The sequence below is a fragment of the Pipra filicauda genome, unplaced genomic scaffold (assembly GCF_003945595.2).
Source record: "Pipra filicauda isolate LSUMZ 115617 unplaced genomic scaffold, ASM394559v2 scaffold29_size4552773_pilon, whole genome shotgun sequence".
NCBI lineage: Eukaryota > Metazoa > Chordata > Aves > Passeriformes > Pipridae > Pipra > Pipra filicauda.
This window is the reverse complement of record NW_024104420.1, coordinates 1,651,713-1,785,269: the sequence shown is the minus strand read 5'-3', so window position 1 is coordinate 1,785,269 and position 133,557 is coordinate 1,651,713. Positions and strand designations below refer to the sequence as shown.

The following is a 133,557-nucleotide window of genomic DNA, read 5'->3' as shown; positions in this document are numbered from 1 at the left end:
CGTAATTATTTTTGGCTAGAGTACTGCTGCTAAGAACTATTTCAAAGTGGTGTAATGCAGAATGGGCTCATGCCAGCATATGGTTCCTTTGTTTTAGAGAAAATGGTTACTGAAGGTCAGACTAAGAGATCAGAAACCCCTGTAAAAATCAGCCTGATGCAGGAAAAGGACTGGACCAATGTAACCTACTTGTCACATCAGTGTCCTAGCACTGGGGAAGGCAAGTTTAAAGGAAAGCCTTAACCTACTCTGTTCAAAATGCATTGACAGCTATTGAGACAGAAGGACTTTCCAGCCTAGTGGTAAACATAATTATCTTCCCTGACGAAGCAGTGTCAAGCCAAGGGATTTGAGAGCAGATTCATCTCAGTACTTCCTACCATCCTGAGCAGTAGCTCTTCTTTGCTTCAGTGTTCAAACCATGACTACCGTGACCTGAGGGGAGGTATCAGATCAAATCCTCCATATCACCAACTGCTCTGAAGACTTCAATAATGATTAAAAGTACTGCTATCAGCATTCCCTGTCTCAAAAACATACGAACTGCCTGCATGATTTCTTTCCTATATGGGGAGTTTATATGCCTGTGGAAAGAAAGAAACAACAAACAAAAGTCACTAAATGCAGTTGGTCTGAAAAATACATATATTTTTATTTATTTTGTTCATCAGAAGGTAAAAATACCTATTTTTCACAGTCTAATCATTGTTTAAGTGTCATGGTAAGGTGTCACCTTGTTTCTCACATGAATATCCCTACCACTGTTCTTAAGCTTACATAGAGTAACTTCCGCAATCATTGCTTACAGGCCTCTCTAAAATGCCACAATCAATGGAATTTACTTTCATCCATTTTGTGAACAAAGACAAAACCTCATCCTTTTCAAAATTTAGTCACTAGACTCTAGCAAGAGCCTCTGGAGAAGTTCTGTTTCGAAAGAATGTTACAAAAAATGTGAAAGCTTCTACACTGGCATAACATGAGAAGACCCTACAGAAATTGAAATGCCAGACTAGTGAGCTGGAATTTGCCTGCGTTGCTAACTGGGAAGGGAGAAGAGGAAGAACAGCACACATTCCTACTCCAGAAGGAAAAACCTGGTTGTGACTCAGACAGGGGAGAATTTTTTCCAAGAACAGTTCATCCTAGTGAAACTAAGACACTCAGGTCATGTTGCCAAGGTCATTGACATTTTTGTTTATCTGATCCTTAAAGGGAAATTACCAAGTTAAAAGTAGTGGGCTATATCCTCAGTAAGACAAACTGCTGCAACTCCACTGGAGGCAGTTAATGGCACTACAGCTTTCATAGCAGCTTCTTAAGAGTTTCTTTCCCATGTTATTTCATTTCTATATTACATCCAGTTTTCATAATCTTTTCACAGTGGATTTCTGACTTTTCACAGTCTGTCTTTCCTATATGTAATCCTATAGCTGCATGGTTACAAATAGAATAATGGAATGTATACAAGAAAACTTGCTTGAAGTCAAAAACAATGTAATGAACATGTTGTATTAATATCTAAAGCAACATTGGACCAAAACTTCCTGCCACTTGCTATCTCCTACCTCCTTCATTCTCAATCAGCTCTTGTTAGATGTCTACCCTTTTCCTCCTTTCATGTACTCTCTGAGATAAAGCAGCTCTCTTAAGCCATTAAACATCGCATTTAATAAATGTTAAGCAGATGACTTCCATATAGAATAAGTTGTACAAAAACCTCCTAATAGAATAAGCTGCACAAACTCCATCTTCATTGCTTTCACAGAGACTCCTTGCTGGAGGCAAGAATTTGAAAATAACTTCTCACTCTAGATAGTGTCATTTTTGTTATCTCAATGTGTTGAGTTCCCTGCGTAGTTTAAAAATTGAGGGATTTAACTCTAGCACAGTATCAGTGTTGAGCTCTTCTTATTTGCCTTCTGAGTGGACAAGCACTCCTTGCTGGCCGGTAAGGGAAGTAAGAGTCTCAGATCCACTGGGTGTGAAGTCAACCAAATGCCAGCATTTCATTCTCCCTATTGCTTCAGCATTTTGCAGGCCTATAGTGAACCAAAGGCCAGATTCAACAGTCCTAGGTTCAAAAGTTATTTGACTTTTCAATAAAAGCAGTGATCCTCACACACTCTAATAGCTGGGGTTTTAACAACTCTGTCTGATGAGAATTCTCCAGTCATACCTTTTGTCCCTGATCACACACCTGAACCGTGAACTTGGCAGGACAAGTTTTGTCTCTCCTATGATCAGAGTAACTTTGATGCATCAGAGGTCCTCTGGAAGTTTCATCTTCCCAAGCATCATGGGGTAACCTGGCATATACAGTGTCACTATGGAGAGTTTTATGTACAAACATACTCTATGTTATAAACAGATCAAAAGACTGATTATTCTCAGTATCTTTGACTCATTTATCCAACACAGCGCAGCATGATAGTTCCTGGCAATACTCCTCAAGGAAAACTTTTGTGTAGGTTATGTCTGTATCTTCTCATCAAGAATAGAGTCCAGATTTCCTCAACCACATAAAGCCAGTCAGTCAGAAGCCACTGCCATTTTATGTCTGACCTCAGTATTGCTTAATAAAACATTTTTTCTGTTTTGGAAAACTTGTCTATTCAAAGTACAAGCAGAGACCCTAGTAACATCTTCAAGCAGTCTCACTGCGAAAAGAGTACTCAAGAAAAAAGTATACTGAAGGTTTAATAACAAATATATTTAGAAAACTAATATCATATGGGAAACCACATATTTCAACATGTTGTTCTGTACAAGTTTTTTTGTTGCAGAACAATTACTAAATCAAAGTGTTGATTGTTAAGAGAGAGACTTCTTTTATGACTAAACATTCTCCTTATATAAAATTACACATAAGATCTACACAAAAAATACTAACTTCATCAGACAGCTTTGTCTACAAACAAGGCTCTGCATATCTCTAAAAAATCCAATAAATTCTTGTCTGAATTTATTAAAAGGCCATGTCCATTAAACAGTCAGTTTTTGTTGTTCCCCTGAGAGACTGCTTGCGGCAAATTTTACTGTATTTCCTTCCCTCCTGGTATTGACTTATAATAAAAGAAAAACATTTTTTCCCTGTTTAATGCATTTTCCAAAATTACATCAGTGCCCATCCACTTCAAACAATTTTTAACAAAGGCCTTGTCCAGCTGGGTAAACAAAAAGATTTTACATATATTTCATTGTGCATTTTTTACTTTTTTATTGTAAAATATTAAAGCAACACTTCTTGCCACTTACTCAGATGAATAATATTTTGCATATTTAAACTGAGCTGTAGGTGCTTTTACTGTCACAAGAATAGCTAAGAAAAACATTCTGGTGTAATGAGCTTGCAGCCTCACATGAAAATAGGGCATTAGTACGCAGTAGGGATATCTCTGAACCAATAAATACGGCTGAAAAAAAAAAAAGATAAACTGCTCATGCTGATACACCTGTCATAAAGATGAGCAGCATAAGATATCTTAGCTTGTTTTCTTTTTCAGCAGATTAAACACAGATCGTTACAAAAGTGGATGAACAGATTTCCTGAGTGCACAACTATTCCCAAAAAAGTAGCAACACAGGCAGCGTACCCAGTGCCCCCTAAGATAAAACTGTTTTCATCTCCAGCTGTTGAGGGCACGCACTTGGAATATGCTTAGAATGAAGCTTTAAGCATAAACTTTTGTGTTTTGGTTTTTTAATTAAAAACATTAAATTCAAGGAAACAAACCCAGCATGAGCCATTCTTCTTTCTTTGGTGCTTTAAGCAGATTCTGTTTAAAGTTGCATTGGATTCCATTTGACGTTAAGGAAAGGAAACCCTGTTCCTGAGGACAAGCTGAGTGGCAGGGTGGGCAAAGGAAGAGTGCCCCTGTTTATGGATTGGTTTCAGCAGCTCAGGTTCCTCTTCTTTTTTTTTCTTAAGGACATAAAGACAGTGAAAAAGAAGTTGACAATACAGAGGAGAGACCATATTTGACTTGTTATATAGCCCTGAAATAGTCTTCAAAACAAATCCAGCTTTCACTCACATTGTCATGATCTCAGTGGAGTCAAATTTTCTTGCAATGTGCTGCTATTGACTAGAAAAAATTTAAAAGAAAGGCACTTCTTCCTCCACTGAATTTTAAACACACGGATGAGTGCTCATTGCTGCCAGAGTTATCCTGGCTGTGGTGTCTCACCACAAAAAGTCCACTGCGTCCAAAGTCTTTGAAAGTTTCAATGTAAATCAGTAATTACTTGTAATATGAGATACCAATCAAGCTTGCATGTTTCTTTATGTCAAGGTTTCATCTTTTCCCAGTGGCGTGTATTTTAGACAATCAGAGAAACTGGTGACTGTGCAGCTAATTCACAAGTACGTGGCAGAGGAATTCTGGATCTTGCTTCAGGGTGGTCTTCCTGCATAATCTTTACAGTCAAGGGTCATTCCTTGTCTAATGACAACTGAGACCTTTGCGTGCCACATAACACGTTGTGATGGGCTAGCCCTGGCTAATAGCTGAACTTCCCTCCAGCAGCTCCACTATCCCTCTCCATCAGGACTGGGAGAGAAAGGAGGTAAGGAGGTTGAGAAAGTTCATGGGTTGAGATAAAGACAGGGAAATTGCTTACCAGTTGCTATCATGGGCAAAATATACTTTGGGAAAATAAATTTATTTTATTACCATTTAAAATAGATTCAGATGGTGAGAAACAAAGACAATCAGTGAAACCATCTGTCCACCCTCCTTTCCCAGGCCCACATTGACTCCTTCATTCCTGACTCCTCTATCCCACCCTGAGTAGCACAGAGGGGCTGCAGTCAGTACAGAGCAGTTGTCCATCTTCTGCTCCTTCCTCCTCACACTGTTCCCATGCTCTAGCATGGGTCCTTTTCAGGAGCTCCAGTTCTTCAGGATAAACACATGCCGGAATGGGTTTTCTGTGGTCTTCAGGGAATTTCTGTTCTGACATGGAGCACCTCCTTCTCATTCTCTGACCTTGGTGTTTCCCTGTGCTGCTTCTCACTCTTTTTTTTCTCTCCTTCTCTTTTTATAGCATTTTCTACCCTTTCTTAACTATGCGTTCCCAGACACAAAAACAGCATGGCTGAATGGCTCAGCCATGTCCTATGGTGGGCCCATTGGAGCTGTCTTAAATGGCTGTGGCTGGCATGGGGCAGCCTCTGATTTTTTTTTTTTTTTTTTTTTTTTTTTTTTTTGCAGAGATTACTCCCTTGCACAAATCTTGCCATGGACACAGTTCAAATAGAGAACATCATATTTCCTAACTGTACAAAGAGGTTCCTGTGATAATGTCTGCTTTGCCGTATTACTGTGTGCTGTGACATTATGTAATGCAAAAGTGACAAAAATTTGTGATTGGAATGTGGTATGAAACTTAAAGTTTACTAGTGTTGAAGATTTGTAAATATACTCTTCATGACCTTTTTTTCTAGCAAATTTCTTTTCTCTGTATCCTTCTCTCACCTTCCAGAAAACTTTAGATTGAACTAGGTGTGAAGTAAACAGAAAAGAAATGTAAATAAAGGAAAACAAATACTGTATCTACAGCAATTTAATAATCTAAACAAAGACAGGAACAAGATACGCACGGATGTGCCTCTGTATGTGGGCTTGTGCGTAAGAAGAGAGAGAAAGATGAAGGGGAACTTGGGGACTTACACACTCCGGGCATTATGAGGCAATTCAAACAGCTGCAGATGCAGTTATTTATGGCAAAAGAAAATATATGCATTGGTGCAGACTGAACTAGGCTCGAACAGTGTTCACCTGCCTGTAACTTAGCCAGTAAATCTGAACCATAAAAGATCCCTCCATTCTTCAGCTGGAGTGCCAAATCTGTGGGGAATGTAGAGTTAAGATAAAAACGATTAATGGAGTAGTACCTGATTTCAGGCATGGAGGGTGATTTGTGGTGTCAGATCCTGGCTGAAAAAAGCAGTCTGTTGAGGACAGTGGTGGCTAAAGCACATTGGATCCAATCTGCTACAACACATGATAGAAAAATCAGCATCTGTTTAATATTACACCTATAACAAATATTTTAAAGAAAGGAATTCTGAAGGCAACTACAGAAAATGCAGACTACAAAATAAATTCTTAACTCTTATGACCAATAATCATTCCTGTATCAGCCCCTTAATACTAAATGGCCTGAGCTTTACACAAATTATGAGCAGTAAAATGTAGTGTATCACATGGGCAAGGAAACAGAAAAATCTATTTGGAAAATTCTGAAAGTGAAAAGTCACATATGCAATGCAAACACATTTTGGCTGCACTGGATCCTGAAGTATGATGAAGTAAACAAGGAAATGCTTTCAAATTTAATTGCCTTTTTGAAGTACATTAATGTTTTCAGAAGAAAAGGTTTTCGGTCCTCATATATTTGATTCTAGGAGACATTTATTTTTCCTAGTCTCCTTTCTTTTTGCCTTTTCAGATCCTTAATATTTCTCAAAACAGAAGCAGAGTACAAGATACTTACAGGAGGAAATGAGCAAAAGATATTTTTGAAAGAGGAAAAGGGAATATGTTTAGCCGATATATTTGAAAGGGTTGCTGTCCTAAAGAAACTTGTCTGACAGTTTCCTACTGACTTGTGATTTGTACTGGGTCATTCAACGTATATATGAAATAAAACCTCTCCTGTTTTTAGTACTTATTGGCACACAAAGAGAGATGCAGTAGATTAAGTACAAAGTATTTTAATTCAGTTTACAGAGTGTCTGCAGGTCAGGACAGGGGCAAATTGACTAAGCATGGAGAGGATTCCACTATGAATTCTTCTGGAGTAGTTATATGGACAGTTATATGACTGTCAACCTGTTAAATTTCATATCAGTAGAGTTGCTATTTGTCTGTTTTTCCAGAATGTTTACAATCAAAATAATTTCTTTATTAAAATACAGTGATGATTCCTTACATCAGAAATTTTTTGTGCCTTCAATTTATTGAAACCATAACAGAAATACTTTCTAAATACATAGAAATAATTAAATTACTAAGTAGTAGTTTTACTTAGCAGCTGAATTACTGGCTATTGCATAGAATGATCATAGAAGGTTGGAAGGGGACATCAAGGATCATCTAGCCCAAATCTGTTCAGCCAAATCTCAAAAGTCTCCAGTACTGGGGAATCCACCACTTTCCTGGGGAGATGAATCCAATAGCTGATTGTTCTCATTGTGAAAATTTTTCCTCTAGTGTCTGAATGGAATCTCCCTGTGGAGTAACTTGTTCCCATTACCCAATATCTTTTCCATGTGATTCCTTTTAAAAAGGGAGTCTCTACTTTCTTTGTAGCCATCCTTTAAATACTGAAGCATGGTTATTAGGTCTCCCCAAAGCCTTTTCCCAACTGGCAGGCTTCCTGGTTCTTTGTATCACTTCACTGGACCCTCTCTAGCCTGCCCACATCTTTTTTTGTATAGCGGGGACGAAAATTGAATACAGTATTCCAGGTGTAGCCTGACAACTGCTGAGTGAGATAAGGACTTCTCTATCTCTGCCTGTGATATTCTTGTTGATGCAGCTCAGCATTCTGTTGGCTTTCTCTGCCACAGCAGGACAATTCACTCAGATTGAGCTTGTTGTTCACTAGGATCTCCAAGTCCCAGCCAGGTAAATCCCAGCCCATGCTGCACTCATGGATTATGCTTTCCTAGGTGCAAGACCTTACACTTGTCTCTGTTGAACTTCACAAGATTCTTGTTAGCCTACTAATCTAGCCTCTACATTTCTTCTGGAGAACTATGTGCAGTTTTGGGCACCACAATATAAACTAACTTGGCATATTATTTAATTCTATGGCTCCTGAGGGGTGGCTCTCTCTTCCACAGTATCCACACGCCCACCCAGTTTGAAATCATCAGCAAACATTACCAGGGTACACTTGATCCCATTTTCCAGATGACTTACAAAACTATGAAACAGCATTGGACCCAATATCAATCCCTGTGAGACCTCACTTGTGACAGGCTGACATTTTAAAAGGAGCTATTTGCCACCACCCTCTCAGTGCGACTGGGCAGCCAGTTACCCACCCACTGCATGGACCACTTGTCTAGGGCCATAACATATCAGTTATCCTCTAGGAGGAGGCTGTGGGAAACTGTACAATTTATTCACTTGTCTTAGACATAAAATGACACCTACTCTGACAAACACTGAGCGCTTAGTTTTTTTCTAGTTTTCCAGTCTCTATACCTGTTTATCCCTTATGCAAGAAAAGAAGCGAAACTTAGCCACAGATACATAGCATCACGTCCTGTCCTAAAATGAGGTGAAAGCATGGCAGCTATACTAGTACAAGACTATGTGCTCCAGCATTTCTTGCTTCATATTGCTTGTTGAGAATTCTCCAATCTTGTCCTTGTAGATTTAGCTACTCATCCTTGTAGATCTAGCTGAAACAGATGAGTTTTGCTTCACAAATAATAACTTCACTTTGACTATAAACTGCAATAATATTTGGGAGTAATGTTCTTTTCCTTTTAAATTGGGCAGTCAACTAAAGTAGCTAGTGCTTTAGTTCCTGTTTTGGAAGTAGTTCATATTGACTGAAAGCCTGAAATGGCAGGGCCACCAGCTGTGGCACTCTCCATTGTCAAATTGTGGGAATGGAATTGTCAGCACGGTAGTACAAAACAATGGAATAATCATGTCCTGTTAGCTGGGATAAAGTGAGTTTCATAGAATGGCTTAACAGAGATGCACACTTGGAGTGAGTAGCCAGGGAAAAAAGAACTGATGGGAAAAATAAAATATTCAATACCTTATACTCCAAAAAAGATAAAGAGTTCAGAGCAAATTTCTATTTTGGACAACTACAACTGAGCCAGGAGCACAGAATTATCTTGATGAGAAATCACAGACCATCAGATTGCTAGCAGCCCTCAGAAAATCTAAGTACCATTTACAGGTATAATAAAGCTTTATATAGAGTTGTGTCTGGTTTAGACTATATAAAAATTCTTTAATTTAGACTGAGGACGTTTCAGGACGTAATTGTTGGACAATTAAAACCACTATTCTGTTAATTTATTAATTTGAATTTATTTCTATAGGTGAAGATTAAGTGAATTATAAATACTACCAGCATATCAGCCTTGCAAAATTCTGTTTGTTTGCTTATACATGATAGATATATTATTTTGACAAGGAAGTAAGTTATAAATAGTTTTTGCATCAGTCAGTATGACGCAACTATAAAGGGAAATCTGTATGGGTATAGTTGTTACTGATTCATATTATCACTTGGCTTTTATGCCAAGGCCAACATCCTATCTTTCTTGAACAGTTCTAGACATATAATGGCTGCAAGTTATTTAAACCCTAATTCTCCCCTTGTCTCATGTAACATGCTGTACCTCGAACAACACAGTACTTCCTACCTTTGTGCTGGACAACCGGGTTAGACTCAAAAGAAGGCTGTCACCTACTAAGTTATCACCGTATAGTGCAGTATTTTACAGCAGTGTACTTTCATAGAGTTGGAGAGAGTTGACCAGAGCCTATCTTCTTCTGGACTACATTTAAGACACTGCTTCTCACCTATTCTCTTGTATTGTTTTAGCCAATCTCCAACTCTCTGTTTAAAATTACTTTATATTTATGGTTTCTTACACAGATTTAAAATATTTTTTAAAAGAAAAATATTTGCTCCTCTTCAGTCTCTAGTGGGTTTTCTGATTTCAGTTAGATTCACATCACTAAGAAATGAACCCAGAGTACAAAATTCCATCAAAAATACAATGTTTTAAAAGTTTATAAAAAATCTCTGCCTGAATATTAATTTGGTACTACTATTTGAAAAATCAGATTAGTTAATCTTACACAGACACGTGGCCCTCAAGCTAGGAGGAGAGTAGCAAAAATCAGTCCTGAGAGACAAAGGAATCCAGGAAGGTTTGATGTGCTTTAAAAAGGAATTGTTAAATATTCAGGAACAGGCAGTCCCCATGTGTAGAAAGACACCAGGGAAAAAGACCAGCCTGGTTAAACTTAGGCTGGAACTTAGATGAAAAAGGAGAATGTATTACCTTTGGAAGGAGGGTTAGGTGGCTTGGGAGGACTATAAAGATGTCTCGAGGTTATATAGGGAACAGATTAGAAAGGTCAAAGGCCAACTAGAACTTGATTTGGTAGCTACGGCTAAATAAAACAAAAAAAGCTTCTTTAAATACATTGTCAGCAAAAGGAGGGTCAAGGAAAGTTTCCTCATTTGTTGAATGCAGAGGGCAGTGTAATGACGGGATGAGGAAAAAGCAGAGGCACTCAATGCCTACTTTGCCTTGGTCTCTAATATCAAGACCAGTTATCTTCATAACACCCAGCTCACACAGTTGGAAAGTGGTGATGGCGAGATGAACGAAGCCCCCACAGTCCAGGAGGAGATGGTTAGTGATCTGCTATGCCAGTTAGACATGTGCAAGTCTATGGGCCCTGGTGGGATCCACCCCAGAGTAATGAGAGGACTAGCAAAAGAACTTGCCAAACCACTCTCAGTCATCTACCAGTAGTTGTGGTTTACTGGAGAAGTTCCAGATGACTTGAAATTAGCAAATGTAAAACCTACTTACAAGAAGGGTTAGAAGGATGATCCGAGGAGCTACAGGCCTGTCTGCCTGACCTCAGTTCTGGGCAAGGTTATGGAAGAGATCATCCTGAGTGCCATTACATGGTACATGCAGGACAACCAGGAGATCAAGCCCAGCCAACACAGATTTACGAAAGGAAGGTCCTGCTTGACTAACATGATCTTCTTCTTCTATGATGAAGTGACATGCTTAGTAGATGAGGGAAAAGTTGTGGATATAGTCTTATCTAGACCTCAGTAAAGCATTTGACACCGTCTCCCACAGCACCCTAGAAAAACTGGCTGCTCATGGCTTGGATGGGTGGACTCTTTGATGGGTAAAAAATTGACTGAGTGACTGGGCCCAGAGAGTTGTGGAGAATGGAGCTAAATCCAGTTGGTGGCCGGTCACTAGCAGCTTTCCCCAGGGCTCAGTTTTGGGGATGGTCCTGCTTAGCATCTTTATTGATGATCTGGATGTGGGGATTGAGTGCCCCCTCAGTAAATTTGCAGATGACACTAATTGGGTGGGAGTGTTGATCTGCTTGAGGGCAGGAAGGTTCTACAGAGAGAACCGGATCAATGGGCTAAGCACAACTGCATGAGGTTCAAGGAGGTGAAGTGCTGGGTCCTGCACTTGGGTCGCAGCAACCCCATGCAGCACTACAGGCTTGGGGAGGAGCGGCTTGAGAGCTGCTCATCAGAAAGGACCTTGGGGGTGCTGGTTGACAGCCAGCTGGATATGAGTCAGCAGTGTGCCCAGGTGGCCAAGAAGGCCATTGGCCTCCTGGCCTGTATCAAGAGTAGTGTAGCCAGCAGGACCAGGGCAGTGATCCTCCACCCTGTACTCGGCACTGGTGAGGCCACACCTGAAGTTTGCATTCAGTTCTGGCCCCTCACTTTAGAAAGAACATTGAGGAGCTGGAGTGTGTCCAGCAAAGGACAACAAGGCTCATGAGAGGTGTAGAAAACTTGTCTTGTGAGGAACAGCTGAGAGAGTTGGATTTGTTTAGCCTGGAGAAGAGGAGGCTCAGGGAGGACCTCAGCGCTCTCTACTAGAACCTGAAAGGAGGTTGTGGTGAGGTGGGGGCCGGTGTCTTCTACTGTGCCTGCAGTGAGAGGACTAAGGGAAATGGCCCTAAGCTGAGACAGAGGAGATTCAGGTCAGATATTAGAAAAATTTTTGTGCTGCTAGAGTGGTCAGGCTTTGGAATAGGTTGCTGAGGGAGGTGGTGGAGTCACCATCCTTGGAGGTGTTTAAGAGGTGTCTGGATCTGGTGCTGGGTGATGTGGTTTAGTGTTTCAGGGGTTACAGTGGCAGTGCTGGGTTGATGGTTGGACTTGATGATCTTAAAGTACTCTTTCAACCTTGATAATTCTCTGTGTCTATGATTCTATGAAATGGCTACCTTATCAAAGAGTAAATAGGCTGATGGTGATGATAAAAGCCAATTTAGATTATAAACTTTATACACAGTAAAAAACAATGTGGGAAATAGATGTGAAACCACACAAAATTTTTTGTTGATGAATTTGAGTTGGTTTCACCAGGGAACATTATTTTTTTAATAGAAATTAAATCTATATACTGAGTCTAAGTAGAAAATCTATTGTACAAACGCGAAGATTTACTAAAGGAATTACAAAGTGATGCTTACCTTTCTAGCAGTTTTCATGCATTATTTCCCCTTAAAAGCCCTGAAGTTTTTCATGGATTTGCTGTTCTGAATTGTGTAGATACATAATGAATAATCTACATGTATTCACTGCTGGAATATCCCTTTATTTTCCATTTATACTACAAGACTATCTTACCTGGAACTCCAAGACACTGATGTGCCTTAGATATCCACACCCTCTATCTGACACATAAGGTAAGCTCTTTCATACTCTGATTATGGATATACCTAGAACAACATAGCATATGATGCCTTGTGGCTAGTATGCTAATAGTCACTGTATATCCGCAGCTGTAGGACAGCCAGAAGTTCTAACTCTTTTTAGTGTTACCAGGTTATAAAAAGCCAGATTCCAGCATGTGGACATTTTCACTGAAATCTACCAGAATGTCTGTTAAATCTGGCAGGCAGATTATTTTGGGAGCACTATGAAGTTATTTAGACAAATTCTTTAGTCTAAACAGTCAGTTTAAGTCTCATCCCAGAAGACTTCTCTTACTCCTGGGAGGTCTTGGAACTACCAACATTCCTCCTGGACAGTTTGGGATCTGAATGGAATTATCTTCAAATGGAAATTAATAAATAACATAGCTAAAGGAAAAGTGAAGTTTCAAGAATGTCCCAATATTCTGGCTTTCATGACAACACTGCATCCACATGTTTGTGAAAGTCTATGAATTTGTGAAATCCAAAACTTTGCCATAATTGTAGATCTTCATGCAAGTTTTCTAACAGAGCAAGTAACTGGGGATTTGGTAAATTAAAAATGTTGATTTTGCATTATAAAACACAGGGCCTCGTGATTCAAAGGAGGAAAATCTGGGATTATTTAGTACTGTGCCTCAGTTTCACCCCCAAGCTTGCTGCTGATGTGACCCTTATGAAGATGCCCTTGCAAGACACTTGGCTTGTTTGCTGTCTCTCACAGTTCCGTGGCTGGGAGAGTCTTTGCCCAGGTATGGGTCTTCAAAGTCTCTTTTACTACTCCAGCGTTTTCATTTCACAGAAACAGCAGACAGCAAGTCAGAGAATAACTTTCTAAATGAAATGTAGTGATCGTGTTTACATTTAATACATGCATACATAAATGCAAAACACACAAAATAAATATATGTAAAAATAAAATATCCACATAATAATCTGTTTACAGTGCAGGTGAAAATGAACTCCTGACACATGCACAGGATATACATACCAGTAACACACTTCCATTTATATGGCAGTCCAAGATGATTTCCTTCAAATTTATAAACATGGGAACTCAGATCCCAGCTCCAACATAAGACTGTAGATGTGAAGTCAGATTCAGTGCTACTTCTCTTTCTAATGTCTTTTCCAAATTATGCCATCAAAGTTGCACTTAAAATTTCTCATTCTTCTGAACAATAAATGGAGGCTTAAGGGTTCCTAATTCAAACGCCTTTACCATGTGTGCCATTGCTATAATTTATGCTCCCCTGCCAGTGCCCAGCACAGGATGACTAGGGGGGCATATAGCAGCAGACTGTGTCTGGGGTGATCCACCTTGGGAACACACTCCTAACCAGGAGAAGTCAGCAGACTGCAGTCCTCCTGAACACAGCTGCTTTTAGATGACTGGGTTTAACAGATACATATGTATTCTATCTTCCATTAGCTTCTCACTTTGGTTCACAACTCCAGCCCCAGAAGGTGAAGGCTGGTGAAAAAAACCTAACAAACCAAACCATTTTAGTGTAAGCTTGGGAATGGTCATATTTTTGAGTACTAAAAAAAATTCTCCCTATTTCCCTTCCCTGCACCAGTCGCGACTTTTAACCTCTATTGTTCCTTTGCTTACATCAGTTTTCTCCTTTATGAAATAAAAGGTCCTTCCTATTCTAAGGAACAACCTCATCAAATTAGAAAGTAGAAATCTTAATACTAAAAAAATTATCTACTGTAAGGGTTCTGAAACACTTAAACAGGTCCAGAAAGCATGAGGGATCTTCATCCCTGGAGGCACTTGGAATCCATCTGGGCATTGACCTGAGCAAATTGCTGAAACTGGGCCTCGTGTTTCATGAAAAAACATGCACTTCTGCACTCTGAAATATCCCTACCAGTAAAGATCTATTATCTCACAACAGCTTCCTGTCATTATTTCAGTTGGGATGTTACCAAAAGCATTAAAAATAAATAAATAAATAAATAAATAAATAAATAATGAAGCATTGCCTGCATGGCCCAAGGCAGTGACGCAGACAGGTACCACAGCAGCACAAGGAGCAAACATCTCACCAAGTCTGACATGCCTCTCAGACTGGTACCACTACACTGATGAGAGGGGTCTCATCACTGAGACTGAAACTACTGAAAAACCATGTTCACAAAGGATTGGACTGGGCAAGGCAAAAATTCTGTTCAAAGAATGCATAATGTTCTCAGGAGGCTCATTTTGGATATATGAAACCTGAAAAATTACCAGATGAAACCAGGAGAGGGCAATGAGAACACAGAATACTGTTGATAGCTAGAAAGGCCCGCATTATTGAATGATATGCCCTTTTCTTCTTTTTAATCAAGGGCTAAATATTTATTTGCACCATCATTGGCTCTGAAGAAGCTGCAGTTTTGAGGTTAAATATTACCGCATTGCACACAATAGATGCAAGGGTCTCACAAAACAAAACAAAGGTTTCCACATCAGTCTTGCTAAAATAAAAATCAGTTCACAATTGCTGCTGAGAATTTCCTCTTGGGCTAAATGGAAGAATGTGTTTAACTGGAGAGGTTCCCAGAATTAATGCCACAGAAATTTGCATTAAAAACAAACAAACAAACAAAAAAACAACAAACCAACAATCAGCATTTTGAAGTGAAAAATCCATTGCAAAGGTCTGTTCTAAGAAATTGCTTTCACAACAGTCTTCGCATGAATGCACTCTGAACTGCTTCTTTCTCAACACATATTCTTTTTAAGAAGCCTGTTTAGTTCATTTTAGTCTCTTTCAGAATGTTTAACTTTTGGTGAACTCTGAAAAATCTATGTGTTCATTAACAAAAGGAGGACAGTGTTTGTTTGGTTTCCCCAGAAAGAATGCTTGCTGCTCTATGTGTTGCATAGAGCATAGTCCACTGCAGACATAAACAACAATAAATTGTCCTACTGGATTGAGGCATATAATTTTCTCAGTTTTCTTTAACAGAAAACTTCCTTTAAGAAGACAGGGTAAATTTTAACTTCAAAGATGCTGTAAAAAAAAAAAGTTGCTTCAGCTGAAACAAAAATAACCTTCTCCAAAAGTGAATGAATAAGTTACACCATTATTCTCAGGTATAAACAAGTGCAGGGGTTTATACTGGTGGTTTTTTATAGCTGAAGTGGAAACATGTTCCATCAAAAAAAATATTTCAGAAGCTTAAGTCCTGATTTTTTATTTTTTAACCTTAGTAATTTAGGTGGCATGTGTTGGATTCTGTTTTTGTCCTAAAGGTATTGGTTTAATATTTTATAACATAATATTTAAAGTCCTGAGGAATTTAGAATACTTTCAGTATCCACGGGAGCAAACAAACACATATTGCCTGCATACCTAATAGTCTAGTGGTTTACTGCAGTGAAAAACTATCCACCATATTTTATGGTTTAACATCAGTGCTTAGGATTTTATATGTTCAAATGAGTTGAGTTTGTGTTTCTCACACTTAACATACACAGTTTGTTCACTGCTTGTAACATACTTAGAACATAATGCATTGTAAGTATCTGTACAGTTTATAAAAACATGATTTCATGTGATACGAATAATAACATGACCATTTTTTGTCATAGAACATTACTGAATTAAATCTTATATTCTTAAACAGAACAAACTTTATTGTTTATGAGATCATTAGTTTTACAATTGAGGTGCTGCCACAGCAAGCAAAATTAAAATGAAGGCAAATTTGTCTCAATAGTGTAAGAGATGCTCTCTAGATGCAGTGTAGCCAATGATTCAAAAGAACAGGAAGGAATGTGCCAGTAATCTCTTTTTATTTGCAGGCGTCTTGGAAGAAGTACTTTTCAGTAAGGATTTCATCACATGGAGCATGGAGGTGCATAGGACTCAGTGGGACTGCACAGGTGAGGCATGACTGACTGGGTCACACTACTGCAGTGAAAATCTGTCCATTTTTCTGGCCTCTACTTGCTATCTTTTGACTGCAAAGAAAGGAATCTGGTCAGTTTCTACAGGTATGGTATATAGTTTACCTGACATGTTTTAACCCTGAGCAAGAGCTGCAAATCATGATGAGTACTTGGAGTTCTGTGGTCCCCTGGTACCAGGCTATTTTTGAGAAGTCCCTCCACCCAGTATGCCTTTTAACTACAACGTGCATCTTCAATGTAATTTTGTAAACTCCAGCTATGATTGTGTGTTCTGAATAAAAATTCTGAGTGGTGAAGGAATTTGAATTTTTTCAGGCGATGTAGTACTCATTCTGATTCCAGTCTTCAGAAAGCAAAAACCATTTAACAAAAAAGAAGACTTAGCAATTTCTCTTAATTAATATGTTTGATAACTCCATGAGAAAAAGATACCAGACTGTCTTCAGATGCTTGGACACAAAAACTTCCCAAAATGCTTGTTGGGGGGGGAGTGGGTTTATTCCCCCCCCAGCTGACACTCCCTAGTGGTTTTCTAGTCCAGAAGCACTCCATCATTTGGCAGCAGGAATGCAAAGTTAGATAAATACATTTTCAGCTCACCAGAGGCTGCATCCTAAATTGTTGCTTTACAGCAGCATACCCCTTTCTCACAGTTGGAAAACCAGGGAAGGACAGTTGCTCCAAAGGCCAGATAATGGTAGGGTTCATTTCAAAAGGTGTTTCAAAGCTGTTGCAGCTCTTCAGGACATTCCTGACACTCTCTCATAAAGCAAGTAGCCAGAAGGAAAAAGTGAGGGACTGTATAAAGATGAGTGAGCAAGAACAGTGAACAAAACTTTGCTTTATTTTACTTAATTCTGCCGTCAACACTTTTCATGCTTAAAACTTTTTCATTCATGCTTATGTTAGTAGGTCTTTTCTTACTACAGATGTTGTCCTGAATGACAACTTTAGTCGAGGTGTTCCATTCAAACTATAAACAAGGCACAGTTTTGTTTTGTTTTGTAGGGAAGGAAAAAACTATTGCATCAGCTGACTTTGGGTTGTGGTGTGCTCTCTATCATTTGACCTCTTTAATCCAAGACTGTCTTTCTAAAAAAAGATATCTTAGCTCAGAAACTAATTATGACCTATATGCAGAAATTACTGGGTGAAATTCCATTGCCTCTGTTATGCAGAAGATCAGACTGTACAGGTCCTTCCTGGCTTTAAAATTTTGAAAATGCAAATTCTTACACATGTAATCGTACTTACAGATTTCCTCAAAGGTTTCTATAAAAGAATATTTCATTTTCTTTCTGTCACCAACTGCTCACCAACACTTCAACAGAGATGACGTGCTCTTCCTGAGGAGAGATTTCTATAATCTCAAAAGCAAGTGCTTTTGAGTCTTCCATGACATAATGCAAATCAAAGTTCCTACTTGCTGTTTTTCAGTCTTTGGCAAATACTAACCTGTAAGGATAGTGCAGTAATGATGGAAAGGAAAGTACTAGTTTGAGAAATACAGTACCTCTTTCTTCTTAGCTCAGGACTTTTAGATTTTGCTCTGGTTCTACTTCCTATCATATTCAAACTTAAACATTAATTAAACAAAGTTTTACAACAGGAGAGTTTTGCTGGTAACCATTATAATTTTAATGCAAAGTGAAATCCAAAGCCAGACTTACAACAAATAGTTTTGGACACCACAGTATAAAAAAAGACATTAAGCTATTAAAGAGTTACCAAAGGAGGGCCAAAAAAGATGGTGAGGAGTCTGGAGAGAAAGCCATATGAGGAGTGGCTGAGGTCATTTGGTTTGTTTAGCCTGGAGAAGAGGAGGCTGAGAGGAGACCTCATTGTGATCCTCAGCATCCTTGCAAGGGGAAGCAGAGGGGCAGGTACTGACCTCTTCACTCTTGTGGCTGGTGATAGGACTCAAGGAAATGGCATGAAACTGAACCAGAGCACGTTTTGTTTGGATATCAGGAAAAGTTCTCCCAGAGGGTGGTTGGGCACTGAAACAGGCTCCCGAGGGAAGTGATCACAGCACCAAGCCTGACAGAGTTCAAGAAGCATTTGACAATGTTCTCAGCCACATGGTGTTGTTCTTGGGGTGGTCCTGTGCAGGACCAGGAGTTGGACTTGATGGTTCTGATCAGTCCCTTCCAACTCAGCATATTCTATGATTTTATGAATTAAATGTGGAAAATACAGTATCTAGAGGAATTTTCATTCTTTAAAAAGTACATGACAGGATACATACAAACATGTTAAATGCTCTACTTTCAGCTCCATAGTCTCACTCTGGTGTAACTCAATTAATTTCCAAGGGAGTTGTTCATTATAACTCAGTATTATCTACAAAACTTTTATCCACAAAATACTGTATTTCTTGCATGAGTGTGTGGGAAACATTTGCTTCTGGAACCAGACATTTAATAATCTTCATTCTCCTCAAGCAGCATTTTTGCTTCTTAAACTCACCGATGTTTAATCATGTTCTGTCTTCCTATGGAGTCTCTTCCACTGTTATGATTCCCAGAGAAGCCCTATAGGAGTTTCTATAGTCTCTACTCTTCATTCCCCAAGAGGTACATGACAGTGAGTAAAACCATGCCACCAAGTGAAGAATTTCTTACTCCTTATTGATTTCTCATGACTCTGGAAAAACTGTTTCTGGCTTCCCCTAAAAAGCTTGACTTCAGTGGAGCAGGTACAGAAACCCTCCACTTGAAAAAGCAGAAAATTTAGGAGCAGGCACAACTCCCTACAGCCCTTTCAAATTGTTGTGTTAGAAAGTGTGGTCTGCCATACTATGAGTGAGAAGACTCCATTCTGCAGAATAGCTGCCCCTGTGATGGAGGTGACCAGAAGTGTAAAATCTCCTGAAGCTTAGGACTGTATGTATATTTTTAATGATGGTCTGTGTAAATCCAAGAATTTGATTTTGTTCGACCAATTCAGGGAAATGGCACTTGTACCTAGATACAATGTTATATAGATAGATACATACATAAAGTTTTGTTAAACAAGAACAACTACAGGAAGAAATTACCATGGTGAAACCACACCAAAATAAAACTACTTGGGCTTAACTGTAGATTTGTTGAGGAAGATAAGTATATGGCTTAATTGTTCCTGTTTTCCCCCATCTCATGTTCTCACATGATGATCCCAATGTGAGCACACAGATAACTCATACCAACCCAGCCACTCTGTGAAACCACAGCTTTTCCCTGTCGCTTTCAATGCTACAGAGAATTCAATATTGCACCAGAGTCAAGAGTGTCATCTGTCCACTCCCTCAGCCCATTGTTCTTTTGTAGGCCGTACTAGCAGCATCAGCCCATTGCCTCACCTCATGCTATCACAACACCCAGACATATGTCACAGGAACACAACACAAGTCAGCTGGAGGGATGGAGAAGGGGCTTCACTTTCTCAGTTAAATGCAGCATCCACCTCTGTCACTACAGTATACAATGTATGTATACATTTTTGAATCATGTATACATTTTTGAATCATGTACCTATTTTCATGGAAGTCTCTGTTTGACTGACATGACACTGAATGTTGGGATAATTTTGAATGCTTTGAAATGGCACACATGTAGTGCAGTTTAAACCAATTACTGTGTTAGGTTTCAACTCAGATAGAATAAATCCAGTGAAATCAACCTGGCATACCATGACAGGTTCCAAGCTTGCCCTCAAAGAACGGTCTTCATTTAGTAGCTGCTTGAGTCTGTTGACTGTGAGGGAAAAATAGCATTTAATGTTAACTTTTATTTCAGCTCATTAAAGCCAAACAAGCACTTCCTAAGCATACACTCTTTTTCTACTCCTGGTCGGTAAAGCAAATATTACAGTCATTGCCCTGATATACCTTAAACATATTTTTATAAACATTCCTTTCAATCTAACTGCATGACCTAATGTTTTACTTCAAATAATTTCCCCAGTCACAGAGAATATCTAAAGCGAAGTCTGACAATCACCTGTGGATGTAGATTAGGAATGTATTTCAAAAAGGATCTACTAAAAAGCAGAACAGTAAAAGAGTTCATAATACTGGTATGTAAGACAAAATATTATGATGAAATCTAGACCAAAGGGAAAACCACCATGGGTGTTTTATTTGAGTCAGAATTGCTGAGTGTCAGCTCTGTTCAATAATATACACAGCTGCATGAGGGTTTTCACATGTTCTAAATGTTGCATCTGTTCAATGTAGCATTCTATATTCAGTGCTGCTCTTCATATTGCAGCAGTGGCCAAAAGTAATAGTCAGACTCAGTGCCCTACTGTGAGCATCACTAAGTCTGCACATAGGAAGCCACAGTCCCTGCCCTGGAGAACTTACAATCTGGTTTGAGAAAGGACAAAACAATTGGAAAAAAAAAAAAAAACAAGACAGCAGTGAGGAGGAAAGATAACAGAACCAAAATCCTGTACTGAGATAGGATGAGAATCTGACCAACAAACAACTTCCCAATAGGTTTAGTGTACTCTTCATCTTATAAAGAAGGTAAATAAATAAAGTCGGTTCTTCCCAAGACTCACTCAATTAGGCACTGCTATTTTCAATCTTCCTAAAATAGTTAAATTCATTATGCCTAGAGAAATAAATGCTCAGAAGCCAAGAAAGGTTCACCAGTCCAGACCATCAGTTTAGGCAAACTGACATACCTCTCTGTAAGCTGATTTGTTTCAGGACTGGAAAGATGTCTTTTTCATAGAATCATAGAATGGTTTTGTTTAGAAGGGACCTTCAAAGATCATCTTGTTCCATCTTCTCTGACATGGACAGGAATATCTTTCACTAGACCAGGTTGCTCCAAGCCCTAACCAACCTGGCCTTGAATTCTTCCAGTGATGTGGCATCCACTGTTTCTCTGGGCAACCTGTTTCAGTGTCTCACCACCAGCATTGTAAAAAATGTCTTCCTTTTATCTAACCTAAATCTACCTGCTTTCAGTTTAAACCTGTTGCTCCTTGTCCTGTCACTACCGACCTCAGTAATCTTGCTTTTTTATAAGCCACATCTCTATACTAAAAGGCTACTATATATGGTCTCCCCAGGCTGAACAACCCTAACTCTCTTAGCCTGTCTTCATAAGCAAGGTGATTCAGTCCTCTGGTCATTTTTGTGGCCCTCCTCTGGACCTGCTCCAAAAGGTCCACGTCTTTCTCATGCTGAGGACCCCAGAGCTGGACAGAGTACTCCAGGTGGTGTCTCACAAGAACACAGTAGAGGAGCAGAATTGTCCAGGATGCAGCTGGTTGTCTGGGCTGCAAGTGCATGTTCAGCAAAGAAACTGTCACTCACCTTGGTGTCACACCAGAAAACTTTCTAAGAGTGCATTCATCCTACTGTCTGTGTCATTAATAAAGATATTAAGCAGTACAGGTCAGAATAGGGACCCTTGAGGGACACCCCTTGTTACTGATCATGATTTGGACACTGAGCTGTTGATGGCAACTCTTTGGATTTCACCCTTGGTGAAGCCATGTTGGCTGTTTCTAATTACCACCCTGTCATCCATATGCCCTGACATATCTTCCAGAAGGATGCATCAGATATGTTTATGTAATCCACACAGAAAACCTTTTGCAGAATTTACATACAAAACTTTCCAAACATAACTGTCTGATAAGCAAAATAAAACCAGTATGTGTTAATGATATCAAATATTTCCTTGCTAATAGCAAGCTAAGAATGAAGACTTGGTTGCAAATGCGAGGGTATTTATTTTAGAAACATCCTCCCCCCTTATTAGGCATTTATGTTTGGACATCAGATACAGCAAAGCACTGCTGTAGATATCTCTGAGGGATAGATGCCTTAACTATTCTGTTCTTCTATGTGACCTCGACTAATATAACTCACAAGTCTGAACCTGCCTCTCTTATCAGAAGACCTTTGTCAGGTTTCTGTGTCCTGCTAGAAGTAGATCTCACTGTGGAGAAGTTGGACAATCCAACTGTTTCTATTCTTCCCTCGTTCATTTTTGAATACAAATGACAAACTCTATTTCCAATGTGCTTAATACTCCCCTCTAAAACATTCTCTCTAATGCAAAGATGCAAAGAGGTTATTTGTTGTTTACTGCGTATATATTTTTCAGTGAAAACAAAGTAGTAGATAATTAAAATCCTAGACATAGGGATAGAAGAATTCTTCTGCCAGTTCTTTATTACCTTCATCGGTGTCCCACTTTTTATGTAATTCACATTTGCATTATGAAGGCAATATTGACTGCTATTTTAATTAAGCCTTTGAATGCACCTTATCTGTATAACACCAAATTCTTTTCTAATGTAAATTATGAAAATTCACCTTGGGTTTTGAAAGAGGAGGTCTTCTCTGGTATTTTTCCATCAGATATTGAAGTTCCACAAAGAAAATTACCTGCCTCTGTGACAGCCATTCAAATTCAGGGATGGTTATTAAGACAAAGATGCTATACACTAGATGAAAAAGAACTATCAGATCAAGGTATATAGGACAGTTAGGAATTATATCTACTTGTAAAATAGTCAACCTAGATATGATGACCAAGACATAATGAATCTAGAACTCCCTTATGCTATTTTAGGAAAGAAAGCTTTAAAGACATCACTGCCACACTAGCTATTTTTTATGAGATGCATAGTAAAATCGCTCCAAAATTTCTGCTGACATGTTCAACTCTTACATTACGTTTGACAGTGTTCCCCTTTGTGAATGATTTACAGGGACTTCTCCCCTGCCAAAGACAGAAGGCAAATGACAGATTTTTGAAAGCTATTCATTCCTCTCCCATTATACATAATGTCCACAATCTCAAAACAGCCTGATGAATGTCTCAATTCAAAACTAACTGTTCTCTCAAGTCTTTCTTAGCTTAGACTTACTAGTTGTGTTTTTTTGCTTTTGTGCAAAATATGCAGAAGGAAAGACTAATTTTGGAGTGCTGCCACAGCAAAGACATGCCTGTGTATAGAAATGTCCAGCCAGGTTTTTTTGAGTTTTTCATGATAATGTCTCCTCAGTATTCAAAATCTTCAATAAAATTAGGTAGCTGTGTCTGAGACGGTGGGCAGTTCTTTAGCGTGTGCTCTGCTTGTAATGACAATTCAGGACTGAACTTCTCTAAGCAATAAGGTACTGTTTACACATGTATTGTACTAATCTAATTTGAATTTTATTAACCTTGCTAAATGAAATTAACTAGTCCCTATCATAGGTATCAATGCACAGATAATGGGCTTTTTACTTCGAGTGTCTTGGATTTCTATTCCTTTGTACATGTCATCCGACAACTTTCTGAAATCAAAACAAACATACCGGCTTATATTGCTGATACTAAGCTTTGCACACACAAAGACAATAATTAGGGAAGATTTCATTACAGATGTTGACATGTAAGAAAAGAATTAACTTTGACAGAGTTTCAAATCTGACTGAAATTGCAATAGCTGCATATTTACCTATTTATATCACATTTTGAGAAATCTCACTTTTAGAGAAATCTTGGAAGACAAACAGAAACAAAGAGAAAAGTTAGAAAAAATATTAAGAGATGAAACACACTATAAATTCAAGAAATTAGAGGTTTTTTGTTTAATTTTCACTACGCTGTTTTAAAGTCTAGGTTCAAGAAAGAAACTATGCCACTGCATCCCGTGAAGCCACTCATATTCAGATTTAACAACATGTCAATACTCAAGGTTTAAAAAATATTGCTATTAAAACCTTATTGCAAATCCACGATTTGACAAAAAGTCCGTTGACATCAGAAGGCTTTGTCTTCAGCTCTCACACAAGAAAACAGCAACAGCTGTCTCAGGTCCTGTAAATGCTTTTCTTCACAATGCTGTCAGATCCTGAAGAGATAGACAAGCGTGGTTAATTTACTTCATTTGGTATAGGTATGTGAAATTCAGCAGTCCTAAACGTGATGTATAAGACAAAGCAACCACAAACTACTACTGTCATGCACATAGATAAACCCAAAATATTAGATAGGGGACAAGTGGCCACTAATTTTGAATCAACATTACCTGCTAATAAAATTCTAATAATCTTCTTTTTTTCAACAAATTGACAAGTACTTTGAATCAACAAAAATCTATTTGTTCCTTTATAAATTCAGATCAGAAAACAAAACGTCTGAAAGTTTCCTTTTGCTTTGGTAGTGGGAAGTTGCCTGATTAGAGACTTCAAAATCAGACATGCACAGGATAACTAAATTTAACTAGAAAATTAACTTTTGTAAAAATAAATTCTTACAGCCTGCTTCAAAGACTACTGATGTCAGAAAAAGTCTACAACTCTTGTCTCTAATTAAGTTGGTTTGTTAAAAAAAAAAATCTCATTACAGACCTGAATAGGAAAATACTCAGAGTTCTTAGTTTCTAGTGAAGTTTACATCCTGTAAAGAATACTTTTACATCTTAATTCCAACTATTAAGGAGAATTCATTATAATTAGGATCCTTTTAATCCAATGCACTGACAAGTGAGTTTCTAAATAAAAATACCTGAACCTTATGTAAAATATGCTTCAGAAAAATCCAGTGTTCTGATTGCAACAAAATTACATATTTTTCAATGTTTGAATGCAAAAAATGACAAGCTATAAAATCTGTTTTAAGTAAGATCTACAGAACAAGATAAATTTTAATAATCTAGTTGCAACTCAGTGTTTATGTGAACAGAAGAATCAGAGTGAGTACTTTGTCTACTCAAGCATAAATCAGATGAGTATACTGAATTTTTCTCAGACACAAAAAGCTGAAACCAACCCCTACTTTTTGAGATTTTTCTAATAGTCACTCCTCAATAACCAACCCTTCAATCCCAAATGAATAACGACCAGCTTATAAATATACTTAACACATATTAAGTTTGTTTAGCTTCCTCTTAGGATTTTAGAAAATTATTTATATTTCTTGTTTTACATATGTGACTCTAGCTACCAATTTACGACTAAACAAGAACACAAATTAGCCATCTCACAACAACAGAATTGATATTACTTTAAAAATAATATTAAAAGTAACAAATAATGTGATTCATGTAAACTGTCATTTAAAACTATTTCACTTTTTCTACACTAAATACAAATTACCTCCTTATCTCAGGTTTTGAGACATTACTGCAATTACTTACTGATATCTGCTTCAATTAGTGTAATTTTTTAGTGAAGGAAATTTTACTTCTCAGCTGATACAGACTGTATTTATTTCTGCAGGTGGCAGAAATCAAAATCCCTAGTGAAACAAATACCCAGGCATACCAGTCATTCCAGTCAAAAAAGAAAGGGTTGGGCAAATGCTTCAGTAACCAAGTTAACTATGATCCAGTATCAGAACTGGGCTTTACAAAGAAGCTGTACTGACCTTGTGAGAAAGTTTAATATCAGAGTGCTTGACAGTTTCTAGGGCATTTTTAAAGCAATCACAGTACTTGACTTGCTTACAAGACTTTTTAAAGTATTGCAGAAATGTTCGCCTCCACACCTCAGGTCACAGAGTTGGACTTTTTGATGGTCTAGACAGACTCGTGATGTAAAAACTTGGTATAAATGGGCAACCTGTGAGGAAAGGACAGTAGTTAAATGGACATAGGCACCTAATGCTAAGTAAAGGATTTGACTCTCTAGGAGTGCTGATGGTGGTCTGCAAGCATTATGAAAAATAAATTAATTAACAAATAAAACTGGTACTATGGAAAAAATGACAAACAACATGAATGACTGACAGGTGGGCAAGAATACTAGTCTCAAATATGCTTTCTCCAGTTTCATGAAAAATAGTAACTTAATCAGGCAGGAAAAAAAAAATGGCTAGGATCCCACTGTGTGGAAACATTGTCTAATATCACACATTGGGCAACAACCTGCTATTTGTAACACTAGTAAGATTTAGAGGAAGATTAGAAAGACAGAAACCTCATTCCTTCAGTGTTGCATTTTCCCTAACTTCAACCTTTCCATTTTACTCAGTCTTAGTCACTGATTGTTCCAGGCAAACCCTTAAATGGAGAATAATATTTTCAAAGCCACAATGAGAAAGATCAGAGGGGATGAGAAGCATGCAAATATGATGAGTAAGAGAGCCCAAACCCAGTCACCTCTGTAGAAGGCTGCCCAACCCTAACTAGCTCCAAACTGGACCATCATGCACAATCTACTTGTGGAAAGACACCAGTTATTGTTCCAGTTGGGGGCCCGGTCCAGCAGATGTTCCCTACCAGCCTGGTGCTGGTTAGCAATGATAACAAGCACCCACTTTGCTATTGGATGGATTCTCAAGTAAGAAGACTTTGATGTCTTTGATGCGTACCTCCCTGTGTTCCTCAGAATTCTCCAGATCGAGAATTTTTTCAGTTAACTGCTGATTTCCCAGTGATTTTAATCCTCCTGGTTGTTTGGGTGACTGCAGGGAAATGAAGTCCACAGGGCTGAACACTTATCTCCTAAGGTGGAGACCAGAGCAAGCAAGCTTGGTCCGCTGAGCAGCTGGTGCCAGGCACTGGCCACTGCTAATAGCCCACCTGTTTGCGGGAAGAACTTTGACACTCAGGGTGGCATCACTGATTTCAGGGTGGTAAAAGTGCTTTAAAGACAAGAGCTAACACTAATAATTCAACAGCAGTGTAAATCAGCATTCACAGTCCATCACAGCCACAATGTAGGATTGCATTTTGCTGGTTTTCAATTATTAAATGTGAACCATTTAAAGTAATATGCAATTAAAATAAACTACAATACAACAAATGACAGGAGAACAACAAAATGTAGTGGCAGATATCCACCTGGCCAATAACAGATAGTTTATTAACCTGATCTGGGGAGGCCGGCAGTTGGAAGGTGCCTTGAATCTACCTGAGTAGGGTAAAAACCTCCAACCTCGGGCTGATCATCTCTGACAGGAATCACTTAAGAAATATCCTCACCACCACACTTCTGGTGAAGGAGAACTTTTGTGTATTTTTCTCAGTTCCTGTGTAAGGATTCATAAGCAAACAGCCCTTGGAAAAATACAACCAAAAGGAGTTTTGGCGGAAATCCATGGACCTTAATTCTTTTGCCTTGGTGGGTGATTGGACTTATCAAAACATAGCCTTGATGAACTCTTGTAAAAGCAGGAAGGGAGGGAGAGGCTTTCAGGCCACAGTCTGCTCTTCTTCCCCAGCACGATTTTGGGGAGACACTGCCCGAACTCGGTTTATTTGTTCTGGTGACGGGGCTAAGCCTCTCCCATGTGAAATTTCACTTTTCAATGAAAACTTACTCCGGGAGGAGCATCGCCAGTATATTTCTCGTGTGACTCATACGCACAAAATCCAAAAGTCAATAGTCAAGAGTTTATTTGATGGAGGTTTTCTTCTAATTAAGAGGTCATTAAGGGGATCCGACCGTTACTCAGCGCTGAGACGAAGGTCCCCAGCAGCTGCTCCAGCCCGGGAGATGTGCCGGCCAGCACATTTTCCAGAAACATGTTTCCTCTCTCGCCAGCGGCCCCTTCCCCCTCCCCGTCACCCCGTTTTTAGTCTCTCCAGCGCTGATGAGCTAATAGCATTTTTCCTTTGCATACTTTGGCGCTGCCCCACGGCATACTCTGGCAGCCTACGTGTGTCTGAGCGCGCCCGCCCGCCGCAGGCTCGGCTCGGCACGGCTCGGCGCGGCTCGGGGCGCGGGGGGAGACAGGCAGGGAGGGAGGGGGGAGGTAGGCAAGGAGGGGGGGAGGCAGGCAGGGAGGGAGGATGGGGAGCCCCCGCCGACGCGCCGGCCCGAGCCGCCCCGTTCCCCCCGGGCCGCCCCCGCACGGGGCAGGCGGGCGGGGGGCGGCCGTGGGGGGAACTGTCAGGGCCGCACGTTTCCAGCCGCATTACGTGAACAAATGGCGGGGGCGCAGCCAGCCCAGCCAGCGGGGCTTGTGTAACTTTGCGAGCGTGCCAGCAAGTTTAAAGTCCCTGGTCTCTCCTCCTCCTCCTCCTCCTCCTCCTTCCCTCGCTCCAGACACCAGCGCGGGCCGAAGGACGATGAGAGGCTGATTGTTTGCTCCGGCTCCCCTTCGCATCCCCTCGCCTATAAATACTGGGGAGAAGAAAAGCTGCTCCCGCCGCCTCCCCCGGGCCGCGTTTCCTTTCCGACGGCCCGACCTGCCCGATGGCACCGCCCGGGTGCCGCAGCGCCTGAGACCCCGCTACCCGCCTGACCCTTCCAAAGGTGCAGCCCGCACTCCCCGTCCTCCCGCACCACCCCGCCCCATCTCCAGCAGGAAAGGAGCCCCTCTCTCTCCGCTCGGCCCCCTCTCCCCCGGTTTCTCCCGTATCTCTCTTCCCGCCGGCTCCTAGGAAAGAGGAGAAGATGCGATTCGCGCCGCCGGGGCTCCGGCTCGCCCAGCTCCTCGCGTGCATCTACTGGAGCTGCCTGTGGCCTGCCGGCTGCCAGCAGCAGCAGCCGCTGCGCCGGGATCCCCCGCCGCCCCCCGCCGGCTGGAGGCAGCGGATCCAGTGGGAGAACAACGGGCAGGTGTACAGCCTGCTCAGCCTGGGCTCCCAGTACCAGCCCCCGCGGCGCAGGCAGGCGGCGGAGGCGGCGGGCAGCCCCATCCTGCTGCTGCGGAACAACGGGACGGTGCTGCCCCGCAGAGCCGCCACCCGCGCCGCCGCCGCGCAGCCACAGCCCCCGCCCGCCGCCGGCACCCGGGGCGGCTCCGGTGCTCGGCACTGGTTCCAGGCCGGCTACCAGCCTTCCTCCGGAGGCCGCGCCGCCGCCGGGCAGCGGAGCCAAGCGCTCGCCACCCCCGCGGCCAGGAGCGCCTCCTCGGGGGCGCCGCGACCCAGCGCCCCCGCCAGCCCCGCCGGCGGCACCGGCACCGACGGCAACGGGAGCAGCACCAGGGCCGGCGGGCTGCCGCCCCTCGGCAGCTTCAGGCCCGGGCGGGAAGATGTCATGGTAGGAGACGACCCCTACAACCCCTACAAGTACACAGACGATAACCCCTACTACAACTATTACGACACCTACGAGAGGCCCCGCCAGGGCAGCAGGTACAGACCCGGCTACGGCACTGGCTACTTCCAGTACGGTAAGAGCCCTCCTTCCCGCCCGTCCCGACCCGTCCCTCTCGGCCCCGCCGCGCCGCCCCGCTCGCTCCCGCGCACGCCGGTCCCGGCGGGATGCGCTGCGGGGGTCGCCGGCGCTGCCAGCCCTTCTGTTGGGGCAAAACCCGACCAGACAGGCGATCGCCCGGCTCCCGGCCCGCGGGAATCCCGGCGGAAAGCCCGGCGGGAATCCCAGCGGCCCGCGGTCCCCGCGGCTGGAAGAGCGGGGAGCTGCGGAGGGCACGTCCATTAGCCCACCGCGGGATTCTGGGCGTCGTGTTTGCGATGTGATCTTTGGGAAAAGCCGAAGAGCCTGAGCAAAGGGGAGGAGAGCGAGGTTAACGGAGGGCAGGGGTCCGTAACAAAACGACGGCTCCTAACGATTGGGATGGTAGCCAAATATCTGCAAACGTGTCCTGGGTTGATCTTGCTGTTATGTGGTTGGTTTGATGAACTGCAGGTCTCCCTGACTTAGTCCCGGATCCCTATTACATCCAGGCGTCCACATATGTCCAGAGAATGTCCATGTATAACTTGAGATGTGCTGCCGAGGAGAACTGCTTGGCAAGGTAGGCATCACCTCAGGCTTTTGCCCATCCACTGTGAGTTCTTGTGTTCCTGTGTCCACTGTGGAGTACCTGTGAACACGGTGAAGAGTGAAGAAGAGTGAGGTTGGAGGCCCAGGGAAACACAACCCAGTTTGAAACCTTCTTCCAAGCTTGTGGCAGATGGTGGGGTATACACATCAGAAAGCAATATTGCCATACTAGAGAGACAAGCTACGGATCTTTTGAAAAACCTACACATTCTGAAAAGTTACATTACACATTTCTATTGTCGGGCTCATTTGAACATATCTGAATTTTGTGAAATGGAGGCATCCAAAAAACCTATTTGAACCTGGTGGTTTTCATCTCCCTTTTCTAATCCCATAAGATCATATGCAACTCCACTAAAAAAAGACGAAACAAAAACCTATTCTTAACCAGCACAAGTTACTATTAAAATTATAACAAGCTAATTGTTTCTGGGCCTATGCCTTGTAATGTCTCTTAAAACTAAAATCTCCCTGAAAAGTGTTTCAAAGTCTCTTAAGGGGTTGAAATAACAGCTTTGCTATGAAGTTTGGTCTTGTCCAGTTGGCAGAGAGGGATTTTTCCTGTTTTGTTTGGAAAGAAATCAACATAGCTGTTTTTAACCATTTTAACTTGTTTGATACCTTATCATTTAAAACAGATTTATGTATTTACCAGCATCATTAATTGATATCAGACTTTTTCCAGGGTCGTGCTCTTTGTTCACTTGCTGGAAAAAGAAAACATGACATAGGAAGCAGTATTTTTCTGCTAGATTCTCAGTGAATACTAATTGAAATGTTCTTGCTAGCTATCAGTTGACTAAAATATTCCAGTATTTAAAAGATAATAGCTATGTGAAAGAGGATAATATAGCCTGTTCATATATATATGTATTTTTTACAACAGAATCAAACAATTGTTGTGTGATCTTACATACACAGGGAGTTATTTTTGTTAACAGCAAGTTTTGGTACCAGAGTAATTTTACAGTTTAGCAGTGATCTGCTTTATAGATGAACTCAGTCAGTGGTCAAACTTCCATTTAGAATATTGGAAGTAGATTTGAATCTTACTCAGGTCTTGGTCTGACACCAGGCATTTCCACACCATATGGAATTCCTGTGAACCTCCAATGCATGAAGTTTAAGGGGGCTGAAAAGACCTCTGCTGTCAGTTACTTCTGAGACAATAGAAAGTGTTTTTTTAAAGTGTTTCTTGCATATACTTACACATTTTCCTTTTTTTCCATTATTGCAGTTCAGCTTATCGAGCAGATGTCAGAGACTATGACAATCGGGTGCTCCTGAGATTCCCCCAAAGAGTGAAAAATCAAGGCACATCAGATTTTCTGCCCAGCAGACCCCGTTATTCATGGGAGTGGCATAGCTGTCACCAGTGAGTAAACTGCTCAGTATGAAATCTATGTTTTTCACTAACAAATTGTCACTTACAAGGTGACATTTTCTAAAACTGCAGTGAAGCAGAGAAAAGCCATGAGGAAACTTTAGCCTCTTACTGTCTGACACATTTTATGTAGCGGTAATTACTCTTTCTATAGGCACATGAAACCAAAAGGGATATGAAGCTTATGTAAGAAACTTGTACAAAGTCTAAATTATTTATAAATACAAGTCTCAAGCCAGTTTTGATGTAGATTATAGTCCAGTTACATTTAAGTGTAACCAGTTAATAAAAATCCCAATCATGTTAAAATAAATGGAAACCCTAAAATGTACATCTACTAGCATGGTGCCTATGATATAGCATTGTAAACAGTGACCCATACCTCTTGACCTGAATTTCATGAGTTAGTTCTTGACAAGGAATGCTCTGATAAATATGGAATTGAAAAGCTACTGAATTGATTGATCCTGTCATCAATAATATCCTTATCAGATAATGATACTTTGACACAGCAGCAAAGCTCTAGAAATAGCATAATTGTTGAAAACACGGAAAGGCAAATGAAGTAGGACATTTTCAACATTTTGGGAGCAAGCAACACAGCAAACCTGTATCTTTTCAGAAAACTCACATTCAGCAGTTTTCAGGTTTGTTCTGTTTTTTGCTGTTTCACAGCAGAACTCCAACAATTTGCTTTCACATTTCAGTGGCCCTCAGTCAATATAACACATTCATAACAGCGGTGAAAACAAAATCTGCATAAAGAAGTGGGCTTCTGTGTACTGGCAATGCAGATTTCATTCCATGTCAACTCTTTTTGCAGTCTGTACTTAATGTCATCTCTATTGCAATACTAGAAGTACTTAGAATAGTTACTTCCACCTTATTTAAAATACAACTCTGCTGCTACAGGTACATAAATGATAACTTAATATCATTCTTTTAAAAAAATGGTATGCAATGTGGGCTTGATCTGAAGGCCTCTGAGCCTTCAGAGGCTTTAAGCACTGAATGAAAAATCAGTATCATTAGAACAAGTTCTTTCAAAAAAAGACTAGTATTATTAGTTTATAAAACTTGTAAAGATAAAAAAGCTAAAAATAAATCAAATCATAAAACAAAGCCTCCACAAATGCTTTAGTTAACCCCCATTCCTGAAAAAAAATCAATCACTAATAACAAAAATACCCCAACTCTAGTGCTTAAAAAGCTCATAAACAGATGAAATGGAGAGAGCAATTGAAATCTTCCATTTGTAAAAGAGCAATTTCTTACTCTGCCACAACAGCCTAGCTATTGCTGTCCAGATGTAAAGTGTCTCTGATGTTGATTCAGTTCTTGGACAGAACATACATTGCCACAAAAAAATGCATCTCTCGTGATCATTTCCATAACAGTGAAACAAGCTCATTTGGAAACGAACTACAACTGCCAACTAGTTTGGCTAGCCATCAGACTTCAGTGTTAGTCATCATCATCTGTGGACTGGTTTTAGTGTTCTTAATGCACATGCTTGTGAGACTCGTGTGCTGTTTTGTTTCACCAATACATTTGAATTCTGTTTAATTAGATTTTTTTCATATACCTCTTGAGCTGAAGGCATTCGTAAGTAACAGCAGCCAAAGATACAGTGAAGGTAGATAAGACAAGTGTAGTTTAGAAAAAGTGTAATTACAAAAATAATAGGTGTTGAACTCTACAGTAAGAGCCTGAACTCACTTTGTGTGAGAGCAAAAAAAAAATGCATCACTTTGCCCAGATTAAAAGCATACACACTTTTGCAATAGAGATGACATTAAGTACAGCTGCAAAAAGAGTTGACATGGAATGAAATCTGCATTGCCAGTACACAGAAGCCCACTTCTTTATGCAGATTTTGCTTTCACTACTGTTATGAATGTGTTATATTGACTGAGGGCCACTGAAATGTGAAAGCAAATTGTTGGGGTTTTGCTAGCAAGTAGCAAACTTCCCTGGAATTTACAGTATGTAAGGTAAGCATTCCTAGTGAAATTCTGGCTAAAGGCAGTTATAAGATGTACAATTCAAATATGAACTACTTAATACTTGCTACTATTATTGGAAAAGAGCTGAAACAGGAAATTTTGGAAAAACAGTGCTGGAATCTTTCCTATAACAAATTAAAATCTATTATTTATTTACAGAAGATGGCATGTAGTAATTGAAAATCAGAGTAATAAAAATAATTGAGTAGCCAGTAATAGAAAAGTATAATAATGCACAGATTTTGTTTAACAAATAAAATTTGGCCACATTTAATGGGAGGTAGATCAAATAGGAATATGTTAAAATGTTATTTATATGATCTGATCCTTCTCTAATAGTGTATCTATGGTTTAACAGACATTATCACAGCATGGATGAATTCAGCCACTATGACTTGTTGGATGCGAGCTCACACAGGAAGGTTGCTGAAGGACACAAAGCAAGTTTCTGTCTTGAAGATACCTCCTGTGATTATGGATATTATAGGCGGTATGCATGTACAGCACATACACAGGTAAGAGCTGGTTTGGAGACAAGTTTTTTTCCTCCTCTAGTCTACATTTGGGTAACTTTTCTGCTTATCATCTGACTCCCTGAATTAACTGATGACCTAACTAACTTCTGAAATTCCTCTGTCAGAGGCCAGGATACCATCTTGGAGACATAATTTACCCAGGTGCTGCTAAGTGGGTTCCTCAGTAAAATGCACTGACACTCATTAGCTTAGCACCACTGCTAAATGAATTCTATTAAGACACACCACAAGTTGTCATGGCTATAAGTCCAGTCAAGTGAGCTAAAGGGAACTCAAGACAGCCAGTAAAGAAGACGCTCCAATGTTCATCCCCCCGTAACTGCTCAGTTATATCCTTGGCTGGTCCCAGAGTTCAGCACTAGTATTTTCACCCTTTCAGAGTCTGAAGCTGTAAGGTTCTGAATTCCATTAATACCTATTGCTACTGGCTGGCAGTCTGACGCAGAAATCTTACAGCATTATTTTATGCCTGTATTTAAGGCATAAAAGATATAAAGAGAATGGCAGCCATTTGAACATTATGATGGGTCATGTACAAATGTAAAGCCAGGTGCTAGGGCTTATTAAAGGAACAGATGAAAAATGGAATCAAACATTAAGATAAAAAAATCCTTGAAAGACTCCTACCTTGAATATTGCATCACCATCTCTCAAAACTGCTGCAGAAAAGCTTAAAAAATCCGAACTAGCCAACCCCAGAAGAACAAGGATGATCAGCAACGTAGTATGGCTAAGAGACTTCATTGACTTTTTTTTCCATTTGGAAAACCAAGTAAGAACGAAACTTGAGTGGTCTTGGATTGAAAGAGGAAGTTGTTGATATTTATTCTTTCTTACAATACAAGAATTTAAGACCTGCTAGACAACAGCTTTAAAACAGAAAGTAGTGCTCTTTTGACACATGAATGAAGTATTAAATGCCTTGCCTTAGGATGTTGCAGAGATCAAAAATATTTACATGTGTTCAAGAAAAATTCAGACAAAATAATGGTCACTATTAAACACAAAATAAATCTGATGGTACTCCATGTCTTAAATACAGTTAAATGCCTGGTGGAAGGAATTTGCCTGACATTACACATCCCATTTCTTAGGTTCTTTTGTCCTCAAGCATCTGCTGCTGACCATTGTCAGAGACATGACACTGAGCTTGATGGATCTGTAGTTTAACTCAGCGTGGCCATACTTACACGTACATCTGTATCCCTTATTCTGCAGCTTTTAATCTAGGAGGTAGTTATTTTATCACAGAGAAATAACAGGTATGCTTCACTGGCTGACGTGTCCACATTCGAATTTTAACTATAATGAATGATGTGCAATACATAAAGGCTTTGAAGAGGTTTTATAAATATCTTTTCTCCTTCGTAGACTATGACATCTAACTAAGCAACATACATATTTTACAGCTGGAGTATTTGTGTCACTAGAATCGTGGCTGTGTCAGCGTTTCCACTGGAAGCCCATGTTTCAGGGGTTTGTAATTGGACTGTAAAACTTTCCTCCAGCCTCAGACTTGGCACATACATGCTGGGTCAAGAGGGAATTCCTACAGGACTTGGGTTTTCTGCACTTTGTGTGTTGCCAGAACAGATTAGCTTTGCCTAGAGCAATCTGTGTTGGACACAGTTAGAGACACCAGATTTGAACCACTGATACATTCATAGTTAGGGATTCTTACTGATGTTCCCAACAACAAAGAATTTTTCAGAAAAGATTCATCTGGAAGAAAGGCTACATTTTCAGTTCCCTCAGATTCTTGTGCCACTGTGTGCCTGAAGAGACACCATTTCCATGCAAAACTCAATGTGAAAATAGCTCTTGAGCCTACTGTTCAAAGTTAGCACTTTGGCAGAATACACCCATAGCAAGAAGTTGCATCATTCCTAAGGGCAGAGAGAGGTTCCAGCATGGTGATAGGGTTTGTATTCAAGGACTCCAGAAGCAATTTACTTGAGATTTACAGATACTTATCTTATGTAAAGAACAGGAAATAATAACAGCACCAGTCTTTACATAAAAGGAGTACTGTAGCAAGTGATAATAAAATACAGATATCTCACAGATGAACAAATTATTCAAAATATTATAGATGTTTCCTCTTCTGTAATAAAGTAATAAAGTGCAGTCTATCAAAATGGTATGTTTGACTTACGTATTCGACTTTAGATATACAAATAAAATGTCAAGAAAAAATAAGACTAATTTTCTGAGTTAATTTTCTTAGTGAAGTGTGATGGTTAAGTGAACTTCAGTCTGAGTGTCCCTAATGTCTAGAATGTTACTGTTCCTAATGACTAATTTTTTTTTTACATCCACCTTAACTTCATTTTTAAGGGTCTGAGCCCTGGCTGTTATGACACTTACAATGCTGACATAGATTGCCAGTGGATTGATATTACAGATGTAAAACCTGGAAATTACATTCTGAAGGTAAGTGTATTGGGAGTGGTGAAGTATGTTTTGGGGTTTTTTTGTTGTTGTTTGCTTTTTAAAGAAGCAAATCATAAGCATACATCCTTTTGAATGTATGTGAGCAGCTGAAACCTGGAAACAGATAAACACTATGCTTTCTCCCCTTAAGGTGAGTGTAAACCCTAGCTATTTGGTGCCTGAATCCGATTACTCCAACAATATAGTGCGCTGTGATATACGCTATACAGGCCACCATGCATATGCCTCTGGCTGCACAATTTCACCGTAAGTACTTTCCTTTGTTTTCTGTCGCTCTCTTAGATTCATGGTAGTGAAGTTGACAAAAAGATTTATAAAGCTTAGAGATTTACTTTATCTTGAAGAAAATAACTTCCACTATTAGTTCTACTGATAGCAATTTCTTCAGTATTTTGTTTCTGGGGTTTCAGGAATTTAAAAGTTTGTGGGAATTTTGCTCTTGCACTTGTGCCATCAGAATACATAGCACTTTCAAAATTGCTGTTACTGTCTGGGCTGCTAGATAACTACCTCTGGCCCACACCTTCTTTGTATTTGCACTAGAACCTTTCTGTGATCATTCATTTATGCCGCCCACACAGAACTGTTCAGCAGTTACAAAGCTGTTAAAACGTTCTGTAAAATCCCACACATGTATGTTACTGCGCTGCTGCTGCTTACACAGCAGCCATCCTCCCTGAAACAGTTCTTTCACACACACTCCATCTACAGTTTAGTTCTTCAGAAGTTTAAACAAGGTCAAATGTACATCTCTTTAAAAATCTTTTCTCCAAAAAAGAAAATTAATTTAATAAATTACCTCATGGTAGATCTACTGTACCTTAATATCTGTCAAATACACACACACACAAAGCAGTCTTCTGCAACATAGAGGTAAGCAGTTCTCAGGATAATATATTAGTTGCTCATCCAAAATATTAATCAAGTGACTTCATTTTGATTGCATAAGGAGTATTAGCATTTTATAGAGGTTTATATGAAATAAATTCCAGAGAAGTAAATGAAAAGTAAAATAGATGACCAGTGTAGTCTTACATAACAGCATCAGTGAAACAAATACACTGAATTAATGTGACTAGCTTAATTAGCTTGTAAAATATTCATTCCTTACTTTGCATTAGGAAATCAGTAGTCAAATGAGGCTAAAGGGAGGAATGTTTTTTCATGCCAGTGTGGAGATTTGTATTTGTAATCACATTTTGATCATACTCATGACAAGTAAAATGGCTTCAGCAAAGTCCTCTGTTCTTGCTGTGTATTGGTCAGACTTCACGAAAAGGAGGAAAAAAGAATAGGTGTTCTGCAGGTTGTGAGAGATTATTTTTGGTGGACCTAAGGCAGGAGCTTTTCAAGCATTTCTGTGTAACAGGACTGATTTCTCCTTCTTGGACTACCGCATGTGCTCGCATTCATGTGGAAGGGAAACTTATGCTTCATACTTTTAACTTCTAGTCTCCCCATCTTACCTCTGAAAATGTTATGGAGTACAGAGAGTAAAAGAATTATTAAGGTTGGAAAAGACTTTTAAGATCATCAAGTCCAACCATCAATCTATGACCACCATGTTCACTATTAAACCATGTCCTCAAGTGCCATATTCACGTTTTTTTGAACACTTTAAGTGATGATGACTACACTACTTCCCTGAGCAGTCTGTTCCAATGTTTTGCAACACTTTATGTGAAATATTTTTTCCTAATATCTAATCTAAACCGCTCCTGATGCAAGTTGAGGCCATTTCTTCTTGTCCTGTGACTTGTTACCTGAGAGAAGAGAGCGACCCCCACCTCCCTATAGCCTCTTTTCAGATAGTTGTAGAGAGCAATAAGGTCTCCCCTGAGGGTCCTTTTCTCCAGGATAAACCACCCTCTCTCTCTCTCTCTCTCTCTTTCTCTCTGTATATATATATATAATGTATATATATTCGTGCAGGGTGAGGAAACAAAATTTCTCTTACTGTTCGCTGACTTGTGCCTTCGAGCTGATAAATGTGTACTTAGCAGATATTCTTTTTGTACCTGCTTGGTCACCTCCACAAAATTATTTCTTTTCTTTTGACAGATACTGAGAAAGGTACAAGAAAATGGATGAGATGGTGCCAAATGTTTTGAACTGAAGTATCATTATATAAACTTCAATAGGATGCGAACACTATAGAAACAAAACTACAGAACATACATACATACATACATACACTCACACACCTTATGTGATTTCGAAGCACTCCAGCAGCTTCTCAACCAAAACTTTACTGGAGTTTAAGAATTTAAATTGGCATTACTTGTATTACTATCGAAATGTGTGGAACTGGTGATTAATGCACAGATATTTTACATTTTGAAAACCTAACTCATTCATAAAAACCTGACTATGTCTTAGCTCCTTGAAATTTGGAGTTTAGATGATAATAGGCTTCATTGGTAATATAACTGGTGAATGAGTTGAACATATTTTAAAAGGTAGAAAAAAAGTATGCAATATGAATCAAATAAAATGCAAGAGAAAGTACTAATGTCAGCTATCTCAGAAAATACCATAATGAAAAACAGCTTAAGAGTAATGATACAGTACCATTAAAAGTACTTGCTAGAACACATTGATATGAATGAGAGAAGTATGTTCAGTTTTCAAGGAATATTAACGTATAGCAGAGAAATACATATATATCATATATATCAGTTATACCCCTGCAAGAAAAGTTACGTTTACATTTTTAATACATTAGAAGTTTTTCCATTTTCTTAAGTGAAGAACAGATGGGGTTTTGAAATACACCTTTCCTCTGTGAAAATTAATTAAAAAACTTACCCACCTTTCTATATTCAAGAGATTTTTCAAGGTGGGGCTTTTAAAAGACTTCCGCAAAATTAATGCGGATAAAAATAACAGCTGTCCAGAAATGGGTTCTTGGAGATGAAGAAGAGCCCCTGATGTGGTCATCTGTGAAAAAAATTCAACTTGCACAGATTAACCATCAAAATAATACTGGCAATTAACTCAGGTGGCACCACAAAGAGAAGTAGGTCAGAATCTTAATGAAGTACTTTTAGTGTGAAAAAGCCTACTACCTGCTTCCCCCTTAAGTACTGTAGTTGACTTTAAAAATGTGTATCTCAGTATTCAAAATAACAAAGTTGAAAATATACTATATAGAGAGGGAGAACAAAAGTCAGTGTAATAACTTCCTACTTTAGGCTATTCAGGAACCAAATACAACATTGTTAAGGGGAAAAACTTCAAGCTCAAATTAATGTTTTTTTTGAACTGCTTAACTGGTGCTGGGTACACTACTCCTCCTCCTCCCATCCCAAAATTATTTTGCTTTTGCAGTGCACCCTGCTGTAAGCTACAGTAGCTGTGATTTTTGTTTTAAACTGTGAAATGACATATCACAAGGGGATCTGGTGTTTTTTTCAGAAGATTTCTGATCATGTAAAATAAGGATCTACCTTTGAAACAATGGAACCTAGAAATATTGATTGGCATTGGTTAAATGTGATCAGTTCAAAACACCTAATAAAACATGGAAAGCTCAATATATTAAAAAAAATTGAAAAACAGCTGTGCTATTGAAAATAGTTAAAAATTTAAAAATCTGAGGAGTATGGAGTATTTTTTGTTATCACTACATTATCACTGAGAATATTTCAGGCAGTATTTGGAAATATTTTATGCATTGGAACCCTACAGATTTAATTTGGATGCTTGATGAATTGCCATAATATCCTTTAAGGATCAGCTGTTCTTTAGTACATATATTTATTTCCTGATTATAAAGTATTTCCATCTTAATCATAACTCGGTTACAAATTTGCACAACTAGAACTTAAAAAGGACCTAAGAACCAGCAACCTGGTGATTACTACCCACCAGTGGGAGAGGGTGTAGAATGAATACCATTTATACCTGCAGGTCCCTTTTTGTTTGGTGCGAGATCCATTTTGTCAATCAGTAACCAGTATGGGCAATGAACAGAAGCAAAATTCAGACTCGATTTATTAGAAAGCCATTTGTTACATATGTCTGCAAAAATGAGGGCATGTTCAAAGTTTAGGCTTCTGAAATCTCAGCCCAAAGAGCTTTTAAGTTTAAGAGGTGTTGAGGGATGCAAGCGCATTCATCTTTCTATAGACTTAGGTCAAAACTGGGGTGAAAGTCCTGAGAGGAGCTTGGGCAATGGACACAAAAGCTAGTGAATGGAAGCCAGGCTGTGGGCATGAGCTGCTTCCTGGCAAGAGGTTGTGTGCTTGTACCTCATTGTGCCTGATGCTGAATGTGGGATATGAGAACACTAACAGGGAACAGAGCAGCCGCAGAAAGCGAGGTTATCCCCTGGCTCATGAGGCAGGAACCTGCTTACATGTCTGTACCCAAACTACTTGCAGAACTCCACTGAAGTCAGCAAGCAGCCAGAAGGCCTTGAGCATCTGTGTAGGTGGAGTAAGTGGAAATGGCCTGGTTCAGAAAGGTGTTGAACGCTGTAACTTTGAATCTTGGGGATATTGTAGCTACAAAAATGTAGCTTTTTTTTCCGTAGCAAAATATTGTATTTGTTTTTAAATGTGTGTTAAGCAACATTACATTGATGTACAATAGCACAAAAACTGCCTAAGATAACATGAACAGTCTATTTAGAAAAACAGGGGATTTTAGGATTAAAAAAAAAAAAAGGAATGTGACTTTAACCCTGTCTATGGTAAATCACAATGCAGTAGAAGAGTTTATTATATAGCATGTACAGAAGTAGTTCTAAATAGGGGAGCGCCAACCAGTATTTTCAGTATCTTGGCTCTGCAGATTTGACCCAGACACCTTAACTTACTTTTTTCATACTGGAAAATAATTATGGGATTATGTGCATTTTTGTTGAAAAAAAGTCTATAAAACTGTTTTGATAAAAGCTTTTATTTTTACAGCAAATTATATTTGGATTCCATTTCACAAGACATTGGGTTGATTCCCATCATCTTTGAAAGGCATCTTGCCATTGGTAGGAGAAAAATCAGATTTAGATTTTGAGAGATTTCTAGTATAAATTTGCTGTCTTGCAGTCTCAAATTTCTTCTGAAAAGTCAGATTGTAAAAATGTATGTGAACCAATTACCTCCCACATTTCAAATCTTAACATAAAAATTACATATAAGGAATATGTTGTATGTCAGGTTCATTACAGGAGGGGTTTGTTATATATTTTTTTTTTTAATCCTGAAACACATTTGATATTTGCATATTTCTAGACAAAAGTGTAACAAAAATGACAGATTGGTCACCAATGGAACCAACATATTGTGTAGATTATGTTTTTGTGTTACTAAAGTCTACTCATTTTCTCTCTGCTCCAGAGTTTACTGTGCAGTGTTGAATGAGTGCAAACACCAAATGTACCTTCTTATAGTCATTCATGTATTGTTTGCAGTGTGCTCATTCAAAACCAGTGGGGTGAGTTTCATAAATGAGACATTGAAAAGTGGTTTATCCTGTGTCTCACACTTATGCCGACAAGGCATTTTCATTTTCTCCAAATCCTAAAAGGTGCTGAAAGATTTTAACTTGAATTAAAACCAAAGAGTATGTTATTGGGAGGTTTTTATTATGCAACTAATGCTACAGATACAGTGAAATGCCACTTGTTTTTGCAACTTTTTAGAAGGTTTTTTGTTATTTCCTTCACCTTTCTTCCAAGAGTCTTAATTTCAGTAACTTTGCATCTTTACCTGAAGAGCTCTAATTTATAATATTCAGGCACTAGCTTTGTATTCTTCATTGCACTTTCATATTCTTGTGTTACATGCCTGTATTATGGTTGCAAGTTTATGTGAAAATGACTTGAATAAAATGTTTCAAGCGTTCTACTTGTCAAAGTATTATACTTACTGTATAGGCCAGATCCATCTCTCTATGAGATTTAAGGTTGTTATATCTATAGGAAAACGAGAAAGATTTTGTCGTGCTGACATGGTCTCAGAAAAAAAGTCACAAGTTAGAAACAAGAAAGAAAAATTACTCCTCACACTACACAAAGGATTAACATGTGAAGGCTAAACAGGACAAGGCATTTGGTTCATCTGGATACAGGATTTCCTTACCATATTGTCTGTCTCTGTAAAAGCAGGAACTCAGAAATCACTTTCAGCATTTCTGCTCCAAAAATGATACTTTCATGGGAAGAACATTTGAACAGTACATGGTAGAAAGTCTGTGTACTTTAGAAAATTGACTAACGCATTAAATATGCAATTACCCAAAAAATATTTTATCCTGTTATTTACATTCTCTGACTACAGACTGATGTCCTGCTGCCTCTTTACTCTGTATGCTAAACTGATGAAATGGTCCGAGTTGTGAAGCAACTCTTGTCCCTTCACTGAGGGACTAATACAGAAAAGCATGGTTAAAAACTTTGGAGTGTTGCTCTAGTAAGAGGTTGTTAAACACTTAAATATCAACTAATGGCACTCTTGGTTTCGAGTAAATGGAGACAATACCAATGTAATATCTTTTAAGATTCATAAAATAAATGTAGAAATATTTCAGATATGAACCACTTTGAGTAATGTTTCTATAATTTATTTAAAAAAATTGTTCCTATTCTACTACTTATTAGAACTGAGAGCTTCAAATTGAGAATTTCTTCAAGTACTATTCCTAGAACATAGAATTTGGTGTGGATCAAAATCTGTGCAAATACAAAAATGCAGTAAAAATGCATACAATAATTGCAGAAAGTATATTCAAATCTGTTGAAAATAAAGCATGTCCTAGTTCCAAAATATCTTCTACGGACTATTCTACTATCTCATTTTCACATTAGATCACCTGTCTAGTATCACAAAACGATCTATCACCAGTACACATTTACAAAGCAGCTCAACACATTTGGTGAAGAAAGTATTGCTGTAACTGAATTTTCATTCAAGCCCTCTTTCTCCTGATCTAATCATTCCATAAAAACTGATGTAAGAAATATTTATGCCTCTTCAGAAGCCTTCAAGCTGCTGCTATCAACAGTACACCTTTTTTTTTTTTAAAAACCACCAAATTTAAACTAGCAATGACCATCTTAAAAGACATCGAAAAATAAGAGATTGTTTTGCTGGTAATTCTGAAGTGAAAAATTGTGCACCTGAAGCAGCCTAGTAGTATCCAACAGAAGGTACCTGGTTGAAGACATTTCTTTTGTGGTATGGTACTGAACTGGAAAGTATGGTTCAACATTTTTAAATCTAATCATCACAGAATGAAAAAACTTTCCACATCTCTATAAAAATAAATTGGTAGTACTTTGTGAGAAGTATCTGTCTAAACAGTACTACAGATAAACGAGTTATGTTAAAGTCACGTATATACTCAACATGTTACGTTGTTACAATGAACATAATGTTGATAAACTTTATCAACAACCTCCAGGCAAGTTCATTGGGTTTATCAGTTCACAAATAAATTGCCCAGTTACATAGAAAAAATATTATCAAGTCTCCACCATCACTACTCCTTTGTACAGTGTATTAAGGCTGTGATCCAGGTGAGTCACTAAGTATCAACTAAAAGTAGTAGTAACCCATTAAAATATGAAGCAATGCCAGTAACCTAAACTCTCTTCTCTCATTCACGTTTAGTGTATGTTATCTTTTTCCTTTTCTTTAAAATAAGAGCTCAGAAGTGTTTCTGAAGACAAAAAAAAGAGATGTTTTGATAAGTCAGGCTTCCTTCAGGAAGAATTCTGTGGCCATGAATTACAGCTGTAATAATGCAGTAAGAAACTTGCTCAAGTGCCAAGACAAACTAATGCTCCTAGATCTCTAAGCACATGCAAAAAAGCATTTTAGAACATAAGCTTCTTAGCGTCTTGGACTTTTTCCAAACTGCAATCATTAACTTTTTGATCTTTAATGTGAATAACTCTTAAAATAGGGTCCATTTGCTAAAAGAAAGGTAAGCTGCCCATGAAAAATTGTGTTATAGCTGAAAACATCTACCAAAAGTAATTTTCCTCGCCTTTGACTGGAACCAGAGAAGTCTATGGTATTCAGTTAGAATTTATTTACTTATTTTATTTAAAGCATTAAGGGTTAACATCTGCATCTGGAAATCTCGAAGTCTGTATATAACAGGTAAATGCATGGCTTTTTCTATGAAATACAATCCTTCACTATAAAACCACAGTACACATGTTTCTGTGTTTTATTTTGATGCTTCTGGCCTTAAATATTGTTGCACATGGTATAGTGAGAATAACAGCAACAAAACCCACTGGAAAATGGAAGTTTTTTTGAATTTCGCATTCCTCTGAGAGGCAATGCCATTCAAGAAAGATAGTATCACATACACTGACATTTGCTCAAGATCCAGAAAAGAAAGCCTAACTAAGTGGGGCAAAACATGCCTAGATACTCATAGAAAAATGGACGAACTGGGATGTTTAGTCTTCAAGAACACAGGATGGGAGAATGGGTCTGTTTTTATACGAACCTATCTGAGACTAGATCATGGTCAGCATTTTATCCTTCTACCTGCATTTAGCAAAATAAACAACTCTAGATAAGTCAAACTATAATTCCATTTCTAAAATAATTCCATTCCTCCTTGTAGCCTATTTATTCCATTCTTCCTTGTAGCCTGTTTTATACTTGGAAATCTGGGCTCATTGTCTGGATGTTATTGCCTATCTACATATTTGGAGACCAGAGAATACCATTGTGATATTTGCTGGGACTCCAGGGAAAAAAATCCCGGAAAGCCCATTAAGACATAAAGCCTGCAGGAGAAGGAGACAGAGGTGGCCATACCAGTAACAGAGTAACATAACATTAAAAAAACTGAAGTTGTTCCTGTCATGTGACTCTAATGCCATCACAAGTGGTATTACATCATCACTCTGAGGTATTAAAGAATGACTACATGTTTTAGAATGTTTCCAGTACCTGCCCTATGGTCAGGAATAGATGTGGTAGGAAGAGACTTCTAAACATAATTTAGTTCAAACCCGCTGACCAAGCACCCACCTTGAAACGGCTACCCAGGAATAACTCAGTCAAATTCTGAATGTCTCCAAGGATAGGGACTCCACAATCTTTCTGGGCATCTCTGTACTGGGGAGCCCAGAACTAGATCCAAGACTTCAGAAGCGGCCTGATCTGTACAGGGTAAGAATCACATCTCTCATACTGCTGGCTATGCTCTTTCTAATGCAGACCAGGAGGCTGTTGGGCTTCTTTGACAAGACATAGAAAAATATTGTTTGTCGTAAGACTGTAATACGTAGGAAGGCCTTCAACACTTTAAGGGATTACATATTCTACAAGTTTGCATAGATTTAAGAGCAGAAAATCTGCAGAAAGGAAATCCATAGGGGATTATTAAAGGCAATAATCTACAGTATCTCAAAATGTCCTGGAGCTGGAAAACTAGAAGCTTGAAGATATCGATGTTGCGTGATGTATGACTGTGTGCTCCCTCTATCCTATGCTTAAAACATCCCTTTTTGACTGCTTTTCAATATACTAGGCAGATGGTCCTTTGGTCTGATGCAGGACTTTCCTTAGGCATGTAGTGGATTTACCCTGGCCAGATGCCAGGTACCCACTAAAGCCACTCTCTCACTCTCCCTCTGCAACTGGACAGAGGACAGAAAAAAAAACCAGCTAAGGCTTCATGAGTTGAGATAACAGCTGGGAGAGGTCAGATACTGATCACCTTCACAGGCAAAAGAGACTCAAAGTGGGGATAGTACTTAAATTTATTACTAACAGGATAAGAGCCAAAGAGTGAGGAAAAAAACAGTCTTAAAAAACACCTTCCCCCACCCCTCCTTCCTTCCGTGTTCTCCCTCCTCCCCCCCAGCTGCACAGGAGGACGGGGAATGGGGGTTATGGTCAGTTGTTTCTGCTGCTGCTCAGGGAGAGGAGTCCTTCCCTTGCTCCTGTGGGGTCCCTCCCATGGGAGACAATCCTTGATGGACCTCTCTGGCGTGACTCCATCTGTCGGGCAGCAGCTCTTCCCAAACTGCTGTCCCGTGGGTCACTCCTCCATGGGGTGCAGTCCTTCATGAATGAGCTGACCTGATGTGGGTCCCCCACAGGGGTCACAAGTCCTACCTGGGAAAAACCTGCTCCAGCGTGGGCTTCCCTCTCCACAGGCTGCAGGTCTCCGGCAGGACCCTGCTCCATCCTGGGCCTCCCACGGGGTCACAGCCTCCTTCATGCATCCACCTGCTCCACCATGGGCTCCTCCATGGGCTGCAGGGGCACAGCTGCTCCACCATGGTCTGCACCAGGGGCTGCAGGGCCTCAGCTCCGGCACCTGGAGCACCTCCTGCCCCTCCTTCTGCACTGACCTTGGTGCCTACTTTGTTGTTCCCATGTTCTCACTCTCCTCTTCCCCGGCTGGAATTATTTCTGTGCAACAACCTTCAGTTCTTAAATGTGTTATCACAGAGGTGTTACTGTTACTCCTAATTGGCTCGGCCTTGGCCAGTGGTAGGAAGTCCATCCTGGAGCCGGCTGGCATTGGCTCCATGGGACAGGGGAAGCTTCTGACAGCTTCTAACAGAAGCCATCCTGTTAGCCCCTCCCGCTACCAAAACCCAGCCACAGAAACTCACTATAAGGCATTACAAAATGCTGTATGAATAGTACAGTGTATTATCTTACATCCACTAGAGTCATTTACCAAGTTTCTGAATTAACTTGATTATGTAAGATAACTATAATTAAATAAACACTGCTAAAAATTAATTACAAGTTCAGAACTCATTTCAATTAAGTAGTATGAAAAGCACTTGAAGAAAAATTCAATGAACCTTTTATGTCACAGCCCAATCAAATGAACTCTCAATGTCAGACAGGCACTTAAAAGTCAAATGTTTCTTAATGTACAAAGACCCTTTAATATTTCATATTCTTTCACAAAGTACAAGCTGCACATGATAAAGGACCCAGCTGTAACTACCAGAACAAAGTATTAAAGACACTCTTTTGGTTCTTCAAATTGGCAGTATAATTAGAGGACAGAGATCACAGTTTAAAAGGACAATATTTAATTGCTCTCCAGAAATTTTCATATCATGCTTACAGGTGATCAGCTTTTCCAGCTACTTGATACATTCATGAATTTTTGAGGTCTGTTCAAGTTCAAGAATCTCTTACTTTTCCTCAGCTGAGATTTATTTGACAATCCAAATCCACATATAAAATACATTTTTACATTAGAAAAAAAAAGCTCCAAAGAACCTGTACTATTCCTATAGGGCAAAAATGATGTTCCTAAAAAACATTAATTTGTTAGAGTGTATTTCATAAATGGGGGGACTATGCAATGGAACTTATGAACCAACACCACATGGCCATTACATTAATCCACAGACAGCACACAGAATAAATGAAGCAATCTTGATTATTCTAAGATGGTAAGATATAGCAGTTGCAGTTTTATAGGCTGCAAAGGATATGGACAGTAAAACAAAAATGTTCAAACAGCAGTTGCAAAAATCTTTTTTTTTTTTTTAAAACCTGAATTTACATATAATCTAGTCATCAAATTTAATCTTTTTTCCCTGGAATGCTGTAATTTGAGACACTTGCTCTTTGCGTCTCCTGCTTGCTTCCCATGAAGGATGAAGAGGCTGCTCCAAACATGCTTTCTTATTGTCACATTTAATACCTGAAGCTTTTGCAAATGGTTGTTTCTTCAGCTGTGGTTCACTTTTAAGAAAACCTGTGCAAGTACAAAACGAAGCATTAACTACATCATGAATTTTCATAAATAGATGCAAACTACTCTGGGATTGCAGATATTTTCAAAAATTTAATAATAACCCATGGGGAACACAGTCATCTGAATATTCACAGCAAGATTTCCTCATCTTGCAGCCCAGTAAATTGCCATTCAGTGGACTGAAGATAGTTAGATTTATTATTACAGACCACACTCAAAATTTGTGTAGACAAATATTCAGCACAGTCTAAATTTTTTTCTTCACAATAAACCAATGAGATATTACACAATATAACTCAATATGACTGAAATTATATCCTTGATCAAATGAATTCCAAAATGGTATCATATAGTACAAATGGAATAAAATACTGCATTTTCAGGAGCTACTGGAGGAATTACTTAAGACACAAGGTACTAGGTACATATCAAAATCTGTACCTTTACCTGCGCACAAGTAAAACTAACTGCTTGACAGATGGAAAAGCCCTTTCCTCTGTAAACCGTACGTTAAGTATTTCTAATACTAAAAAAATAGAAAAGAGCAGATAATATCCATGATTAAAATGAAAGCTCAACAATTTGACCATTTTAACAACAAATGTTAATATATGTTCCACAAATTTGAAAAGAAAAAAAGTACAGCTTATCATAACTGCAGAGGCAACAAAATCTCAAGATGATTTTACTCTTGTAATTTTACCAGGTTAAGTAATACATACCTGTTCTTCCATTTTTGAGTGGCTGGTCTTTAGGATTTCTAAAAATAAAAAGAGAATTTAGGATTTTTCAAGAAATTTGTAAGATTATAAAAACCTGTGAATAAAGAATCATTACCACCAAAACACCCATGCAATAACTTTTCGAGCTTATCGTGCGAGCCCCTTAAATGCTGTTTCACCTTTGTTAATAAAGAATTAGAAATAGAAGTATTCAGAAGTGACTGAATTTGGATGCGGGTCTAGTTAGGAATCCTATGTATACATCAGTGCTAATGTTAATCTGAAAAATACTTAATGTCGAGAAAGTGCAAGAAGACTGACAGGTAGTTTCTGTGAACATGTTCTAAGCTTTATAGAACTCAAATTCTCTTTGTTTGGTAAGGACTACTGAAAATCACAACAATTTCCATTACTGAGAAGGAGGGAAGGAATGCAGAACATAACATGGGGAAAAGGTTTACCTTTTTCTGGTTTGAGATTTCTGATTAGAGGTCGACAAGGAACTGCAGAACACTGATTCTAGCCTGACTGCTTTTGCAGGTGGCTTTCTTTCTTCCATGATCAAATCTTGTGCTGTCCCAGGAACTGTGCTCTTTTCTTTCTTCACTACATTTTTCTGAAGTCTATCTTTATCTTTTGTTGAAGAAGGATTAGTTACTGCTGCTGTTTTTTTCTTTCTTTTTACTTTGCCAATGAAGAAATCATCATTGCTGTCACTGTCAGAATCTGATGACTCGTTATAAAACCTTTCTTCAGTACTATCATCGAAGTATTCCTTTTCACTAGGATGCTCCTGCTCACTATCACCAATTTTCTCTATTATTGCATTTAATTTGTTGATACTCGTATTTTCTTTCCTTTTTTGATAGCTACGGTTTTTTTCTGTTTTGTTCTCAGTGACTATTTGCATTTCTACTGCCTGAAATGAAGATTCTTCTGGAGCATATGCTCTCTCCATTTCCAAAGTTTTCTGCTCAGATGCACTCTCACAAAGTTCTTCAGCCACACTGTCAGTCTCTATTTTCGTACTCAGTTTTGTCTTGTGTCCACATCCTTGCTGTTTTTGAGCTAGTTTAGGAGCTTGGTCATCCAAGTTGCTATTGAAATGTTGTGCTGCTTTAGGCTGTTCTTCTGACTTAGCCTTTTTCAAAGGAGTGGCTTTGTCTGGGTTCTTTCTTGCATCCTTAAAAGCTTTTACAGCAGCTGTGCAAGGGGCAGAGGAAATATTTTGTTGCAGCTACATGTCAATTTATATAAGTTATTTTTATATAATAAAACACTTTTGCAAGTTAAATATGTTGTTTTGAGTAAGCATATTTTGAATGTCCTTATCAATCATTTACTGAACACATGGGGCAAGACCATAGAGTACAGTATCAACAAAAGCGAGAAAAAGAAATTATTATCAATGAAATACAATATGAAACTTGGGTTTAACTGTGAACTTTAAGCAAATAATCTGCAGCTGATAATCATGTTCACTTAGGGCATTACTTCGAGTGTAAAACTGCAAACTAATAATAAATTGCACATATATAATTAAATGAGTATTCGATATACTCTGTTATTAATCAAGTAACTTTGTGACATTATTACTAGGACTTGACTCTTTTTAGCATCAGTTTCAGGTAGAAAATTTCAGTTTCAAGAGAACAAGAGAGAACCTAAAAAACCAGGAAAGACACCCTAAAGATTCTGGGGACAGTTTTCGAGGAAGATTTAGAAAGTAATTTGTAAAACCTTTTAGTTGCCTTTAGAAACCCAGCTGTAATGATCCTTTTACATTCCCATTTAATTAAAAAATATTCCATTACATTCATTTGATTTTTAGAGTTCCCATTATAAACCCTGTTCGTTCAACACCCTATTTGTTCTTAAATGTCATATTGCATACAGTCACATATGAGACCACTTCAACCAACGTAAATGGTTACAAGTTTGTGGCACTTGGTTCACTGCAGCTAGTTAGGGTAACTACAGAAGCTTTTAGGGGTTTTTTTTGTTCGTGCCAGAAATATACAGGAACAAAGTACCACGCCAGTAAGCTACTGAAGTAATAAACAAGTTAAAATATTTCATACCTTTAAGTTCAACAAATCTGGGCTTTAAGGTTGGATGTGTTGCAAGTCGTGCCATCGCTCGCTCAGTTGCAGTACAATTTGGCTATACAAGAAAAATTCAGGGCACGAAGTCAATAGAATGGTGATTACTTCCAGGAGTCTGTGTCAGTTATGCTACAATGCATATTAATGTGATTCTGCACCATGAACTGAACAAGAGGAAAGCTTATGATACTGCAATAATTTTATTTTGCTGTATTATCATCATTCTAAATGCAGAAAACTCTGACTGTCTAACCATGATAGAAACATAACAGACATGTAGATCATATGATATTTCTCTGGCACTGAATAGGGATAACATGATTTATCTTTTAAAGCATACCAGACACATCTTTTAGTGCTAGCACACTGATTTTACATTTACTATTTCTTACACATGAAAAGCAAATTCATGAACCTACTGAATAAAAGACATCATATTGGTAGAAGGCATCTGCTTGAAGAAATACAGCAGATTGCAAGAAGTGCAGTATGGATGTCATAAAATTTGGCAAAATGACATAGCAGGAAGGAATATGCATTAAATGTGGCTGAGATGCAAGGTCTAACTTGACCATAAAGACTAATAACCTTGAATTTGATGCAGTAGAATACCGGAACTCTGCCAATTGATTCAAAGAAGAAATCTGATCTTGCTTTAATTTTAAGGAAAAAAAAGGGAAGAGAAGGAATTCTTTCCTTTCTGACTTTCCCTTTTATATCTTGGAAATAATGTATGACACTTTGTAAAAGCTCCCATTTTCAGGTTCTTGTCTTCTTGTTAGCACTCTCCTTGAAGAACAAAATGAGGGATACCTAAGACTTCAAAAGGCAGCTTTGTCTTCTAGGTTTTTGTTTGTTTGTGGGAGTTTTTTGTTTGTTTGATTTTAATGGAGGAAAATGAGGTGTGATACATTTGTAAACCACAAATTTAGCAGGAAGATTCCTTAAAGCCTGCTTTGGGAGAGAGTAGATGAGACAGAATTTTTTCCCTTCCTCCTAGTGGCTCTGTAATGGATACATGTTTAAATTGTTGCTATCTGTGATTTGAGCTATATGCTACAGGAAGTATCACAGCAGAAGCCACCTGAATCAACAGATGATAATACTTGTAAAGAACCGGGCAAGTGCCCTGTGACCCAACCTGTACTGATTTTGGTGCCCATCAACTCAAGAAAATCTTTGGCCTCTCCTGTCCTCAGCAACCACCGCAACAGATGGAGCCCAAGCCACAGGTGTGTAACTGGTAGAGAATAAGGGATGGAGGTACTGGCTCTGCCCTAGGATGGAGTTAACGTTCTCCATAGCAGGCAAGATGGTGCTGTGCTTTGGATCTCTGACTAAAACATCTTAGTGTTGGTAACACACCAATATTTTAGTCATTGATGAGCAGTGCTTGCACTGTATCAAGGCCTTCTCTGTTTCTCGCTCTGCCCTCCCAACAGGCAGGCGGGGAGTGGACAAGAGGTTGGAAAGGAAACACATCTGGTACAGCTGATCCACAAGGACCAAAAGGACATTCCATTCCATATCAAGTTGTGCTTAGCAATAAAAGCTCGAGGTAAGGAAAAGGAATGGGGGAATGTGTGCGGTTATGGCATTTGTCTTCCCAAGCAACCTCTTAGCGGAATGAAGCCCTGCTGTCTGGGTTGTGACTAAACATTTGCCTGTTGAAGGGAAATAGCAAATAAAATCCTTATTCTCTTTTGCTTGCACATACAGCTTTGATTCACTTATTGAACTGTCTTTATCTCAAGATAGAGTTTTTCTCACTTTTTCTCACTGGATGCTATCCCCATCTTGCAGGGGAGGTGAGCGAGCAGTTGCTGGGTGCTTAGCTGCTGGCTGGGGTCAAATCACCACAACACAAACCCTACCTAATACATCAGCAATGCACATTAAACATAGATGACTGAATTCACATAAGAGTGCTCAGTGGCAAATGTTACTTGTTTGTGTGTACCTGCTCTTCCAACAGAATCATGTGACTCAAGAGTATAAACAATTATATATTCATTGCATAAGGATAGATGGACGCTTCCCACCAACTACTAGAGCAGAAGAGTCAGTTTCAGTGCTTTGGTCTGAAGGAAACAGAGCGCAAGAAGGCACTACAACTACAGCAGAGTCAGTACTTCTAAATGCAGAAATATTTAATTGGTTTGCAAAATGTAAATCTTATTCCTCAACCAATGCAAAGCAAATCCCATTTTGTATTTCTTTTGCCATAGTTTTATACAAAATATACTTTAGGCACATCAGAGCATATTTCATGTTTGAAGTGCAGAGCATCTGGGAATTCTAGCACTTTCCTTTTCCCTCAAGTCTCAGTTACTACAACATTAGTTCTCTAGGCCAAGAAAAAACTGGAAAAATCTTTTCTCTGAACACTGCCTATAGAACTATGAACATAGGTCAGAGCAGACAGGACAAAAGATGGGTCCATTTCCAAGGGCCACAGACTGGCTTACTTTCAGGCTAGCCTAGGTCTGAGAACTTGAAATCTGAATTCTAATCCCCATGTGACAATGCTGCATGCTGACACCAGATTCTTGGGACAGAGAGCTCACATTTCTGAAGATCATATGCTATTTTCTTTGGAGATTTTTCTATAGCTGGAAAATCTATTTCTGAACTTAATTAATACACTTTTTCCCTCAGCTACTTCCTGTGGGTTTTGAAAGAATATACCATGAAGTTCAGAAAGCAGCAGCAGCTTCTGTGCAACATCTGGTGTCCTTTAATTCAAATATTTATAGAAAGGGTTTAAGCATGTACAGGCCAATCCATATGGAATAACCACATTTTTTCCTTATAGCAAAATACTTCACAAACACAATTCACACTGATAGACAGTAGCTAACAAACAATATGGCATTCACATTCTTTAAGATTTCCCATTTTTCTGTGTAGTTTGTTTTGGGTTTTTTTGGTATAGGCAATGTTCGATTTATTTTTCCTCAAGTATTTTCCAATATATAAAACCTTATAGAAACATAGAGAATAGAGAAAATAAAACTTAAAAGAAAAATGTCAACTGTCTTTACAAGCAAGAATACCCTCTCCCCACTTCTGCTGTCCCCTTTATGTTTAATTAGATACTAGAATTGTACACTTTTATTCTGACATATTCCTGCTACTTCTTGTACTATGTTGCACTACTTATTTTTTTATGCAAGAATGTGCTAGTACTTTCTATATGAACACTCTCCCTCCTTCAGTGCAACTGAGGTGCTGCAAAGTGAACAAAGAAATGGAGCAGTACATAGTCACACTTCTCGGTGAGAAGTTGTAAGTTACTGTGATGGTTTTGGCTGGGGTAGAGTTAATTCTCTTCACAGTGGGCTGTATGGGGCTGTGTTTTGGATTTATGCTGAACACAGGGTTGACAGTATGGAGGTATTTTTGTCATTGCTAAAGGCCTTTTGTGCTTTTCCTATTGCCACGCTGGCGAGGAAACTGGGGCTGCATGGGAGGTTGACAGGAGAGACAGCTGGGACAGGTGACCCAAATTGACCAAAGGGATATTCCAGGCCATATGTCATCATGCTCAGTGTATAAATCTGTGGGAAGAAGGGCAGATGTTTAGAGTGATGATGTTTGTCTTCCCAAGTAACTGTTACATGTGATGGGGCCCTGCCCTCCTGGAGAGGCAGAACACCTGCCTGCCTATGGGAAGCAGTGCATTAATTCCTTGTTTTGCTTTACTTGTGTGCACAGCTTTTGCTTTCCCTATTAAACTTTGTCTCAACCCATGAGTATTATGGCTTTTAGCCTTCCAATTCTCTTCCCAAGTATCCTGCTGGTGGGGGAGTGAACGAGCGGCTGCCTGGGGCTTGGCTCTGGCTGGGGTGAAACCACCACAGTTAAATACAAAACCACCTGAAAGTCAGTCTCCTCAATCTTTTTATCTTGGCAAGTATTTCCATATATAATATTGAAACTGTCTATCATCACTGACGTCATGCATGCCCCATATAAGGGAGACAAACTTCGCACCAAGTGGCAATGACTGGGAATAGAATGGACATTACAAGCTTGCTAAGATAAAAGCAGACTCACAACAGCAAGTTTTGAGATGTGATGGAACAGGGGTCAGAAGCATGGAATGGCTCCAAAAGCTGGCACTACAGGGTAAAAAAAAAAAACAACCCAACAGTATAATGTAAACATCAGGCATAAGCTGTGTGAACAGAACCTGCTTCATACAATGCAGGTAATAGCGAGAATGAGAAACTGAGCGTCTCACAGTCTCGGAGCAGATGGGACTACAGAAGCTGAAAGGCATGCCTTGATAGTACACCTGAAACAGCAGAGCTTCAGGATGAATTAAAGGGCAGAAACCTGTGATTAACTTGGGAGCATAAAATGGAGACTTCTGACTATCGCTTCATTCTGATTAATCTTCCCATTTCAAGACTAATTTTGTTTGTACCCTCTCTGCTGTAGTTATAATTGATAATGAGAAAGAAAGAGCTCATACTTTTAATTTTTCATCTGCATTTTGTGCAAAAGGGAATTGCCTTGTGACAGGCCTCATCAGAAACAAAACTGCTACTAGAAGAGTGTACTACTAAAAAGACGACTACTAGAATTTCAGCTGGGTGACAGTGCTGCCAAACTGATAAAGTTTAGCGGTGCTGCATCTCTCATTTCAGATCATCTGTTATTTAAAATAATGACACTCAAATGGAGACAGAAACCCCACTAACAAGTATGCAGTACACGGTAAAAACCATGACACAAAAAGCAATCTTGAAGTATGTCATACTAGCTTCTAAACTATCTAGAAGTACACTTTAATGTCAAATGTTAACAACCTGATTTTAAGCAAAAAATGGCAGAGACAATGCTAACCAGAGTAAGCATAAAAAAAGAAAGACCTCATTCTGGGCCAAACCACGATGTCATTGCAATAGCCTTCGTAGCAACTTAGGAGAAGAGCTCTCTACTGAAAAAAACCCCAAAACACCAAAACCCCAAATAACTACAAAACCTGTTAATCCACATGTTCTTTGCAGAGCTCTAAGTAATTACAGCTGTCCTTCATAACAGCAGATGTGATTAATGTGAAGTCACAGAGCGGCTGGAGATGCCAAATCAAGGCTGCCACCCAAGTCCATACTATGTCCTTGTACTACTTTGGAATAAGATGCTTGAGAGAAGTTACTTTCTGACTGTGAAATGCAGCTAGTTCTCCCTCTTTTTTTATGTCTGTAAGAAATACAGTATGTGATCTGTGACCATCAAACATGGTGAAGATTTTGGTATGAGAGGCAACTGGTTAATAGTATCATTCATGACAGCATTGCTCTCTCAGCTCCTGACAACAAGAGGTTGTTTATTGACTGTGTCACAGCTTAATAACTGGATGACAAGTCAACTAAGGGATGTAGAAAACAGGTTACATGTGGCAAGTGGTTATAAGAGTGGTTCTCCCAAATACAGAAGTAACAGGAAGCAATCCCATTATAATCAAAGAACAGAAATGCCAGCATTAAATACTTTAGACTCTGGAAATGGATAGCCAAAACCTGTCAGATCTATAATAATCTATTACTTCATTTTCACTCAAGCTATACCAGTGTTGCATGTAACATCAAAATGATGGTACAGGTGTTATGAAGTAGCAGTTCCACCAGCTTAAATAATAAGACAGGTGAGAAGTTCTTACAGAAATCAGTTCTGTATGGATCTCAGGAAATCACCCAAGCTCCAGCAGAATTTTTTTTAATTGGATGATAAATGATTTTTAAAACAGGTTGATGAAAAATTTTGAATTGAAGCTAAAATACATGTCTTAACAGATCTAAAACCTTTGCAAAAACTCGTCATGAAAATATCTTGTGGTAGAACAAGAGAAGAAAAACTGAACAATTTCCTACAAAACATCAAGATATACAAGTAAACTTGTTTATTATTGTTTTCAATGCTTGCCACAGTTCATATGAATTTACATGTTTTTCTGTTATCGTGGTAATTCAACCATGAAAATATTTGGATATTTACTTTATTTATCTTGCAAGTTGTGGTGGGTTGACCTTGGCTGGATGCCAGGTGCCCAGTGAAGCTGCTTTATCACTCCCCTCCTCAGCAGAACAAGGGAGAGAAAATACAACAGAAGGTTCATGGGTCGAGATAAGGACAGGGAGAGACCATTCAGCAATTAATGTGACAGGCAAACAGATCTGACTTGGGGAAAAATTAATTAAATTTATTGCCAATCAAATTAGATCAGGGTAATGAGAACTAAAAACAAAATCTTAAACCACCTTCCCTCCACCCCTCCCTTCTTCCCAGGTTCAACTTCACTCCCAGTGTTTTCTTCCCTCCACCCCAAGGGTACAGTAGAACAGAAAATAGGGGCTGTAGTCAACTCATCACATGTTGTCTTTGTCATTCCTTCCTCCTCAGGAGGAGGACTCCTCACACTCTTCCCCGGCTCCATTGTGGGGTCCCTCCCATGTGAGACAGTCCTCCATGAACTTCTCCAACATGACTCCTTTTCACAGGCTGCAGTTCATCATGAACTGCTCCCATGTGAGTCCCTTGTGGGGTCACAAGTCCTGTCAACAAACCTGCTCCCCCATGGGCTCCTCTTTCCATGGGGTCACAGGTCCTGCCAGAAGCCTGCTCCAGCACAGGCTTCTCATGGATCACAGACTCTTTTGGGCACATCCACCTGCTCTGGCATAGGTCCTCCATGGGCCGCAGGTGGATCTCTGTTCCACCATGGACCTCCATGGGCTGCAGGGGCACAGCTGCCTCACCATGGTCTTCATCACAGGCTGCAGGGGAATCTCTGTTGCAGTGCCTGGAGCATTTTCCCTTCTACTTCACTGATTTTGCTGTCTGTAGGGCTGTTTCTCCTACACATGCTCACTCCTCTCTTCTCTGGTTGCAATTGTTCCTGTGCATTGCCCCCCATTCCTTCTTAACGATGTTATCCCAGAGATCCTGCCACCATTGCTAGTAGGCTCAGCCTTGGCCAGTGGTGAGTCTGTCTTGGAGCTAGCTGGCTCTGGCTTCACAGGGGAAGCTTCCAGCAGCTTCTCACAGAAGTCACACCTGTAGCCAACCCCACTACCAAACCCTTGTCAGGCAAACCCAACACACAAACGTTATGAAGAACATTATGAAGCTGAAGACTCGTGGCAACATGGGGTATCCTGGGCAATCTTGTTGCTCATCTGTAAAGCTGCACACAAGAGAAGGCAGAAGTCTGGAAAATCTAGCTGACCTTGTGCTACCGGCAGTAACATTGACTCAACTCATCACTGCCTTCCACAGACTCTTGGATCAAGAATCAGGGAGGAGCATGAGATTCTTCTAAATACTATGAAGGTACTTACACTGCCCTAATTTCATTTGAATGTCTGGACCACAGCTATTCTTTTCCCCATAAATTTGTTCACTTAAATTCACATTCAGTTCCACGTTAAATGTGGTTTGTCTTTTATCAAAAAGAAGTATGATGTATAAACATTGCTCCTCTTTTAAAATAAAAGTTTCAAAATAGGTTACAAATTCAAACAAAAATGGATTTCTTGCTATTCTTTGCTGCATACATGATAAAAACACCTACTATCCAAGCATTTGAAAAAGTTTAAAGGCCCTTTCAAAAGCCTAGAGCTTTGTAAGTGCTAGATGACAATATTTAACTGGAGTATAAAAGGGTCTACAATAGAGTTTCTTTAGATTAATCTGTCACAACTAATTAAGCCAATCATACAAGTGTGAGGTAAATGCTTATTTTTCACATTAGGAAATGGTCAAATAAAAAATGGAGTGTTTCATCAAACTTCCAGAGTGATCTACAGCAGAGATTGGCATAAACCCCAGACCTGCCTGAGTAGAAATTATGTACTTAATCTTCTACAATTCTTTCTTTCTTCTCTTTATGCAAAAAATAATTCCCATGATTGTTTCAATAAAGAAAAGTCAGAGCAAAAAATTCCTGAATGAAGTAGGCATGGATCCTTAATTATTTCCTCATGGAGAACAGGGTGAACTCTAGGTGTAAGCAGAAACAGCAAGATTGTGGGAAAACTCAAATGCTGCTTCTCCATCTTTTCCAAGGCTATAGTACTCTCAGTTTGGCATCCAACAAGGAACAAAAAAAACTTCTTAAGGTTATGAAAGAAGACATAAAGTGAGCACTGTGATAACTCCTCCCCCAGTTATGGTGGTCTAATTCATTGTGACTGTATCACTATAAAATATATGCGTCTCACCAAACTGAGTAAAAAATTTTGGGACACAGCACAGTAAAACAGATGCCACTAGAAAAACACCCAAACTCCACAAAAGAAAACCAAGTAAATATCCCAACCCAAATAAGGCAAGAAACTAAACTGCATAGCAAAATACAATGAACTAGAAATCTGGAAACAAAATATGTACTTCAGGGGGAACAGAATCAAAGCACATCTCAGGTAACAGACAGTAGCTGTGAACAATATAGAGAAAAAATTCTTTGCCACAAAATTCACATAGTCTTAAGAGAAGATAATGAAGTTTGGAGGAAATGTCATACATAAATTAGTTTGACATCCACAAGATATCAGATCTGAAATCAGAACTGACCTTTACAGAAAAGTGAAATCAACAGATCATTTGTCTGTAACTGGTCATCTAGAATGAGGATCTGAAAACTGAAAATAGGCAATTGTTCATTAATGCCAAATAGAGAATTAAGCTGGTTAATATCAGAATGAAATTTGAAAGATAACTTTTGGGAAAAAAAAATTAAAAACTGATTATTTATACTTATTTGTTATAGAAAGGAGAGCAGAAACACAAGGGAGACCAACAACATCCAGCCAGTGCTGTAAACAGAGCAGTAAACAGAATTCTCTGACTTCACTGCAACCTGAATGCACCTGAGCTCCCAAGGTTCAGCTGTGAACCCTGGGCATGTCCAAAGATTGAGTGAAAGCACATGGTAGCACCGAATTGGTGTGACAGAGGGATGAGCTCTGTGTTATTAAAACTATTAATGGACCAAAAGTTCACAGTATTCTGTTCTGGATGAACCAAAGAAGTTTCGGAATTGAGATACTGCTCTCCTTATGATGTAAATCTGCTGACAAAACTCTGGACCGAACTATCAGGGATGTAGTCTTGATACAGCCTTACAATATTTCACTATAAAACAGATGCTCAAACCTCAAGTCACCACTTGTCAGATGAAGCCCGACACAGTACCATATGTATAAGCACATACAAAATTAAGTTTACAGCAGAGACATTCAACGTAGTTGAGATCTTCAAATTTAAACAATCTCCAATTTAATCAGGTATATTTCAGATAATTTACAATGCAAAGGAAAAAGGTTACCCTTGCCAACAAACCCCATCTTGCTCAGACCTCCACATTTACAAGCATTACCACCAGGGAACATATCTATATATAAAGTACTGTCAGGTCAATGTTTTCAGATAAAACTCTTGGGAGAGACATATTTCTGCTCAGAGCACTGCTGATGGAAATAAATATGAGAGCCAGGGATTTGGAGGCACAGATGACTTAAAGACTTCATGAACACTGCACGCACTAACGAGGGGTAGGCCATGTTATCATATGCTACTCAAAACAAGACAGCATTTCTTGGCATACCACACTGCAATTTATGTGCATAATTGAAAACAGATTTGGTTTTTTTTAAATATATATGTTTTTCAGACTTTTTCTGAAAAAGACAATGGAAATACAAATTCAGTTCACTAAAAAACTATTAAAACATCTGAGATAGACACACCAGTTCTTTGGCACCAAAACGTAGCTTTTCCATCATTAAGTCTATTGACAATGCATTTGAAACCTGCTCTAATGATAAACACATGTCCGATATATATGTAAGCCCTGATATTGCTTGAGCCTATCAGCAGACAATGGATGTAAATTAAATGGCAATCCTGGATGTTCAGATTTTATAGCAGTTATTTCACTATATGGCACACCGAATCTTTATGCTTAGACGCTCCTGGGCAGTTTCTAGGCCATTACATTATTATTACTTAACTCTGGCATCCAGAGTTTTCCTAATGTGAAATGACCACAAAATCATTCCAATCAATTTGGCAATTACTCATATTCCAAACCCAAGAAAAAACTAGACCATCATCTTTTAAATGTAATGCCTATAATTACTTCCACTAAGTGACTGTTTACCTCCCATTTTCTCTTACCTACCAATATTACCATAGAGGGGCAAAGTCCTGTAACCTTATGCTCTCATTTTACCAAGCTCTAACTTTTTAATATTGATGGTCTTAGCAGCTACATTCATTGACATCCCAATAGACGAGATTTTTAAGAACAGAATTCCAGTAATTCAAGAACATCAAATTTTTCTCCTTCTAAAGTTAAATTTTTAAAAGTTCAAGCACTAGTAACTTTTCATTTAGTTTTCCACTGTTAACAAACCGATGGGCTTCATATTGAGTTGAAAGAGGCCTCCTCATTCCTTAACTTCCTTTTTTTTAAAAATTTTTTTAACTATTGATTTCTTAATTCTGAGTTGCAGCACTTTAAAAACTGATCTGCATAGAAAAGAGGGGAAGAAATCAGAATGATATTGCACTTTATTTCTATATGATACACAATGAAAAACTGATAGAGTTTCATTTATAAAAATAAAAGGAGCAAAAGACAATAGCAGCTGTTTTTAATTTTTAGAAACATCAGGAATGTCAGATTTACTTTTTTTCTGATTTTGCAATGCAATTCTGAGCCACATCACAAAGCAAATATACAGAAAGAGCCTTTCCTTTAGTAATGTATGAGTAAGTGTCAGTCTTTAACATAAGTAATTACAATTGCTTATATAACATTAAAGACATCTTAACGTTTTAAGTTCTCTAAGCAACCAAAATAATGTTTCAACTCATGTAAATTCTGCCTTATGTTCTCTCTCCTTGTGCTTAATTTCTAGATACAAGTGCATTCACTTAGCACACTATCATAGAGTGCCAACTGTACGGTGCTTCTCAAAACAAGATCAAGAGGTAATAAAATATGGCCGTTCTTCCCTCAAGGGTACACTGATCTTTGTTTCTTACCTGAACACACACAAAAAAGCCCTGCTGGAAGTTAATGCTAAAACAGCTTCACGAACCTTAGTCAAAATTGTTCCATGAGTACCAATACTTACAGGATTTACAGATAGATCACAGAATCACAGAATATGCTGTGTTGAAAGAGACCCGCAAAGATCATCCTGTCTAACCCTTAGCTCTGCACAGGACACCATGTGCCTGACAGTATCATCCAAACACTTCTTGAACTCTTGTCAGGCTTGGTGCTGTGATCAATTCCCTGGGGAGCCTGTTCAAATGCCCAACCACCCTTTTTGAGAAAACATTTTGCTTTCTTGTTTGGTTGCACATATCCTTCTCCCTGTCCCTTTATGTGGATCAACTTTACAAACTGATTACTTTCCCGGTGGATACATAAAGGATGTAATTCAAACATTCTGTCTTAAGTAGCCATATGAATTAAGGGTAATTGAAAACTTTCACTATTATTATCTGTCCTAAATTTGTAGCTTCTCTAATCTCATTTAACATTTTCTGTTCACCAGCATCATTCTGACTGGAGGCTGTAGGACATGTAAGTACCAAACTTTTATGTCAGTTGGAAATTCCAATCAAAATGCTTCTTAGGGATTTTCTTTTCCATTAATATGACTGAGCTGTTAAGATTTAAAATACAGTGCTTCACAGAACAGCACTACTCTCATGCATGTACCTCATATCCCATTATTCCTGTAAAGATGGTAAATTTCATTAATTATCTTGAAGACCTGGTGGAAGGAGAATATCTATTTTACATGTGATGATATTATATGTTAAATATTCTAGTTTCCCTCCACTATTTTTTTTGGTGCAAGGATTAGTATGGAAGCATTCATAATATACACCCTTTCCCTGTAGCTTAGTATTGGAGGTGTCAATCAACTAGCACTGTAGGCAGTCTGATTTACCTTCATTATTTATCGGATCAAGCTGTTCCATTCTTGGCCTTTCCCTGTATATCATGTCATTGTGAATATGAGGTTTCTCCAAGCATATCACCTTCCCCGTGCTTTAAAATATTCCTTTATGCCCTTTAAAGTTTTCAGTGCAATTTTGATTATGCTGCTGGTCATCCTTCCTGTCCAGCTTTCTCTGGCCCTACAGGTACTCCAAATACCTAAACGTTTCATTTTGATAACATACTCTCACCCATGCACTGGGATTCTGCCTCTTAGGCCTTGTATGCAAGCCTGAACAATATTTTGGAGAAGAAGATGGTGGACGTCAGTAACTTGGCCTTCCTGAATTTAAAAAAAAACCAAAGTTGCCAAACCAACCACCACGAGAATCTTGCCATGCCACATTTTTTGTCCTGCATTTTTTTCAAGGAAAGCACAGAAACAAGACTACTTCTAATATTTTCCTCCATTGTTCCAATGACAGCTCATATCCAGAAAGATATTTATACGCATCACTCAAATACTCATTTAAAATAAAAATGAAAGTTGTGAGTTGCTTGTCTTTCATGAGTCCCGTGATATAAATCTTTTGGGGACCAAGTAGTACAGCCATGTGCATGTGCAGCACTATGCATCACATCATCACTACCACAGGCATATCCAACCTCAAAAGCACTGTTCTTCCCACCCACCTTTTCATCCATTTCTAGTCTCTCAAGCATGTTTATTGTATTTGAATTACCTAGATGATCAAAGACAAATATTACTCACAAAAATTTGAATCAAATTCCTCTGAGGTTTACTGACAATAATATGCCTGCCCACATTCTGGTCTGACACACCAAGTAAGCGAAATGAGCACATTCAAATCAAAGGCAATCATATCACTTTTGAGTTTGAGCCTGGTCTAGGGACGGGACTGTACTTTAATAAACTTGAACGGTCTGTTCATCTAGGCAACAAAATTAAGAAATACAGCTTCACGGGAATGCAAATGAATGGTAGAAAGATTCTTGGACTAGCACTTTAATTTGAAAGGAGACAGGCCTTTTGTATCAAAGATAAACAATACCTCTGTGGAAAACTGCCAAAGTTACTAGCAGTTTATTTCAACACTGAACTTAAAAAATATTCTTTCCAGAATGAACAAAATCAAAGCTGTAGTTAAAATGAGATTGCTGCAATTTCCACTCTGCTACTGGAGATGATGCTAACTTTGGTCTAGTTTACCTCCTTGCTCTCAAACAGTGGTACTACAGCGGCATGTGTGTGGTAGCCTAGTTTGAATGCAAAGGGGCTAATGGAGAAGTGATCTACAAATTGTTCCAGAGACAGTAAGGGGAAGAGTGCGGTGGGGGAAGGAATGGCTGTCCACAGGTGGGAGTGTGACAGACAGAACCTAATATACAGGATATGTACTTTTTCACTGGAAGCCTGGGGATGGATTGATACTGGCTGGGCTGGCAGACAGATGGACAGTCAGGAAGAGAAGTAGGTGGAAGAAGACTAGAGAAAGATTTGTCAAAAATTGACACTTTTATACTAACATAAAACTTCATTTGCAACCATAGCAATGGACTCTAGGCTCTAAAATACAGACTAGTATACACAAAAGCCATGCTAAACAGCTTGCAGTTCAGGTGATCAAATTTGTAAGATGAGGAACCTTCAGGAAAAGAAAACAACAAACAATCAGTCCCACAGAGAAAGTATTTACGCCTCAATGTGATATTCATCAATGAATGTAAAATTCTTCACTTCATCAGTAATCTAAGGAAGACCACAAACATTCTTGTTTAACATTAACATCTGGTGTTTGACATGGAAAATTCTCAGAAAACAGTGGCTTCATACATTCAGTGTAACTGAATTCAAACAGAGTCAAAATACTCAGGACAAAAAGAATTTAACTCTGCAGTACTGATTCCCAGCATCAAGCCAATTATTTTAGTCTGTGATGCCAGAAATTTTACTATTAAATCAATGCATCACATTTCCAATAAATATTAACATGTTGACAGATACAACTACTACAGAGAGAAAAGCATATCTGGCATCTGATATGCAAATGAATATCTGCTGTTCCATATTGAAGTAAGAAGGGAAGATAACACTATAACATGTAGGAAAATAAACTGAATATAATTATTTTACTATTCTCAGCATAAACACATTGTTGGAGAACGGAAACATACGTGTACCTATAAGGCAACCCATTCCTTCTGGAGCAAAAGGAAGTAAGATAACAATGTTTCCAATAATTAATACTTACAAAGAAGGGGGAGAGGAGTGAGATGGAGACTGTCAACCATGTCCAGACAGGCAATCACTAAGCTATTAAATCATCAGTGTAACAACAGAATTTAGATAAAAAGGAGAATGAAGTTTTTCATGGGTTCCTCAAAAACACCAGCCATTTGCCACCATATAGCCAGAACTGAACCACAAAACTGCAAGTATTAATGATAAGCATATTATACCAAGCTTATGGACTATCACATCATGATTCAGTAGTTTTCTCCCTATGGTTTATGGACTGCAAACAAAATATTTCCATAAGCAATGTTAAAAATCCATGTACATAAAATTGTCTCCTATTACACGCAGTAAGAACAGAAACAGAAGTTTTATATCAATAATAACATCTATCCTAATCAGTATGTTGTGTAGTGGAGGGCTGGGGAGAGGAGAAGGGGAGCGGACTGTGAAGAAATCCCCCAAACCTCAAACAAGAGACAGCAACTATTTTGTGCCTGATCCAAAGCCTCTGAAGCTAACAGCAAGTCTTCAATTAAAATACAAAAGACTTTTTTTAGGGGCCCTTTTTATGATTTAGTGCATTTCCTCAGATTAAATCTACAGTGAATACAGAGGGGTTATTTTAGATATTTTCCACCAGGGTATACACTTTTAAAATAAATTAAGGCAAAGATCACAAGTGTACAGTTAGGATTTTCAGTTAAAATAGAAACATTTATATTTTTATATAGAAAATACAAATATGACTGTTCCTCTATGGATGCAGATGTGTTTAATCAAAAATTCTACTTGATTCCAAAAATACATCTATTTCTGCCACACAGTTCAAGAGTACTAGCAGTATCAAGTTTAAAATTTCCTTAATAAATAAATGTATTCATTAGAACAATGTCTTGTAATCAAAGATTATCATCTAGTGAGATGTTTTGGGAAACCTGATGCTCCAATTATTTACTTACTCACTGTCAATTAATGCCTCAAAGCTAGCAGCCTTTCATAAATTGCCTTTCACAAACTGTTGGTGTGAAAAATGTTTTCAATATAAATCTACAAAGAAGAACAAAAACCAAAGCAAGCACTGTGAGTACTCCACTCTTGTTCTTTTTTTGGTTGGTCATGAGAGAGGGGTTGTGGATTGATATACTAATCTCAGGCCATCATTTGCATGGTTTAAAAATTATATGAATCTGAGAAATGCTATTTTGATAATGTGACTGAAAGACTCCTTTGAAAGAAATGAAATTAATACATAATCAGCCTGTAAAGTTCATCCTTCTTCTTCCTGTCTGTCCTGAACAGAAGCACATTTCTGCCTCTTTCTCACACCCTTTTTCCCAAGGATGTCCTTAGTCCTGCACCAGAGATCCAGTGACTTCAAAAAGTTTGGGAGATGAAACAGGGTCTTTTCATATGTGAATCAGTAAAAATCTAATCTGATAAATCATCAAAAACCTTTTCTTATTACTCTTAGTAATTTAATTGGTTCCCCAATCCCAAGTTCACTTAAGCCATACAGGTAAAGATATTAAATCACTCATCCATGAAAAAATCCCCAGAACTTTTAACTGCAACATATCAGTCTTTGGGCATCTATTAAAAATATCTGGACCTGAAGCCCACGGCATTAATGTACACCCTCCAAAATCATGTTAAGTCTAGCTGTCCTCATCAAGCAGCTTATATTTTTAATGATCAAAATCATACTGTACACATGGTTGCTGTGCATGAGCTGCCTGAGATCCTGTTTCTAAAGTCTTCGAATTCCTTTTAAATTCCAAACAAGACAATGCTGGTTCCTGAACATGAAGCAATCCCAAATAAGCTTGCCAGACCTTATATTAGCAAGAGAGAAAAAAAGAAAAAAAAAAAAAAGAAAGAAAAAAAAAAGGGCTTCTAAGAGCTAGTGATGACTTACATTTCTGGTCTAAAAAAAATTTCACAACACACTTAGAAACTGTAGCAAGCTTTTCAGTAATCTTGAGACTCAGAGGGATGTGGCATTGCATGGCCCCAACAAACTTTTGCTGTGCAGAGTTCTCTTTGCAGAAAAGCATCTGCATGATTCAAACACAGCAGGATTTGAGCAACGGATGAAAATACAAGACTTAGTAGGAAAACGTGGTGTTCTTTTCAAGGATCACAGATCAGAAATCAGTGTAAAAAAAAAGCAAAACTACGCTACTAAGGTTATATGAAGATTGAATCTGGAAGCAAAAAACAGAGGTGGCATTTATCATATGTGAATATTTGTTGGTATTTCTGCAAGTCAGAAGCATGTGCTCAATTCAGTCTTTGATAACATTAATATACACTGGTACTTTAGTCTTCACTCATAGAAAACCACAATAGTTCATTTCAATTTCAAGCCTCCCCTTGCCAAAATCTTAAAGTCACTCAATTTTGAAGCACATGGACTTTTAGGAAAAATAAGAAGTATTTTGACTTAAAGCAAGATGACACTCCATACTGCTGCTTGTACTAGAGAGTTCCATTATGCTGGAGCAGAATTCTGTTATTCTCAGTGTTTAAAAGACTGGGATTTTTTTTTCATGTGCTTTACACCAAAAAGTTACTGGAAGAAAAGCTAAATGAGATGCTAAAAATAAGTTAGTCAATATCTGTTATTGCTAGTGCCAAGGTAAGAAAACTGTCTCCGGTTATCATGAAGGTGTTCCCTTTTCTGGAGAAACAGCATACATTATACACATAATTTTCTAATACTGGAAAAACATTAATAAATATTAATCTATTTATCCTGCCTATCTTAACATATCTAAATTACCTTAAATCTATGTTAGCAACAAGTTGAAGATAACAGTTAAGACCTTTGTCAGTTCCCAATTCAGTTTTCTGCTTGTAATGAATACCATTTCTAGGACTGGCTTCCAATTTATAACTTCAGTGTGCTGGAGCACAAAATGCCATCACAGCTGCAAATATGAGGTTAAAAAAAAAACAGACAAAAGCTCTACCACATATTTTTCTAATTTTACTTAGGTCTGGCAAATAAGGTTGCAGACAATGCACAGCTATGCACAGAAAGCGAATAAAGACTTAGTGAGAACCTAGAAAATACAGGTTCCATTTCAACAGTTGGAAATAGCACCAGCAGTATAAACAACAGTCAAAGTTGCATGATAAGATTTATTACAATTTTTAAAATAGAATTTTTCACCTGTTGATAACAATGGTGCTAGCTGCAGCAATATTAAAATGGATTAATGTGCTGGTTTAAAGGTAAACCAGCAGTGGAAAATGAACTCAACCCAAAAGAGAGATTATAAGTCAGAATAACAATTTAATAAACTAATACAATAAGTACGATTATACAGACAAACAATTGGTTTTAACCCACAAAACCCAAATGTATAACCCAGCACCCTGGAGCATGAACAGAGTGGTGTTCTTTGGGCCCCCTTGAGTCCAAAGTAATGGGAGAGGAGGAAAACCTGTTGGTGAGAGTGCTGGTGCAATCTGGTCAAAAGTGGCGATTGCAGTCCAGTTGAGAGCAGTGATCTGCAGTCTTCCTCTGGATCCCAGGAGTGGTTAAAAAGGTCCCAAGATTCCAAGATTATATATCCTCCAGTTCAGGCAGGAATGCTCAGTACCTCCCTCAGGGCAGGGGGTTCCTTAATGGGTGTGAGGACAAGAGCAACTCCTACCTCGCAGGCCTCTTAGCACCTAGTTTATAGCCTGGGGAGTCAGGCTCTATGTGCAGATGGTGTAGATGGTCTATTGATAACAGTTTCTGGGAAATGGCATGGAAGGCTATAGAATACACAGTTTTGCGTTATACCCATCCAGTGATGAACTGGTCCCAGTTGTTCTAACTAGGACAGTTAAAAATATTCCAGCAGAGGTGCACAAAAAACTGTTCACCTGCTGCTTCTTGTCTTACAGCAATGTGGTAAACCCTGTAATGCTTTTATAAGTTTGGAAAGGCAGAAGTCCGGTGTCTTGCCAACTCACTCTGCAACTATTATAAATCCGATCTGCTTATTAGCAACCATGAGTATAGCCATATTGACAGATAAATCACAAGAGCTCACAGTAAACTGCCACTTGCTAAACACTTAGCACAATTTTATTGTACTTGACTGAAATCTATGCAAACTTTTTTAAAATAGAAAAGTATGCTTATCTTATTCTGAAAAATATTGGGGAAACACAGTAATGGAACATAAAATCTCAGTGGGCAGAAGGAATTAAACAAATATCTTGACTACATGACCACTATGCAAAACTAATATTCAGCATTCCACAGTGAATTAAAAACAGATTGCATTTTGTCAATGAAAACAAACCTATTTTGACAATGAAAACAGCCACGGGATATTTTCCTTCAAATATTTTGAAATTCGAGTTAATGAAAAGGTAAACAGTGTGGTCTGCATTTCCTGAGACTACAGAATATTGCTAGGGATAGAAAATAATTTTTTTTTTGTTGTTCATTTAATAGCTAAATGTGGGAAAATAAGAGATAAAATACTGGAAAATTAACCTTTGTTAAAGCACAAAAGGGATGCTTTCTTTAGCTGGGGATATTCTATGGCCAATCAACAGCAACCAATAAAGTCACGATGGCACAACTGTCACTTGTCAACAGTACTGTACTAATTAATTGTACATATTCTTCTACTGCAGTGAGGTTAAAAAGTCTCTATGGGTTTAAAAATGCATCAGCATCAATCCATAAATTTGATTTGAAACATAAGTTCTATCCACTACAAAGTGTGACATTAACAGACTTTCACACCCCTGAAAAACAGGACCACCCCTGAAAAATAGGACCAGCAGCAGAAAATAACAGAAACAACAGATCGAATCCCCAAAACAATTCCATGAGGTTATCTGTATTATACATTTTCAAGAATTAAAGCAAAATTAAAGCCTATTTTAAGTAAACATAGAAAGTACACTATCAGTCATGACCATGAATATATAAAAAATAACAGGACAAAATAAAAAAAGTAAGTTTAATTATATTCCCTCAGCGTTCTTGACAATAAAATTGTCCTCTTAGAAAATACAATTCCAACTGTAAACCTATAAACTCCTTTAAAACAATAGCATCAGTTATTTCATTTTGGGGCTCTTACAGTATATGAAACCAGCATAAGGCTTATGCATTTGAAAAAAGGTCACTGTTTGAATTTAGCATCTCTCTTTGAGAACAAAATCCCTCTCCATGCCCTCACTCATCCAGAATCTTCACTTCTGCATCATTTCTAACATTACGGTAACCCGTTTCTGACTAGCTCACCTTCAGACTGGAAAATCTTGGTCAAAAAAATTTAGAAGAAGAATGCAGCTTTTTAGCTCCATGCCAGTATAGCTGTGACCTTTTCCTTACTCTATTCTATCATTAAGAGAAGGAAAAGCAGTAAGATGCTTCTACCCAAACACTGCGCCAGAAACACCAAATTCCTGTGATGTTTTCCTATTAACTTGATTTTGCTGACATGAAACATTGAAAATCCTTCTGCACACTATGCAGATAACTGAACTACATCACACATGACTATAATACACAATAGCATAGTTATATTACAAACTAATGGTGCCATTATATGAGTAAATGACCCAATTCTACACTAAAATTTAGCCTTTGGACTATAAGCATTTCAGATTTCAGACTCCCTCAGTGGACCACCCACAGGAGTTGAGGATAATGTGAAAGAAAATACACAACTTCATGTTCTGAGATTTTTAAATTCAGAATTGCTTCCTGGCATCACTTCTGCAACACATGCCTTGAAATGGTACTGCTCTCAACATCAGCTGCTTATTTCAACAAAGCTCTTCCCACTTTCTCTGACAGAAATCACTACTCAGACAGTTAATATTTAATAATGTACCATCAGTGGGCTTCAAGAGAAATGTTACACTGAAACTAATAAGCCACAGGGGTGTTAAAATTCCATCTTTATTTCAAGCTAATGTTTGTCATGTTTTGTTCACATGTAGAAACTTTTCCCTGCATTTAACAGTATTGAGAGCTTTTTTCCAGCTGTTGTTGAGAGCTTAGATTATTTACACTAACTGAACCATGTATATGTACTATACAAATTAAACAAATCTCTTTGTAAACACTAAGAAATCACTACCATGCTTCCTGGTATTCTGTTCCAATTACTAGGGATTAGCCCACCAGGCTAGATGACAAGTCACTTGCACAGATATGCAATTTTTTGTAGGTATGTCCTAGTGGATAAACTTTCTTAGAAAAGAAAGATCTACAAGGAAGATGCAATACAACATTCAGAATACACCGTGCAAAATGCATGTACTTGCAATCACATATGCATCTTTTCCTAAGGAGTGCTTTCGCACTCACAGAAGCAAGGGAAAGAAAACAAAAACCAGCAAGACTTACCTTTCTGCAGACACTTTCAAAATTAACTTCAGTCCTAAGAGCAAGTCGGGTAACTTCATCTGGCTTTATTTCCTGTAGATGAAAGATACATTTATTCTTCATATGATCAGACTTTAGGAAGCCTTTCTAAGGTTCATCTTCCTCAGGAACATTCTAAACATGGCACCTCCCTGAACTCCTAAAGAAAGAAAACCAGTTTGTTATATGAAGATTTTTTTGGTGTGTATGTAAACACTACATTTACTTACTTTTCCAAAACACTACATTATACCTAATTATAACTACATTATACCTAATCTGACTGTATCTACTGCTGCAGAAGGCAAGAGATACTTTTCAACAGCAAAGTATGCAGAAGGGTGGTTTTATTTACAGAAGTATATCAATTGCCCATATTGATGAGATACAAATGAACTTTGGAAGGCTTTAAATACCCCACTTATCTTAGACTCTGAAATTATATCAGAACTTTTCAACATATGTGAATATATAAGTTTAAGACAATGAAATTGAAATAGAGAAGAAAAAAATATATCTCTTTTCTAAAGAGACTGACTACACATGCACTTTGCATTCCTGGACTCAAGCATTTCCATTGGCAGCCAAAATAGAAGAATGAAATTCCTGGACAAGTGGATTCTGTTAAAAGCTGAATATTTTATGAAACATGCCCCCATGACAGATTTCTCGCTGTTTTAAGACACATATTTTATATATGTTGTACTACAAAACGACCTATTAACCTTATTAGTTGAATTATCTGAATATTGTTTTTTTTCCACCTAGGGCACTGGGACAAAAAATCATGTTACATACCAGTTGTTTCTCAGATGGCCATTTTAAAAGCAGTTTAACTACTGTTATGCAGAACCAAATAACTTCCACACATTCACAATACTGGAAAACTGAAAATTCCATACAGAGAAATTTAGTTATTCTGATAGCTTTCATATTCAACAACTATATTTGTTACTTTCTCTTTTTCCCTAGTTAACCACCTGTAAAACCTATTCCAACACCTTCATTTTACATTGTGCTCCACTGTTAAGTTCCATATTTTACCCTTTTTTTTTTGTCCTAAATCTGGAGCAGTCTGCACACTTCCTTAGATGCAATTTCACAAAAAACTAAGTAGCTTACCTTCTTATACAAGGTCATACCTTGCATCTCAAAGCTTTCTATACAGAAGGTACCTTACAGAGAGTTGTACATTATCGAGATCTTTAAGGTGTTGCATGAATTTCATATGTTTTAAAACTATAAGCAAGTATCTTAAGTATATTAAGCAATGGGGAAAAAAGTAACAGAACTATATTATAATAACAACAACAAAAAGAAGTATCTTTTTGTGAATGTCAGAAGAGCTTCCTGACAATGAGGTCTAGAAGTCTGCAAAATCATCTCCCAAGGGTACTACTGGAAGCCCAAACACTTAGAGGACAGAATCCACATTGAAAAAACACCAGTGGATGTAGGAAACAATCTCCTACTGGCAGATGAACATTTGGATGATCTAATGGAGATGAAAAAGACCTATGATTCAATTTTCCAAGGCTTTTCAAAGTGTTTCACAGATGGTGAAAGTAGGACATGCTGGTTACGTGACACGCTTACTGTCACATAGTTGGTTGTGGGTTACAAATGAAGCTCTGGAACGCAATACTACTCATTAAATCAAGCTGTTGCTTTATTAAAAAGAAGGTCATTCATCCCAAACAAAACTGCCTATTTCCTGTCTCTTTAGGATTTAAATGAAGCAACCTGTTTCAGAGGGGAAGCAGGTGAACTTCAGGAGTCCTTACGTGAGAATGTCGAAGGTTTTAATTTTTATATGACAATATTGCAGAATTCCCGAAACACTGCAGAATCATGAATAATAACGGAGAACGAATTACACTTTGGAATGTGAAGTCATGAATGCCTTCCTGAAATGCCTAGGATACAGAATGAGGCCAAGAACCTCCTTTTAAGGCTTAAATCCCTGAATTTAAAAATCATCTCCTTCACTTGTCTTAGACTTAAGGCAAACCAAGCATTTTTGAATTACATATCCTTCAGCAGCACCCTGCTTTTGTAAAAGCAGCCATGTGAGTCAAATTATTATAATTAGTAGACCTTTATTCTGTGTCTATTAATGGCCAGCAGCAGACAAAAAAAAACAGGAAAGGGATATAAATATCTTTTCCTCATCACAGTTTTCTCAACTTTGAGAAGCACATAGCTCAAGAACTCATGACTCAAAACCTTTGTACTGAGTATGTATAATGAAATCCTCTTTCACCAGTTATGTTAAGGGATGTTATAAGTGGTTGCCACTTCCTGTATCTCTGAGACCAGTCCAGGGATTCCTCCTGCCCTGCTGCTGCAGCCCAGCCCGCTGCATCTGGAGATCTGGAGGTGTCTGTCCCAGGTCAATACATGTAGCACTTGCTTTCTTGTCGACAATTTCAACCAGTAGTGAAGTTCAGCTATGCTGCACGAAGGACTCTCAGGACTCACACGAACTTAAGTACAGCCAGCCAAGACCTCTTCCTCCTTTTTGCCTGATCAGGACTGAAACTCACTATTGACCGTACGCTGCTCCCCAGCCCTTCAAAATGCACAAGCACATGGGCATTCTTGGATCCCTCAGTATCTGCACAGTATATCCTTCTGTCCAACCAAAACCCCTCTGCCTGGGTCCAGAGCTCTTTCCATCCATCCAGAACTCTTGTATCCATCTCATGGGCCTCCTACTCGCTGTCTGGCAGCAAGTCACTAACAGGCAGATGCAGGCACTCAAACTCATCTCACAGGCAAGCCCACGCTCACAGGTTCCTCCCAAACAAACACGAGGCCCTCTACCCACTTGATACCTCTTTCAGACCATAGAATCATAGAAACATGGAATGATTTGGGCTGGAAAGGACCTTAAGGATCATATATTTCCAACCTCACCATCGGGGCAGGGACACCTTCCACTAGACTGGGTTGCTCAAAGCCCCATCTAATCTGGCACTGAACACTTTCAGGGATGGGGCATCTACAGCTTTGCAGGGCAACCTGTTCCAGTGCCACACCACCCTCACCATAAGGAATTTCTTTCTAATATATCCAATCCTAACCTACTCTCAGTTGAAAGCTATTACTCCTTGTCCTATCAGTACATACCTTTGCAAGAAGTCCCTTCCCACTCACTGCTAAGGTGAGTGGGAAACCAGCTTGAGGTTTGCTAGCGCATTACACATGCCAAAGAGGCACACATGCGAGGTCAAAGCACATGAACATAAGACACTCTGCCTGCCCCTGTCAGCAGCAGGCACCAGGCACACAGTCTGTGACCTGCATCCCAGTCCAGATGTTGTGCCAAGAGCCTAACTTGCATCACTCACTCCAGTCTCACCCATAGCTGCACCTAGGACACACAGTGTCCCTATCCTCGCAGTTGGTGCAAGTGCTGTTCCTGCCCCTGTGGCTGGAGCTAAGACTCTCACCCACTGCTGCTGCTGCTGACACCACAGGCTTGTCCCTACACCCCAGCCTGACTCCTGTTGCTGGACCCATACCCCCTTCCACCAGTCCTCCCAGTAGCTGCCACCTCTTCTTACAGTACTCACATAAAGGGGACAAAGAAATGAGATTACACATTACATTAAAATGACAGACTGTGGTGATCAGTCACAGTGCTTGGTCATGCAAGTCTATGACTAGCACTGGTTGGGACTAGCCCCTTCTGATACTTACTCCCACTTATGCTCCCTAAGCATTGCTTAGTAAGTTCAGTACAGTCCACAGGTCCTCCTATACTCACAATCCTCATGTTCGTATTGTTCTCCCTTCTTATCACTTACAAAGTCCAAGCTGGCCTTCCCCAAAGCGGTATCAATAGTTTATTAATGACCCATTACTTAGTGATTGGAGACCATTTCTTTGTCCCTGCCTCTGTTTATCCCTTGACCACCAGCCTGCTGCTCTCCATGTTTTTGTTCATCCCTTCTCCCTTCGCTTTCTATCTCCTTAGCACTGAGAAGGTCCACTACTGGAGGCTCATAACGGAAAACACTCACTGCCTTCCATACACACTTTACAGATTACAGCTGTTTTCTGAGATCATGTTATTGCTTGGTGTCATAACCTCCTGTGCCAGTAGGTTTCCAAGACTGATGAGGTGTTATGTTCCAAGTGAACAAGGAATACAAAAGAGGGAACAAGATAAGTATGCTATTTTATGAAGCATCCGATCCACAATAATTCCAGATTAGGGAAACACAGACAAACCCCCACTATGGACACACTCTTTCTCCTTGAAAATAATCTCTGACAAATGTTTTAAACAACCTCCAAATATTAAAAAAACCAAAAACAACCCAAAGCCTTAAAAGCAAGATGTTGACCTACTGACTGCCTGTTGAAAGACGATAAAAAACTGTCAGAATCAACAGATCCTTCTCCCCTGCAGGCTGACCACATTTTCTCTTCTGGGAGAGACAATTACAAGAGAGACAATTACAAGAGGTAATACACTGCCAGCACTAATGGCATCAGTGCTACCACTGGCAAATGCTGACATGCTGATGGATAACAGGTAGTAAGCAACAACGCAAGAGATTGTTTTCTTTTACTAACAGACTGAACCCCTATCTCAACTTCCATCACAAAACCCTTTAAGAGACAGGGACATGAGTGAGGGAAGACTCTCTGCAGGCTGACATACATGACACAAAGCACAGTGATGTAGCTCTCTGTCCCAGTGCCTGAGCTGAGCCAAAAGCAGCCACAGTAGTAACCAAGACGAGACTAGAAGGAGGTGGCAAAAGTGACAGAGCTGCAGCAGCAGGACCAGCCTGACTCAATTTTTTCAACAGTTTTCACAATGTGGGGACTGAGGCTCCTCCAGGTGCTCACTCTAGCAGGCACTGGAGGGACGTCAGGAGAACTGACCCATCAGCCAGCCTGTTGGATCCCATCAGGGCTGCAGGCAGATGACCAGGTCTTACCCTGGGATTAAGCTTAACAAACAGGATGTGCAAAACTACTGGTCATAAGAAAACTGCTGGTTGCAACAGATAATGGAAGAAGCTGAAGAGTGGATGGATTTTACTGATCATCAGGGGAGAGTTAACGTGAGAAACAGATGAACTTTGAGGAAAGGTGGTGTACAGGGCAGATTTCAGGGGTGGGATATCTTGCAAGGTACCAAGGTAACCGTAGTGGTACTAGCACAGGGAGCCAATATTGCCTACAAAGTCACACTGAAACACCAGATTTGTGTAAAAAGTAACAATGGGTGGACAAAGACTGGCCTGCGTTGAGAAAATGAGTGCTGGGGCACAGGAAGGGGCAGCTGCAGGGCAGCCATTCTGCTCTGAACTGAACAACCAGAGGAGCAAGCTCGCCCAAGAACTCACAGGAACTTAGAACTGCAAAGTTTAGACTTTTTTTTAAAAAATAAACCATAACTCTATCTTACACAGAAAGACAAGACTATATTGAAGAGAAGTATGTCAAGCATAAATGGCATATGAAAATACGATTTCATGCTTAAATTGATTGTGGTAGCTTCGGACAATACTTTAACCAAATGATACTGAGGAAGATAAACGTTCTAACTAAAAAAGCATGGAAATGCAATTTATTGAATAGCCTTTGGAAAACAGCAAGGACAAAAACCCCACTGTCAGATGAGGCTTCAACACATCTCAGAAATGCAAGATTTTTCACATAAAATGTATTCCCAGCTATGCTGTCTCAAGCAGTTTTAGATGACTCAGAAAAAAACCAGTCTGCCAGTAGCAGTCTGTGGGAGCAATTTAGGAGCCCTCACACTATTAAAAACTACACGGTTTCAATTTTGTTTTGACTAGTATTTTTCTTTTACCTCTACATGCAATTTAATAATTTTCCTCATTATTTTTTTACCTTTTCTTAGCTGTACAAGATTTAAGCCTTCCCTTATGAAATGATGATTTTTATGCTAAAACAGAGAAATTTCTACAAAAAATAACTAATAGAATTAGGGTATAGATACAGAACACCCTTACCAAAAGTCAAATATTTCAACAGGTGAAATCTCAACTGTAGTTTGTTACCCATTACTACACTTTCAACTTTTTAAACATTAACCTCATTTTTACCCTTAAACGTGTTTGAGACTACTTTCTCACAAGGTTTCTTGTGTTTTTCAACAGCATTCAGTCTTATTTTTTTGCTTTCTGTCATTTTTCTAGGTCCCTTGGTGAGGAGAAAGGCATAGGAGAAAAAAAACAAACTTCATTTCAGAACAGGTTTTTAGCTTCTTTTTTTCAACAATTTAATCCCTGCATGGTTTCCTGTCATCATTACCAGTTTCTTCCCATAAGTCTGTAAAAGTTCAGCATTTTAGTCATTCAGAACAAAAGCAGTCTTAGACTCAAGAGTAAATACCACCATTGTAAAGTACACAAAAATAGTTCATTTACAACATAGCGAAATAAATCAGCCAGGGTTCACCTGAAAGCTTATACGCTTTCCAAAAAGAAACTAAATCAATTATAAGAGTAGAAATTTGTTTCAGTTATGGAGGTCTGTTTTCAGGAAATGCAGTACTCTTAATTGATTATATCAAACTGATTGTAAAGAAAAAGTGCAATTTTTTCCCCTGAGTTTACAAACCCAAATCTTTGTCAGTAACTGTGACCTAAATATATACACAAGAGTTTCTACAGATATAAGTCACACTAGTGGACCACCATATCAAAGTAAATAGCATTCTGCTATATAAAAAAGTAAAATAAATACACCCCAAGACATATCTCACCAAGCTCCAATTTCAGCAGATGTGAGAACAAGATGAATAGCAATGCCATGAGGAGAATCTGGATAAAATTAATAAATAAACAGAATAAAAGTACAGAAAATTTAAACTGATAAGTAAAATCTGACATTGTCAAGTGTGGCTTAAGCTTATTAGCAAGTTTATTAAAAAGATCGCTGTTACACTGCCATATCTGCTTTATTACAAAATCACTATGTAGTTTTACCAACAGACAAAACTAAGCACTTTCAAGTAGCTGGTTGCCTTCCTGCTTCTCAAGCCCCCTTTTGAGTAATTGAATGTCTTGAACCTTATCTACCACAGAGTAAAAATTTGAAGGTACATGAGCTCTGCAAGTATTTTCTGCATTTGCTCTCATTTTTTAACTATGACTTTAAAAATAGGAATAAAATGAGAGGCAGTATCTGTCTTGGTAATATCACACAGAAGAGGAGAAGTCTCATTCTAGACAAAGAGCCTGCAGTCTTCCTTACTCCTGGAAATTTCATCTTTCATTTGGCTCTAGTTTTTTCCTCAGTGGAATCCAGGCAATCCAGGTCACTCTCATCTTTATCCATCACCTTTAAATTACATAAAAGCCTTCCAGAGAGGTCTACTGATTTGTCTCAATTCCTCTAACTGTAACCTGATGATAAGTAAACTCAGAACACTGCACTTGCTACTCATTTGTGACTGCACCTTCTGCAGTAACACGTTTAACACCTGAAGACTCAGACTTTTGTTTTAATGATTTCCTGCTTTGTTGACTGTGACAAATAATCTCTCAAAATAATTTATCTCCTCTGGCTGAATGACAACATGAGAACACCCAAAGGATGCAATTGCACCATTTATTTCACTTGGTGCTAAGAAATAGATTGGATAATCTTCAAGATGTTTCATTCATTGCATTTCAGCAATTCCAAAACCACCCACCACTGCCTCCTGTTGCAGCAGACACATCTGTGGATGTGAAAGCATTACACCACATTTACCAAGAGTTCCAGGTTACTGCTGAGGAAGACTGAGGTTTTCAACCCACAGGTGAGAATCCAGCGAGCGCCGGTAACAATCTTGTCAGAGGTAGATTGATTTGATAGGAAATCCAGGATAGTGCTGTTGAGGTCAACCCTGTCATAGGTCTGAACTTGACTGATGACCAGAAAATTATGAAAGTATAGAAGAGTGCCAAGCCACTTGTTCTGAATATTATTGCCCTTCATGAATCAAGTAAGTATCTGGATATCTCCATGCTAAAAACTTTCCTCTTTTTTTTATTTTATTTTATTTTAACAGTCATTTGGAAAAAACCCGCACCCACCCATGCTGGATTCATCAGCTCACTTGCTGGCTTATGCAGCTGAAATAGGGATTTATTCTTGGAGTTCTTGGGTGAATCACACTTGGGGCTCAGGGCAGAGGATGGGCTGAGAAACTTCAGCACCTCTCAGTTTCCACAATCTACTCATACCACAAAGAGAAGGGCCTTGCTTTGCCTAGTAAGCTACACCCAGTTCATGCTGGATTTAAATAAAATGTAATTAAACATTGTTTTTAGTACTCGAAAAAGACACAGAAGCATGTTCAAAATCCTTAGGCAAAGAAATAAAAGACAAGATATGCATAATCTACACGAACGTTAAAAAATTCTCTGCCTCACTCAGGTTGATTTGCCATTTTTCCTGGCAAGACAACACTTACGATTTTCAATGTTTGTGCATATTTATGCCAGAGTCTACACCTTTCAGATAGAAAATAGGAATTAGTCTATTTTTGGGAGCTATTGTAATGGTTTCTTTGGTGATTCACTGGCATAAATTCTTGCTTTTAAAATTACAGATAGACACAAAATCTGTGTGGTGCTAACATGCAAATCTTTTTAGAAAACACACTACTCTACTGGGTGGTAAAAGAGAGCATGAAAGACAGTAACTAACCACTGTAGGGTGAATGTGTGTAGGAAGATGGGATTTCAATTCCTTTTTATCTCATATAATGTAATATTCTGAGAAAGTAAAGACTGTGTGTTGAGATGTAGAGTGCACACAAAATTAATATAAACAAATCAGCATATTATTAATGTATTCTTTACTCTCAGAAAATTACATGTCACATTACAATGGAGGCAGGAATGTCTTTCCAACTAGCAATGCTTTACATGTTGTGGGAACTTCTCAGTATTGAACTGTTTCCATTTTATTAGTCTTAGAAATATTTATTAATATTTTTTGAATACATACTGTTTCAGAACTTTGCACATATTCAGGAACATCTTCTTTTAATAAATGATTTCAAGAAGTTAAATCTTTACTAAGCTTACACTCAATGTACCAAGTCTGATAAAAGTTCAAAGACATGCGGATGTACAGATTTAGCTTTCCACAGCAGTCAAGTTTTACTGCAAATACCTGTGTCATAAAGGACAGACAACTACAGGAAAGCAACACCACAACAAAAAAAAAGATTCCGTGGGCTATTTTTTTTTCCTCCGTCAGCCTATCCAACAAAGTTTTTCCCTGGATGACTTGATTCTGCACCATCACATACTGAAACCAGAGGTTTTATCCAGTAGAAATGAAGACATTATCTCTCTAATTGAAGACAAGTTAAGTGAATTATAATTTAAGTACATTCCCCTGTATCATTAGGGTTTAAGGTTATTATGATGTTCTACAGTAATTATAGTATTTTTTTAAATATAGGACCTCTCTCTTAAAAAAAAAAAATCTTCCTTGAAATCATTCATTTTCAATGTTGTTGGATTAATAGCAACCTGGTCAGGAACACTACAAAACAGATAAAGAAAAAATGGTAAAATTTAATTCTTATTTTAAAATAACCAAAGGCATCACCAGAGGAAATTACCAGAATAGAACTTCCCAAAAAAATCAAAAGCTTGAGAACCATCTTGCTTTAGACGAAACATAGGGCGTTTGATTTTGATGGGAATTAACTATTACTAACCTGTTAAAAAAGAAAAAAAAAAGAACACTCCAAAACTACAGTTAATCATTGGGAATGCAAGAATGTACTTCAAGTGGAACTTGTCTCGCAATTGTTCTTTCTGTAAACTACACTGGTGTCAGGTTTTTGCTGGCATCAATTTTAAACATTACTAAATGTCTACAGTATTGCTGTCTCAGTTTAGATCCAAGTGAAATTCTATGTCAACCTGTGACTTTTCATCTAGTAAGTTTCACACTACAAAATTTAATCATTTTCTGGTTTTATTGTTCTCTGGAAAATTAAAGTTATTAAAATACTCGTGTAGCAAAACTACACAATATTTCTATAAATATAGTTTTGTCCAAATGGGTACCTTCTTCTAGATACCCTCATTCTGCTATGCTGCATAACCTCTTTTAAAAGCAGAGCAGGCAGCTGAGGGAAAGCCTATTTATTCATGCTTTAAAACCAAACAAAATGAACAAAAACAACTCCCTAAAAGAAGACTTAACATGGCTAGTTGCTTAAGCTGTTGTAAAATACCCAACTTTATTTGGCAAGTATAGGCTGCTCTTTGCTGCCACGTTTATAAACTAATTTAATATTTCAAGAGGTATGCAAGTCAAATGCCAGCAATTACATCAGTCTACTGAGATGAACACTGTGAACTTGGCATTTTATTTAGTCAATTAGATTAAATGAATTGTTTCATTTTGGAGGTTCACATCTGATTCAGTAGTCACATTCAGGGAGCAAACAGTCACTGTTTTCAGCACATTATACAAAAACAGCAAGTCTGCAATCTTGTGACGATTTCAGAAGTAAAAGGTATTATGAAAGTTAACTACAACTACAAGTATATAAAAGAAAAGTTACAAAAAAGGAAAAAACTAAGCTTAAAGTACAGCAAGCATGATGATGCCACAACAGTTATTATTTAAATATTCTTTTTTCTTCAAACATCTTTTAGTTCTGAATGTCAATGTTCACTTGGACTGTAATGCAATCTGTAAATGCACTCTGTACTGACAATTTGTTCCACAATGCTTTTCTAATATTAAAATAACAACCACATGCAATTTTAGGGTTAATATATTTCCAAGCAGCCCTATGTTGGCTAGAACTGCCTTCGGTTTTGAATTACTATCCCTGGTATTCACCACGGCCGCCAACCCTGCTGCTGGGTCTGCCAGATGATCCGCTTTTGTGAAAACTACGGGAAAGCAGCGGCACCTGCCAGGAGAGGGCGCGAGGCATGCCTGGCACAAGGCACTGCTGTCTCCTGTCCTCTCCTCTCCCCCCCGGCCGGAGCATCAGCCAGCTACCAAGGCAGCCAGGGAAGGGACGTGCTGTATTCTCACAACATTCTCAAAGAACAAGATGGTGGCTGACAAATGGGTGCAACCCACCTAATAATCCCCACCCGCTAGATTCTGGATTGAAATAGATGAGGAAACAGAAATGAAGACAGAACCTGGAGAAAGAAATGCAGGGTGAGGTGGAAGAGCATGAATTTACAGATCCATATACACAACCCCTTTGTCTGCTTCCAGAAGGTATAAATGAAAGAGTTCAAAGATTAGACACAAGGCAGAAAGAAAGAACTTCCTATTTCCATTCCTTTTCCCAGTATGCACTATCTCCAGGAAAACTACTCCTTCTCCAGACTAGAGATCATGAAACTTCAGCAAGACAAACCTGTCACCTGATTTGCCCAAGGTGAAGGATAAAGGTGGAAAGAAGAGATCTGTTAACAAAATGTGAAACAAAGAATTTTGCTTTTAGTATCTCCAGATTTTCAAACTGGCTGTTAAAAGCTCCTGAACAAAATACTGGTATGCAAACTGCAAAAGAATTATCCATGACAAATACACAAACTGTGCAAAACTCCAGCATCAGTAGTTCACCTTGTATCCTAGGGAATCGTATTCCAATTTTGTTACACCTTCTATGCCATATTTGACCATCCTTGACACTTTTCTTCACAGTTTTACTAGGTTTTGACCGTTTTTTACATACACAAAGATGATTTATGCAGTATACGGTAAAATGATTGATTTTAACAGGAACAGACTGTCTTCTGTCTGAAGACAAGAGCAATATAGCCTTTTCACAGATTTTTATGGTAACTCCTATATCCACTTCCTAGTACCTATTGGTAAGTCAATTTTGATCCAGTGAAAATGAACTACTGTAAATCTAATTCTTACCTTAACCTTACTACCACCACCAAAATATTATTTCACATTTATTGCCATTGAATTTCTTTAGTCATCTCATTGCCCAGTTAGTCAGTTTTGTAATATTATTCTGTAGTGTTTTCGTGTTAGTATCTTCAATATTCTGAAATTTTGGAATCACCAAGCTCTGTCATTCATTCTCTTTTTCTGAATCATTTCCAGCACTGATCTACACAAAACTCCACTGTTAGCTTTCCAACACTACAAAAGCCAAGCATCTATTCCTCTCTTCACTTATTATGTTTAATTCTATGACTAAGAGAAGAAAACTTATATTCATGAACAGCTTTTAAAAAAGAAAAACCAAAACAAAACCACAAAAAACCACTAGAGGCTTTGGTGAAAGCTGGACAATTGCTTTTTTTTTTAAATTTAAAACAATATACAGACTCAATCAGCAACATCCACTGGGTATTTAATCCTTCAAAGAACTCCCACTGACTTGCAAGGCATGACTTTCATCTACTAAAGGTACAATTATTCTGCCTTATCCTATTCATCCACGTATTCACTAAACTCATATTTAATAAAAGTGCCAATGAGTCTATCCAGCACTCAAGTCATGTTTACATTACTACTACATTCCCAGAACAGACTTTATATTTTATTTAAGCAGGAGGCAGCCATGGGGCAAATAAGATTCTACACACAAAAGCATCAATTGGAATAAGGAGTCATAGCATCCGCAGTCACAGTTCTGAATTAATTAGTTTCCAAGTGACTATAAAGATACTTACAGTAGGTCTCCGATTTCTTCCCCCCCTCCCACAACCCCTTCAATTAGAAGAAATAAAACCTTTACCACAATATTAAAGATGAGTTTCTTTTAAATCTGTGAAGAACGAAAGATCTAATTTCTGTGGGAATTTTCTTCAGGAGAAAGAAGATAAAAAAGGACAGTTGATTAAGGATATTGAGACAGTCTAACATTGATCCACCATACAAAGTGTTTACTATTTACTGGAGATATTCTTCATAACTTCTCCAGAATAAATTAAATACAAAGACCAGCTGTCATACAGCAAGAAATTAATTAGAATTGCTTCAGAGATCTCACAAGGATCATCTTATCTGGCAACTACTATTACACCTCAGCATGGGATGGTCAAAATATAAAGGAAAGGCATGTAGTACTAACAGAAACATTCTGTTTCAGGTTCTCATGAATTACACAGAAGGTTAAGAAAAAGGTCCAAGCTGATGCAGTAAAGTGAAATACATGTTGTTATGATGAAAGATGTCAACATAAAAACCCCTCTATTTTTAATACACATAAATATTTTCAAAATGAGTGCCAAAACATGATCACACTTCTGTCATTTGAAGGAATAATAATAAGCATTTTGGTTTGCTGTCACTGTTCCATTTTCACATACATTAAGGCATATGGATTGCATGTTTTTTTTTTACTACAGTAAAGGTGCCTCTTTATTAAAATAAACAACAAAAATACTTAAGCAGAATTCAGAAAGGAGATGAAGTTTCATCTGCAAGGCATATTTCTTTAAAAAGTGAAAATATCTTATTCTGCATCCTTACCAAAAAAAAATAAGATAGTAAAATTCTTACGCAAGACTTGATAGGAAAAAGCTTCATCTGCAAACCATACTTTTAAGATAGTTGACAACATGTACTTAGAATCTACTTTAATACTTTCCTTAAGTTGTCTCAGATCCAACAAAAAGCTGCCTTTGTGACCTGTTTCCACTTTGTAACTAGGAATCTAGCACAAAAGAAAATACATGATAACTGCTTCTATTTAAGCATCTTGTCAACAACAAAGTCTTCCAAAATGAAGCTGATATTTTTACCGATTTTTATATTTAAGAAGCACAGTCCTTTTTTCTTTTTTTTTAATGCAATCCAGGGCAGTATTTTGGTGTAAAAAAATTAAAAATAATTCTGTTACCATAATGAAATAAAACAGTAGGAATGGCTGTCAGGTTATTTTCTCATTCCAAATGAAAATTGTACAATACAAGATCCCATCCTTATTTTTCTTTCAGTTTTTCTTACAATTTTAAGTACTTTTATGCTCACTACTTAGGAAAAAATGTTTCATATTCTACAGCTTTCTTATGCTGGGATTGTTAAGATTGCTCACTTAAGATATTTTGACTCTGCCAGAGAAGCAACCAGGAGATTGACTTGGAAAAACAGTTAAGTATGGAGTTTCTCATTTTAGCATAAATATGAATGTAAGCAATGTATCAGTGAAAAGAACATGAAATTCTATGAAGATTAAGAATAGAACTCAGCCAGTGACCGAGTATACCAACCTGCCTTCTCACTATTTTAAGAATCATGCCAGAGAAAGGTGATAGGTAGGAATATTCAAGTAAAGCAGGTATACCGAAAAGACATTTATGTAGTTTCCTCATGAGCCAATTCTTCACCACTTTCACTAATCAATAAAGAAAGCATTAAATATCTCACCCTTTTCCAATCTTCACACTGAGCTGTGGACTCTTACTTTCCTTTAGCTTGACTTCTGTTCCCAGTATACCTAGAGAGTCCATTCCTGCAGAGCTTCACATTCCTCACTAGTTGAAAATCTGAGTTTTGTATTTTTTAACTCTGTCTGCATTCAGGTAGTGTCCCTACATTCCTCTCAGGCTGTCTGTTCTTGTTTCCACCTTTTGTGGACTTCCTTTTCATGTCTGGGCTCAGGAACACACTGTTTACCATGCCATCTTCTTCTGCATTACGTCAAGTGGTCTTTACGTTGTGTTTCCTGAGCTTTCTACGTCAGCCCTGACATAATCTGAGACAGCTGCTAAATGAATATTCAGACTTAGTTTAACAAAAATAATCCTCCTTGCTAGGGCATACATTACCTAGAGAGCCACATAGTGCCACTGGCAAAGTATGCTTGTGCTATTGACAGCACAAGCAGTAAATCTTAGTATTACCTAACAGCACCTGACTTCTTGCACTTGTACACCCGAGCAATGTACCACCCAAAAGCCCCCAGTTTCCTGCAACATTGCAGAGAAATGCATCACGCATGGATAAAAAGTCAGACACTTGCCAAAGCAAGGATCTGAACTGCTCCATTGAAGGAGGGCGGAATGACTTTGAGCTCTACCTCTTCTTCCTCCCCTGAAACAGGTCTGTCAGTGGCATCTGGCCCACCCCACTGCGAAAGCTGGACCACCCCTGCCTCCATCTTTTCATTGAGAAGCATCAAGGACTGTTCCTAAGCTCATTACACTAAAGTTTAAGAGCTTTCTATTACTCTTTCAAAAATCATTAGAGGTTAAAGATTCTATAAGATCAAGATGACAGTCTGCTATCTATTATGAAAGAAAACATGCAAGACTTGTTGGAAACACATGCTAGCAGAAAGAAAAAGCAAAACTACAAAAAAGTGTATTAGTCCTCACTCTTATTTAAGACAATTTTACAGCCAGATGTTAGCTGAAACCCAGGCTACAGAAGATGAAAGCATTAACCAAAAAAGAAAACACTACCAGTAGAAGAAAATTATGCTTTTCAAAAAAGTCTGGAATTTCAGGATACAAAAATTCCATGAAAAAAGACTACTCTAAAAGAAAGACCTATCAAATTCCTTAAGGTGACGTACTGTAAAAATGATCAGTAACCCAGTCCTGAGTAAAAGGCCCTTCTCACCCTTATCACTATTCTTTTCATGAAATTGGATGACTGCTGTCCCAAGGCCAAAGACCGTGAAAACATCCTTCAGACTGAAGCTCTACCTTTATAAAACAATTTGGCTTCCAAAACATTAATAATGGAGTTCACACTCAACTATACTTCTGTTTATACCTTGCTAAAATATAAAGTTGAGAGAAAATAACTTAAAGCATTATTTTTTCCCGTATCTCATACTAAACTCATTATTCTGTGATAAATATTGTGCCTTAAGTGTATCAAAAAAACTGCATTGTATTAACTTATCTGTTCCTGCAGTGACAATCTTCAGGAGAGAGAACGTATCTTTCCAAGACATTTAACAATGGTTGCAAACAACTGCTGCTCATTCCTGAAAACTGGAAGATATTTTTTCCTGCAAGCAAATTGCCTTTTGTCTATATTTCCTTAATGGGCATCCTCCAAATACAATATTGCTATAGCAACACCTGCCATAGTGCCAAGGTTTCATTGTAAGATAAAGGCAAAAACTACTCCTAATTACATTATAAAGCAATGATAAAGTTATATTAAGACCTACTTTCGGATTAAAAAATACAAACAATTCAAGACAAGCTACATATTGCTAAGAAATCATTACACAATCCACTATTTTTGTGTAAAGAAGCTTTCAAAAATATAATAGCTTCCTAAATATGGTAAGAAGTACTCTGCCATGGATAATTAACCCATTTTGACTAGCCAGACAAACAAGTAAAGAAATTCCTGTAAGTATAGACAATTTCACATTTCAAAAAAGCAGTATCGTAGTAGAACTAGAAAGGATCATACTGTTCTTTTTTCCCATCTTTCATGAATTGTTAAATGAATATTTTATACGGTTTTGGCAAAATGAAAGCCAAACTCAAAAAACAGTGTATTATTCCAATAGCTTTGAGAACTCCTGCAAACAATTAACCCAGTTCCTCCATCCACGTAGCTGGAATTTTTAACTGCTCTCATTTCTCACAATGTTTACTTCTGATTGTTGTGCTTGAGACATTTTTAATTGTATTTGCCAATTAAGTTATTTTTATTATCCAGTTCTAACAATGAAAATATAAAGAATAAAAAATTTAATGTCATTCTAACAATAATACAACAATATATACTATTTGTAAATTCAAATAACAAAAATTTTCTTACTACAGTTTTCAGTATATGCAGAACTGCGCATGTGTGACTGCGTATAGCATATTAAAAAAAAAGTAAATACAGAAGAGTATTTAATCTAAAAAGGAAGCATCTAATACTGTCCCACTCCCAGGAAACAGTGTATTTACAGTGAAATTATGTAAGCACTGCCTGTTTAGAATCTACTTGAGGACAGAAAAAAGCATCCCCAAGAGCTAGTGATATGACAAGAGTTATCAAACAGCAAGCATTTTGTCTTTCCTATTATATCAGACTGTAGTTGCTAAAGATCCAGAGCAGAAAGAGAACTTAAGATCTTGTAAATGAAAGTTCATGTTTCTGTCTCATTCAGGACAGTAGCTCTCTCATATGCCCTGCTAAGCTGCAGGCAGCCTCTAAGCACTGTGCCATCAGGCAACTCATTTTTTCAGTTTTGATCTTCTTTTTGCTATAGCCAGTATGAAAGATAACAGCTGTTCACAAAATGGCAGCAGTCATACTGAAACACTCTGTTAACCAAGAAACAGATTCCCCACGTAAATGAACCAGTACAAAAAGTTTGTGGATTTACAGGCAGCTGAATGTAGAAACGTAATTCTTAAGAAAGCAAAGAATTCTCCCTGATTAGGATTTCAGCCCATTAGATTTTTTTTCCTGAGTAAAAGAAACTTAAGCCGTTGCATTAAGAACTTCAACAAAACGGACAACAGTCAAGGCCCCAGAATTTCAGTCTTTCTTCCCTAAGCTCAAAACAAATTCCCTGTAAAATGGAATCCTCCTCTCATGCCTTCTGAGGTCATCAGAATACATAAAGACCTTCACAAAGATTTTTTTGATGCCAACAGTCCCAAGAGGACTTTTTTTTTCCTAGTTATGTGATAATGGGAAGGGAGATCTGGGTCTGTTCTTGGCTGATGGGAGAAAAATACATGTTTAGAAGTAGGTGCCTTTTGCAATTGAGAAAAATTCAGAAAAAAACCTGTGCTATTTTCCTTTTTTTTCAAATATGCCTTTTCTTCAACCTACAGCAAGCCTTTATGCCTCCAACCAATAAAGAATTTCCAGAAGTTGTAAGGAACCATTTCAATAAATGTTTTATCCTGAAAATACACATGCTGTCAGACTCTGGGGTAATATCCACTTTCTGGCTTCAAACCACTTTGGCTGGCGTAGATATTTTGTTGGTTTTTTGTCTTTTCAACCGAACTGCTTTTTGCAGTTTGCAGCTCCTCAAGACTAATCATTCAGTATGAGAGAAGACAGATATTTTTTCTTACATAGAACATGTGAGGAGAAGTTCATGGACTTCTTGGCGTAACATGGAAAATGAACAATTGCTATATCCTGCACACAGACAGACCATCAGTTTTTAAAGGATTTGAATCTCCTCTGACGTGTTTGAGATCCACACAGTGAAAGTGCTAGAAAAGAGTAGGCTTGTATTATCCAGACTAAGTTGCAACTTCATCGACCATTTACCGTTTCTATTCTGTCCATTCTTTCCTAAAAATTCTAAAATACCTATTTGGGTTAAGCAAAGAGCTTTTTATGAACCTTTTGATCAATAACTTAGGTCAAGAGGCTGCTGGGAGTGAGGTTACACCAATATAAAATTTTCCCTGATCTCAAATAACGCTACTGGTTTGTTTGAAAGCTGTCTTTTTACTTTTCCATGCTGAATGAGCAATATTTCTATGCCAACACTAAAAGGCTCTCTTAGTCTAGAAATCAACAGTGGTGAAAAAATATGTAAACAACTTGTGCCTTTTAGGTTGTGATTCATAAGAAAGAAGAATTTTTCTTCCATCTAAGAAACAAATATACTGTAGAGCTAGTACGTGTCAATTTGTTCACGTTTAAAAAACTCCAAGTAACCCACCCTTTTTGCTATATTATTAATATAATGGTGCATCGTTATTAGTATTAAAGACAGCATGCAGAACTTATAAGTTCACATAATCAAGTGCCCTCTCTGCTCAAAAAGTGGGAGAGTTTTCACTCCTTCTCAGCTGCTTACTTCGAAGACTCCTCCTTTTCTATAAACTATTTCAAAGCAGATTTGCCTTCAGCTCTCCAGATTACAAATCTATTCTCCCTTAAAAACCACTCTTAAAGTTACCACTTAAAAGTCCTGCATTAACCACGCCAACTGAAGAAACAGCATGAATGTACTTGGCCAATACATTCTTGAGTGTAGGTAGGCTTAAAGTTCTCTGCATGAGCCAATCCTGGAAGGAAAAGCACAATAAAGGACAAAACAAAGACTCTTGGTAATGTGTGCAGAACGAATCTTGCAGTGAAACCCTCTCAAGAGCACTCACAGAAGCCCCATAAAACATGGGCTCATGAAATCAGTGCTGCAGCACACCTGATTGCTTGATAAATTCTCTTAGAAATCGAGACACATAAATTTGCCATTAAAAAAAAAAAAGACAAGAGAGAAAGGAGCAAACATAAGGCCAAGTTTAAGGCTGATGGCAAGTCAGCAAAGCCGGATGCCTCAATATTACTGCCATCATACCTGAGCAGTGATTTACCCTTTAATATAGTGCTGCCCATTTTCCCCCATACTAGTTTGTGAGGAATCTTATTTTGGAAGTACTATGTTAAAAATCCATGATTCCATCTAATGAATCTGGCACAAAGCACATCTAAATTGGTCAATGAAGCCTCTCCAGTTACCTTTTTTGGAAGACTAAGATCTGTGCAAGGATGAGGAAAGAAAAGAAGAGACAAACCCCCAAAAAATATCCAAAAAAGCACACAATGATAAGTGTTATTTAATCACTACAGTTGTCAAGGAAACAATCAAACCAGCCATATTGTCTGAAAAAAACAGTCTTAAAACTAGCCTGTGCACAACTCCTGTGTTCCAGTCTTATGGCTGGAATCATACCTCCTCTTTCAGCACACAGTTTGGTGTACTATCAGTTGAAATTGAGAGACCAGTACAAACCATTACAAAGTTATAAAATTGCTGAAGCATTTTCTGATATGTCATACCATAACAGATACAAAAACTGTATCAATTGACACGAAGGCTGAAAATAAAAAAAGGTCTGACTCAAGCATCACCAGTCTCTTGCAGCTAAAATTTCAAACTACTACAGAACTTTGACACTGAAAGTAAAATAAAAGTAGCATTATACTTAGAGCTAGGAGAACAGACAATGAGGGTACTGTACTGTCAGACACACAAAATGCCTCCCATACTCCCCAGCAGCACAAGAACTTTAATTTCTGTCATTCAACGGTTGCAGTAAAAAACTTCAAGCACCACAGATCAGTAAATAAATTCATGTTTAGCCTGGAAAGTTTAAGACTCAAACTGTCACTTTGATAGATGCAAGTATTCATAATTTTCTAGTTGTGTGACAGTAATGTCCAAGCTGACTCCAGAAATACTTTCGGTTTCATTAATGCAGTTGAAGAAAACAGATAAGGCTTTTAGTTACTAGAATTATTGCCTCTAATATTGAAATATCTAAACATGGCATTACCTTCATTGCATGGATCTCTTCTATTAATCTGTCAACTCTTTTTTGGTTCTTTAATTTCAAGTCTTCTGAGCCCCTGCAAATGAAGACTGTCTTTATTAAGAAAATCTGGGCTTTGTTCACTTTAATTCCCTATGGGCTAATATGAAGTAGCAAATTAAAAAATTACAAGACAGAGCATAAACACATTCCCTTGTTGTCAAATGAACATTTTAGCAGAGAGCTGAACATAACCTAATGCTTTTGCTGTTCTGAACAGAGAAGAAAATACTGAGGATTTACCAGAACAATATGAAAGACAAATGTTACTGTATTAGAAATGGTAAACCACAATTCATATCAACAATAGGAGACACCAATATCTCAAATATATATATATACACTTTATATTTATTACATATTAATACATATATACATTTTAGGATCTGTAATATTCAAATATAAAAGTTCGTTGGGCTTGTTTCTTATTCTGCATAACTTGTTGAAACTGTGAGAAGAGTATGCCCAATTTACACTTTGAACACAGTAACAGACATATCTCATACTACCTCAAATAAGACACATTGTAAACTATTTGGGGCCAGTAGTCTTTAAAAACAATCTAAAAAACATTGTTTAACTGTTTATGTAAGTATTAATTAATACTATTAAAAATCAAGTATGAGCCGTGTATCTACGCCAACGGAAAATGTTTTTGCTACAGAACCTTGAAGACAACTGCAGTGAGAAAGCATTGCACAATCTGAGTTCAACAGCAGAATAAATCAAAAGATCAGGTCTGACACTTTTAAAAGTGCTGTAAAAGGTTCTGTAAGTGATTCAGATTAGCTTCCAATGCACTAAATCCTGTTAATAAACTCCTCCCAATTCTTCTATACGAAACTGCCTTTAGTTAGTATTTCTAGGCTATCTAAAATGATGTAAAGGTAAGTCAAACACAATCTATATATTTTAATACCTAAACTTTTAAGTGTAGTACATTTTTCTTCCACTTCTCCATTTTTGGGAAAACAATTAAGACACTGCCTGATTTACAAACACCGATTCACAAGAACGCTGTATTTAAAACTGACTTTTTCAACTTTAATTTCCCGATGTGTCTGGTTAGTCTGCGAATAGTCAGGACTCTGGCCTTCTTCACATCTTTTCTCATCTTCACAACCTGTCAGAAATATGGAAGACATTATGAAGTTTGTTTTCCTTGATTAATTACCATATACAATACATTCATTATATTAACTTAAATTTTAGAAATTAGTTCAACAAAATGAAGTACTTTTGAAAATAAAGTGCATTCCCTCACTAACCAAATCCCAGTTCAAATGAATGCAGATTTCACTTAAAATCGAACTGCTTCCATAAACATCTGAGGAAGAACAACCAACAGTCTAAAAATGTGTCTGAGGTCTAAACAGAAGACAAGACATTCCTAACTAGCCATACTTTAATATTATTCTTAGAGCTAGACTCAGCTAGAGATTTGAAAAGACTCACCTTTTGCCTTCACTTTGCTTATTTTTGTCCTGGTGAAAGAGCACTAGTACTTTTCCATTGGTACATAATATGTAAAGGCATTTTCATTATGAAACATATTGAAATATTAAAGGAAAAACTCTCAAAGTAAATATTATTGGTACAGAACAGAATTTGAGATATGAAATTCTTTTTCTACATTCAAATTCATTTTTGCTGAAAATGAAAATCCAAGTGATTTCCAACTCACTACAGTCTATCTCAACTTGCCATCCTACCCATCACTCTGTTCCCAAAATGTATTTTCAAGTTCTAAAGAAAACTTGACCATGGTATTTTGGTTTAACTTCTTGCCCCAATAATAAAGAAACAGAATTCTAATTAGTATTAGACAGATAAGATAAAGAAATCTTTGGAATCTTTTGCAATTAACTTCCATCATGGGAAACCTTAAGCCCAGGTGTCTTGTCCATGATGAATGTTTTGGAGATATAGGGAGTCAATAATGACTTTCTTTTTAATAACTAAATCTTCTCCCTTATTTATTCATATATATTTTACTACATCTACTAAGATTTTGTATTTAACAGTTAAACTTAGAAAACATGAAATATTAAAACAAACTAAGAAAAAAAAAAATCAGTCTTCCTGACAAAAGTCAAATTTATCTTAAATTTATCCAGTGGGCTAAGTTTCAAAATTAAGTTGGCAACTCTTTCTCAAGGAAGTTCTTTACATCAGATTTCTACTTTATCTTCTAATTTCTCAGGGATAACATCAAAACAACAAATTGATGGTGACTGCACCATCAAGTCAGTTCCACCAGGAATATTAGTACTACACACCTACATCAAACTTGAGCAAAAAAAAGAAAAGATAAATCTTCAAAGCTCACAGAGTAGTATTTCACACCTGTCATGGGAAGCCTGGCTAGTATATACACCCTGTGCAGAGACCATACAGATGAGATTATATAACTTACTAAAAAAAAAAAAAGGTAAACGTATTTTGCCCACCTGATTATGTTTGTAGCTCAGGTAACTGACATAAGCAAGTTTTTAAGCCCTCAGCTGTACTCAGGAGTGGCTTGACTGAAGGTTGAATCAGTCAGAGCAAAACAATTCCTGGTGAGGGGCTTATGCTGATTGGCAGCCTCACCTCTGCCAGGAAAGGGAAGAAACGTGGAGCTGAAAAGCATGGAAGGCAAACCGGGAGGGGAATCATAGGGAGAGCAGCGTTACTGTCACTTGCACCAAGAGAATTGTAAAGGTGAAGGTTTTTGGGACAAGAACAACTGACCTAAAATTGGTCTCGTGTTCCAAAATTGTTACAGCTGAGGTCAGTACTTACCTTAGTCACACTAATGAAAATAACTGTGCACACAGGCCTACTTACAAAAGCATTTCTACTTCAGTTAACAGCAGAAACCATATGCCAGAAAGAACCCTGTGCCAAGTCACTGCAGCACTGCTCAAGTCTTAACGTGCTAAGGAACAAATCCTACCATTTGCCATCTAGGCATGCAGACATTTCTTTCTGTAAGATTGAAATTACCCCAGTTCCCTATGTTACATCTTCTTCTAAATGGAAGAAAGAAAATAATGCATCTTCTGGTTGAATACTTCTTTGATAGTACATACATTCAACAAGTTTGGAACTTCAGATGCAAATTGTGTATGCCTTCTTCGAAAGCGTGGGGAGGTTGGGTTTGGTTATTTTATTACCATTAAAAACATCCACAAGCTACAAATATATTTGAATTTAAATAACTCATACCTTCCATATTAGTTACTGTGTATACAAACATGAAGTATATTTAACTTTCTCTCAAAAATATTTTGTCATGTATTTTTTTTTAGAAATATTAATACAGACACAGCATGTTTCCAGGGCCTGCAAGAGCCAAACTCCAGCCTTCCCTGCTGCCAGCCAATGAAGGCTGTATAGACATGACAGCAGGAATGAGGGAAGGTATTCGCTCCTTGGCAGACTAGGCATATCAATTTATGTAATCCCAGTCACTTCTTTCACACGGGACAGTATGCATCAACTGTGTTCTTGGAAGTACTTATAAAGTTCTCAAGAAAGCAGTCAGCCCTTTGGGAAAGAAATCAAAAAAGTTTAGCTTCAGATTTGCAGTGTGCCTGGAACAATGGGGCTCAGACCACCAGGGTGGCTCCTAGTCTCTGTGTTACAAAGTGAGAGAGGCAACTTGGTCTTGAGTGAAAAAAAAAAACAACAACAAAACCTACACAACCCCCCACCAAGTACAGTCATGATTTTTGAAAAATAATAACAAATATTTATTCATAATAAGGTGCACATTACTGAGGGGGATTATAACAGGAACCACTGATTTCAGCACAACCTACATTCAAGTAATACTCGGCACATGGCTACTCCTGGAAACATCTGGCAATAAAATCAGCCCTGATCTGAATGGATGGGTACAAATGACATGGTACAAAGGAACAAGAAGGTACATATCAAACCAAGGGGGTGACTTCTAGCAAACAATCCATATAACAAGTGTGTGTTTAAAGGCATCACGAGAACTGTACTTAACCCAGAATTTACAGCTGAGAAATGAAAAAAACTAATAGCTTCAGCCACTTTGCCTTCCTATTCCAGGTTAACCCTGAAGGGTTAATAAGTGTTCCCAGGGATTTGAAGTCTTGTGTGGTAGTCTAATCAGGCCTTCTGAATCCTCAGCATGTTCAAGCCCTTCTCATGCCCAAGCAGAGGGAATAATGGCTAGGCTTCGGGAATGAAGATTTGGGAACAGAGAGAGAAACTGACACAGGATTACTTAATTGTACCTTTGATCTCTAAGTTTCCTTCTAGGTTTTTCTGTTTGTTTTGTTTTGTGGTTGGGTTTCTTTTTTTCCCCCAGGAAAATACTTCAGTTTGAACACTGGTATTTCACTCATAGTTACAAATTAATTTCAACTAATAAAAGTCTTGGAAGGGTTGAATCAGTGCCTGAATCAGTATTAGACTGTCTGGAAAGGGCTTCTGACATCACAGACATTATCCCTTTTAAACTGATGGGACATGATTATTGAACATAAAAGACAAGACACGTGTAATAGAACACAAAGTTATTTTAAGAGCCTCCCACATAATTTAGCTGTTCCAACAAAACTTGTATCAAAATCTTCAAGTTTCTTTAAGAGAAACCTAAGGCATTTTTTGATAAAACAACACCAAAAAATCTGGGTTTGGTTCTGAAACCCTAAAGCACTACAGAATGGTCCTCATATTAGGAGGACCAAGGAATGTGGACAAAACGACAGTGCAGGTGCAAGATCACATTCAAATTCACATGACTAGTCAAAGGTATTTGCCTTCACATTTTTTAAACAACAGCAGCAAAGTTCTCAAAGGAACATTACATTAGAATAAAATGTTATACTTGGCCACTTCTGAAACTTGTTTTGAGGTCTGTACAGGCAACATGCCTCCAAACTAACCTAGTGTTCAGCCAGTCAGAAAAAAATAAAGTGTGACTAAAGATTTGTAGATGTATCAAGAAAGGTACGTGACTACTCTGAACTACAGTATCAACTGTACTTGACAAAAAAAAAAAGACCAATACCATTCTTTAAAAAAAATCTGATGGATTAAGAGAAGCACTAACATGTTTCTGCCTATGATTCATTTGAGTATATTCGTTTCAAAAAGCACTGAAATACTAGAGCAACTGTGAAGGAAAAGTGGATTTTCATGTTACCATATATAAAAACTAATACTGTACATGAAAATACCTGAAGGACTCAGAATGTCTTAAATACTTCTTAACTCAAAGTTACTAGAAGTTAACTTAGGCAGTCAGCCTCAGCTATCCAAAATGCATGAAAGCCAATAAACTGATGGACATGTCTTTTTCCTCTAAGCAGCCTGAAGCACATACAACTGTTCTTCTTGGGCTTCAGCCCACGAGGTACTGAATATTTTGGTCGTGACCCAATAATGCACTTAAATTATTAAATCCTTAAACAACCAGCACTAGACAGACCAGAATTTCTTCATCTACTTCTGCTTTAAGCCAGTACACAGTCTAGTCCTAGTTCTAGTACAAGCAACCAGAAAAGACAAATCATTTTGTTCTCCTCAAGTAAATACACTGCATCTAACCTCACCTAAAAAAACGAATTGTGAGAGTTTATAACATTGTGAAATATCCATAATGTTGTACAAACATACATCCAGAGGTCAAACAGAGGCCTCCAGACTTTCCCCCAGCATGGTAAAGTCTCTCCTATATGAAGATTGTCTTCAAGGCCCAGACACAATTGCAAAAATATTTCATTTACAATTTGAAGATATCATTTCTAAAGCAATGTTCTGTAATTTTACACAGACATATCCAAATCTACTTTGCAATATGGGGTCTCTTATGTCTTTTCTATCACTTGATGCCTGGAAAAAAAAGAGGGTAGTTCTGAGCTTGCTTTTCCACTTCAGTTTCTTCCTGAGCTCTCCAAGCTAACAGGACTTAACTGTCATAAGCGTCACACCTGAGAGTGGGATAAAAAGGAGACAACATCATGAACCTACCCTGTAAATTCTGTCTCAAGAAAGGGTCTATTTTAAATATAGCTGATCATAATGCTATTGACAAATTACCATATACCCGCACAAACTGGGTCTAGTGAATGAACAATAGGAAAAAAATGAAAGTGTAGGTACAAGATATACCTCAGTCCTCGTGGATTCCCTTCCGGCCAAGAACACCCTTGCAGGTTGAAATGACAGCCTCATACTATTAAGATCAAAATTACTCAAAGCAAAAGGAAAAAATATTTGTATTTGCCCAAAAGTATATAATAGTTTTTTGATTTTACTGCAATAAGAGATTTACTTTTTAACTCCCTCAAGTTTAAGCAATGCTGCTAAAGTAGAAAGGGAAAGTCATTAAAAACACACTAAAATCAGTTGTGTTTTGTACAATGGCTTTTTAAAAAAACTTCGCAAATTGCTTAAATTATACATCAACAAATGTCAAAGCAAGAAATCCAGCTTAAAAAAAACAAACCCAACAAAAAGAAAGTGAAATGTATTTAAGTTGAGTATTCAAGCTCTCTTCAATACAAGAAAAACATTGAACTAAGTAATGTTTGAGTTCTCACTGATCTTCTCTCCTTTCCTCGTTTTAGGGCACATCAAAAGCATTGGTTTCATTTTATAGTTTATTGGCAGTCTTCTAACCAAGAAATTACCATGGCAACAGAGTATTCTCAATGTTAATTTTTGGTGCTATTTGGCAACAGCGAGTTTTAAAATTCAAAACACCTGCAGCTGGATCACATATTAGCCAGAACTAACAATAGTACATAATCTTTTGAGTGAATAATCTAAGTGAAAAAATGTTTCTGGAACTTCATTACAAATATTTCTCTCTATTATCTGGAATGTCAGCTTGAAAGATCTAATGATTTTTAGATTCTTAGGAAAAGTTAGCAATTGCCAAGTTTCCTTTTTTCTTTTTTTTTACAAAAAGAACCCCTATATTATGGTATATATTTTACATATGTGAAAAGATGTGGAAATGGGCAATTATAGACTTATAGTTTCATATATTTGCATTATAAAAACACATATGAGTAGGATGATAAAGGTAACAAGAACAACATAACACACCTGTGTGGAGTATCAGGGTCCAGTTCTGGGACAGTTTTATACAAATATATACCACAAAAAAGAATGTATAAGCAAAACAAACAAAGTGAATTTTCAGCCAGATCAGTTTCCTGAACTGTTTTCCCTTATGGTCACAGGAATATTAGCTAGTTCCAGGGCAAAACAGCAAAACAAGAATGTACAGGAGGAGATAGAGATGGACTACAATAAACTAGAGTACAATAAATAAGCTATCCCTTTATTTGATATACAGATCAAATGCCAGATAGCGCTAAGGAACATAGTTTTTCAGTTAGTTTGTGCCATATCAATGTGGTGTTAATCTTGCTTTTGCCATCTTCACCTATATGCAGCAAACAGGTGTGAATCAAGTGGATACAATTATACCCCCATACATCTAACAAAATGCACAGTTCATGAAACTTGAGGAAAATTCTTCTGGATTAAACTATTGCACCCTGCTGCCCAAAGCAGGCAGAAGTGCCACCACTAGCTGGAGGTATCCATAAAGCCAGAAGCTTCTCAGGCCTCTGGACACTCACCCTGTCAAATTCCCAAAGTGGGTTGCTGAAGATGAATGGAAAAAAGCCCACTGCCCACTTGGGCATATTGCCACTTTCCTCACAGGAAGAGTACCACACATACTCCTCGTGAGTTACTGTCAAACCCTTCCTCCACAGTGTGCCCATGCTGCTTTCTTTGTACTTTCTCAACTGAACCACTGAAATATGAATTTCTTTATTCAATACAGCACTGTATTTCCTCCTGCATGGAGAACAGTTGCCATTTCTAGTATAATTTCTCCAAGTGGAAACCACAGTGAGTACTCAAACTGCTAGAAAAGATCATTTTCATCTCAAGGTTTTACAAAGCAATTCCAAATATCTAAGATAGTTGGGAGGAAGTAAGGCCAGCCTAGAATTACTTGCTCATTGCCAAAGACCAAAATTTAATGGATTTACTGCTTCAAAATCAGTGTCTCACTGCATGGAGTCAGACTCTATGTAGTAGTTCAGAAAGCACTCGAGTCCAAACCAGAATCATGAGCTGGCTAGACACATTTCTAAACCCTACATCAACAGCAGTAGCTGTAAACATCCAGATAAGAAAAACTGTGATACACTAGCCTAAAGATGTGATATTACATATTACATTTCATATCTAACCACATGGAAATAAAAATTATACAAGTCTTCCAAAACACAGGACTACCTGAAGGTGATTTCTAACTCTATTTAATTGATCAGCTGGATTAATCAGCTAGAGTTTGAAAGTTCCTAGGCTAGCACTCTGCTAAAAATATTTCCATGGAATGTTGTAGGGGGATGTGATCAAGGCAGTCAGTACACCAAAGCTCAAATCAATCCTATGTCTAGGATTTCTTAATTAGACCAGAGCTCCAGCTAGAAGCTACATGTGAATTTCATGCCTCCTTAAGCTTTGACTTTACAAGAAGACAGTAACAGTAGTGACAAGAATTATTAGGATGAACACACAAATATAAATAACGTGAGTGCTGAGGGCTTCTCCCCCTCTTCAAATGATGAATGTTTTAAAACCAGCTGGAAAGGAGCACTGCTCCCAAGGCAACATTATGAACCTCTACGTTACTTGCATAATCTAAAGCATAACACCATACCTTGCCTATTCTGACTCACCACCAACCTTACATTAATTATATGGGTCCCAAACATGATCCAAACCTGCAGAGTTGAACTGTCATCATGAAAATTGTCACACAACTGAGTAAGACACCTTTTCCATAACAAATACAGAAATGCAACCATTGTGTTTCCAGTATTAATTTGGAGGTATGGTTGGTGGTGTGATTGCTTTGGCTTGGGATTGTTATTTTTTCTCTTTTTTTTCCCCTCCTTTAAGATGCACTGTCATGTTGCTACTTCATCTTCTTCCACTTCAAGTAAAATAAGCACCTTTCTGTAAAACTTCATGGTTGTCAAAAAAAGACAGTCAAAGAAGTTCACAAACTTATACCTCTATTCTAAGGATATTTAAAAAATATAACATGACTCAGGTTAATGTGTAGGTTTTAAAGATTAACCTCCTTTTATCTAAAAATGGCTTGAGTAACACTGCTGAGCACTTGCCAACTTTTCACTTTCTACAATTCACAAACTGCAGTATTAGGGTAACCACTGGCAGGCAGCTAGAGCTCTCTCTTCTGACCATTTGGTACTAGATCACCAAATGTTTTAAATGCAAGTTAAATTCAATTCGTCTGTCAAGGCCCCGAAGCATAAAGGGATGGGTTTCTCTGACAGAACTAAGAGATATTACCAGACCTGCTGTTACCAGCAATTAAGTATAAATTCCTTTGCAACGAAATGTAAAACTAAAGCATTTCACTAGATATCATTCCATCTTGCATGAAAAGTAGTAGCAGAGTTGACAGCTCAGCTGACAGGACAAACCAGTGCATCAGATCATTTTCCCCTCATTCTACCTTGGTGTGACTACCTCAGACGTAGGTACCAGTCACTTGAGTAAGTGCACAGCAGAAATATTTACAAGAGAGGAATGGTATGAGTGCATAAACTTTGGCAAACCGTGAACACAGCACTCTTTCCCTTATATTCTTCTCTACCTTCTCTCATTTACATTTCCTTTTACATAGCACTTAACTGTTGAATATTTACAGAATCACAAAACTGTTTGGTTGGACTCAGCGTTTTGCATGGACCCCATGCAATGAGCAGGACATCTGCAACTACAACAGGTTCCTCAGAGCACATCCAATCTGGCTTTGAATACTTCCAGGGATGGGGCATCTATCACCGCTCTGGGCAACTTGTTCAAATGTTTCAACACTCTCATCGTAAAAAAACTTCTTCCTAACATGTAGTCTTAATCAAACCTGTTCTAGTTTACAACCATTACCCCTTGTCCTATTGCAACAAGCCCTATTAAAAGATCTGTCCCTATCTTTCTTATAAGCCCCCTCTGAAGTACTGAAAGGCTGCAATAGTCTCCCTGAAGTCTTCTCTTCTCCAGGCTCAAGAGCTAAAACTCTCAGTTTTTTTCTCATAGGAGAGATGTTCCATCCCTCTGATCATTTTAGTGGCGTTTCTCTGGACCCACTTCAACAGGTCCACGTCTTTCCTGTACTGAGGACTCCAGAGCTGGATGCAGTGCTCCAGGGTGGGGCCTTACCAAAGCAGAGTAGAGGGGCAGAATCCTCTCCCTTGCTCGGTTGGCCACACTGCTTTGGATGCAGCCCAGGATATGACCAGTTTTCTGGGCTGCAAATGCACACTGTTGACTCATGTTCAACTTTTCATGACCAGCACCCACAAGACCTTCTCCATAGGGCTGTTCTCAATTCCTTCATCCCCCAGCCTGTATTGATATTGGGCTGCCTCAGCTCAGGTGTAGGATCTTGCACTTGGCCTTGTAATGCCTCATGAGTTTTAAAATAACAAGCTAGTAGATTGCACTTGATTAAGTGTGCATTTCAAGGGTCCTACTATCATTTGTCTAGCCACCCAGTTGTTCTTTGCATGCTACAGTTCACTTTCAAGAAACTACATGACTTGGGCATTCATGGATCATCCATCCCTCAACAACAGGCCTCCAATGTTCCATGGCCAAACAGCATGTCAACAGTCACACTGTCTGACTCAGATTAGCATGCACCTTTGCTCTGTCATTAAGTAAAACATTGAGATTCATTTCTGAACCACAACACAGCTGCTCAGCTTCCGCTGTAAGATGATCACTCTGCTTGTATGAGGGTACTAACTGAAGGTGGGATGCAAATGGGAAAACAGGGACAGCAGCAGCTGCACGTCAATTAGCCCAACAAGAATATATGTTGCCCCCTCTTTTTGCACTGGTAGAACTGATCTCATACCATTTACGCATTCATTTGTTCTGGCAGTGCTTTGGACAAAACTCATTGACATGATCTGTACCCAGAAAGGTGACGCAGCTTATGATGGACGTAATAAGTAAGCTGACAATCAGCACCTGAGCTAACTCAAAGCTTAAGATGGAAATTCTGAAGACTGCCAGCCAAGCTGATTCTTCTATGTATAATTTTGCTTTTCAATAGTTTATTTAGGACATCCTGAGGTGCAGGCTGATGGAGGACCTCTGTCTTCTTTAAGCTGACCTCCAGACCAAAGAGCTCAGCAGCATCTGCAAAGCAGGATGTTAAACGCTGCAGAGCTGCTTCTGTGTGGGCAACAAGGGCGGCGTCATCAGCATAAAGCAGCTCCCGGACAAGATGGTTTAAGGTCTTAGTGTGGGCCTTCAGTCGCCTTAGATTGAATAGACTTCCATCAGTACGGTATCGAATGTAGATACCGTCCTGGTCATCGAGGTCTGCTGTGGCCCTTTGGAGCATCATGCTAAAGAAGACGGTGAATAGGGTAGGAGCGAGAACGCAGCCTTGTTTCACACCATTCTTAATTAAAAAGGGCTCAGAAAGTGCGTTGCCATATCTGACTTGGCCATGCTGATCCTCATGGAGTGAGATAATCATTTTGAGGAATTTAGGGGGACAACCTAAACGTTCCAAAATCTGCCACAGACCTTTTCTGCTCACAGTGTCAAAAGCCTTGGTGAGGTCGACAAAGGTTATATAGAGACCTTTGTTCTGTTCCCTACACTTCTCTTGCAGTTGTCTGAGGACAAATACCATGTCTGTGGTGCTCCTGTTGGCTCTGAAACCACACTGACTTTCAGGAAGGATACCTTCTGCTATAGTGGGTATTAGTCCCATCATCCCCACATCACCATTGGTCAATCAGAGCTCAAATCAGTCCAACAGTTTAATTACCTCGGTAGCCTCATCTCCTCAGATGGTAAGATTGACGGAGAGATAGACAACAGATTAGCAAAGGCATATAGTGCTTTTGGAAAACTCCATAAAAGAGTATGGCGTAATAAACACTTGAAGAAAAGCACCAAGATCAGTGTTTACAAAGCCATAGTGTTGTCTACTCTCTTATATGGATCTGAATCATGGGTCATCTACCGCCACCACCTGCGTCTCTTAGAACGCTTCCATCAATGCTGCCTCCGTACAATTCTAAACATCCACTGGTCAGACTATGTGACCAATACATCTGTTCTAGAGCAAGCAGCTATCACAAGTATAGAGGCCATGCTGATGAGAACACAGCTGCGTTGGGCAGGTCATGTCTCCAGGATGAAGGACCACCGCCTCCCTAAGATCTTGCTTTACGGTGAACTTACCACTGGCTGCCGCATGAGAGGAGCCCCGAAGAAAAGGTACAAGGACTCCCTGAAACAACATCTCAACCTTGGCCATATTGATCACCATAACTGGTCTACTCTGGCATCAAATCGGGAGGCCTGGAGACACACCATCTATAACGCAGCTGTCTCCTTTGAGAACACACGCAGGATCACCCTCGAGGAAAAAAGGCAACGCAGAAAGAACCGTGTATTGCAGAATACACCATCTAAGGAGTCTTTCTGCTGTGCCTTTTGCAATCGGATTTGTCTGTCACGTATTGGCCTCATAAGCCACCAGCGTGCCTGCAGCAAATGTGGATAGAGCCTTCCCAAATCTTCGTTCGCGAAGCCTAGCCATGAAAAAAAAGTTTATTTAGACTTTAAATTCTTTATTATCACATAAATTTGTATAACTACTTTTACGTAATGCTGGTGTTATGATAAATTACATGCAAAAAAAAAATTAAGGAAACCATATCCTATCCTACATTTAAAACATATTGTGTCCATGTCAACTTACAAGTCTCTCTTTCTTCACTTTTTTTCCAAAATTTAGATTTTAAAAATTTCTTAGTTGCTCAGTATTTCCAATTTAGTTTAATTAATGATCTTTTTCTATTGCTAATGATCTTTTTCTTTCTATTGGTCTCCTAAGCCACCATAACTTCAAGAATTAAGTGCCAGTATGCTACAACTTTTCCCAGGTATTCTGAAAGAGCGGAATGTTAAAACTGTCTATTCCGAAATTACATTTATTAGCCTGATTTCTGAGGAAATCAGGTTTGTCAGTATGTTGTTTGTCAGCATCCTTCTCCAGTAACTTTTGGGCTTATTAAACAGTAACCAAGGTTGACAAAACAGCATAGGCCAGAGCTCCTACACATTTTGTGAAGACTAGTAGCCAAGTAGAAGATAAGAACTAAAATTAGCATGCCTAGCATGGAAGAAATACACAAGCAGAATTCAAATCTTTTCCATTTTGGCTGCCAAATAGTACGTGCATACTCATTTGCCAGCACGTCTGGCCCCAAACCAGCCACAGAACACCAGTCACATCTCCTGATCGTCCAAACAGGTGGGAAACAGGCCATAAATACAGCTACAGAGAGCGCTCAAAGTGAGTAACCCCAAGCATAATACTCTCAAAAACTGCAGAGACAGAGGAATAACTCAGGCTACCCGTATGAAGTTTTAAGGAATATTGGCCTCAAAGTTGTAACATGCCAGGCATCATTGGTTCTCAGCTTACACACACAACACATTTTATTCTTACCACATTCTTTGGACTGATGTTTTTAATCTGGTGATTGAAACTTCCAGGGAAATTAGAACCCTGACAACTTGCTGAATGGAATAGAAGAAGGAAAAGTTCTGTGCAAGATACTTCATGTAAAAAAGATACTTCTGTAGTAACTTCGATTACTCTCAGCCTACACTAGTCTCAAACACCAAGAGGCCAGGGAAAGAATGGGAAGCCTGTGCAATGTTATAGCAGCACAGTATTTGCCAAATATGTAGTTAGACTAATCCACTTCAAAATTTATATTTTAATGTCACTATATAGTAGTAATTATGCAAGCATAGAAGAATCATTAAGGAAAAATGGTTTTAAGTTCATCAAACAAATAAAACAAATCAGCTTTAGCTGAGGACTGATCAAGTTGGAGAAATACCTACTATATAATTTCTCCATTTCCCTATAAATCTGAAGAATAAAAAAAAATAAATATCTCAGTTTTTAGATTGACCATAAATATACGTATAGCCTGCATTGTGAAAACTGAAATTAAAAGTTACTGATCTTACTATAAGAACAATAAACTTTTTTTTTTTAATTTAAACTATTTTTCTTCAAACTCCTCCTCTGTAAAGTTTATTCCTCTCCATACAATTAAGGAGAGGCATAAGTACTGGAAAACCAAAAGGCTAGAAGGTTCTTTAGGTATGTGAAAACTCCCATCAAAAAAGGTGATCAACTACCAACAAAATTAACAGCTATCAACTCCTGCCGCCAAAGTGAAACTCAGTTTCGCTTCTGAGCAAACCAGGACTCAAGTCTTGCAACAGTTACAGCTAATTTTCATCATATAAGTAACTATCACCAGTACTGATACCTTTTGGAGGGATAAGCAGGTCTGTACTACACTCTCCTCACAACCTGAAGAAATTTCTGTCATGCAAATATATTTTAAACTGAGGATAAAATTTTCTCCTGTCTCTAATCTGTAACTCCCAAGAGAGTCTGCTTTCTTGTCAGATGTTCAGATATGACACTTATAAAGTTTAGAAAGAAAAAAATCATCTATATAAATAGTATTGCAATATCATAACAAAAAAATTCACACAGTAAGTAAGTAGAGACGTATGGCATGGAATAACAGAGAACAATAAGGAAAGCAAGGAATGATGTTTAGTCTAATAAAATTATCAAATAAAAGTTAATGAGTGACATTCTAGGAGGTGGAAAAAAATCATATTTTTCCCATGTCTGTTAAAAAGAACAGAAAAGATATATTTGCAGTTTTAGATGTTCAAAGTATTTGGTATCTTTGGATATCTTCTTAAAAAAAGATCTGTCTTCTCCTTATGGAAAAAAAAAGCTAACAAAAGCAAAATATTTCAGACTTTGTTTACCAATGGACTATTAAGTCTAGCTTTTCATATGTCTTATGGTGCCCCTAGCACAAGGACACTTGGCATGCATATAAAATGGAAGTATCACAACACATTCAATGAGTGCAACCCCTATTCAGACCTAGAGTACTCCACTGACTAGTAAAAGCCATGGCCTCAGGAACCACACTGTGATAAAAACTGATATAGGGGAAATCCAAATTTGCATCACAGATTTTTCTGACTTACACAAGATGAACATTCAGCCTGTGTCAAAGGCTACTAAAATCACCAGAATGTGAACTACTGTTGGCTTCAAACATGTTCCAATACTATTGGCCTGACAGACTCTGAAACACTATGCTACTTCTCACATGAAAACTGCTCTTCCATTAAGTTGATTTCCACTATAATGTCTCTATGACTTAAATTTTTTTGTAGGAACTTTTTTTCAGTTAGCAGTTACAGATTATGCAAATAAATAAATATTAAAGAGTGGTACTACCATGTAAGTTATTTTTCAGTCTTTTTGGAAGGACAGGAAAAATTTTTGCTAGCGGGAATGAAGAATTATCTCGCTGCACCAGTTAGTGCTCCTTATTCCCTCAGAACAGTTTAAAAAGACTAATTTCATGATGAGAATTTTTCATAAACACAAACACATGGGGAAGTTAGTGTTTAAAAGAAATAAAATCTAATCATCTGTATTCTTCCTGGAATTTTCTTCATGACGTAAAATAGAAGCTGAGGAGAAGGACAAGTATGAAAAGTAGATGGAATAAAGAGCTTAAAATATCACTGCCAGATGTCTGACATACACTATTCACTTAAAAACTGTACCTTCAAACAATTAGTTCTCCATCAGTTGCCAAGACATCAGATCTACATGAGATCTACAACTATCCCAGTATTAGTTATTAACAACTCAGAGCAATGCTCAAAGGTTCCTGCAAAATCTTCTTTGTTGGGACAGAACAAGTGCTCCCACATTACCCATCTGCCCAATGGTATGTTCATTCTCCAGCCATTTAAAATTTCTCCTCCACACCAAGTGCTCGTACTGCTGGAGAATTCCCTTCTTCTTCAATCTCTAGCTTCTTCTTACGAAACATAGGTTTCCCCCTTTCCCCTGCTTATGAGCTCTCCTCATTCCTCATCCTATTTTCATCTTGTTCACCCACCTCTCATTTTGACTGTTGGAATATTTAAAGAATTACCAGCTATCTCTCTATTCCCATCCTTCCTTCATTATTCCTCAACTGCTTCATGAGCAAGTAATCACCTTAACTGCCCTTTTGCTTTTCACTGTCTGGAATTCATATCTTAACATGCATATAAGTTATGCTCTCCTGAGCTACTAATTTTCTTTGCTGCATTTCTCCAGAGATATTTGCCTCTGGATGAAATCCCCTATTCATTCCTTTGAAGTAGCTGCTATTCAAAACAGTCCTTACCAGCCTCTCATGCAACCAGTCTCTACTCACTCGTCTCTTCCTATATTAGCATACCTGTACATGACCTTATATTTTTTTCTAATCTGCTCTCAAAAAGCAGCAAAGAGGGTTCACAGAATCATTTATGTTGAAAAACACCCTTTAGATCATAAAGTCTAACTATAATCCAAATACTGCCAAGCCAATCACTAAACCATGTCCCTAAAGTGCCAGATCTACACGTTTTAAATACCTCCAGGGATGATGACTCAACCACTTCCCTGGGCAGCCTGTTACAGTGCATTTCAACCCATTAGGTGAAAAAATTTTCCCTAATATCCAATCTAAACTGCCCCTGACACAACTTGATGACATTTCCTCTTGTGTAGTTACATGGCAAAAGGATCAATACCCACCTCACCACAACCTCCTTTCAGGTGGTTGCAGAGAGTGATAAAGTCTCCCCTTAGACACACTTCATTCGGTATTAAATATCATATGAATAAACAGTTATCATTGTGACCCACCTTCGCAATGGAAATAATGTAATGGTAATTTTTTTTAGTATAAGAATTTAAAATTCCTTTCCCTTATATGATTTAAAGGACAATTTAAAAAGTCACCAAATCTAGTAGCTGGTCACTTTTTCTTTAATTGCTCTCTGCTACTGACCTTCACAGCATAAGACAAACTGAAAAAAAGTTTATCCTTGCCATACCAAAAGGCAGTTTGCAATGAATTCACAACTTATTTATTCTCCTTCTAGGAACATCCCCTCCTCCAGGCCCCCAAATTCTATTACAAAAACATCTATCACTACCCCTTCCCTTCTACACCCATTTCAGCCTTGCTTCCTTCTTCATTTGGCAGCAAGCTCCAGACCCAGCAATGTAAAGGTTGCAGAAAGACGTCTGCAATGACAGCACTAAGCAATTACGCACATTTTCTGTAACTGAATCTTTTTTTAAATTGTATTTTACTCATGCATATATAGCCATAAATTACATCTGATTAAAAAAACTACAGTGTACTGCAAGTGTCTCACAGTTCCTTTAAAATAAAAGTTACAAAGTTTCCCATGACCATTTGCATGTTTTTTTCATTATAGTACACTACCACACCAAGGAACCACAGATGTTTTGTTTTATGAGAGCATCTTACTAGCCTACGTGGCCTACCACACACACTTTATATAAACCACTTAAGCTAAGAAAAAGTGTTCATTACTGTCCTGAAGTACAGTAGTTTGATAACGGTTGTATACAATGCTGCCAGAAGCAAAAAACTGCCTAGTTTGCCAAGCTTAATTGCTTCAGTAATCTGCTGAAACAAAATCTATGCGAATAGCAGATCAGAATTTGCTGCTAATATTAGTAAAACTGATGATGTGGCAACTCTAGAAACTTTAGAAACAGCTGTTGGAAGAGTTCCTAGGGAAAAAAAAAAACCACAATTCCTCCGAATTCTATCTCGCAGAGTATAAGTTTGGAAATTTCATAAGCTTTCAAAAGACCTTTTCCTTAGGACATTTACATGGTCTGTAAAAGAATGTCAGTAATTTAACACTTGAACTGTTTTAAGCAGAAATCAAGCCAAGTGTAGCACAACTTTCTTCTTCAAGAAACTGTTGTGCCTAGAATTATTTATTAGTAACACAACTAATGCAAGAATTTTTACATGCATTTCCATAGAGCTAAAGTGACTGCTGCCAAGTATTCCAGAGTTTAAAGAGAAAGCCATGTTTGCTTTCCAACTTTGCACAATTTGTAATTTACAGAAAAAAAGTAGTGATTTGCCAGTATACTAAGAAATTAACTGATGGAAAAGATTAGATATTCAGTTTTGAATTGTGTAGAAACTTATCCTTTCTCAGTTCTCATAACTTGTTTATAGGCCTTTTGGAGACTTTAGACCGACTTTAGTGATATTTAAGAGACAGTATGACCAGTTTCAAGGAAGTATTTAAAACCACATGCAAGCCAGGGATACACAGATCTTGGCAGTGCCAGTATTCAGCCACAGCTTAAACTTTGACCACAGAGCATCCTAGACACCTGTACTTTTTCAAAAGTACCTAGCCACTTCACATTAAGAATAATTTTGATCTCAGAAGAACCTAAAGCTGACTCAAGTTGTGCAAGAGTCTCTGATACAGCTTAAGCTTAAGCTATACTGGTAGATAGCTCAGAACAGTACAAGAACTGTCTAGATGTTGGGGCACTTAACAGAACTGAAAAACCTAATACTACAGACTCAGTTCAGCATGAGGGAGTCTAGAACAAATACTTCTACTTCAAGGAAGTGGCCTGGCCAGCATACTGGATAGTATGGATAGCTGGATCAAACAAGGTCCATAAACCACAGAAAAAACAGCAAAAGGTAACTCTGCAGTAGACTAGCAAGAATTTCATTAGGAGTAAACGGTCCTGAGTTTCAGTTTTTCCTTTCAGGGAGCTCATGTATTTTATGCTAATTGTTGGATAAGCAGCTCTTGGAGCATTTTCCCTACAGAAATGCTCCCACTGGTGAAATACATGGATCAGGCTCCCTTCACCCCATAAAATCTCCCTTTTTGCCAGACAGTAGCCCAGCAATAGTATTTGTTAGTATTTGTGATTAGTGCACTCTGCTGGTCATTGAGATCACAGGATTCAACTCATCTTAGACTGAGGGAACCTATACATCAGCTTTGTCATCTACTGGAAAGCTTTACGACTAAGCCATTAAACTAAAAATTCTGCATTTTCCCCATCAGACAGAGGCATGCCTTAAAAGACAGCATGATATTTTAAATTATGAGCAGTAAAACATCACACAACTCAGTCCAATACCAGATAACTGGTCAGATGCCTCATCTCAAGCCTCCCTTCCCCTTTAGGCAGCTATAAAGTCATCAGACACGAATATTAAAATGCCCTAAAGGAACTCCTAGATAACCACATAGTCCAGGGGATAGCACACAAAACAGATCTTCAGTGAGATGCCTGAATCACTGCACCGGGCTGGCTGCGCAGTATTTTAGACAGCTTTAAACACCGTAACACCTATAGCACTCTGTCAGTAATTTTTTTGAAAGCTTCAATTTAGGACTCTTTTTTATCAGTGGTAAAGAAGGTCTAGGAAAGCGCTTTAAAATATCACAGCATACCTTAGATAACACTAGCCATTCAGGTCTAAAACACTAAGAGACTGAATGCTTACGTCAACAGCTCACTGTGGTGGGACAGTCCATCTCCACCCCTCCCATTTATCTTTGGTCCCACATTCCTGAAGCTCTCACTCCCTATAAAACCCTGCTACCTTAAATGTAGCAGAAGACTACCCTAGCAAAAAATTTATTATGCTTACAGAAGAGGGAGGCAATGGGATGGAAGGGAATGGCTGGAATGGGTGAAGAGCAAGGAGAGTGAAAATCCCTAGATTCAGAAACAGTGAGTCCAAGTGCCTGTGAAACCACATTTGGAAAATCACACTCCTTCCAGGGCATGTCATATCTGTCTGAACAGCAAAGCAGTTCTTCAAAAAAAGCTTTGTATGAGAGGCACTTCAATTTTAAAAACTGTCCCAGTTTCTACAGTATATTCCATTCAGACCAAATTTTTTGTAATGATATAGAGAAAATCTGGTTACCAAAAATTATTTACTTTTAAAAGCATGTACTTGACCTTTCCACAATTTACAAAGGAAGGCATGTATAAATGCAATTTCAGTAACTTTTTTCTGTTTGTCATCTTAGCTGTGTCTGACCACCTAAGGACAAATGACACCTACCAATGCTACACCAAGCCAACACAGCCTTTATATAAGCATCTCCAAATATATGTTTACCTCTGGTTGCACTGTGACAAAAGATTCAAGAGTTATAGATATAATTTTGTATAATTACTGAATTACAGGTATAACTCAAACTGCAGTTTCAGACTTCCAGAGACTCTACCTCAGTCCTTCTTCCTGAGTTATTTCCCATGGCTTTTTGTCTATCTTTTTCATTATCAGCAACACTACCCACCTGCGCTTTTGCCACGCACTAGCAAAATTCTTAAGTTAGAGGTCCAGACTGCTTTCTAAAGATGTCATTCATCCAAACTACAGTCCAGATAATTCAAGAGGTGAGGATGTCAGTCCTAAATCCAAAAGAGCAAAAGAGCTGAGCGTTGCCATGTTGAGCGTCACAGCACAAAATGCTGGAACTCATGGAATGGAAATGCTGGAACTACTGAAAGAATTCACCACCTTCAGCATCATTGCTAAGCTCCCTACATAATAATTTTAATTCTGCACTTTGTTTAGCAGACGAAAATACAGGAAAAAAAGAACACTTCTATCATGGATGACAAGCATTATGCAGATATCAGCTTTTATTATGTAATCCCCCCAGCTTTGTAAATACAGCTCAACCTTTTCTAAGTCAGTATTCTAATTCTGTAACATTTTATAGAGAAAAATTATTTTGTCTATATGCAATTAATTATTACATACAACTTACCAAAGTTTCCATATCCAAACAAGTTTGGCAAATTTGATTCACATCCCGCAGGCAGAAACAACTCTCAACTTTAACAACTTGCTTTACATAATATGATGCCTTACTAATATTCATCTTTAGTCATCACAGCATTCATGTACATACACATTAAAACACTAACTTTTAAAACAATTTATACAGACATCATTTGCATTAGCTTCATGAATTTTCTGCACCGTACCACCCTGAGGTAGCTGTAAGCAGAATGGAATTCTGAAAAAAAAGAAAAAGGAGTAGAAAGAGGGTGGGCAGAAAGATATTTACATTTGTTGCAATAATACAATATCGGTAGCAGATTATGACTGTAAAAACAGAACAACATTATTTAAGAAGCACAGTTCTGAAAAAAAAAAGCCAAAACAAAAAAAAAAAGAAAAAAAACACAAATCTGGGTTAGCTCCAATTCTAAAGCTTGTTTTACGCCATTCTATATTGCTGATCAACAAGGATAATTCTTCACATTAAACATGACCTATCTCCCTTTAAACCTGCCCTCATCCATGGCAGTTGATGATTATGTGCTGCCATCTAGCAAATGTTTCCAGAAAAGTTTACCTTTGGAAGCTATTCTGTGGCAAAATACCTGAAAATTCTTAGAAAGCTTTTTAAAATAGGGAACATATTTGAGACAGCAACAGGTTTTTAAAAAGATTCCTTCAGCCTGCATGCTTATAAAAGTAAGCACAACAGGACAATACAATTAAGCTTAATACAGACAAACCCTGTAAAAGCAAGATCATATGTAGTGGATATATAATGGCAAAACTGAAATTTTCATTCTACAACTTACGCTTTCCTTTGTATAAAAGAAAGCGATGAGTAGAAAATGGTAAGAAATACTGCATTTTCCTCTTTCTCAAAAACCCTAGTCTTCACTGTTTCACTTTGTTCTACCTTTCTGTAGCTTTTATTTCCTTCCCACCCTCCCTCCCTGCCACCCAACTCTTCCCTGGGCACAGAAATCAAAATGCAATGACCCCATATAGTAATAAGATGCTTGAATTAAAAAAACAATTGTGTTTCTTAACCCTTTTCAATCTTAATTTTTCAGTCAGGCAGGCACACTGAAACTGTAGCACATTATTTACCAGCAGCTAGATGATGTCTTCCTAAAATTACTGGATCTTGCTAACCACAGGTTCTGCCAAGACCTTGCTTTTTTCTGTTATTACCTCTATATAAATTCAAATAGTGATAAAGGAAAAGAACATGTTAACATGAAAATAGTGTGACTTTCTGAAGCTTTTACACTGCTATAAACAACTTTACACGAAAAGAGAGAGTAATGGACTATCTAAACTAATTATGCTGTGAATAACTCAAAAATTAGGACTGATTTGTTTTTATTTTCCGTCTTATTTCACCTCACCACAACAATTGCGATTTCCTCTTATTTTCACCCTGGATCCTTAACGCTGTACAGTCACCTCAAATCTCTCATTCATACAGTCACCTACACAGTGCAACATTTTCATTCTTCGTTCCTTATTACATCAGAACAGCTGACAGCATACTGCTTTATGGAGGTAGTATTCTCTAAGCAAATTATAATTAAAAAACCCAAAACGAAGTGACTTTTGAGGTCTCTACTCCCTTCCAATTTCTCTGAAATTAGCCAATGAGTTCAAAAACTCTCAGAAAGGAAACAGACATCACAGTCCTTTATTTGTCTTATCTCCTTGGAGGATTTTCATAATAACAATAATAATAATAATAATAATAATATCCAACTTTCAAGTTTCTTTGGTGATTAGAAGCTAAATCACCACCCAATTAAATTTCCTTTAATTTCAAAGCACATATACACTTTATTTCATTACAATATTTGAACCAAAGGCTTAATTTTTACACTGTACTAACAAAACATTCCATTAAGAGTGTGATGGTTTTTTTCCTGTTTTCACAGCTGTACTAAAACAACACCTGCCATTAAATTACACTGAACTGTACTGTAGTAGGTAGGTATTTCCATTCAGAGATAAGCTAAACAAGCCTATCTTATCTGTACAAAGCAGATGCTGCACATCTTTTACCTATAACAATATAGTTTATAGGAATGAAAACAAAAATGTTTTTGGACACTGGTAACTTTGTTTTGTTAGTTAGTAGTATCAAACATAAAACAGAAAGTAACTAAAATAAAAGTCAATTAACATTAATATAAGTGCCAGTGTACGTCAAAGAGAACCACTGCTCTTAGACTATTTGCTCTTCCTGTAAACAAAATACGAACTGGTACAGAAAATGTTGAAACCTCTCATCCAAGAATTTCTTAAGACTCCACCATTTTGCAGGACATGGTAGTTTATTAATTAACTGCAGAAATCTTTCTTTGCCAGAATTAAAACCTGAAATACATAAGTATAATACAGCAGAATTTCACAGAACGGCTTGGGTTGGGAAATGGGCAGGGATGCCTTCCTCTAGACCAGGTTGCTCAAAGCCCCGTCCAACCTCTACATGCCTTTCTAATATGTCTCTCTCCAGCTTTCTTTTAGGCTTGCCTTAGACACTAAAGTCCTGTAAATCCAGCTAGGACAAGCAAGTTTATCAGCTCCATAAGGGTCACAAATTGTCTCTGCAACAACTATCATCATGTCTATTGGATATGGCCTAATGGGGAAAGAAATTAGTATGATCCCCAGCATTGGCTGACTGAAAAAGCCAGAGGTGCACAGAATAGAGCACCTGTAATTACAGTACATCTTTCTCTCAGCAAATTGGAAGAATACACAAGAAAAGTTTATTTAATTGATTGCACTTTCAAAAATCACTCTTTTATACATGGTCAAATCCCCCCATTTCATCTTTATTAGAGGAATATATATGGTTTTTACTAGTAAAATGCATTCTTGCAAGGGCATCCCTGTAACAAATACACAGAGGGTATTTGTTACAAAAGTAGCAAATACCCAGGTATTAGTAAATAAGGTATTTATTTTATTTATTTCACATCTTATGACTAACAACTGCAGTAATTAACACAGCTCTGACACTTACGAAAGGGCATCGGCATAGAAATGGAAAACACTTTTCAATCTGTTCACGCTAGGTCTCCATCCTACTATAAGCCAGCCTTACCTTCTGTCCCTCTTGAAAAGACGGCATCTAGGATTTCAATCTCTGTACTACTTTACATGTTGGATGGACCTGTTACTACAGTGTCAACTTTTTGTTCAAGCTCTGGTGAAAACTCTCACCTTCAGAAAATATAAGAACTTTCAGTTTCCTCTTAGGAAAGGGTTATGTTTGAACTATACAATGAAAAGGTATCCCCAACGTCCTTATTGAAACTATCCAACCTTTTGTACAGAAACTCATTGTATTCTTTTTCTTAAAAACTCCTCAGTCAAATAATGCTTCTGTTTTCATCCTTGTTATACTAATATCTCTGTGGTGAAAGACTATGAAACACCACCTGAATCTGATCAATCAAAAAAAACTCTTCTTCAATGAATGAGATAACCTCTTCTTTGGTGATTTACTGTCATATTTCAATGTGAAATGACTAATTTCTGACCTTATATTTGTGAACTGCAAGGACCAAAAACTTGCAATAAATTTCTGAGTAAATATCTGTATTTTACGTATTATCAAACATTTTTCCTGATGAACACGCTAAATTCTTGATCTGCAAATCAACATGCAAATCAACCTGTCTCCAAGTTACCATGTGCCTGGAAGATAGTAATTTTTGTCCTGCTGATGACAAATATGAATGTTAACCAAACTGTTAATTATGTAGGAATTCTGGAAGTGCACAATGACAGCTGCAGATGCTGATACCACACATAGCTGAGCTGTCAGCTACTTTAAACTGTTGGTGCAATACCTAAAAATGAGGCCACTTTAGTTGTGTCAGGCTTATTGTGCAGGATGATTTGCAAATGCATAGCCAAACCACATCACAAAGCGAAACACCCCTGACTAAGTGAATTTACACCAAGGAATGGGAAAAATATTCTGAAATAAATATTAAACACCAAGTTTCTTTCAGAATAGGAAAAAATTAGCTCTAACACATTGATTTTTTTATTCTCAGGCCCTCCACCTGCAAGAAAATAAGGCAACATCATATGTTTGCTGTCCAGGAGACAGGCAGCCCGGTCTTCGGTGGGTCCATGAGAATCACGGGGAAAACGTCGGTATGAGCGCAAACACAAGAGTGACCAAACGAGGCCCACAGGGAGGACGCCACACTGGGGAACACGTGCGACAGCTGCGCGGCACTCCCCGAAAAGCAGCTTATCCTCACAAATCGGGGGTTTGTTTGCGTCGCAGCCCTTTCGCTGAGCGGGATGCGTTTCCCACCGGGACGGAGGCAGCCATCTGAGGCCACATGGGGCATTCCCTAGGGCTCCAGGCGGCCACGCCGGCCTCGGAGAGAGTCAATGTCGACCTTGCTCGCCCGCAGGGCGACTCGTCGGTACCCACCCTGTGCCCCGGCCCCCTCCTCCGGCCACTGCCCCCCCTGCGCCGCCGGGCCCTCCCCGACCCAAGCCTCCCGCACCCGTCCACCCGGCCGCTCCCACCGCCACCCCCGAGGACGCGGGGGTCTCACCTCGTTGTTGAGGTTCAGCACGGGAGCCATCGCGCCGACCCCCGCCCGCGGCGCCCCGCACAGCCCGGGTCGCTCCCCACGCCACAGCACGGGCAGCCAGAACCGAAAGTGCGCGCATGCGCTGCGGCCCCGCGTCCTCCGGCCCCGCCCCGGCCCGCCGTGCTCCCGCCCCGCCCCCGCCCCGCGTCCTCCGGCCCCGCCCCGCAGAGCTCTCTCGTGCCTCGCCTCCGCCCCGGGCCGGGTGTCGCCCGTCCGGGCCTGCCCCGAGTCCCTGTTCAGAAAGCGGGGTAGAAAAGGTTTTCTTCTGGTTCTCGGGGGTGATGTGCGGCGTGCGCGGGAGGAGGATCCCGAACCTGACCTGCCCAAGGCGCCAGGGGCCGCTCTTGGAGAAGAGCTGGCTTCGCACGAGGTTAAACTTGAAACTTCCCACCGTGCCCGGCATCGTCACCTGGCTGAATCAAAGGCCTAAGGAGGTGTACTCCCCTAAATCCTTAAACTGAAGTGACGTCTGCCGCTCCGAATAGTTTTTAATCTTAGAAATATCCTGAGATTCTTGCTTTTCCCACAGTGTTGCTGCTGGGTTACAGCAGTGAACGGTCCCCACTGCCGTATGTGTAGACTTTGCTCCATCTCCCCTACCCCACAAAAAAGCCTCCATTTTCAAAGTACTTTCCACTTTTAACATTGAATTTTCCATTAGTGCAGAAGGCAGATTATGGGTTGTATAGAAATTGTGCCTCCTGAAGCTTTTGTTGTGCAAATTTTTATATAAGCGGGTAATTTTAAGTAGCTTTAGTGATGTGTGGCTGAGCACATGTTTTTGGATTTCATGATGTCTCAGTCTGAGAAGCTGGGCAAAGTTTCATCAGAACTTTTCTCATGATTGCCAGTTTATTGTGCTAGAAGGAATTGTTGATTTAAATTGCTGCAAATATTCTTCTATTGAAACAAGACTTTTGTAAAACTCATGCTTAACTGTAGGCAAGTCATAGCATACCTAGAGAATGAATCAGTTATTGTTTCACATTGCTGTTTATCTGTTGCAGTATTCAAAAGAACTGAGATCATATTTGAAAATATTTGGGGAAATTGTTTAAACATAACCCCATTTTTGTTTATACAAATAAGATCAGTTTCAGGAAATTCTTTGGACATTCACCAGCAATTTGCTGGCCCCTGGATGGCACTGTTGTGCCTGGAATTCTGCTTTGAAGTCTGAATATTTAAACAAATACAACTGTTGTCAGCTGTTTCTGTAATGCATTTTATCTGTGGGATCGAGCATTTGGATCTTGTTATATTTTGGTGTTTGATTTCCAGCTAGTACTTAGGCATCTCCTGTAAGTGAACTGCAGCTAAGTCACCTTTGACTGTACTTTATATCAAGTCTACAAGTGAGGTCAGGCAAGGCTAGTCCTTCAAAGTATTACTTTTGAATTTCATTTAGGATGTTTCTGAAAGTGGTTCTGGATGTTCAGTAGCAGCCTAGGTTTCATCTAGATCTGCAAAGAGCCAACTGAAACTACCCTGAACCTTCCCTTCATATAGTAGTAAAGGCCTTTTGTTCCAACAGGAGCTGAATTTCAGTAAAGTAGATAGAATGCCTAGACTCTAACTGCAGATGAGGGTGTTTACTGCAGCTACTGCATCGTAAGAAATTCTGATTTGGACAGTTTTATCCAGTTGAGCTGAAGTCAGATAACCATCATAGAGTGATCTTTTTTACTGATAGCAAGCAGCTATAGTGTTCTATATGAGAAAGAGCTGAATTTGACTATGTCTGAATGTAGAGCAGCCTTGGATGTGATACACAGAATACCATCAAGAGATTTTTAAGAATTACTGAATATGATCTCATATCTAGATTGGATTTGTATTCACTGAGTGTAAAATTGGATGCAGAAACTCCAGAAGGAAAGATCCAAGGAAAATAAAGAGCTGCTTCCTTTTGTGGTGGTTTGAAAAAACCTTTTCTCTGGGGTAGTAATGGTTTGCCCCACTGATAATACTGGACCAATCAGTAGTCTACATGCGCCCTACGGAAATTACATACCCACAGAAACGGAAGAGAAGGTGGTGAAGATAGTTTTAGAAGGTAGGTAGCCATGATCTGAGCCAGGAGGAGACAGGGGGCCAGTGAGCCCCTCTGGGGGCCAAGGGTCCCCAGCCCCCAGCTGAGGCTATGTGAGACCCAGTATAGTGTCAAAGCTGGACCGGGTCCCGTAATCAAGAGCTGGAAGAGCTTCCTTACTGTCAGCAGCAGCAGAAGACACTGAAAGCAGCAGTGGATCAGCCCTGAACAGAGACAGCGATGGCTAAAAGCCAAAAGATAGCCAGTAGCAGCGAGATAACGTGAGAGCTGAGAGACACAGAGATGTTCCTACAGGAGGGAGAACAGGCAACAAAACAGAGGAAAACTCAACAGAGCTGGTTTGTGGTAAGACTGTATCACTTTCCCAAAACACAGAGACTTCCTGAAGAGGAGGGCTGGACTTCCAAACCCTTAGGGAGTCCCAAAATGCAGCAGCAGCTAGAGAGGGGGAGAAAGGAGCTGAAAACCCGGAGTTGTCCTGAGAGCTGAACCAGAATGGAATGCGGAGGAGGTGGCCATGCCCTCTGCTGCTGCTGTTTCTATCGTGCTGGCGAGCTGAGACAGAGCAGAAGAGCTTTGGTAAGACTGAACTGAAAGCTGCCTTCAATGTTCTAACCCAAGAGGAGTGAAGATCTACAAGGAAATCCCCTGAAGGCTTGGGCTCAGGGTTGGAATTTCCACAAAGTAAGAACAAAAATCCTGACTGCCATACTTAAATCTGCTGCCTCAGGAAAATGAAGGACACTAAGCAGTGCCACAAAAAACTGAAATGAAGGAACTGTGGCCTGAGAAGTGACAGAAAGACTTTTTTCTTCCTGGACTTTTATTGAAGAAAAGGAGAAATTTAATTTAATGTAAATATATATGTGGGTGTAAATAAACCTTTGTAAATATTTTCCCCTTCCCCCAATAACAAATGGTTGTGTTTTGTCTGAAAACTCTCCACATGGGGTGAAAAAGATATCAAGTCCATACCATCACTAAACCCTCTCACAGGAACAAACTGTGGGAGGGGGGCTTGAACTTAAAAATTAGATTCTTGGGAGTTTCAAACCACCACACTTTTATTTCATGCAAAACTAATCCCTAGATATGCCAGTCTTAAATTCCATTGCGCATATTAGCAAAGAGAAAGACAAAAGCAGGACCAGGGAGCCAGCTGTGGTTCTGTGAATCTAACCAGTGCCAGCCTGGTGTCACATCAATTAGAGTCGTTACTTGTTTGTTTAGCTTACTGGGTCATAACTTCAATTTTCCTCTGAACACTGAAATAACTTGCTTTGAAAGTTTCTTGTAGGGCCTGATGACATACTTCTGGCCCTTCTTCATCCAATGATTTTGTTTTCTTGTCAGTCAGTCGTTGATGAAAATAAGTGGTTTTGTTTCTTTTCCCTTTTTAAACCTCACTGGGCTTCCAGGGTTAAGAATCTTTGTGCCTCACAGCTTCTTCATTGGCCCTTTGTCGTACTGTTTTCTGACTTAAATTCATTCTAAGTCAAGATTTTCTTGTCAGCTTGTCACGGTCAGGATGCTTTGAGGCATTGCCGCATATAACACTTTCATACTTTGATGCTTTGTTCTGACATTTCTTCCTTTCATTTCAGTATTTCACTCCGATATTTTGGCATGCATTCTCAGTGTTTGAATGCATTTTTCTGGACCATTTTCTCTCCTTTGAGAACAACTGCCTGTGTGCATGTTGCAAGGCAGCATGTATTTATGGGCTGCCAGTACGGTGAAGGGCCTTGAGGGGAAACCATACAGAGGAGCTGCTGAGGTCACTTGGTTTGTTCAGCCTGGAAAAGAGGAGACTGAGGGGAAACCTCATTGCAGTCTACAACTTCCTCGTGAGGGGAAGAGGAGGGGCAGACTCTCATCTCTTTGCTCTGGTAACCTGTGACAGGACCCAAGGAAATAGCAGGAAACTGGCAAAGAAATGGCGGAGGCAGTTTAGGTTGAATTTTAGGAAAAAGTTTTTCACCCAGAGGGTGTTCAAGCACTGGAACAGACTCCCCAGGGAAGTGGTCACAGCACCAACACTGTTTGAGTTCAAGAAGTGTTTGGACTACACTCTCAGGCACATGGTGTGACACTTGGGGTGATCCTGTGCAGGGCCAGGACTTGGACTTGGATGATGATCCTTGCGAGTCCCTTCCAATTCAGGGTATTCTATGATTCTATGATTCTATTATAGAACTTATATAATATTACAGAAAATAACCTTCAGTTTTAACTAAACAAGCGACTGTTCAATACTAATATACATAATCTTAGATGAACTAATCTTCCATTTTAAATAAATCTGCAGTCAAACCTGTCAATAGGCCACAAAAGGAGCATGTGCTCAAAGGCTCCCCTTGGGACATCACTCACACTGCTGTTCTTTCCCAGACAGCTCAAACAGGTGGAGTCTGAGACTTGAGCAACTTTTTTGGCAGGGATTTGCAAAAATCAGAGCAAGCCGACACAGGGTCAGAATGTCAGGTTTTCAACAGCCCTCTCTGCTAAAACCGTGGCTGGGATCAGCCACATTGCAGATGGCTGGTGCTGGGGGCATTCTGAGAGAAAGCTAGTTTTCTTAAGGACGACCCAGCATTTCACATTACAAGCCAGAAACATCTATTTGTCCTAGTTCTTTCCTTAGAGGAAAGAGAGACCCTCATTTCCCTGAATGGCTCTTGTCCCTCCCCTACAGCCTGAACTTATGTAGAAAGTACTCCTTCTGTCTACTTCACTGTAGCCAGGCCAGTCTTTCGAATGTCTTTAAAGAAATATTCCTTCAGACTGGAGGAACTATCCTTTGGATTCAGGTTGGCTACCTACAGGCAAACAGTTAAGAAAATAAATGTTCATTACAGCTAAATGCAAACTGCAGATCGAAAATTGGTACTGCAAAGCCAAATCAAAGCTGAAAAGGAAGTCGGGGACAGATTTTCCAGGGGACTTTTGGATGTGAAGATCAAACTAGCTCTGTCATGAGAATCACAATTTTAAACAAGTGTAGTCCTAGTTGGCTACAGGAACTTGGACATAAGAATATCCCAGAGCGGTGCAACCATGTATGAAATGGACTCCATGAAAACCTCTCTCTGCACTAGGAGTCCAGGAGATTTTTTCTGTCTTTACTACAGCTTTGAAAGTGAAGGCAAACCGTGCCAAAACTTTCAATCTTTGCCAGTTGAAATACATTGAAAGGCCAAGGACTTCCTGATTCCCAACCCCTGTCAACTAAACTGCGTACAACAGCAGTGTGCAAGGGAACGCCCCGTAAGCCTGACAGTCATTCCTAATAAGTAAATTTTAGAAATTTCAATTAATTTCTTATGTTTCGTGACCAAATTTTAATTTTGTAAGCATAAATTTTCTGTATAGAAAAGTCTGAAGGCCGAAGTTCATCACACCCAATGCTAGGCTTTTAAACAAGATGTTTAATCAGGCAGAAGTCAAAATGCATTAATTATCCCTCCCATTTCTTTCAGAGGGACACATAGGGATACTTCCAGAAATCAATTAAATTAATCTAAGCCCATGTTGCTGAGGATAATAGAAGTGAGTAGATTCTTAGCCTAAATATCACAATTAAGAATTAGTTAGGTGGGCTGAATCTTGGCATGGGTATCGTTGTAGCTGTGAAGAAAAGTTCAGAAATTCAGCAATTAGAAGTTAGTTTTTGAGTCAGTGTCATCTTTCATGCACAAAAGCAGTTGGGGAATTGGAGTCTCACCTTCTAAGGGACACCTGACTAACCAATCTTGCTCTCTCTTTTCTTTCCCCTTTAAAACTGATGTAGGAGTTAAGTCTGAAGCTGAGCACAATTCAGCTAGAATTCCTCCCTCACAGGAGTCAAGTCAAAGGAACTCATCAAACTCCACAGACAGAAGGTGATCTGGTGGAGGCTTCTCACTTTTAAAGAGAAGCTTTAAATCATGCGAATGATTAAAGTACAAAGAGTACTTTGGTAACTGCATATTTGCTCAATATTGTTATGTGTTGATTAATGAGAACTATGTTTCAGTGTTGACACTAATAGTTTTGATATATGAGAAAGATAAAAGACATATGAGAACAAATTTTAACAATATAAGTTCTCTGAATTTCTTTCAGTCTGCTAATTAGCACTTATTTTTACCCGGATGTGCAAAAGATGGTTGTGTTTTAACCCAAGTTTTTTTTGAAGGCATTGTTTCCTCGTATCCTATTTTCAAAGTAAACTAAATTTACGCTAGAAAAAAAATTCTACTTTTTTCCCTAAGAAAATCGTCAGAATATAAACAAAAGTTTAGAATGCACTATGAGTCTTCATAAAGTAATTAGTTATTCACAGTGGCTCTTGCAACACTCAAATTTTCTGTCATTGGTTTTCTGGCTTTAAAGAAACAGCTGCTATCACTTACGAGCATAATCACAGAACTAATGGAGGTTCTAAAAAGTTTGAGTAGCTAAGAACATGAGTAAAAGTTGCAATATTAGGTGCATATTGCATTTTATGTTCTCATGTATATTTCTTCAGCTGCACTTGTATGTCTTCACTTGGTCATCTGTTACAGCTTTGAATAGGAAACTACACTTCTGGTGACTTTAAGGATACATATAACAGCTGGGTTGTATTCAGAACAGAAAGTTCTATTTTCTGTAGAGTCCAATCGATAGATGTTCATTTGTAGTATCAAGTTTTCAAAGATAACTTTGTCATTTCTTTCATTAAAATGAGCAAAATAAAACAGTTTTGGATAATCTCTCTTCAATACCTGGTTTATAAAACAGGCTGTTTTTTGTTTTATACTACTTAAAGGAACAAAGAAGCTGGAAGTCTGGGCTTTAAAGTTGGGCAGTGGGTTTTTTGTTGATTTTTTTTTTATGTGATTCTGGCTTAGAACTAATTTACCATTAGTCTTAGAAAGCTAATATTAATACCTAAGCACAATTTTATGATGCAACTTTGAGAGTAAGAGTCTGTGGTGAAAATTCTGATTAATGAATCTCCAACTGCAGCAGTGTTAGCAAAATCATGTTTTTGGGTTTTTAAAAGGGGAGTTGAAAAACACAGATGAAAAATTACTAAGGCTTCTTAATTTACAAGGTTGTTGAACCAGCACAACCAGTAAAAAGTGTTTCATTTAAAAGCACTCCACATCACTGCAAGAGTACATTATGTGATTTACTCAGGGTTTATTTAACATGTGATCCTTTGGCAAAGATTAAATATACTGAGCTTTCAAGCCACAAAATGATGAAAAAAATCTGATGTCTTTCCCACGTTAAAGCAGTTGCTGAATGTTTGCTGTGAAACAAGTGAAAACAACATAATTTCCTGAATTCTAAGGACTGATGGCTGACATGCTGGACAGTAACTCCGCAGGAAAGGACCTTAATGTCCCTGTAGACACTGGCTGACCATGAACCAGCAATGCACCCTCGTGGCAAAGAAGGCCAGAAGTCTCCTGGGTTATGTTAGAAAAGGTATTGCCAGGAGATTGAGGGTCATGATCCTTCTCCTCTACTCAGATCTGATGATACACCTCTGAAATGCTCAACCCATTTTAGGGCTTCCAAATGCAAGAAAGGTATGGACATCCTGGCTGAAGTCAAGGGGAGGGGGGTGTCATGAGAACGCCTATAGGACCAGAATATCAAGGAACAGGTGAAAGAGCTGGGACCGCTCAGCCCTGAGAAAGCTCAGGGGGATCTTGGCAGTGTGTATAAATATGTGATGTAAGTAGTGGACAAGGGGCAGTGGGTGCAAACTGATAATACCAAAACCCAGTATATAAGTAAGTTTTTGGTGTTTATTTTTCTATATTGAAAGAGAGTATAGGTAAGTGATGGAAAGAAGAGTCTTTGCAGTTCCTAACTGATCAGTGTTTATGATGCAGGTCTCAACTCTTTGGGATTCTTTTGAGCAACTTTAATGTCATATCTTTAGGAAACATGCCTATAGTAGAATCTAGTATTTCTGTCAATAAAAGGCTTTGTACTGCAATGATGAAGAGATGTTAGCCAACATACTTGAATGATTTGTATGAAAGAGAATGCATTCCTATTTATGATTTTTCTTTTTCTGACATAATTTTCTAAGAAGGTGGACTTTCCTTTCTGTAGCAAGTGAGTAGAGGAATGTCCTAGAACATGGTGTTCCTGCATAAATAGTTTAGGCATCTTCCATGGTTTTCTTCACACTTTGAAGAAATTAGGCCTGGCTTTTTGATTCATTGAAGACTATACTGAATAGAGGTTCCACCTAGTGATTTTCAGGGATTTCCTGATTTTTTTTCCTGTCTTTTTTTTTTTTTTTTTCAAATTGCCTAAATTATATATATCTGGCCTCGTTTCTAACTTTCATTTCTGAAATAAAAGCCTGCCTTAGATGCAATAAGCTGTGACACAGAATATGAAAGTGATAATGTCTGTTGGTTTGGGTTATTTTCTTTTTCATTTTTCTTGCAAATGCATTGAAGTTTCCAGCTAACACTCCAGCAATTTTATTAACTTCTGCATTTTAATTTATTTCAGCTATAGGAAGAATATTTGAATTTCTTACTCGCTTTTTTCTTGATTTTTCAGCATTAGTGAATTTGTTAAGCTTGCTAATAAAACATTAGCTCTTATTGTTTTTCCACTGTTTTGACGTGTGTGTGTGTGTGTGTGTACATGTGTGCCATGAATCTGTGACTTTGTTTTGGTATTGCATGAGGGAATAAATAGAAAAGTCTTTTGTATTATTGATAAAAATATTGAGGAATTCATTCACAGGTCTTCATAATGCTACTGCAGCACCTCTGCACAGATAAGTTAGTGCAGGCATAGATTAGTTAGTGCAGCATAGATTTTGTTTCTTTTGAAGCAAATAGAGATGGGAGAGTAGCTAAGTGAGTTACTTGGCTTCTCTGTTGTGTCTGTTGCAACAGAAAACTCTCAAAAGTGTTGAAAACAGTGGCAGACAATCTTTCAGTCACAGTATTTTTTGTTTTTATTAGTTTTGTATAGGGATGACTGGCTTGATATAGTAAGTAAATTTGCATATGAGTTCTCCTGAAAATGGACACCATAAGTAAATATCCATAACTGGTGGCAGTTATGGTAATATACCACTCTGAATGAATAGCAATTATTTCAGGAAGAAATGCATGTACATAGAGATTTTGTTGGGTTCTCTGCCAATCAACGTACAAAATTTCTATAACCTGTAACAGTATCTTGAGTAATATCTGAATGTAATTCTTCTGCTCATGGCAGTTCTGCCTGGAAAATGAGCAAGTATATTCATGATGGTCCAATCAGAAAGGAGCATATTTAAACGGCAATTTTCGAGTGAATATATGAGTAAAAAATTCTGTGAAATGATTTCTCATTGTCGGATTTCTTGTTGTCCAGTGTTGCATTATCTACCTCTGGGAGAACTTTAGAGAAAAAGAGTGCCATAACAGCCATGGTAATAAGGTCTTTTCAGATTGCCCAGTATTTAAGAATTTAAATTGCTAAGGTCCTAAGTGGTTTGCTCAAAGTTCTTGCTCAAATTTGTGATAAAGCGAAGAAATAAATTTCATTTATGTTTTCAGTTTCGTGGCTTATCTATTGCATTAACAACATTTTAACCACTGGTTTCCAAGGGAAGGTCATGTCAGTCCTTCTGATTTCTGATTCTTCTTTCATTTTGTTGATAGGTGAAGGGCCTGACTCTGAATGAGAGTTGTGCAATGCAATAGTTTTGGAAGGGAGATAGGAAGTTGATAGCTAAGCCTCCATATGACTTCTCTGCTTAACTTCTAGAGGGATAAATAATGCAAATGGATTCTAAATGTACTCCTCACTCTGACATGGAAGCTTCTTGGGAAGAAGCAAGGTCGGGATAGTCCTTAGCCACTGAATTGTTCTCTGCAGTTGGTGGCAGCAGACTATCAGGTTGCTTTAATTTATGTGAGTGTCAAGTAAACCAATTGCAGTGCTGCTGAAAGTTAAAAACTGACAAAAACTCCTTGCTGAGCATAGCTCACCTGGGAATCAAGAAATCTAGGCTGAAATTGTATTGGAAATCTGCAGTGCAAAATAGGCTTCATATGTAAAGAGTTTGACTTCAGCTCATCTAAATTTTCATCCACTTAGCCATATCTTTTTTATACAATTCAAGTAGCTTGTTAAAGGTCAAAAATTAAGATTACTCTAGAGTCGATCTGAGTGGTTTGGGATGGGCACAGGATTAGTCTCATTTTACTGATCTGACCTATGGAGATTTTTCTACTACCTTGAGGAGATACTTCTTTTAGAGATGATGAGTTGTTTTATGATACCATTAAAATGAAAAATCAGTGAAAAAGACCAGAAGCCAATTTCCATACCACTTTTTGAGTGTTTATATAGTCATTAAATTAATACATGGGCATCCATGAACTATGCAAGTATGTATGTATGGCCAGTCTTCACGAACAAAGATTTGGGAAAGGTCATTACCCTTCGAGCCTGCGCAGTGGATTTTTTAGGTGAGACACAGTGTGCGCTGAACTGAGCCCACCCTTTAATCCTGAGGTTCATCTGCCGGGGCCGAGCGAGCTCGGACAGTGGCAGCGAGGTCCTCAGGACGTAGGTTTGTTTAGAGTGACCTTCTCTTAGATGGATGGCCTTACAGGGCTGACGAGCTCCATCTGCCCGGAGGAGTTCCCTGACCGGGAATCGAACCCGGGCCGCAGCAGTGAGAGCATCCTAACCACTAGACCACCAGGGGGCCCCACTATGCAAGTACAGCAAAAGGAATGAGGAGATTCATCTTGCACACATAGCCTGAAAAACACTGTGTGAATAATTTATTTTTTTGCCTTAGTTTCCAACCAGAAACTCAAAGGAAAAGAGTTCAAATTTATCTGGTTAGACATTTAAAATAGTACTTATTTACACCAATTTTGCACTTATCATTTAAACCGTCTTTCCTATTTTGAACAATATTTGGAAGAATGCCTTTATTTATGTCATTGTTTGACAATTTTTTGAAAAGTCATCAATAAATTACGACTTCTTTATTCAAAGAGGTTGCTGAACAATCTTCATTTTGCTGTGTTGGTTTTGTAACAGATGTCTGAATGGTTAAAAATCCACATTGCTGCCATGTGTGATGCTTTGGGTGATTCTGTTATTGACTCATAAGACACCTGCTTCACCTGAGAACCCTGATTTCAGTTATCTATGGTAGATTACTCTTGTAATATTATAATTAATAAGGGATAAATTGTTATTTTCTGATTTTCTAAAAAATTAGATATTTTCAACAGATTTTTCTCTGCACCCTGAACATTAGAGAAAGAGTATGTGTTCTTGATACACAAAAAGATATCTCCTCACATCCTTAATTAATGTTAATGACATTGATATTAAAGTGATTTGAATATTTTCATCAAGTCTGCTATAGCAGCTTAATTTTAAATTTGATAATACATTAGGAATTGCAGGTTTTCTTGGTTGGTTCTCATAGATCTTGTGTATGAACTTCTGATCTCTTCTAGGAATTAATCTTGTAGAGTATGGTGCTAATAACACCAGGGTTATGGTTTTGATCCCTGTATGGGCCATTTATTCAAGAGCTGGACTCAATGATGCTTGTGGGTCACTTCCAACTCAGAATATTCTGTGATTCTGTGTGATTCTGTAAAATTTACTGTTCAGTACAGTAAGGTCAAGAGTTCAGGTTTTAGTATTCTCTGTGTTATATTCCTTAAGGAATGCATTAGAGAATCTTTCTCACTTTCTTGTGTCTCTATCCCAATAAAAACATTAAAGGAGCAACTTCAGGAAGAAAAAATCCACCTTGGAATATACCCTAACATGATGTTTAGATAGCTATCACAGGAAATAGCTGTTCTAGTACCTATGATAAAGGATAAAGTAGAAATACACCCAACTATTGGACTCTGGGTAAATTATAGACTCTTTTCTCACTTGTTCTCTGAATTCCAGCTTCTATTCCTCTGGTTTACTTCTCTGATATGAGTAAGTTTAGCAGATTTTTTTTTTATAGTTCTAAGTTGGCTATAGCTGGATTTTTCAGCAAATACTTTATTAAAATTTGTTCATACCTGCAGCATATAATTTAGAAACTCTGTAACTAAACCTCTTTCATTGTTAGGTTTGTAAGTCCAATGGCAAGAAGTATTAAATGCTTTTTGAATATGTTTGGTAAATCAAGGAATGTTTATACTGGCAGCAGAAGTCAGTACTTCTGATAGTCTAAAGGATGAAAAAATGCACAAATCTTAGAAAACCTTATTTTATATGGCTGACAGAAAGCCAATTTGCACTTGAGGTAATGCCTGAAAATGAAGAAATCCTACAGAGTTTGTTGTTGGCTATTATAACAAGGAGGTCCAAAACCCAACAACATTCATTTACATGGATGTTCAGATACATTTTGTAGCATATTTTTTGGGATATGTTGATCAAATGGATTTTCAGTCAGCTTAAGTCAGCAAAGAGAAAATAATTTATATAAATTTTAAAGTAATAGTGACCAAATTCCATCTGCTTTATGAATACAAATCCATGCAAGGGCTTATTAAAGTATGGTTAGCAGGTTTTAAGTCATGTGTCTGGTGTGTGGTAATTCCACGTGATAGGAGTGAAAACAGCCCCATGATACAAGCGGAGGGACACAGCACATGTATTGGAAGAGAAGGTGTTTTCTTTCTCTTAAAAGAAACAGTAAAAATGTAAAGCTGATATTTTTAACTTTATGTCATTTAACTGTTAATTAAGGTGGATATGGAAAAAGTTCAGCTTTTAATATCACCAAGCAATGCCTTCAGACATCACTCAACAGTCAGATCTAATCATATATTTCAGCTTTTCTTACAGTTTTGCCCATTAATAAATAAAGAGACTGTCTTCTGTCATCAAAACCTGGAAGCACCTTTGGGAAGAAAGTGTTCACAGATTGAAGAAACCTTTAAGGAGTTTATAAGCATGTTTGACCTATCTTTTGCTCTATTGATACTGAAATCCTTTTATTTATAAGAAAGAAAAGTAAGACTCCTGTTGGAGTTGTTGAAGGACTCTGAGCTGCTAGAGGGGACAGCTTTCTAAAAGTTCATATTGTTTTTTTGGAAGTTCAGGTTTTTTCAGTCTTCAAGGGAAATCTTGACAGCAGGGGCCAGATGCCGAGATATTCAGGTCAGGAGAGAGCCCTTTTTCGAGGTGACAGAACTCTTTACACTTGTGTATTACTAGCTGATTTTACTGCCGTGGAGTATTTTCTCTTAACTGGTTTTAATATCTGAGACCCAGAAAATATCCAGACAAGCGAAAAATCTATAAATAATTTTTTGAAAGTTAAATTCAATCACAGGAGTCTTGATATTATGGAAGTTATGAGGTCAGGAGTTTTTACTTTGTTTAGAAAGTAAATATTCTCTAGTGTTACAAGTTGAATATCTGTTCTTCCAAAATGAAGGCTCTGTTTTATTTAGAATATATAATATTTACTTATTATATGCATATATAAGAGCATAGGTATAAAATACATATATGCTTATTATGTAATGCTTAGATATGATCTTGACTTTAAGGATGTATTTCACAGCTTTTATCAACTAAGCTGTAAAACTACTTTGTTTCATGAGGACCTTGGAGGTTTGTATGTTGATAGAAATCAGTTTTGTATATATGTCCTTAAAAACTGTGCTTTCATTGCAATATAAAACTTTTATTTTAGGAGTCCACCAAGGTTTGTCCAAAGGTAACTTTATTATTCATCTTCTTATAAGAAAAAAAAAGTATAGTTAGAACTTTGTGATTTTATGAAATATGTAAAATCAATCTTTCTGTCTACAGCCACTGTTATTCAGATTTAAATGTGAACACCAGCTCATGTCTGTAATCTCTAGTTCTCAACAGAACAGGAAATGTGAGGAACAGAACTGTACTAAAAATAATATAACTGTTGATTCCAGGGTGATTATTGCAGAAGCCTTCCATAGGAGAGCTGTCATTACTAATGGTTGTCGGCAGTGTGGTTTGTGGCAAAGAATTTGATGAGCAGTAGCTGCAAACAAAATTGCAACATAAGTTAGAGGGTAGTATTTAAAAGTTACTCAAATGTTTGACCTCTCCTAGAAAGGGCTCTTCACTACTGCATAAAAGATTGCAAAACTCAAGATTTGAATATTTGAAGTAGTCTGTGGGGATACAGACTCTAATGCAGCTCAACTAACATAAGAAATATATGAATGGGTATGTGAAGTAGTCAGATATATAATCAGATATCGCTCAACCAAGGTAAGAAATATGTTTCTTCAGTTCTTCCTTTTGACTTCTTTATGAGGAATGATCACAAGCAGTACTGAGACTGAAGTTGCATTCTCTTCAGAAAAATATAACTAGACCATATCCCCTTGAAAATCCCTTAGATAGCATAACCTACTACCCACAGTCACCTGGTTGCAACACAATATTGTATAAACCTCTTACAAGGGAAGATGTAGAAGTGAGGATTCCATAGGGCCAGTTCTTTTCTCAAACTCATATTGTATGAAGCAGGAAGTATATATAATGGTGTGATAGCAAAGCTGTTTTGCCATACGTGCTCTGAGATCCTCACTGGAGATGTCTCTGTGTTCATCTAGATAAAAAGGGCAGTTAGCTTGCCAGTAGAGATAAAAAAAAGTACATGAGTATCCTTGGTTGGGTCAGTCTACGTTGTGATTTTGAAATAAAATAGGGCTTTCAGTTCAGAAAGGTCTTTATGGTCATAAATGAATTTATATTATGGCATTTCACTTACTTTACAGGTACTACCCCCATGGTAGTCACGAGAGCCCCTGCTGTTTCTCTAGAACATAGTGGCATTTCATTGCTAACTCTCATTTCTGTAGTGATTTTGCCTATGAATTTAATTTAAGAATAATTTGCTGTCTAATAACTTACAAAATCATATTACCAAGCTCTGTATTGTTAGGTTAGAATTCAATTATGTAAATCATAAATTAATTAGTTCACAAATAGTTGTTTAAATATTGAATACTGTTTGCAGTACTTTTTACTTTATAAGGTTACTTTTAAAAGCTGATATGTTGTTAGTTTCCATCACTATACTGATATATGCTTTGTAATAATATATTTTTCTTATATTCTTGGGGTATTCAGGATACAGAAGCAAATGGATGTTGGGGCATTTAGTGTTTTTTCAACACTTGTTCCCAACATCTGTTTCTTATTTGAACTTTCTGTACTCTCTTATTTTCCTGCCCTTTCTGGGCCTCACTGTGAAACAGAGCTGCCAAAAGGGAAAAGAAAAAAAGAGAAGTTTCTGGTCCCTTGAAACCGCGGTCAGGCAGCAGTGATCTGCAGTGTTTTCTTTTTACACTACCGAACATGCGAGCATGTGCTCAATCTTATTCTACGTTTTTTCTTGCAGGAAAAGCTCTAGCCAACTTTATGACGGAAGAAAAGAAGCAAGAAAGGCTGATAGATGATTGTCAGGTTCCAAAAGATGTTTTAGAGATTGTGGTCTGCAAACAGATCTGGACTAAATCATGCTTCACAGGAAAATCATTTACCGGGACCCAATGGACAGCAGCCCTTCTTTTGAGAGTGCTTACCTCAAAAGAGCCAAGATGCTCCAAAGAGTGTAAGTTGCAAATGAGTGTTTTAAGGTTGCTTAAGGAATCCCTGGCAAAGGTATTGGCAAAAGCAGGTTTAATATAAAAGAGAAAGCACGAAAAAGTTAATTGGCAAGGTTCACTCTACTACTTACTAGACAATTAAAACACACCCTTTAGAGAGAAAGCAAACAAAAATCTAAAATTATTCAATCTACAATCTAAATCAACCCAAAAATTACCTATGTGGAGGCTTTGTGGGGTGAGGATTAAATGGGGGAGAAAAGGGTAAGGGTAGGAAATGGTAAGGATAAAAAGGAATGAGGGAAACCTTCCCATTGAGTTGCAAGGTTCAGAGTAGACCCCCTTGCTAAACTGAGTCCTGGACTTGACCAACACTTGCACTTAAACGTAACAGCACTTAATTAGTAGCTTAAGTTAAACAATTTAACAAAGGATTCATATAGAATTTACTATAGCACAACAGTAACTCACAGGCTCAACTTACAAATCTAAAGTACTTGAGAATCTAGGAGAGCAACATTTATAGTACCTTTGCTATAGCATATTCATACCCC

The 133,557-nt window shown here is 38.4% G+C and overlaps 2 protein-coding genes across 3 annotated transcripts; one reads left to right on the top strand and one right to left on the bottom strand.

The window, feature by feature from the left end:
- Positions 1-28,527: 28,527 nt before the first annotated feature.
- LOX (lysyl oxidase) lies at positions 28,528-42,300 on the top strand. Of its 2 annotated transcripts, XM_027710294.2 has the most exons (7): positions 28,528-29,456; positions 29,933-30,041; positions 31,308-31,445; positions 33,819-33,975; positions 36,334-36,429; positions 36,581-36,696; positions 38,512-42,300. In XM_027710294.2, the coding sequence occupies exons 1-7, from the start codon at positions 28,733-28,735 to the stop codon at positions 38,516-38,518; spliced, it is 1,347 nt and encodes a 448-aa protein (XP_027566095.1). In that variant the 5' UTR covers positions 28,528-28,732; the 3' UTR covers positions 38,519-42,300. The 2 variants fall into 2 exon arrangements, with proteins under 2 accessions (XP_027566095.1, XP_027566096.1); XM_027710295.2 differs by lacking the exon at positions 38,512-42,300 and having other exon boundaries at positions 36,581-36,700.
- A 5,011-nt stretch (positions 42,301-47,311) lies between these two features.
- SRFBP1 (serum response factor binding protein 1) lies at positions 47,312-117,431 on the bottom strand. The gene is given in 9 exon segments (XM_027710318.2): positions 47,312-48,162; positions 48,885-48,922; positions 49,346-50,087; positions 50,966-51,047; positions 71,600-71,671; positions 91,846-91,918; positions 92,916-93,004; positions 117,314-117,412; positions 117,414-117,431. Coding segments are annotated over 9 exon segments (1,401 nt in total). The 3' UTR covers positions 47,312-47,974.
- Positions 117,432-133,557: the final 16,126 nt, after the last annotated feature.

Coding starts and splice junctions, on each gene's coding strand:
- LOX (XM_027710294.2), top strand. CDS start 28,733: ATGCGATTCGCGCCGCCGGGGCTCCGGCTCGCCCAGCTCCTCGCGTGC. Junction 30,042..31,307: donor GAGGAGAACTGCTTGGCAAG/GTAGGCATCACC, acceptor CCATTATTGCAG/TTCAGCTTATCGAGCAGATG. Junction 33,976..36,333: donor CATGTACAGCACATACACAG/GTAAGAGCTGGT, acceptor TTCATTTTTAAG/GGTCTGAGCCCTGGCTGTTA.